This window comes from Lycorma delicatula, chromosome 9 (assembly GCF_047948215.1).
Source record: "Lycorma delicatula isolate Av1 chromosome 9, ASM4794821v1, whole genome shotgun sequence".
Classification (NCBI taxonomy): domain Eukaryota; kingdom Metazoa; phylum Arthropoda; class Insecta; order Hemiptera; family Fulgoridae; genus Lycorma; species Lycorma delicatula.
In genome coordinates, this window is record NC_134463.1 from 30,438,121 (window position 1) to 30,582,299 (window position 144,179).

Here is a 144,179-nt window from a genome sequence, read left to right on the forward strand (position 1 = left end):
TTACTATATCATCAGCAAATCGTAGCATCTTTATCTTTTCACCTTGTACTGTTACACCGAATCTAAATTGTTCTTTAACATCATTAACTGCTAGTTCCATGTAAAGATTAAAAAGTAACGGAGATAGGGAACATCCTTGTCGGACTCCCTTTCTTATTACGGCTTCTTTCTTATGTTCTTCAATTATTACTGTTGCTGTTTGGTTCCTGTACATGTTAGCAATTGCTCTTCTATCTCTGTATTTGAACCCTAATTTTTTAAAATGCTGAACATTTTATTCCAGTCTACGTTATCGAATGCCTTTTCTAGGTCTATAAACGCCAAGTATGTTGGTTTGTTTTTCTTTAATCTTCCTTCTACTATTAATCTGAGACCTAAAATTGCTTCCCTTGTCCCTATACTTTTCCTGAAACCAAATTGATCTTCTCCTAACACTTCTTCCACTCTCCTCTCAATTCTTCTGTATAGAATTCTAGTTAAGATTTTTGATGCATGACTAGTTAAACTAATTGTTCTGTATTCTTCACATTTATCTGCCCCTGCTTTCTTTGGTATCATGACTATAACACTTTTTTTGAAGTCTGACGGAAATTCCCCTTTTTCATAAATATTACACACCAGTTTGTATAATTTATCAATCGCTTCCTCACCTGCACTGCGCAGTAATTCTACAGGTATTCTGTCTATTCCAGTAGCCTTTCTGCCATTTAAATCTTTTAATGCTCTCTTAAATTCAGATCTCAGTATTGTTTCTCCCATTTCATCCTCCTCAACTTGCTCTTCTTCCTCTATAACACCATTTTCTAATTCATTTCCTCCGTATAACCCTTCAAGATATTCCACCCATCTATCGACTTTACCTTTCGTATTATATATTGGTGTACCATCTTTGTTTAACACATTATTAGATTTTAATTTATGTACCCCAAAAGTTTCCTTAACTTTCCTGTATGCTCCGTCTATTTTACCAATGTTCATTTCTCTTTCTACTTCTGAACACTTTTCTTTAATCCACTCTTCTTTTGCCAGTTTGCACTTCCTGTTTATAGCATTTCTTAATTGCCGATAGTTCCTTTTACTTTCTTCATCACTAGCATTCTTATATTTCCTATGTTCATCCATCAGCTGCAATATATCGTCTGTGACCTAAGGTTTTCTACTAGTTCTCTTTATTCCGCCTAAGTTTGCTTCTGCTGATTTAAGAATTTCCTTTTTAACATTCTCCCATTCTTCTTCTACATTTTCTACCTTATCTTTTTTACTCAGACCTCTTGCGATGTCCTCCTCAAAAATCTTCTTTACCTCCTCTTCCTCAAGCTTCTCTAAATTCCACTGATTCATCTGACACCTTTTCTTCAGGTTTTTAAACCCCAATCTACATTTCATTAACACCAAATTATGGTCGCTATCAATGTCTGCTCCTGGGTAAGTTTTGCAGTCAACGAGTTGATTTCTAAATCTTTACTTAACCATGATATAATCTATCTGATACCTTGCAGTATCGCCTGGCTTTTTCCAAGTGTATATTCTTCTATTATGATTTTTAAATTGGTGTGCTCAACGATATCCTCAAGATCGCAGTACCTGCATAGAGGAGACGCTCTCCTGCCAAATCGATGCAGGTAGGCTTCAAATTCGCCATGTCCAGAAAGGAGCTACCTCACCCAGTCCTCTCTGCATCAATTCTCGGAATTAATTTACTCGTCCATACACCAGTAGGTGAGATGTTCCAGGCCTCCTGCCACTCGGCCAGAAGTAAGTCTGATAAAGCTTATCTTGTGCATTCTACTAATACGTGCATTCCCGAGTATACTTATACTATAAGTGCAACACAAGTAAATGTAATGAACATTATGAGATGGACGTAGGTACCTGTTGAACGTAAGTGAATAATATACACTGTATCTTGGCATACAGATTATAATTCTCTACTTTGAACAGAACTGTTATTAATTAATAGAATGATTCGTAGCGAATAAAAGGAGTTAATTCTACGTTAACCGAACCTTTTAACTTTAACCTTTTAAGTAAAAAATATATGATAATATTAAATTGATCAATCAGTTAAATGATCAATTATTATGCTAGAACACTTACTAAAACCTAACATTGCTTATTATTATTATTATTATTAATAAATATGTATATATATATATATATATATATATATATATATATATATATATATATATATAAATATTATAACTATACAATATTATAACTAAATATTTTACAAAAAAGAAAAAATCTACAACTGAAGATGCAGGTTGCCGTGAAAGTGCTTTTGTAGAGATTATATGAAAAAATAAGGTGTCATTTTATTTTATTCAATTATGTATTTGGGTGGATCAAGTTGAATTTATTTTATACTATATTGAAATTATATTGATATTATAAAGTTGAAAAGATCAACTTTAGAAATATATATTTTGTAATTGAATGATATTGAGGGAAAAACTGTTGTTTAAAAGTTTTCAACCGATCATAATAATTGTGTTGTAAATTATTCCATATGAACTGGAAAATTTCATGAAGGTTTTTATTTCCTCATTTATAATTTAAACCATTTTATGATTTTTTTTAACAAATTAATACACTGAAAAGTTGTATAACCTATAATAAAAATTATCAAATTGCACTCTAAAAAGATTAAAACATTCACCCATATTTTATAGAACTTTCAAAATTTTACTTCATATTCAATATTAAATATTAAATAATTGAAAAATATATGTTGCTAAAAACATAATACCACTAGAAGCAATACCCTCTGAAAAAAAAAGAAAATATGAAAATACATTTAGGCAGCCTTCTATTTTTAAAAACTTTCAAATATGTGCTTTTCATTCAATTTTAACTGAACATATTAATAATTATTGATAAGTTTCAGGATGCATGATAACATTTATTTATCAATAACCTTGAGCATGAAGCAGAAGTAACTTTTCTTACATGATGTAGGAATGACATCATGTTTTATTTAAATTAATATTATTTATAATAGTTCTATCTACCTACAATGTTTTGTTTGACATTTTAGGGGATATTCTCTAGTTGTCTGCCTAAACACAAAAAAAGATCAGTGCATTGTAATCAAATTTAATTTTTAAGTTATTTATTATTATTCATAATGAATAATTTAAGAGAAAGTTGTAAAAAGTTTACCTCAGTTTTAGGTAGTTTTTGATCAAATCAGTCTTTTTTAGAACTTTACGTAGTTTTACAACTTTCACCATAAATTAAGGTATACCAAATTCAATTTAGAAAACACATACATTTTTAAATTTTAACATTTAAGCAGACTGAATTTTAGAAACTGTTATTTGATTAATTACATGTTATTTATTTATTTATTTATTTATCATACAAGTCAGTAGAACTATTGTAATTTATTATTTATCTAATTGATGTTTTCCATTTTATTTCAACCACCACATTTCATTTTATTCCAACCACTGTCAATTTGTTTTTTAATTATTGATAAAGTTGCGTATATTATGTTACTGTTAGTTTCTTACTGCATGAAGTTTTTAATAACTTAAAACTTAAGATAAATTGACTCATGGAAAGTGTTGAACCATAAAAGTAGAAATTACTGGATACCTAAAAAAACTCTTCTGCCTTTTCTTTTAAATCAATATTACTTTTGATGAAGTTAATAAATTTCTGTATTTTATTAAATAGGCAGCAAGTAAAATAAAAATGTTTTGTCACTGTTTCTAACAGTAATGGTATAATATATTAATAGTTATTTATTTACACATTTTGTAGCAATATGCAGTTTTTTAATGAATGAACTGTTTTGTCATGTTAATATTTGAAATCTGTACTTGTAATTTATTAATAATGTTAACTAACTACCAAAACACAATATATTTTGTTAAAGTTGCAAGTCATCAAATGCAGTAGATTTTTTATGAGGAAGTTGATACATATATTTATAACACTATAAAATTATTCTTAAAAGTTAAAAAATGCAAGAATCTACTATTTATAATTGACGTATACTGTGCCACACCTCTAGTATAGCACCATATTTTGACAAAAATATCTGTCAAATGTTTTAATTTATAAATAACTGAAACTTTCAGTAGTAACATTAAACTGGAATAGTTGGTTAATGTTCACGAACAAATACAAAAATTGAGAATTAATTGCAAAGTAGACTTTTAAAATAGAATTTCAGTTGGCCGATCCTCCTTCAGTAGTTACCAACAGTGCTACTGATGGCAACTCTCTGAAAAAGGTTAGGAACCCCCAAAACCTTTAGTATCATATTATATTAAATATATTTGATCTATGTTGTTTGTTCATTTACAAGTAATATTATTTTTGTTAAATTCGCATTTGCCATTAACAGTGATATTGATAACCCAGTTGTTTAACATACTGCTAATTCGCTCCAAAAGATTCTTACAAAGTAAAAGTTTCAGTACTTTCAGACTGGAAGGAATAATTAATTATCAGAAAGTATTTATTATGAAAAAGTAACTATGTCATTAATTAACTGAAAGTTGATCATTAATTATGTAATAATTTTAAATTATCATCATTTTGAATAATGTTGTTCATCAAACTTACTTAAAATACCAATGCTATGATAGAAAATAGTTTTTATATAATACCAGTATGCATAGATTGCATGAAATAATTTTATGCATACAGTCCATCTTTCTGTTTATATAAAGATACCTCTAAAGACGAGAACCTGCTTGAAAGTGCTCCTGTTCTGAAAAATGCTAAGACAGTATGTTGATCATAAATATGTTTTAGTAGTTGTATAAATTATTAAAAAAACATAAAATATGAGTAACAATACTCATGGCATATAGTAAAAGTTGATTAAAGAGTAGCAACAATCAAATAAGTTATAGAAGAACACCTTACATTCTGAGACAAGTGTACATTATTGACATAGGAAAAGATGAATTCAGTTGTTGAATTGAGATGTCAATTTTATCAGTATGTGAAAAAATGATGTATATCAGTATGTCACCTGGCTAGACAGTAATCTTATTCTATCATTTCTGTCCTTCATTCATTATTTTGATTAATTTATTCTCTTTAAGCTAATCAGTGCTGTTCTTCAGTAAATTGTGATGTGGTATTTTGTTAATTAACTGATCCGATTAATTATAGCAGTAATCATGTTCGATTCATTGTCAATTTTCTGTTTCATAAATTATATTCAATCATACATTCATTAAACAGTTTGATGAAACATAAGTCCATTGTGTAATATAACAAGCTCGGTTATTAGTTTGAAAGGTTTGACGAAAATTATACTTTATTTTTAAAATTTAATTTGAGTTTTATTTTTGAGTTAAAAAGCTTAAATTTAGAAGAGGGACGATAAGACCCAATAGATCTTTATTTTGGTTACAAATTTTTTTTTATAGACATAATATTTCCTGGTAAATGAAAATGTGAACTTATAATTGATGTTTTCTTTACACGTATAATCTTGTTGGCTAAAGTTGGCTGAAGTGATAATAACTTGCAACAAAAATAATAAAAAAATAAGTTTTAACTTTTTACTAGAGGAAGTTTGGAAGAAAGAGTTAAGAATCTGTAATCTATTAATAATAAAACACATAGATGGTTATTTCTAAATAAGAAAGCAAAGAAATTTTTATATTACCATTCCCATTATATTGATCGGCACCTTCGACTTAATGTTCAAAATTGGGTGCAACATATGGCAGTGTTTTAGAGCTTACTACATATTCTAGGATAATGTAATCTTATTAAAAATAATACATTTGTTTTATTTTTATTTTAGAATATAAAATAAACTCAGGACAGTACATTAGCCCCTTTCGAAAAAAAATCATTTACATCAAGTGACAGAAAGCAAGCACCGCTTTGCACTTTGCTTAAACTCAAAATCTTTATTACAAATGAATCTAAATATAATGAGAACATAGTAATTACTTTTACCAGGTAGGCAGAAAATTAGCTGAATCAAGAACTGAAGGAATGATATTCTATATTAGTGTTGGAATAGTCAGAAACATGTATCTATGTATTAATTAGTTGAATTAGCTTTACTTTACAAGCCCTTCAGTCCCATACTAGAGTTTTTATTGAGTTACCAGATAAGAAATGTAATTCAGAGACAGGTAAATAAGAAGGACATCCCCACCAAACCTCTCAAATGCCAAGATAAACATAATAGAGATATACCTTATCCTTTTAATTTATCTCCTAGCTGTGAAACTAAGATCCAAAAAACACCCTGAAACAGAAGAATTCAAAGTTGAAGGAAAGGGTTGAATAGTGAGAAAAAGAAAACCTACTCGCTAAAGGACTGAAAGAACAGTAAAAAAACCCAAAGGGATAAAAAGATAAACACAGGTTTGCTCCAAATCCCCTCGCTTACTCACTTACAATTCCTTGAGAGATTTACGTATGACTGAAAAAGCATATTAATGATTTTGCATTAACTAGCTTAAATATATCACAGATAAACTCATTCCTTTTCTTCCAGATACTTAAGAATCATCCAAGAAAATACTTGGCATTCTTAAGGAAAGGCCACACCCATCCCTAGAATTAGGTGGCACATGGAGGTATCAAAATGTACAACTCAACAGACTATATAAGACCAGATTATATGCTCTTGCTATTAGGATTTATGTAATCTGATATCACTAAATAATATAATTTTTTCTCATATTTATAGATTGTACAATATATTATAGATTATCATTACCAAAATGTTACTCCAATCTGCTGCATTTTACATAAATATACATAATTAATAAAGTATAATTACTTACTACTGTCATGGTAACTTAATATCTCATCATCTACAAGAAGGTTATTTTCTTTGATTTCCTCCACTTTTCAGTTACATGATTGTCTGCTTAAAATTTTTATCTTTTGCAACTGTTGAATTTATATAGAATTAATCAATTTACTAATTGTAATTAAATAATATAATATTTCTATTATCCCGCTGTTGATCAATCATAACAAAAACATTCATGAGTGACTAATTCTTTTTTTTTCTGGACGTGGTGATATTGCTACATAAGCTTGACGCTTGGGCGTGGGATATGGAAATGGAATATTGTAGCATATGAAAAATGTTATGTCTAACTGGGATTCAAACCTGGGACCTCCGGATGAAAAACCAAGATGCTACCACTCCATCACAGAGATTGGCATTTAATTAGATCACCAATCATTAAATTAGGTAGTGGTTATGGTAGTTCTGCCTCACTCAGGGCAAATCTCTCAACACCCCTCACCTAAACCTGTGTAACAAACACATCAATACTCACATACAAACAGTGGCAAGTAATAAATTGTTGCATATTAGATTACACTGATCAACAATGATTTTGTTAGATGAGAGTGAATAACTGATTCTTATATATATATAATCAGAATTTTTCTATCAGGCTTAATTTTTTTGTAATTACCAATCTTATTTTCAGGTAGTATATTATGCCTGAACTCCAAAGCATAGCATTTTGTTAATGCATTTTATTATAATATTTGTCAACTAAATAGCTTTTGTTTATTTATTGCAGTACCTTAATTGTTATCACATTGATTTGTTGGACATTAGTTATGTTTATTATTTACACACTAAATTAAATGAACAAGAATGTGACTCATTTTCCTATTTTCATCTTACAATAAACATATCTGCTCATTAGTTATTTTATATTTACTTGCAAATTGTCATACAGACTAGAAAAATATTTTTAATTCTCATTCAAATGAGAGTTCTCGTGTGTAACATGCAGCTACGTACTGGCTTTTGAATTTGCAGGTATATTTTGTTCACCAGAGTGTATGTTTATTAAATTAGTGCGTTTATAAAGTGTTAATTTTTAAACAATATTATTTATTATAATTTATTATTATATAATATAATAATGCCTTGTAGTTGCATTAATCATCCAAACAATTTCTGCTACTCTGTGGTGAGGTACTGTTGAAGTCTCGGAAAGAAATATAACTTCACTGATAAAAAAGTTGTATGAACTGTACTTTGGATATAAATTAGTTGATCAGATAAATCTTGGGCTCCTCATATTTGCTGTGCTTCCTTTGGTAACATTGTGGACTGGTTGGCTAAATGGATCTCGTCACATGCCATTTGCATTCCAATGGTTTGGAGAGAACCGAAGGATCACACCACAGACTGTTATTTTTGTATAATAAAGATACCTGGAATAGCAGCTAAAACTAGATGTACTGTTAAATACCCTGTAATCCCTCTGTCATGCGGCCAGTGCCACATAGCCAAGAGCTTCCAATTCCAGTACCACCAGAATCATGAAACTTAGATCTTGTGCTGACTTATTAGGCAATGAAGAAAGAGTTCCAAACTTTTTAGAAAATAGATTTACTGAGTCCCATTTAATTAATCAGTTAGAATTAAATGATCTGGTTCGTAATCTTAATTTATCAAAGAATCAAGCAGAAATATTGGCATCAAGACTGAATTAATGGCATCTTTTACAACCAAACACTAAAATAACTGCTTTCCATGACAAACGGTCAGAATTTGAACATTTCTTCTCTCAGTATGCAAACTTAATACACTGAATATAATGATGTGGACTCTTTACTGGAAGCTTTGGGAGATATGCACCATCCTGACGAATGACAGCTTTTTATTGACTCATCACAGCTTAGTTTTAAAGCTGTTCTACTTCACATTGGAAATAAATACCTATCAATACCATTAGCATATGCTGCTCACATAAAGGAGTCTTGTGAAAATACGAAACTTCTATTGAGCAGGATTCAGTATGAGAAATATTTATGGCATATTTGTGAAGATCTGAAAGCAATAGCAGTTTTACTTAGATACACTAAGTTCTGTAGCTTTTTGTGCAAGTGGGATAGCAGGGATAGGAAAACCCATTACATAAAAGAGTATTATAAGCCAAAGAGAGAGGTACTGACTGTAGGAAGAATATTGTTAGTCAGGCATTAGTAAAACCAGAAAAATTTCATCTTCCGTCACTACATATTAAGCTAAGTTTATTCAAAAATTTTGTTAAAGCAATGGATCATAATGATGCAGGGTTTCAGTTTCTATAAAACAAATTCCCTAATATAAGCGATGATAAAATAAAGAAAGGTACATTTGTTGGACCACAAATAAGAAAACTAATGAGTGATCTGGTGTTTGAAGAATGTTTGAATGACTTGGTGGAGGTTACTGCATGGAAATAATTTCAAAATTTGGTAAACAACTTCCTTGGAAATCATAAGATCAGTAACTACAGAGAACTTGTGAGTGAACTCCTTCAAAGCTACGAAGAACTTGGCTGTAGCATGTCACTCAAAATCCATTTCTTACATTCCCATTTAGATTTTTTCCATTGATAAACTGGATTTTTTTTTATCAGTATGAACAATGAGAACACTTTCACCAGTTGATATCTACAATTGAAACACGATACCAGGGAAAATGGAAACAAAAAATGTTAGCGGACAATTGTTTGAATCTAAAGAGGGATCTACCTACAGCAAATTACAGTAAAAATCCAAAAGAAATAGATTTTAGATAAGCACAATATGCATGTAATTTATTGTCATACTATGTTCACCATACACCTTTTGTTTCAAAAGAAATTTTGATTACGAAAAAACTGAGCCCAATAGAAAAAATGTATTAACATATCTGAAATCAACATAAAATGTACTATAAGAATCAGTCATTCACTCTCTCATTTAAAAACAAAAAATTAGATTTTGTTGACCAGTTAGTGTTATTTAATACATATGACTACTTTTTATTAATCATACGTTTGAAATTGTTTTTCTTTTTATTATTTTATTTATTTATGTGTGATAGTTTATTTCGGACCCCATGTATATTGGCACCTAAGGCACGTGCCCTTCCAGTCACTCTAGCTTTGCCACTAAGTTAGGTTCATTTGGCTTGTACAACATTTTTTAATACATCAACCTGTTACTGCTATTTAAATAATATTATTTCCATTTTGTGATTTTTTAATGATAAACCGAGCCAATCTGAACTATTAATTTATCTTTTATTAAACTGAGCTTTTCTCAAAGCTCAATTAGCTGTTAGTGAAACAGAATGCAGCTTCAAAAAAGAAATACAATGAGCAATGAGTGCGATAGTCTATGATAATTTTGAATTTCATTTATTTGTTGAATTGAAAAAATAAAAATATACTGATGTCAAAAACCTTATTATCTTAATAGTGGTAGCCACTGTAATTGAAATTCAAAGGTTATGTCCACCAACACATACACAAACCATAAGATACTTATTTAAAATGGGTTGTTTTTAGTTTTTGTTGAAAAGAGAACAAACATAAATTTGTAATAAATTATTATCATGTGTAATATAAATCAATTACTTTTTGTCAGATAAAGAAGACAAATATTGACTTTTGTGTTGGAAAGATACCAATGACATAACAATGCTACCTACCCTGTATGGCAAGATTATACAAACAATTAGGTGTTTAAAGAAAGGGAGTAGTAAAGGATGTGAGAAAACCTAATAATATAATAAATGTGATGTGCAAGTATAACAACAAATCAATGTATGATGTTGGTAAGAGCTGGCCAGTATATATCATTGTATGGCTTCACAAGAAAATCCCTCAAGCAGTGGAGAAATGTTTTTTCTGGCTACTTGAAATGGTATTGTTAATGCTTAAATATTCTTCAACATAATCAATGACAAAACAAAGTATGGCAATGACGACAGTTCAGGAAGGAATTAATAAAGCAGCTAATTGGAAATACAAATAAACGAGGAAGACCATAAGACTTAGAAGACAACGAAAGATTAAATTGTAAACTACATCTGCTGATCCCTCTGAAAACTGGTAAAGCGAAAGACTGTACAGTATACAGTGACATGAATGCTGGTGGAGTAAGAAAACACTGTAAATTTTACTGCAAAACCTGTCAAAAAGAACCGGATCTTCATGCAGGACTATGTTTTGAAAAGATACTGCAAATAAATTAGAACTAAAAAAAAGATTTTAAATGTATCTTGTAGGCTATACCATATTTAATTTACTTAAAAAAGTTAATAATAAAGTTAGTTACCATATAATTGAGAATAGGTCAAAAAGTTCATTTATAAATAAATAATATTGCTAATTTTTGCATATCAATAAACAATACTTCTAATGGAATACATTTTCTTATTTATAAATTAAATATCACATTTCATGTCATAATAAACTAAACAATTCAGAACTAGTGGTGCATGAAAGTCAAAATGGCAGCAGAGCCTGTGCAGAAAAAACTGTGTCCAGCCAGACTGGCCATCAGAACTAAAAGCTCACACGGAAAATATCCAGACCTAGCTGGGAGAAGGATGTGACCAGCGAGACTAGCAATTAGAGTGCAAAGGGTTAATACATCTCTAGATTAATCTTCTGTTCCTTGTAGCCTCCTCTATTGGGTCTGTTCTCTCTAAATTCTTTCAAATTCTTTTTGATGTTGTCTAGCAGGCAATGTTGCGGTCATCTTGGACATCCAGGTGGGTGAACTGAAAATCATTGATACCATGACTTACTCTGGCTTAAGCTACATGACCTATCCATGCTCATCAGAGGTCAATAGGTCCCATGACTATGCTGTTGCAAACATACTGTTTTATATCCCTTGACATACATTGTGAATATACCAACATATACAACCCATTCCCATGATTATTTCTATTACTAATCTGTTACAATATCATTCATATTTAAACTGGCCCAGCATTACTAAATTGCATTCCTTTATGACCAGAATTATTCTTTTTCACCATAGACAAGCAAAGTCTAAGGAAGTAGCAGTTATAAATTTCTCTGGGCTGTAAAGTAATATACAAATGGTTGTTTAATAATTTCTAGGGAGACACTAGCTAAGAGATATGTAGATATGTCATTAGAACAAGTTTTTAAGATAGAAAAATAAGCTGTCAGACCATTATCTGGTGCTATTTAGTATGAGCTATATTTAGAAATATTTTACCAATATTTGGAAAATTTTAATATGTTAACTTATTCTTGGGTTTATATTTAGAAATTTGCAATCTACAAAAAAGAGTAGTTCCTAATAATAACAACATCCAACAAATCAGACAACAGAACTGTTTTCATTTAACTCGAAACAATACTTTGTCAACATTACAAGAAAGGACATTATTTAGCTTCCATTGTCGATTTTAATAAGTTGCCGAATCATTTGAAAAATCTTCCAATTTATTTAAAACATAAAAAAAAATTTATTTTGTAGAAACACTATACTATGACAATGAAATTTGAAATAATACTAATTTTAAAAAGAACAAAAATGATTTTTCTGGATCTTGTTCAACATGTTCTTAATATGTGTTCAAAATAATTTTCAATAGTGTCTTCCAAATGATGAATTATTTTGCAATAGTTTTTTATATTCCTATTACATTATTTATTATATTCCTTTACATTATTTCTAGAGTTTGTATTTAAATCATTAATATGGACGTTAATCACATCTGTTTCTTATCTTAAAATTTGTTTTTATATTTATAATTTATTTTGCATTGATGTGATATTTATAATGTATTATTATATACAATCAGAATAAAATTTATTTATTAATACAATCTGCAAGTATATTTTTGAATGTGAATCAATAAGCAATGCAATCTTTTAATGCAGGATAAGATACGAATATAAAGGTAGCACAAATAATTTCGTGTTTGTGGAAACAATTTAAAAATTTGAATATGAAACTAAGCTGTCTGCATTGATATCAGAGTTCACAAAAGAAAATTTATGCTGATAACATTTACAATACACTTAAAATAACGCAGTGGTTCTCAAAGTGTGCTCCTTGGCACACTTTTCTTTTTTTTCCTGTTTAGCCTCCAGTAACTACCATTCAGATAATACTGAGAGGATGAATGAGGATGATAAGTATGAGTGTAGTCTTTTACATTCTCAGTTCGACCATTCCTGAGATGTGTGGTTAACTGAAACCCAACCACCAAAGAACACTGGTATCCATGATCTAGTATTCAAATCCGTGTAAAAATAACTGGCTTTACTAGGACTTGAACACTGGAACTCTCGACTTCCAAATCAGCTGATTTGGGAAGACGCGTTCACCACAAGACCAACCCGGTGGGTTGCTCCTTGGCACCCTGGGGAGCTGCAACTTCCTTACAGGATCACTGTGAAATATTACATATTTTTTTATTTCCAATCTCAATTCAGTGAAATGGGATGTGACATCTAGGAGATGTCACTTTTTTATGATCTAAAATGTGTTTTATTTAATTTTACTTAACCCTTGCAAAAATTATTGGCTATTTCACAAGTGTACTTGCTGGAATTTTACATATGGCATCGAGAATCGGATAAGTTTGGGAACCACTAAAATAATAGATAATACCGACAATATTTAAAAAAAATATTATGTAACAATTATCTGAATAAAAATTTGTTTGTTAGTAGATATAAACTTCAAAACAATAAGTAAGAAGAGATGTTGCAACTCCAAATCTTATTTTGCAAAGTGATAAAAGACCATATTATGAATGTACATCACAACACGAATTTAATTAATTTTTAAACAATTTTTCTCAACGAAAACATGCTTTTAAAATTTGTTCATCCAAAATCATAATAATTAATTTATACCAAAAACATTTTCTAAATACAACAAATAAGTAACATTACACAAATAATTATACTCTTGAGAATTGCTATTATAAAAAATAATACATCATATACCAGTGTAGTCATAAAATCTGATTAGACAAAAATACCCGCTATTTAAAATGACTGCAGAAAAGGGTATATCAATTTAGATTAAATTCCAATTTACCACATTCCAAACAAGCAAAAATGAGCAAATCAAAAACCAAAACCATGCTAATTTGTTTCTTCGATAGTAGTGGCACTGTCCATAATGAGTTTTTGCCTACAGGACAACTGCAAATCAATATGTTTACTGAGAAATTCTTGAAAGACTTCGGAAAAGAGTTGCTCGCGTGTGACCAGCCATCAAAGACAACTGGACGCTGCATCATTATACTGCACCTTGTCACAATGTACTCTCAATTAATAAGTTTTTGGCAAAGAAAAACATTCTTTTAGTTCCTCAACAACCTTATTCACCTGACTTGAATCCCTGCGATGTTTTCCTGTTCCCAACTTTAAAAAAAGACCTCAAAGGACACCATTTGGGAACAATAGAAAACATTAAAAAATAATGTAACTGACCATCTTAAGGATATTCTGGTTTCTGAGTTCCAACACTGCTATGAAGAGTGCGAAAACCATTTGAAGCGTTGTGTGGCTTCCCAAGGGAACTATTTCAAAGGTGATAAGAGTCCATGTATAATTGGATTGTAATAAAACGTTTTTCTAAACCAGTCTCATTACTTTATTTACAGACCTTGTACAATAATAAATAAAACAATGTTTAAGCATTCCATATAATAAGCAAAAAATAAAAAAAATTGATACAAACTCTTACCTGGCTGATTTCATTCAATGTAATACATATTACATTTACAGAAATAATTCAATTCTTTTGATAATTTGTTGTTTAATAAATGAAATCGGGCGGGTAAAAGCTTTTTAACAAATTTTTCAATTTTTTGATTATTATATGGAACACTTAAACATTGTTTATTATCTATTATTGTACATAAAATATATTTAACATGTACTTTTTTGTAAACAAAATTCTAAATTAATAACAGATTTTGATAATAGAAATGTAATCTTTTTTAATATCAGTATCATTTTGTTAAAATCAGTTTTATTTATATTACAGAAATTTTTGTTTTTTGGGCGGATGAAATGAAATCTGCAAGAATCTTACCGTACGGTTTACATCTTCATTATAATTTTTTTGGGTATCACTGTGTTTTGTTAGATTGTTTTATTTTTTTATGAATTATTGATTTTTATCTTATGGATTTATTATTAAAATTTGTTGCCTTTCTTGAACAAATATACATTTTTTGAATTTCTCGGCCAATTTTTTTTGTTGATAGTCATATCATTCCCTTCACACTATATTTTTCCTTTTTTAATAAAACTAGTATAATGATCTTCACGAATCGAAGATCCGTGATGTAATATTGCACTTATTACTTTGTAAATGTAACTCTCGACTTTTATCGTATCCGTGGACACACTTTTATATTATTATTAAGTGAACTTTTTTTATCTCTCCAACGATTAGTTCAAATAGTTCTAATTGTAGAATAAAAACTTTATCAATCGAATTTATTCTGTTTTAAATAACAAATCTTAGTTGCAACACTTCCTACTGTTCGCGTTTTTTGTGTTTGATTAGCAGCTGTAATGTCTTGTAATATAATATTTTTATTTTTTTTCAATGACGTAAGGTAATTAAAAAAAATCGTTTCATCTTCAGTACTTTCATTTACATAAGAATATTTACTCTTAAAACAAACTGTAATATATTTTCTTATAACATTTTATTATTTCAAGTATATTATCAAGTTCTTGTACGAGATCATTCGTAAATTCAAAGGCATCTTTAAGTACTGCTACCTAGCGACGCAATTTGTAAACCCACCTTTTTGAGGAGGAAGTGACATATTCGAGTCCCGTGGTATTTTTTGAAAGTATTCTTTATTAAAAAAATTAAATAACTAAAATATAATGTTTTCATGCTTATATTTTCCCCATTTTCATGTCAATATAGTTCGTTGACTTCACCATACCGTCTAGTTCTGCGGACTCTTACAGGAGAAGTTCTAACGAACTTCTTCATTGTTTCAATAATATTGAAAAAAATAACAGGATATATACTATATTATTTTCAATCATCGACTATGCTGACAAATCCCTTTGAGTACTCAAAAGATTAATACTAATCTTTCTATTTTAAACTTATGCATCAATAAAATTGAGCCATATAAATTTCCCTTATTAGTTATTGATAAAAAGTCTAGTGGTGAACGGGGCTTCCCAAATCAGCTGATTTGGAAGTCGAGAGTTCCACTGTTCGTCCTAGTAAATTCAGTTATTTTAACACGGATTTGAATGCTAGATCGTGGATACCGGTGTTCTTTGGTGGTTGGGTTTCAATTAACCACACATCTCAGGAATGGTCGAACTGAGAATGCACTTCATTTACACTCATACATATCATACTCATTCATCTTCTTAAGTGTTATCTGAAAGGTGATTACCAGAGGCTAAACAGGATAAAGAAAAAGAAAGTTAATGATAAAAAAGACATCAGTGATAAAGATTAAAAAAAAGTCGTAGTAAAAAATAAAAACTCTCATTATTTATGAAAAATTGAATGATTATAATTTAATTTTTTTAGAAAATTATTAATCTATGCAAGAAATTTTTTGTATTTTACAATGATACAATAAACATAGCATTAAAATAACATAAACATAACAGGTATGTTATGGTATGTTTATTATTTAATAAAAAAAACTCATAACAAAAATGTATATTTAAAATGTTTATTTTAAGACTGGGTCATGATAACAAACAAAACAATAAATGTTTGATTACATTTAGGATTATTTGAATTTAGTACTAGTACTAACTATGGTTGCTACAGACGTGACACTACCAATACTTATTGTATCGTCTTCTTGTGATCTGTCTCTATCAAATGATCCTTCTTTTTCAGTCGGTTCCTCTTGAAGTGTTCCAATACTAGATCTATTATAAAAATAAATTAAAGTTAAATAATAAATTAAAAAAGTAATATAAACTTAAAATAATTATAAAATGAAATTAACATAATTTAAAAAACAACCACCAAACACAGAACTAAAAAAAATCTAATACCAATAATCGACTTTCGTGGGATCCTGCACCATTTAATTTTTTTGTTGTTGCTGTGTTTGGTGGTTAAGTTGTTTTTTTGAACTTAATTAGCACAGTGGTAAATATGTTGATGAATTAATAGAATTTAAAAAAAAATACAAATAATACAAACATAATTACAATAAAAAGAATGTAATCTTTTTAAATATATTCATTATATTAAAATGTAATGTAGGTAGAAAATTTAGAAGAAGAATGAGAGAATGTTAAAAAGGAAATTCTTAAATCAGCAGAAGTGAACTTAGGCGGAACAAAGAGAACTGGTAGAAAACCTTTGGTTTCAGATGATATATTGCAGTTGATGGATGAACGTAGAAAATATAAAAATGTTAGTGATGAAGAAAGTAAAAGGAACTACAGACAATTAAGAAATACTATAAACAGGAAGTGCAAACTAGCGAAAGAAGAGGAGATTAAAGAAAAGTGTTCAGGAGTGAAAAGAAAAATGAAGATTGGTAAAATAGATGGAACAGGAAAGTTTAAGAAAATTTTGGCATACATAAATTAAAATCTAATAATGTGTTAAACAAAGATGGTACACTGATTTATAATACAAAAAGGCAAAGTTGATAAGCGGGTGGAATATATTGAAGAGTTATACGGAGAAAATGAATTAGAAAATGGTGTTATACAGGAAGAAGAGGAAGTCGAAGAGGATGAAAGAGGAGAAACAATACTGAGATCTGAATTTAAGAGAGCATTAAAAGATCTGAATGGCAGAAAGGCTCCTGGAATAGATGGAAAACCTGTAGAGAATTACTGTGCACTGCTGATGAGGAAGCGATTGATAGATTATACAAACTGGTGTGTAATATTTACGAAAAAGGGAAAGTTCCATCAGACTTCAAAAAGAGTGTTATAGTCATGATACCAAAGAAAGCAGGAGCAGATATATGAAGAATACAGAACAATTAGCTTAACTAGCCAGGCATTAAAAATCTTAACTAGAATTCTGTACAGAAAATTTGAGAGGAGAGTGGAAGAAGAGTTAGGAGAAAACCAATTTGGTTTCAGGAAAAATATAGGGACAAGGGAAGCAATTTTAGGGCTCAGATTAATAATAGAAGGAAGATTAAAGAAAAACAAACCAACATACTAGATTTATAGATCTAGAAAAGGCATTCAATAATGTAGACTGGAATAAAATGTTCAGCATTTAAAAAAATTAGGGTTCAAATACAGAGATAGAAGAACAATTGCTAACATTTACAGGAACCAAACAGAAACAGTAATAATTAAAGAACATAAGAAAGGGAGTCCAACAAGGATGTTCCCTATCACCGTTACTTTTTAATCTTTACCTCAAACTAGCAGTTAATGATGTTAAAGAACAATTTAGATCCAGAGTAACAGTACAAGGCTAAAGATGCTACGATTTGCTGATGATATAGTAATTCTAGCTGAGAGTAAAAAAGATTTAGAAGGAACAATGAATTCCATGGATGAAGTCCTGCGCAAGAACTACTGAATGAACATAAACAAGAACAAAACGAAAGTAATGAAATGTAGTAGAAATAACGAAGATGGACCCCTGAATGTAAAAATAGGAAGAGAAAAGATTATGGAGGTAGGAGAATTTTGTTATCTGGGAAGTAGAATTACTAAAGATGGGCGAAGCAGGAGCGATATAAAATGTCGAATAGCACAGGTGAAATGAGCCTTCAGTCAGAAATAAAATTTGTTTACATCAAAAATTAATTTAAACTTCAGGAAAAGATTTTTGAAAGTGTATGTTTGGAGCGTAGCTTTATATGGAAGTGAAACTTGGATGATCGGAGTACCTGAAAAGAAAAGATTAGAAGTTTTTGAAATGTGGTGCTATAGGAGAATGTTAAGAATTAGATGGGTGGATAAAGTGGCAAATGAAGAGGTGTTGCGGCAAATCGATGAAGAAAGAAGCATTTGAAAAAATGTAGTTAAAAGAAGAGAGAGACTTAGGCCACATATTAAGGCATCCTGGAGTAGTTGCTTTAATATTGGAGGGATGGGTAGAAGGAAAAAATTGTGCAGGCAGGCAATGTTTGGGATATATAAAACAAATTGTTAGGAATGTGGGATGTAGGGGGTATATACCAAAATGAAATGACTAGCACTAGATAGGGGATCTTGAAGAGCTGCATCAAACCAGTCAAATAAATGAAAAAAAAATTAAAAAAATGTTGTTACTAATCAACAATAACAACTAAAGCTATCCTACAGGCTTTGCAATGGTTCTTTCTTATTTGTTCTATTTTCCTGTTGTTGAACCACTGCATGCCACTTTTTTCTAGTTACTTTTCCCATTTCATATCACCACTTGCTTCTCTGCCACCCTCTCCTTTCAGTGGTATCCATTTCATACTTTCCTTTTCTCTACTTCTGATCTAATTCCCTTATTATATGTTCATCACAATATTATTTTAATAATTATACTGTTTCTGAAACATCATTTAGTTTAGTTTTTTTTTTTTTGTAACAAACAAAAGTACTATACAATATAAAATTATTCCCATAATTGCTTGTTCACAGTTTTGTGAACATTTGTTAAAATGTATAAAACCTGGCTAAACATTTTTCTGAAACCAGAAACTAACAAGAATGTTATTAGCTTACATCTATATTAAAATGTGGGAAATAGTTGATTCATATAATTTCTAAAAAGAACTATTTAAAAAAACTTTTAATTTTTTAAAATTGTTATTTAAATATTGGATTATATGTATCATAGAGTTAAAAATCAATCTAATGTACTTTATCATTAAAAAGGTTTCTAACACTATTATCTCCATTCTATCCTTTTTCTTTGCATTTACAATAATTTCTTTGTTAAATTATTATTTCTCCAGCCCTCTTTTTATTTTGATCCAGTCTCAGCCACAAAAAATATAATACAAAATATAACTCAAAATGTATATAAACATCTTATCAGGATAAGATAATGCCTATCTCCGTGGTAGAGTGGTAATGTTTTGGCCTTTCATCCAAAAGTTCCAGGTTTGATTCCTGGTCAGGCATGCCATTTTTCATATGCTACAAAATTCCACTTCCAAATCCCATGGACAAGCTTAAAGCTTATATAGCAAGATCATCAAAGCATAAAAAGTAACAAATTTGTATGTTGTGTAATGTAACATAATAATTATAGGCAACCTGATTCAAGACATTAAAAGGTAAAAGAGAATAAATAACTGCCTTGGTCAGTTAATTGTGATATTAATGAACAAATAAAAGACAAAAGTAATTAAAAAACCCATATTACAGAAAAAACAGAGTATTAACACAAGGTTTCAAACAATTCTTCAAAGCTTCTGAAAACTGATATTAATTTTATTTTTCAGGTAGGTCACAGATTAAAAATATCTTATTAAAAATATATTACAAATAAAGTTTTGCAAAATCTGAAAACATATGTTTAAAATTTGTTTTGCAAGCTTTATTTTCCCTTTTCTTTCTACAAATAGCTTTACTAGACCACAGATAAAAATATATATTTAATTTATTAGTTTTATTCTTTTTTAAAAATTTCTACCACATTTTTATTTTCATTTGCTTCATGCTTCAATAAATACCATCTTTAATTTTCTAGAATTCATATTGTTCAAATTTCAGTGCAATAGTACTAATTACCATGGCTCACACTTTCCAGCATTATTTAGCTTTTAAATGAGTTTTCCCATTTCACCTTTGACATTTGCTATCATACATTCATTTCCAACAAATTTTTTCCATTCTTTTTAGTAATGTAAATGTTAAAGATTTATGAAGTACAATGATTGAAACACACAAGTAGTCAATTTCACTCTATAACTTATCAAAACTTTTTACAGATTGCTTTCCTCACCACTGCTATCTTAATTCTGAGAGTCGATTTCTCTATTCCAGTCTTCTGTTAACATGCTTGTTTTTATTCCATTTTATTTGCTTTATTTGCCTATTTTTATTCAAATAATAACAGTTTCCTTAACACTAATTCTTATAATTCTTGTTTTGCAACATTACCATACAATTTTCAACTATTTATCTTCCAGAAAATACTCTACTTATATATTGGTGGTACTTAATTGTCTGCCAAGTGGTATTCCCTTTACTGCTTCAGGTAAATTCTTGTCTTATAAACTAGAGAAAATCCTTTTATAAAATTGAGTAAGGTAAATTTATCTAAAATCTTATAAATTGAGTTCAACTCATTTAAAAACTGATATTAACTTGATATAATTCCATTGTATCAATTTTTATGGTGAATTCTTAATGTCATAGCATGTGTATAATCCATTGCAATTCTCCTCATGATAGTGTGTATATAATACATAGCTCATTTCACTAATTACCCAGTGAAAGAAAGAGCAAGTTCTTTGCTAACCACTGTGTCTCTTTTCTAAGATTTTTCCTTTAAATATTTTACTATATAAATTTAAGTTAATATATGATTTTACACAACCTATTGACTTAGCTTCTCTTTTCTGTATTGCATTCAATTTTTTTTTTAATTTACTTCTACCAATTCATTATTTTCTTTCAATCCAGCTTCTTTACCATTCTCCAAATCCATATTTCTGAAGTTTGTAATTTGTCTCAATTTGGTTTTTCAGGAGTGAATGACTCAACTTCTATTTCATCATATTCTATAGAAACAATGAATTAAATAAAATATTTCCTTATTGCTATATCATGTATCAGTTAATGAAGATTATTCTTTTTGTTTTAGAATGTTTGTCTAGGTAGAGCTATTTATTTTTAAAAGTTCTGTTATCATTGGTTATCAATATTTTTAATCTGATCTGACTTTTAAGGAACTAAAGCCATAAAAAAATATTAAAAGTCATAAAATTATTAAATCTTGTTTTAATAAATATTCAAAATCAGAAATCAGGTTTTGAATCATTATTTTATCTTTTTAAGAATACCTACTGAAAAAATAATAGTATTATTTAAAATTGACCAAATTGCTACTAATAAAGCAAATATAATGTAGTAACAAAAATTACCGGTACAACTCCGAAAAGCTTTTTCTTTTAGTATAATCCAAATATCCAAAATTTGAAAGTCTGAAACCTAAAAATATAACATAGATGAAAAAACTATTTTTAAGTTATAATTAAATCAATAAATAATTTTAAGAAGTGTTTAGATCAGCTAATGAAATGTGATATAAAAATTTGCATAAAATATTTGTAATAATTGTACAAAGTAATTTTATGAGACACAACTGGCTTCCCTTAATTAATGTCTATTTTTAAAAATGAGCAATTCCATGTCATGGTTTCAAGTGAAAGTTAAAAGTGGAGTGGTTACTTATTGTCTTCTTCACAGAGTTAAGTACAGATTTAACTAACCAAAATGTAGCTAATATTTCTGTTATCTGTGATGCCTTCACTCTATTCACCATATGGAATATGGATTTATGTTAGACATTATTTCTGTTAGAGAAAGTGACTGTGTCTATTGTAATTCAGGAATTGTATGTAATTCAATATAGAAAAGAGTGAAACAGATAGTGTAAATCAAGATATACCTGATCCGTCAAGAAACAGTGCAAAATTCATCAATATGTACAAACTGTTTCTATTCAATGGGAAATTTAAATATTTATTAAAAAAATAATAACACCATGCTATTTATTTCTGTACAATTTGATTTGTGCTTCTAAAAGATCTTTTCAGAACTATGTTGTAGTTCCTTTCTCAGATAATATTGACATTAATGTACTAAGTTCTAAATGGTTAAAAACTTGTTAAGTACGTGAGATTAAAGTACGTTTGTATTATGAATTGGTTTATGTTATATGAGGTTGTTAGTAAATATATTTTAACAAATTTAGATTTCAGTTGTTCAAGTTTGCTAAGTTTTTCCTTTTCCTGCTATTTATAAAATCTGAACGTTGTAATGTATTTGCATTTCTGTTAATTTCTATAAGGTGACTTGTAAAGGTTTATTTTAATATGTGCTTAATGTTGTTATTTTAATTTGAGCAAGATATTATTTTATAACAAAAAAGTGAATGCACATCTAGCATATTTGTAAATATTTAGAAACTGAATCATTATAATTTTTTTATAAACATAAAATATTTAAACTAAAAGCAGGTTTCAGTACAATAATGTACTAATAATATACTTTTAACAAATTTTACAATTTTCTTTCTGAGCTATTGCTATTTAAAGTTTACATATTATTTGTGGACTTCCAACAGTATTATACAAGAGTATAATATAAAATTAACAATAAGAGTCTATGAAAGAATTTACTATTCCAAGGAAGTAGACTATTTACCATATATGTTTTAGATCAAGATGCATCAAAATTGAAAACCAGCTATATTAAACTTTCTAAGGTTGATTTTATAATCAGACAGAGAGATTTTTACTCTCTTCAGATTTATTTAATAATATTGTTTTAGAGAGTATAATATTGTTTTAGAGTAATAATATTATAAGAGAGTATGAGAGACTCAGACATGAGTGAGTTTTGCAAAGAGTGAACATTTTGAAATTTGCTAATGAAATGGATTGCTGAAGCTAGTAGATGTTAGAAAGCTTTTCTCAAATTTTTATCTGGTAAACTTCTTTCAATATGCAAACATGATTGAAATGCACTCCACATAATACAAATTTTTTTAGTTAAAATTTGATATTGACCAAAATATGAGAGAAGCAGCTAACTTCTCAACTGGTATACTATATACAGTGGTGTTATCATATGGCAATATATTATACCATATAATATTATATTATATTAGAAAATAATAAACCTGTCAATAAAATTTTAAGAAAGGTATTTGGTGCTTCCTGAGAAAATGGAATGTGGAGAACAAATGTAAAAAAGAACTTAAAATTATACTAACTGGGCGAATAACATTTTCAAGTTATCATCGCCCAGAAAACAAGAACTAAAATATTAAAAACAAAAACAAACAACTGCAGTTACAACCAGGTTGTAACTACAGTATTTAAAAGTAGGCAACTGCAATAGTTTAGACAAATACTGATTATCAGAAGATATGGTAAATACAACATTGAAAGGGAGAATAGAAAAAACCCAAGAAGACCAAAATTAATATAGTATATTAATTATGGAGGAGGTTCAAAAGTACATAATCAATTATCTAGAACTGAAAAAAAATGATATAGGAAAATTCACAGTATCTGCATTTATAAATGTATTGAAAGCTTATAAAAGAGTGAAAGCTTATTTACTGATGGTGGACACTTTCAACATGTGATATAAAATTCTTCACTTAAAAATTAACAAAAAAAAAAATCTGTTCTTAAATTCAATCTATTAGTACATGCTTTTTTTAATTTAGTTTACTCTGGGTCATGTGTCTTTTGGAACATAATGTATAAGTTAAGTAAAATTTTTTGAATGGAAAAACCTTTCTACAGTCTTCCTTCTCAAAATTTAAATTAGAAAAACAATTGTAAAATATAATTGTTTATAAACAATTACTTTTTATGATAATCTTTTTTTTAATTTTGTATAATTTTTAACCTGAAATTATTATAACTGAAATAAATTTCTGCATCAGGTGTTGTAAACAATCATATCTGATGGAAAATGTTTTTGACAGCTTTTTTTATAAGATTTTAACTGCAATATAATGTCAATTTGCCAGTTCCAGTTAAAGACTATCGTTTTATCTAATATTGCGTTTCTCAACTGGAAGTAGCAAAATTAGCCTACAACTTAAATGAGTTTTTCTCCTAAAATGATTATTTTATTGTTTACGTGTAATCATTTTAGGAGAGAAAACTCATTTATATTATAAAAATTTTTCTTACATTTATAAGTACACATGTAAAGAAAATAAACTAATAACATAGTTGTGTTTGTCTTTCATTTAAAAGTTTCTCTATACATGAATCTATGATAGAAACATACTAAAGGAAACTGTTTTCTAGTGATAAAGGCCTTTATTTATCCTAGACAAAAAACACTTTTCACAAAGGTAAGACGTGGTGAAAGGAATTAATATTTCAATGCTTCTGTAACTACATTTCCACATTCACTTTGACGAACAAGCAAAAATGCATCTAAATCTTCAGATATAAATTGTATTTCTGACGTTTTATTGACAGACATTTCAATAAGCTCGTGAATCTCAATGAGTAACTTAGCAGCTGCAACAACATTTTTACTAAATAGATTCAGTACCCATTTCTTCGTGAAATCATCCTTATCTTCAACGAAATACTCCGCCACGTGAATTTTTAGCTTGTACAAATGCATCTTCATGCTATCCAAACTATGGTGAAAAATTGTGTATTTTTTATCCAAATTTTTCTCAATATAATCGAAGTGAGTGGAAATGTATAAAAATGTTTGCTTTGAAGGCGAATAATCCAGATATCAAGCTTCTTGATGAAAGCATTAATTTTTTCTCTCAATAATAAAATGTTTTTATTATGTCCTTGTAAATTCACATTCAAGTTGTTTAAATGCAAAAATACATCAGCTAAGAAGACAACAATCAACATATACTCATTTTTGAGTATATGTTGATTGAGAATGGACTTTGTTTATCTTAGAACAATATTATTAATTCATCTTGCAATTCCAGTAACTGGGTTTACACTTGACTTCTAATTTACACCACCTGACTTCTGTATGGAAAAGATATTTTCTTTTCTTCCATTTCCTTGCATAGTTTAGCAAACATCCTATTCTGTAATGGCTGACTTTTAATAAAATTAACTATTTTGACAGCTTTACAAAGAATTTAAGACTTTTTGGCATATTTTTTGTGACAAGAGCATGTCTGTGAAGGAAGCAGTGCATCCAATCCATTCTTGGTATAACATGAACTTTTGATTTTTTAAGAAATCCACTCTTTTTTCCTGTTACTGCCTTTGTAGCATCATTACATACTGCAATACGTTTTGTCAGATCTATGTTATATTTTAGTAGCTTCATAAAAAACATCAAAAATTCATTGTTCTGTTGTTATGACCAGGTACTGAGTTACAAAACAACAATTGCAATCATAAGGGGAGGTGCACAACTAGATGTTACAACAGTGCTAAATCCAAAATGTCAACATCCTATGGCTAATTGTTTTTGAGTTATGCGAGATACATATCTGTAGATGTCATGCTAAAACTAGTCAAAAGGATATTTCTACTGAAATTTGAAAACCAAAATTTTTTGCGATCACAATACTTCATTCACTTTGTACAAGGAAGTAAAAACCAAAACCTTATTTAATTATTATTTTCAATGAAACTATGCTTTTAAAAATTAAATAACTGTCGCGTTTGAAATTAAACTGTCATTCTGCTGTAATTCCTTGCATCTCTTTTATACTGCTGAGTGCATGACGTGTTCAAACATGTATCTCATGCTTCTTCAAACATGATGTAGTCACAGCAAATATTATGCAAGCGGACCAAAATACAAGGAGCACATACACAAGTTGGAACTGTAAATTGTTCATGTTTGTGCACTTCATACATGAATGTTCATACCCGTTGCTATCAATGCAGTTAAACAGTTTAAACTAGGTTTTATTTGGTTGCAGTGGGGAGTGCAAAATCTTAATTATATATTTTTGTACTTTTTGGGGGTTGTGGAGCTAAAAAGGCTGAGAATCACTACGTCTCAGTTAATGTAATGCGTTTCATGAAATATTAATATGGCAAAAACGAGAATGTCTGACAAAAAAATATTACAATTAATAAAGTGAGCTTTTTATAATGTGATCTCAGGAAATAAAATTTGAAAAATAAAAGAACGTGGCATAAGGATGAATTTAACAATAAGATCCATGTTTTTCCCCATAGATCACTGAAGTTAAGAATGTAAGAAGAGAGAGTTTATCTGTAACAGATAAACTGAATACTATTGATATACAGTTAGTAGAAGTCATTGTCAGTTAACATTTAAATATAAAACAATGCCAAAACCAAAATAATAAAGCATATGAACAAGAAAACAAACCGTATCTAATGAGTTCCCAACAAATATAACTGAAATTTATGTAGAATACAAATGGTAAAAGAAAAAAAAAACTTTAATGCAAATAATATAATTTAATAGACACTGTTAAAAAATACAAATTTTTTACTAGATGTAAAAAAAATAATTATTCAATCATGCACAATACACTTTACTAAGGTACAATAATAAAAACATAAGTACTTTTCACACATTTACACATTTGTACTTAAGATTAAGAGTAATCCAAAATACATAATTACAATATTCATACAGATTTAAATTACTTACATTTAATATATCAGCTGTTGTATATAATCTATATACCTAAATTATAACCACATACAGGTGATATAAATATATAACATTTATGTTAGCAACATATAATCATTAATTATTTTATATATTTAAAACATGGACAATTAAAAAAAAATACTGCTTTCAATTACAGGTAGGAGAGTAAAAGTTAAAAACATAACTAATGAAAATTTTGCGTAAAATGTTACTATTCTATTCTTAAATAAATTACCAATTCTAACCTAACATCAATGTATAAAGTCTACAATTCAAAAAAATATTATCTCCAATAATAAAATAGCTAGTTATTTAGTTAAATTAGCTACACTAGTTAATATAGCTACTTTCTTTAGGAAACAAAATAAAATCTAATATTTATAAATTATACAAAAAAAAACTTAACACACAGTAAAATCATTAAATATTAAGTACAGTATTTGAATATATACATGTATAATAGGAACACAACTCAGTAATTGTAAAATTGTTCAGGAATACAATAAATATAAGAACACTGTTCATAAATTATACAACAAAATAATACTTAAAAAACCACAATAACTGAACTATAATAAAAGTCTATCTATACTACCATAAAAATATAGAATTTGCTAAATGATCCTTTTCAGTTTTTAGATATTTATTATCTAACTTCTTTTTATTGATGGTATGATCTGTAAAAAAACCACACAAAATAAAATAGTATTCAATTAACAAAAAAATGTACAAAAACTGTGCTAAAAAAAATACAGTCACTGTGAAACAAATAAATTATTCATAAAACAGTTTGTCGTACTACCCTCCTTGTGAACATTAATAACATAAAGAAATATAAATGTCAACCGTTTGAACAATTTTACTAGAAAAATAATTAGTATTTAAATGAAAAAACTGTTTAAAAAATATAGTAAGAATTTATTTCAAAATTATAAAAATCAAAATACATTTGTTACAAATTGATGTCGTTCTTGAAAACAAATCATATGAATAAAGATTTGTACAGTAAGGAAAATGAACTGAATATGAAAAAGCACTCATCATTCTTTTGGATTTACAAGAAGATACATGTTGCATTAATAAACACCAATGATACAAAAAAAATAATGATAAAACAATATTACATATAGTTATTTTAAGCGACAAAAATTGGCTTAATAATGTCTTGTACCTGACCCAACCATGAATTCTTAACAAGAAGTTATTTGATAAAATAATGTTAGCATAATATAACATAGTTATATGATCTTTATGAAAATAGAAATAATAAACAACAGAAATATAGTAATACATAATCTATGTTAATATTTATAAAAAAATAAAACATAAATAATATAATTGCAGAAGTTGAAATTTCCTATGTTCAAAAATAAGAAAAAAGTATTAGTATATGTATGTATGTAGATTTAAAATCTCAAGTATAAAAAATATATATATTTTCATATATATCTGCCACTGTGGATACTAGAAGAACAAACAAACTGAACAAGAACTTAAATACTTAATTTTTAAGCTGTTAAAAAACTCAACTGCTTATGTTGTTACTTTTTTCTGAATAACCATCAAAACATAAAACAACATCCTGATCCTGAAGGGGAAGAACCCTCCATGATGGTTGCAGTTGCCACTCCACCCCCTCCGTAACTAGCCCTTTGGGATTTAAACCGATTGAACTGAATTACTCTAGCAATACGAAAACAGTAAAAAGGGGCAAGCCCAACAGGCAATATCGATCGAGAATGAATAAAAACAAACCCTAACTAAAAGCAAAACAAAATATAAAGAAAAAAACAAAACTACTAACATTAAGAATCTACAACCAATAAACCAAAACCACAGACCAAAAATAAAAATATACATACACCTAAACATACATAGTCCAATGTTTGATGGTAAAAATAAGAGTATTACCTCAAAATTCTTTCAGACAACATCGATTTTTATGAAAATTTGTAATTAAATTTATCTAATCCTCTGCTTCAAAAGTTATATGTTCCTGAAGTGTGCTTTTTGTTTTTTTAGGGTGAAAACTACCCCTTGTTAAAAAAATTCAAAAACCTTAGATTTAAACGTTTTGTAGATTGAAATAATGTTTAAATATGTAAAATTTCATTCTTTTATGTTGTGGAATATAATTTATGGTGTTTTACTACGTTTCAACCCTTAGAAACCACCCTTTATGATGAAATTAAAAAGAATGATCAGTTTGAAACGTTTTAATGGTTGCATTTGTAATGAATTAAAATCCCTTTAGTGTTTATAATATTATTTATGATTATTACAATGTTTAACCCCTTAATAACCACCCCTTATGAAAAAAATTGTTAAAATTATAGTTGATAAATGTTTTGTAGCTTAAAATCATTTAAATGTCTAGAATAAACATTATAATTTACGATACATTACAACATTGCAACCCTTAGAATCCACTGTATGATGAAAAAAAATTAGTTTTCAACAGTTTAAAATGTTTTAATGGTGCATTTATAATGAATTATAAATTTTTTTAAACTGTTTTAATTTTATCCTGAAAATTAAATTTCTGCTCATGTATTAAATGATGAATTTAAATGAATTTAATGATGAAATGTGAATTTGATGTACCTACAATTAATAAAAAAAAAATTCAATAATTTTTGAAAGGTAATATTAATGACGTGCACCACGTGTTTATTCTTTTGGTTTTGGGAATGTACTGACTATACCATATAAAAGAGATATACATTCACATATATACATGTACAATATACCTATATACATCTATGCACACAAAGTTCTATCACCCATCACCAAGTGTTCGCCTACGGTGTGCTCAGTTACTATATATATATGTATACACACACACACACACACACACACACACACACACACACACACACAGAACTTAATTTAAAATATTTAAGTTTTTTTTTTAAATATAATATTTTTTCGTTTATTTAATTCAATAATTCTAACAAAAGCGTGCACGCACATCATATTTAATTTGCGCTGGTGTAGTGGTACTAGCAGCAACTCTCGACACTAAAATAATTTAGTTTCAAATTGTTACACATGTAATGTAATGTAAATGAGTTACTCTATCACACTTTAAACATTTTTAATTTACTGTCACAACACAGTAATAGTTTAGAGCTTTTTTTTTTTTGCAAATATTGTTATTTTTTAATTGATAACAAATGTACCTAAGAAGATATGACTTTAATTAGGTGAAATCTTGAGATACTGAGGGTGACCTTACTCCACATTCTCACCCCTTAACTTTTTAAGTAGAAAATTTAATGTCATCAATGTCCATGTGTAGAAGTAATCTGACCAAGTTTGGTCAAAATCGGTTCAGTAGTTCTGGTGATTTAGAGGCCAACATCAAACAAACGTACATATGAAAATTAACATCTAGAAAATTTCCATCTGATTGTTTGGGTTCCTTAGGTGTGAAAATATCAAGATCCAGTCAAAACCACATATGCCCAAATTGGACCAATTTCAATACTTTCCCTTCTAGAGCTATAGAACTATTAGATGGAAAAGTAAAGTATTATTTCTTGAAATAATAACTAAGATCAACTTTCTTAGTTATTATTATAACTAAGAAAGCAGATGTCTGTAACTGTTAAGTATACAATAACTGCAAAACTGCTCCTAATGAAAAATAAATATATTGATGTTTTTCTCAGATGGTTCTAGTGTTCACACAATTCTGCTTATGAGTAACATGCTTTCTAAAGTAATCAAACAATAAACAGAACACAAACATGTATGAGAATAATACCCAAAGTATGTTACATGTACCCAAAACAAATTCACATACAATGAAAATATAATTTATTAATAAAATAATCTAAACTAAAATCAATTGTTGATTTTAGAACCAGATTAAGAAGAAGCTTATGGTCTAAAAACACATTGTAAAATAAGTGTAAACTTAGTTAAGATTTTATTTAAAACTTCTATTTTATACTAAGTCTTATGATATAAAGCATTTTTATATAATGATTCTTATGACTCCTAATTATCAGCATTATGTAGTATAAAAAAATACACTGATATATTTTATACTTTAGGAGAAATTTCTGAAATTATGGGCCTTTCTATATTATATGTCTTCTGTTTTACATAAAGCCTACCAATGTCTGGAAAGATAAAGCTGTTTTAAAAATTTCAACTTAAATTAGCTATTTAAAGTTTAAAATTATTTAATTAATTAATAATATTACCAAATGATATAATGCTGAAATAGATGGACTAACTTTAGAATTGGATTCCTTAAATTAATATATAAGCTACAAAAAGTATATGCCTGTTTTTATCTGTGAATCTATCTCTCTCTTTTTTTTATGATTCTAAAGTCTCCAAATTAGACTGAGTTAATAAATCAAGATTCTGTATGATTATAAAATAATGATATAATACGTCTTTGTTTATATTCTTCCTTAAAATACAAATTTTTAATAGTACAGAAAATAATTTTAATTTCTCTTTTACCATTACAGATCTCTAGCTATTAAATGGTTTTAATGGAAGTTTAAAAAGAATAACAAGTTTATAAAAAATGTTTAAAAATGATACTTTTTTCTTACTAAATCCAATCGAGTATACACCACTTAAAAATAGCAAACTGAAATTATAATAAACAGCATTTACTCTTAGTGTTGTTTTTTATCAGCAAATAAATGTTAAATGACTTGAACAAAAACAAAAATGCTACGTATAGAACTTAAAATTCTAAGTCTCAAGCTATTTACTCATTTACCTTGTGGATACTTCATCTTTAATTCAGCTTCAACATCAAATTCCTTACTACTCCCGTACTTATCCAATAATTCTAATACAACACCATTTGTCCAACCAAACCCTGTTTGTGGAACATATTCTCCACCTTCACCAGTTTCACCAGGTCTAAGTGCATCATACTAAAACAAAAAAATATTTATACAAAATAAAATAATTTAAAAAAAATATCACGCTTCTTGCAAGGATCTGTCAAATTATTGAAAAACAAAGTTGAAAATTTTAATTTACCAGATTCTGTTTAACAGTTAGTCTCTATATTAAAAATTATAATCATTCTTACTAAAAGTTTAACTTGTCGCATCTATTCAGTCAAATTGAAGAAAAATTTTCATGAAGAAGAAAGTGATTTTCTTTCTTGTTGATGAATAAGTGGTTGTGAATTCCCCTACCAAAAAAACATTATGTTGTCTTTTTTACGTATTTTATCCAAGTGGACACTGGTGATCATCCTGGCCCAATATAATTTAGTTTGTGGTAAACCTAAGTAAAGAGATTAATGATAGTAGATGAACTATAGTACATAGATGAACTATATAAATGAAATAGATGATAGTTCTAAGTTCTTCAATGAAGATATACATTTCTTGCCAGGTTCCTATTCACCCTCTATATAACCTTGTAATATTACTTGAAGGAGTTCATTTTTCACTCCATAATGTCTCTAAATATGACACTTTCTCTCTAAAAAATGACAAAAAGACCTTTCTCTTTCTCAAAATGACCTCTTTTTCTTTATTCAGTCTTTCTAAACCTTCTTTTAAACAGTAAAGGAATCTAAACTCTGGTGTTAACATGCAGGAAAGGTTATTCAGTAGAGTTTTTAAACAGTAAAAACATCTTGATTTTCTTTTTTGACTTTTATTTTTAATCTGAGTCTGTGTTTAAGCAACATAAATATTTAAGATTAATTTTATTAAATATTCTCTACAAAATATTGAAAATTATAATATTATATATTAAAAATACAAAATAACATGTTCAGTATAATAAAAAAAGTATAATATTTTAGTACAATAATAAGCAATAACAGAAATTCTATTTTCTATTATGGCGGTGATAATAAATATAATAATAACAAAGTCAGTTATGTTATCTTTTAAAAAATATTTTAACTTAACACAAGTTTTAAATAAAAGTGTAAATTTTATGATAATTTTACACTAATACTGAGAGAAATTCTTGATAGCACTGAACATTGTGGTAAGTGTTCTTGTCTTTTATTACTCTACCTAGTGTTTAATATTTTTAATAATGCCTAATATTACTATTAAAAAGATATAGAACTTACTTGTGGGTATTTGTAGCCAATTTTTTATGATATTTATTTATGTCAGTAACATCCAAAAATACATACATCTTGCTCTAAATATTTTTGCTATAAGATTAATAAGCAATATGAAATTAACATATCAGACTGATATTATCTCATGCTCAGTACTCAGTACTGTTTTGGGAATCATAATCTAAATTACATTTGAAATAGTTTTTTTAGGCTATACAGGAAATACTAACAAAATGAAAGCTACAAATAATCTTTTAAAGATCTATAATTGATTAATGCTTTTGTGTTATTAATTATAGTTATTATAGTTATTTTTGTGTTATTAATTATAGGTAGACAGACTTTAAAATAAATTTAAACACACAATTATGGATAATAATAAAACAAGAAATTTTATATAAATCCATGTAACTACTGTGAAGTATTTGAATCCAATTTGAAACCAATCTTGTACAACAAAAAACTTCACGGAGAAATTAACATATGATAACAAGTATTTATGGTAATGTAACATAAGAATATCTGTTAAACCAATTTAAATTGAAAAATTGTTTTACTCCCTTGAAAAATTCCTCTCCCTACCCAATTATAAGTGACTGTAGAATTTAACTACAGTGAAATATCTTCTTGCTGATACCTCTCAAATGTGGTCAGCTTTCTTGCAAAGTTTTTAGAATCAAAATGTTTATATGTACAACAGATAGAGGAATGCAATGGAAATAAAAGGAAGTATAGTAATGGCAAAGGAAGCCTTCAATAAGAATAGAGTATTACTGCCCAATAGAATTCTGAATTTAGAATTAAGGAAGAGGTTAGCCAATTGCTATGTAGTGTGAATGGAATGCAAGCACAGCAGGAGATTTATGTATCCCCTATAATTGCAGAGCAAGATACAAAACTTTCTTGCTGCTGGGTCTTTCTAATAATCAGGCGGTATTTGTTTAACATTGTCGGTTATACATTTAAATTGTTTATAGATGGAATTTTGGACTGCGTTCCCATCCTTAAGATCAGATTGAAAACTTTACTCGAGCTGACCTTGGAAGACTAGCCACGTATGTGCTTTGTTCTCTGGGTTCAATTCTCCTTCAGTCTGTCCGCTGAAGGCCTGTTGGTGCTAGTGTCTTCTGGCCTAGCTGGAATGCGTCTCTTGGAGGCCCTAGTTGTTCCAATGCATTCCCCCTCGCCAGAGGGAGTTGCAAGGCCTAAACTGTAAGTTATAGGAAGGATGGTGGTTGGTGAATTAAGGGTGAATTTAAGATAAATAAATCCAATAATTCTGGGTGCCCATATGGCGATGTAAGAGAAGATGATGTCGAGCACATCTTTTATGAATGTGATAGATGGAGCACCAAGAGAAATTGACTGCAAGCTGATATTGATGACATAATGCTAGAAACTCTGATGAAGATGCCCTCCAGTGAGTTTAATTAACAGAAGATTGTGAATTTTGTAGAACTGATTCTACAAAAGAAGAAGAAGGATATTGATTGAAGAGGAACAATTGAACCAGGATGAAATAAGCAAGAGAAAGCAGCAGGTGCATGGGGTGGGAAATCTAGGGACACCATCCCAAAGTAAAGCAGTTAGGTGGTTCTGGGGTGGATTAATTGTCTGTGAACAGAGGTTAGGTTTTTTAGTGGGTGGGAGTTCCACACATTGGGGATCAACATAATCAGTTCTCTGATGGTGCGTAATGTATTTTTCTTCCTCTATAATAATAACAAATTATTTTTTTTTCCTTTGTTTTATGGGCATCGACTGCTAAGGTCATTAACCTTCATCACATTCTTAAAAAGAGGTAGTATCACCAACAGGGTTGTCATATGTAAGGGTGTACAGGGCCCTTACATTTTTATTTAAAAGCACAAAATACAAAAAAACAATCTAAAACAATAAACAAACAACACTTATGGAGTGTAAAGGGCCCCAATCTTAAAAATTTGAGAAAATATCACAAAGAACATAAATGGAAAACACAAGTCTTTACAATACCATTATCTCCTTCTACCTGTCTTGTTTATTTATTTATTTATTTAAGCACCCTCGAGGCGACCAGAACTGCTGTTAAGCAGCATATCAGTCCCCTCAGGATGCCGTGGCAGTTGACTACCCCCTAAAAACAGTCCCGTAGGACATAACCCATCGGGGTCAACCCAGCGTCATAAGAGCAATCTGACAACCTGTTCAGGACAGCCAAAAAGCCCCTCGGCAGGGAGGCTGCCCTTCCCGGTCCTGACCTACTTGGCTACAGGCATGCATGGCGCTTACCCATAGCCTCGCACCCACAGTCCACCCTTGAGGATCCCCCATGCCATCATTGGACACACCTTGACTCCCTGCTCTTGCACGCAGGCGAGCCAGGGCGGCCTAGGCAAGAGGGCTACCTCCCGCCACTATACGTGCCACGCTTCGAGACTCCCTTATATATATAAAACTATCTCTTAGAGTTTGTTTAACACACCTTTAAATTTTCCACTTTTACAGACTTTTAAGAAGTCCACTGGCGTGTAAATAAGCAACTTCCTTCATTTTCATTATCCAAATCAGCAGCAATATTATGTCTTAGCCAGAACCTCTTTCTGAGGTCCTCATATATAGTACCACTCATCCATTAGATGCCTTATTGTAAGTGTTTTATTACAAACAGCGCACACTGGTCTCTCTTCGCCCGTTAACAAATATGAATTTGTTACTCGCGTGTGACCGATTCTAAGTCTGGTCACAGCCACTTGTTCTCGGCGAGTGAACTTCACATAGCTTTTCCATTTATACAGAGAAGTTTTGATTGAGTTTAATTTTGTATTTAAACTCCTCCAATCAGTATTCCACTTGTTTCTTATTATGTTAGACAGTTTTTAACATCTGCCACCCTTACAGGAATTGCATCCAAAACATCGTAGACTGTTGCCTTTCTGGCAGCTTCGTCTGCACTTTCATTACCTGCAATACCAGAATGCCCTGGAGTCAATACAAATACGCATCGCTGTCCTCGTTGATTTAGAACATACAAAATGGACAGGATGTTTGCAATTAGGACATCCATAATGTTCTTGTTCCGAATTGCAACAAGTGCACTTAAATAATCGGAACATATTAGCATTCTCTCTTCGCAATAGTGTTCTGTGTACCGAAGAACTTGCTGTATGGCAGTAAGTTCTGCCGTACAGATACTGGCCATATCTGGCAGTTTCCAAAAGTGGGCTTCTCCATTTACATATATGGAGCATCCAACACCACGTTCGGTTTCAGAACAGTCAGTATAAATTCTAATATGTTCTTTGTAGCTACTGACGGTTGCTAAAAATTCCTGTTGGATGATCACTGCTGGCTTCCTTTTTATTTCTTCCTGAGAGAGATCCAACCTTGTATTTAACGCTGGCAAGAGCCCCATGGCTCTTGCCAGCGTTTCCTTGTAATAAAGCTGTTGTATGTAATATTCTCAAGATAGATCATTTGTACAGTGGTAGAATGGTATTGTCGAAAACCTGCTTGATATGGTGATATTAGGTTTTCTTTTTCTAAAAGCCGAACGAGTCGATTACTAATCATTTTTTCAAGTATTTTTCCCATAGCGCACATCAAAGAAATAGGACGGTAGCTATTGAGATCTGTTAAATTTTTATTTTTCTTCGGTACTGGAACAACATTTGCTTTTTTCCATTGCTGCGGGTACATTTCATCCCGCCAAATTTGATAATATAGTTCTAGTAATCTGCGTTTTACAGTGGTATTCAGCTGCCTGATCATGTTATAATGGATTTCATCCGGACCAGCAGCTGTGTTGCCTGCTTTCTCCAACGCTTTCACGAATTCTTCCATTTTAAAAGGTACATTGTCATGAGTAATTATATTCAGTTCTGAAATTTAGTAGACCTTCAAGGTCTGCTGCTTTTTTCGTCCGAAAATCTTCATCGTAGTTAGCCGTTTTGCTGGCCACCTCGAAGTGATTGGATAATAATTCTGCAATTTCTTTTGCAGTGTCCTTAATTTCATCTTCATCTTGAAGGCTAGATATGGGAGCAAAGTTTTTACGCCCACAAATCGCCTTCACTTTCCTCCAAACGTCTGATGCAGTAGTAGTTCTGTCAATGGATGACACGTATTGCTACCAGGATCGTTTCTTTGAATCTATCATGAGTTGTTTTGCATACGCCCTGTATTTTTTAAAGGCAATATGATTATCTATCGTAGGACGTTTCTTAAAGGCGTTATACGCTCTTTTCTTTCTTTTTATAGCTTCACTTATTTCATCGTTCCACCACGTAACGGGTCGCTTCGTAAGTATCCCAGATGTTTTGGGAATATATCTCGATGCCGAGTCAAGTATCGCATTAGCTATAGCGTCGACATCGGCTCCGATAACTCCAGTTGTTTTGGGGAGTATCGTGCTAGTTGTGAAGCTCGTCCAATCTGTCTTATCAAACAACCATCTTTTAGAGATGAGGTATGTTTTTCTTGCAACATCAGTTACAATTTGCACCGGGAAGTGATTGCTTACACGCAAGTCCTCTAAAACATGGAAGGTGTACCTCGGTGCTATCGATCCGCTTATGAGTGCAAGATCTATACAGGTTATCGAACCATCTCCGGCATTGAAAAAGGTCAGGACCTTTTTAACTTTAAAGGTCAGGTTTTTAACTTTAAGGTCAGGACTTTTTTTTAAACGATGAGTCAGGACTCATCGTTTAAAAGAATAAGATCAGAATTCGTCAACTTTTCCAATTCTCTTCCGCGGGGATCTACTCGATCCGATCCCCAAAGAGAATTATGAGCATTAAAATCACCCACCAGTAAAACAGGTGGGGGAAGCTCAGAAATTAATCGTGCTATGTCATCCCCATTTCAATCAAAATTCGGCAAGTATATGCTGCAGACAGTGACCTTAAGCGGATGCTTCAATCTAATGACGACCGCTTGTAGGTTTGTGTTTAGATAAACAGCTTCGGCGGTAGCTCTTGTCGATGTTAATATGGCTACTCCACCTCTAATTCTTACATTTGGCGGTTGATCTCGCCGAAATACATCATATCCTCTTAACTGAAAATTTCCATTTCGGCCGAAATGTGTTTCTTGCAAACATCTACAAATCGGTTCTACATCATGTACCAAGCGTTAGAGCTAATGTATGCTTGAAAAACATCCATTAATGTTCCATTGTACAATCGACTCGCTAATTTTAAATTAAATTATAGCCTTGGTTTACCTTTCGGCCAGCCTTTTTTTCTTTTTTTATCAATATTGCGAACAGCTTCGTGTTCGCGGAGAACGTCGCCTGTATAGCTTCCGGCTTCCTAATCGGAGACCACCGAAGCCGTCGACGACGACGACGACGGACATGGATCGGCGCTGGTTTCGGGCGCCGATTGAGAGGCGGAAACGTGGCTGACCCCCGACACGGGAATCGTACCAGTCACGGCCCCTGGAAGGGAGGGACACTTTGCCCCCCCTGAGTGGTTTTTTGTGGCCTCTGTAGTTTAGAGGCCACCTCAGTTGAGGGAGGCTTGGGAGCCTCCATAACAGTCAGTCACTTTCTTCTGATCGTCATCTAGTATCTCTCGAAGACGGACATGGCCTTCTGGCTTGGCGTCCGTTTTCTTCTGTACAAGAGCAACTTTCGGTTTCGGAGATGCATCTTCAGGAGGCTGCACTACTATCCTTAGCTTGCCAAGTTCTTTACTACTGAAAGGCTTCATTTTATTTCCGATAATCCTTTTAATCAAGCCAGCCAAAGTGGGCGCAAGTTTGTTGATAATATCACCTTCATCAACAGCTACTGAAGCAGGAACAGGAACAGCAGCCGCAGCCTGAGCATAGATTGATGTTGCTCTAGGTTTGCGGGCGTTTACTATCTTTTTATCTTCAAAGTAGCTGACTTTCTGCAGGGTTTTTACTTCCTGCACAGCTACTTCGTCTTTATAGACAGGACAGTTCCTGGATCTACATGAATGCTGTCCCTTACAATTGATACATGTAGGAGTCTCTTTACACGGCTCTCCTTCATGCACCTCATCACCGCACACGCATATTTGCGGTCTTTCACATCTAAGAGCGGTGTGGCCAAAGCGTTGGCACTTGAACCATCTCATTGGCTGTGGGACAAATGCCCGCACATCCAATCGATGAATCGCTGCACTTATCTTGTCCGGCAAAGTAGACCAGTTGAAAGTGGACATGAGATGCTGAGAGTAGGACCTCGCCGTTCCTTCTCATGTTCAATCGACGACATTCTATTACTCCTTGTGATGCTAATTCTTCAACAATTTCTTGCTCCGAACAGTTTAGAAGATCCCGACAGATCACAACACCCCTTGAGGAGTTGAGCGTGCTGTGGTGATCGACGCGTACAACCAATTCTCCAATCTTTTTGAGCCCTAGGATCTTCTGACACTGAGCATCATTTACAGTCTCCACATGAAGTCCGGTGAAGGTTTTTCTTATTTCCTTAACAGGGCCTCCAGCACATTTAGTTATTTCCTGAGCAATGAGAAAGGGACTTCATCATTGAGAAATTACCATCTTCTTTCGTAATGACTAAATATTTTGGCTTTGGAACGTTTCTCTTGAAAAAAGCTTTTTGCAAGCTTTTTCTAGCCTCAACTTCAATTCTTTTAGATTCTGCGCTCTTTCTCCGTTTCGCCTCGGGCGAAACCGAGAAACGAGGGTGTTTACATAAACCCTCTGCCATTGGTTGTTGGTCAGTTTGCATGACCTTTAATCCCTTCTGTAGTAAGGCTAGCCGCCGGGGTACACTACCAGTCCAGGGCTACCAACCCTGGAAGTCCGTTCCGGTACTCCGGTGGAAACAGCATATGTCTTGGCAGAGAGCGGATGCGCAGTCTCTGCACTGACTCTGGGCCCTTACACACCGAGGTTTTCAGGGCTCCCATGTGCCGAGAAACATGGGCACCTTAACTACATGCTTGCCATCACGGAGTCATGTAGACAGCGAAGGTCTCCGTTACACCTGCAAATAACTTCGACCGTGGCCGCCACATCGCCAGCTCTAAAAGTGGTATCAATCCATGCCCTTAGTCGTTGAAATTGTCGTACCTGCAGGTGGCCGCAAAATCCAGTCCTTTAATACGGCCTATAGATGTTACTCGGCATGTCCGATAAGAACACTCGGAACCCCGTTAGCCAGCTACATGTATTGTACGTAAGTACAGCTGTTGCCGTCCTGGACGTGGAACGTAGGTGTTGTGTTCCGGACGTGACGATTATTATTATTATTCGTATGCCGAAACGCTCAGTCAAATTCGGAAGGGGGGTGAAACTGGAGGGAGACTGAGACAGAGGTAATAAGGAAAACCAGGGTGGGAAATGTTCTGATTGAACTCGGCAGCGCTACCAGAGACAAAAAGACCTTCAGCGCTGTCCTGAAGTCTGTCCTCGGAGAAGGAGCCGTAGTCCACAATCTGGAACCGAGGAAGACACTGGAGATCCGAGATCTAGACTGCGTCACAAAGAAGGAGGATGTGGAAGCAGCACTGAGAAGAGATCTCGGAGATATAGGAGACTGCCGATAGCGTTACCTATGCTAATACCAGAGGGCAGAAAGCAGCAATAATAGAGATTGGCGAGAAGGCTGCTTCCAGGCCACTCAGTTAATCCAAGATAAGGATTGGCTGGTTGTACTGCCAAATTAGACCCAGGGCACAGGTCCCACGGTGTTTCAGGTGCCACGGGTATGGGCATCTGGCTCGTGGATGTAAAGGGCCTGACAGAAGCCGGCTCTGCCATAAGTGCGGGATAGGGAAGCATAAGGCCAAGGAGTGTTCTGCCCCCCGTCGGTGAATGCTCTGCCAAGAAAAAGGGGTGAACGCTTCGCAGCTGGCTCACGCACCTGGAACAAGGGAGTGTCAGGTCTTCCGGGCAGCCCTGGAGCAGGCCAAGAGAAGGCTCCGTTAAAATGTTGGAACATAATACAGGCCAACCTTAACAGGAGTCGGCTAGCTGACTTGCTGCGGCAGCCAGCCAGAGACGGGGAGGCCGATTTGGTGCAGTGGAGAGTTGTCGAGGATTATACCGGTAGCGACCACCAATATATCTCATTTAGGATCCTAGGTGGTGCACGAGAGCGCCCGGGGCCCCCACGGCTGGTGAAAAGATATCACGTCAATAAAATCGACGAGAATAAATTCAAAAGAAATATCTCCTCAGGGGTAGTAGCCTCTGGAAACATCACCAACGTGGGGGGCTGGCACTGAAGCCGTAGTTGCTACGACCATGCGGCTGATCGCTTCTGCATGCGACGCTTTCATGCCCCCTCGGGGGGCCGAGGCACCAGAAGCGACCCGTGGACACCGAAGATTGCGGGGTTGTGCCGGGAGTGTCTTCGACTAAGACGGGTGGCGCAACGTGCAAGGAATCGCACAGACGCGAACGCCAGGTCAGCCAAATATAAGACGTCAAAGAAGCGACTCCATCGAGTCATCAACGTGAGCAAGGCACGCTGCTGGAGAAAACTGACGGAGATCGTGGATGCAGACCCTTGGGGGCTGGGTTACAATATAGTAACTCGGCGATTGGGGGTCTCGCGGTCACCAGCTCCACTAGACAAGGCTAATGTGGAGCACGTCGTTAAGATGTTGTTCCCGGCCCACTCGATTCGTGCCGAGCGGGACTTCGACGACGTGGGCGGCTTCCCGATCTTCTCTATGGAGGAACTAGAGGGAATCCTACGGTCGCTAAAAGGTAAAAAAGCCCCTGGTCCCGACGGTGTACCGGCCGAGGTACTCAAACTAGTGGGGCGCTGCAGGCCCCGTATTCTACTAGACATGTATAATGCATGTCTGAAGGCTGGGTCTTTTAGCGCCACGTGGAAGACCGCGTGTCTTACGCTGATTCCCAAGGGAAAAGAAAACCCAGAGTCGCCGTCCTCCTACCGCCCATTGTGTATGCTTGATATAGCTGGGAAGGTATTGGAGAAGCTGTTAAAGAAAACACTGGTTGCGGCGATGAATCAGGCAGGTGGCCTGTCACCTAACCAGTACGGTTTCCGGTAGTGTTGGTCGACCGTAGACGCAATTCAGGAGGTTGTTGAGGCAGTGCGGCGAGCAGAGGACCACAGTCATTTTTCGCGACGTGTGGTCCTCGTTACGTTCCAACGTAACGAAGACCACACGTCGCGAAAAAACGCTTTCAACTCCGCACGGTGGAGCGATATGATTCGAGCCCTAGAGCATTCGTTCCAAGTGCCTCAATACCTTCTCAGAATGCTGGACGCATACCTGAGGAACCGCGGTCTCATTTACGAGACCGCGGCAGGCTGGCGTAGGATTACGATCAAGTCAGGGACGGCACAGGAGTCGATTTTCAGCCCCGACCTTTGGAACGCCGTCTACGATGACTTGCTGAGGCTGGAGATGCCTGAAGAATCTGTCTTGGTTGGGTACGCTGACGACGTTGCGCTACTTGTCGCAGACCGCAACGTGGAGCGCGCCCAACTGAGGCTCAGTCGAGCCATGCACAGAGTCGGTGCCTGGCTGAATGACCATGGATTATCTCTAGCCTCAGCAAAACGGAGATCGTAGTTCTCATGAAGAAGCGTATCGACACTCTTCTCTCCCTGCGGGTCGGGGTAGAGGTTGTCGAGACCAAGCCGGCTGCAAAGTACCTCGGTATGATGATTGACCGGAAACTCAGCTTTGCTGAGCAGCTTCGTACAGCCGCCGACAAAGCTGCGACAGCCGTAACTGCTCTCAGCCGGCTTATGGCAAATGTCGGTGGACCGAAGGCCAGCAGACGGTGATTGCTGACGTCCACGGTGGCGCATTTCATCCTGTTATACGGGTCGGAGTGTGGGCCCAGGTATTAAGAGTTGCGAGAAACCGGAAGCGGCTCGCGCAGGTGTAACGCACCGCAGCCTTGCGAGTTGCTTCCGCATATCGGACGGTCTCCGAGCCTGCAGTACTTGTCGCCGGCGTCATACCCATTGCTACTTTAGCAAGGGAGGGCCAGGTAATCTACAGGAGGCGACGGACAGGCGAAGACCTGTCCGTCGCCTCGCTGGTGATCGCCTCGTTGGTGATCATTGCCAACGAGGAACGCACTCGCACGTTCCTCGCATGGCAAGAGACCTGGGACCAAGATACCAGAGGACGATGGACCGCAAGGTTTATCCCTTTCGACAGACCGTGGACGGAGCGACAGCATGGAGAGGTGGAGTACTACATGACCCAATTTTTAACACATCACTGGTACTTCCGCGCTTACCTCCATGTCATAGGGAAAGCGTCGTCCCCGGGCTGCCTGTATTGCCCCAGTGTACGGGACGACGCTGAGCACACCTTTTTCAAATGTGCTCGGTGGGCGGCAAGTCGAGGGACACTAGAGGCGGATCTCGGAACATTGAGTCCCGACAACATGGTTGCGATGATGCTCTGTGACCTGAGCAGCTGGGAAAGTGTAGCCCGATTCGTCGGCAACATTCTCAGTGCCAAAAAGGTTGACCTGGATAGTCATGAAAATTAGGTAGCACCTAATCAGGCTAGTATAGGAGGACTCGACCGGATCGGAAGTAATGTGTTAAACGGTTCCGGGTCGAGTCCTTGTAGAAAGGGGTGTGGTTTTAGTCTGCTGATAGTGATTGGATAATACTATCAGCAGAAGTCCAACACTCTGTCCATAAATGCATTTCCACCTCCCGCCGCAAAAAAAAAAAAAATTATTATTATTATTGTTACTGCATCTCTCACTCCAGAGATGATAAGAGATAGTTGTATTAGTAAGAATATACACAATGAAAATATGTTTTGTTAAATATTATAAAGTTAATATATAATGAAGTCAAATACTTACAATGTCTTTGATCCAGAAATTGATGCTGTTATTTAGTTATACAAGCGATACAGTATTTGTAATAAACTTTTTTTTGATGCAAACTAAGTTTATATTATGTTCACAGAGTCTTAAAATATTCATAATTTTTCCTGCATATTGTAGTTGGAATCGTCATTGCTATACATTCATGCTAGTTTAATGACAATTTGTTGGCAAGTAAACTTACAATATTATAGTAGTCTCTTCGTATAATATTATGCTAGTCTCTACATATTTAAACCATGACCTAACGTACCACAAATTAGGCTAGGCAGACTTATATTCATCTCAACCTCATAGGGGAAGACGCCTTGTGATGCATCTGGTCACCACACCACCCTCCCCACCATTCATAGCTCTGATGGGCTTTAATGGTACACTTATATTCAGTTGGAATGTCTAGTTCCTGTCCAAATATCCCATAACATTGGAGTTAACACTTAGACCAGTTAACAAATACCTCAGTTTATAGAAGCTGACAGAGATTCTACTAGTGATTAAATCCATGCTAAAAAAATAGGTATATAAGAGGTTATAGAAAAAATTAAGCAAAGTATTATAGAAAAGAAAATCATACCTTTTCGTACATGGTATGACTAATTTTAAATCCTTCATAATTACTCCGAATCCATCTATCAGCCAATTTATAAGCTTCTTTGACTGAAGCTTCAGTTCCTAATTTATCTAAACCTTGAATTATGATTGACTGAAGTGGTCCCCATGCATTGGGAAAATCCCATTGTTCACCAGTTTCTTCCAGAGATGTAGGAACACCACCTACAAAAAATAAGTAAATAAAAATATTTGAAGCTTTATTGTTTACGTCTAAAATTTTCATTTTGTTGATGCTTTTTATTGTTGATGTTTTTTTGTGTGTGTGTTGTTGTGTTTGCGTGATATTAATTTTTGGTGTTGTTGCTAATGGTTTATGTCGTAAAAAGATTAGAAAGATCTTTTAATAACACATAATATTTGTTTGCAATTCAACATGCACAATGTTATCGATTTTGCTACTACAATAATTAATATTTACTTATACAGAGTCATATCAAAAACACATTTCATAATAAAATCACAATTAAACATAATTAATACAATTTAAATGGTTTTATACAACATTAACTCATACTATTTAAAACATTTTATTATCAAAAAATTAACAGTAGTTGATTATCAAACTTTTTTGTGCTAGACAAACTTTACTTTTCAAGTGTGTTTTGATAACAGAAAATAATTACACTGATAAATAAAAATATCTTACTGATCAAGAATATAACTATGGAAAATTGATTACTTTGGAAAAAGTATACACAGAATCTTTGGTAATGTATAGAATAACCTACTAATAACCTAATATAGGCAATAAGTGATTATTTGAATCCTGTTTGAAGAACTTACCATGCTGAAGAAACTTTCCATGGTTCTTCTTCATAATTTTAGAAAAATAATTGATCAATAATTTAGTTATGAGATGGCAATCCATCTCTTAACGAGATAAAAGGGGTCATTTATTCAATCATCTGACATTTTTATCTTTTTCCAAAATTTTTTGGGGTTAAGCAAATGGAATGGTCACTAGAGGAAATGTAATGCAAAATTTTAGGTAAAACTGGCAAGCCTGGCAAGGATTCAATCTACATAAGTTTTATTTATTAATAAAGCCACTCAATTAAAATTGTACACAATCAGGCAGCCATATATGATATAGCAAACTTACAATTTTGATCTTAAACTGATGGCAATTCTTTTGCAAGTTTTAAACGCCATGCACCAATATACCAAACACCAAGCTTTATACACATAAAGCATATCTCCACATTGTTTGTCTCCACCAATTTCCTAAATAGGTATTTTATCATGAGAATGATGTCTTTTAGATTGTAGTAAGTATTGTTATTTTTTCAAATATATTTTTTTTTAATTGATAGTTAGTTTATTTGGGTAAGATAAGATTGTTAGCTTATGCAAAAATTAATTTTTTTGATTTCAAATATTTCAATTTTATTAATAAAAAAATTACTAGATATAATTTTTTATAAAATGCTTAGAACTCTTTATTATTAGTATTATATCTATGGATAAAAAAATACAATAGGTAATATCAGTAAAAATACTAATGCAATGAAATATACTTATTCCCATTAAATAATAAAAAGAATACAATATATCATATAATACACACACCAGAAAAATGATATTCTGAACTCCTGTAAATTGCTAAACAAACAAGATTTATTTATGTATGCTTCTTTGCATACCTGATGATAACTTTGAAGAGAAGATCCTAGACTAGAAAATCTAATTTTTGTTAGTACAAGCAATAGATACATAGGATTGAAATTCATGTAAACATCTTCTAACATTGTTAAACTTCAATATTTTTATTAAAATAGGTTAACTCCAAGAAGATGCTGTGTAACATTGTACTTGTTAGCGACTGCTTGAATTGCATCAAATAAATGTCATACTTTAAGCAACATGAAAACAGATAATAGCCCCTCATTTATAAATACATAAAGCCAATTTTAAACTACTCAATTTAATTTTCTACTAAAGAAAATTATATATAAATATTTATATATTATATTTATGTAATTATATTATATTTATATATTATATTTATATATTATTTATGTAATAAAATGAAATGTAAGCAAAATTACTGTACCTAAATAACTGCCAATAGAGTTCAATTTAAGGTACCCAATAATCTTTTTTGATAAAATGGATTTTGACCATGTTTTATAATAACTTGATGTAAACAACGGTGTAAAATTTGAAGCATAAAAATATTTTCTTGCTTCTCTATTTACACTATCATAATCCAACCATATACCAAGATCTTCATGCCATAATACCTTAAAAAAGAAAAGAAATAATATTAAAATTAAATAGAAAATTAATTTAAATTTTAATGTGATAAAAAATTAAAATCAGTAGAAAAAACAATTCCATTCTATTAAGCCCAGAATAAGTATCACATCAAATAAATGCATACATTAAATACAAGTACTGCATTAACCAAACCAACATGGAAGTAGCTTTTAGCCAGAACTCACTCAAAATTAATTACAAAAGCAATTATGTGTATCAGCTGTAATAATTCAAATTTATAAAAGTTTTTAAAAACATAATCTTCTAATTTCAACATAGAAAAAATAAAGAATTGTAAAGCGCACGAGAGAGGCTTCTCTAATAACGTGGGTTGTGTACTGTAGCAATACATATAAAAAACATTATGTACTCCTTTAAATAAATACAATAATGTATTTTTCATTAAAAAATTAGGGTAGGTGAGAATATTAAAAAAATATCTATTCCATTTCACATTCCTGTTATTGTTATTGGACTGATCTTATGCACAGGATACTAATTTATACATTGATCACTTTATTTATTTCTAGGTCCTGAAAGATCTGTGACAACTTAATTAAATTACACATATTTTATATTTTTATAAGTACACATGTACTGAAAATAAATTAATGAGATGGTTGAGTTTGTTTTTCATTTAAAAGTTTCTCCATACGTGGATCTATGTTAGAAGCACACAAATGCAAATTGTTTTTAAGTGATAAAAGATGATTTCTGTATTAATTTAGTTTATAGCTCAACCATATTAATATTTTCAATGTTTCTGTGACTAAATTTCCATATTCACTCAGCAAGCAAAAACATATCTAAATTATCAGTTATGAATTGTATTTATAACGTTTTAGTGGGAGACATTTCAATGAGCTGGTTGTGAATTAACTGGTAACTTATCAGCTGCAACAATGTTTTCACTAAATGGATTCAGTACCCATTTCTTTGAGAAACCATTTTTATCTTCCAGGAAATACTCTGCAACTGAATTTTTATCTCATGCAAATGCATCTTCATGCTATTCCAACTGTGATGAATAATAATGTCTTCTTCATCCAAATTTTTCTCAATGTAATCTTAAAAGCTAGTGGAAACATATAAATATTTTGAAGGCAAATAATCCAGTTATCAGTTTGTTAATGAAAGCATGAACTTTGTCATTAATAAACAGTTTTTATCATGTTCTTGTAAATTCTCATTAGTCATTTAAATACGAAAATACATCAGCTACATAAGCCAACAGCAACTAATACTCATTTTTCTGTAAAAAAAATTGAGTAACAAAAGACTTCTGTATGAAAAATCTTTTTTCTTTTCTCCCATTTCATTGCATAGTTTAGCAAACAGCCAATTCTGTAATGATCGAATTTTAATAAAATTAACCATTTTGACCGCTTTACAAACAACTTATTTATAAAGCTAGAAATTATTTGTATGCTGGAAATTTAACTTTCTGATTTTCTGTGGCAAAATCATGTCTGTGATGGAAGTAGTATGTCCATTCTGCAATTGGTATAAGATGATCTTTTGATATTTTAGAAATCCACTCTTCTTTCCTGTTACTGCCTTTGCAGCATTATTGCATACTGCAATACATTTTGTCAGATCTATCTTATATTTTAGTGGCATCATAAAAAAACATCAAAAATTCATTGTTCTGTTGTTATGAACAGGTACTGATCTGCAAAACAACAATTTTTTTGGACTAATCTGTCCCTATTGTGTTCATGTCTCTCAAAATGTAAAAACTTTGAAATGTTTGCCACTCCGTTGATTCATCAAGTTGAATACTAAAAAATTCACTTAACCCACTTGCTTAATTATCTGATCACAAACACATTCAGCCACATCATCGATTTGCCTTGATACTGTGTTGTTAGAAAGCAGAATTTTTTTCAATATTTTGCTTCTTCCATGTCTATTAAAACACTGACCATATCAATTTTAGGAGGCAATATGAGGTTTTCTGCAATTGTATGGAATTTGAACATCTTAGCTATTCTTAGTTCTCTGAGATAAGATGCTTCTAGTGTACTTTTATCAGTATGGATGATTTACAAATATTAGCTTGTTGATTTTTTAAAGTGTGTAATTGTCTTTTGAAAAATTCCTAGGGTTTGCTTTTATGATTTGAATGTTTAGTTTCCAAGTAACGAAATAATTTTGATGGCTTCATTCTTTCATCGGAGAGGACTTGAAAGCAAACAACATACTGCAGTTTTCCATTCAATGAGGTAAAATCATAATTTAAATAACTGTCATTGTCCAAACTTTGTCTTTTTACCAATTGATTCATTGGATGTAAAATCAGTTTTTTTCTTCAAATTTATCCATTTTGTATAAAAATATAATTGAAAACAATAAATAAGTACAGTTACATTTGATGGCACACTAAAAAATCTGATGTGGACTTCCTTGTAAACCTATTAAATTACATTTAAACATTTTTTTTTTTAAATAAAAAGTAAAAATAGAAAATAAAATAAAAGTAAAACAGTAAAAAATAGAGAATAGAAGAAACCCAAGAAGACCAAAATTAAGATAGTATATTACTTATGGAGGCAGTTCACAAAAACATAATCATAAGTATCTAGAACTGAAAAAAAATTATATAGAAAAATGTTACAGAATCTGCATTATAAATGTATTGAGAAATATAATTATATGAGTAAAAGCTTATTTACTGATGGTGGACACTTTCAACATGCGAAATAAAATTCTTCTCTTAAAAATTAACAAGAAAAAAAATCTGTTCTTAAATTCAATCTATTAGTACATGTTTATCTTTATTTAGTTTACTCTGGGTCATGTGTCTTTTGGACCATAATGTATAAGTAAGTTAAATTTCTTGAATGAAAAAACCTTACAACAGTCTTCCTTCTCAACATTTTAATTAGAAAAACTCTGTAAAATATAATTGTTTAGTAGCAATTAATTTTTATGATAATTTTTTTAAAAATTTTGTCTAATTTTTAACTTGAAATTATTATAATTGAAATAAATTTCTGCATCGAGGTGTTGTAAACAATCATATCTGATGGAAAAATGTTTTTGACAGCTTTTCTTATAAGATTTTAACTGCAATATAATGTCAATTTGCCAGATTCAATTAACGACTATTGTTTCATCTAATATTGTGTTTCTCAACTGGGAGTAGCAAAATTAGCCTACAACTTTTATTTATCATTTTAGGAGAAAAAACTCATTTATATTATAAACATTTTTCTACTATTTTTACTCATTTTTCTGTAAAAAAAATTGAGAATGGCCTTTGTTTATCTTAGAACAATATTATTAATTCTTCTTGCAATTCCAATAACTGGGTTTACACTTGACTTCTAATTTACACCACCTGACTTCTGTATAGAAAAGATTTTTTCTTTTCTCCCATTTCCTTGCATAGTTTAGCAAACATCCTATTCTGTAATGGTTGACTTTTAATAAAATTAACCATTTTGACAGCTTAACAAAGAATTTAAGACTTTCTGGCATATTTTTTGCGGCAAGAGCATTCTTGGTATAACATGATCTTTTGATTTTTTAAAAAATCAACTATTCTTTCCTGTTACTGCCTTTGCAGCATCATTACATACTGCAATACGTTTTGTCATATCTGTTATATTTTAGTAGCTTCATAAAAAACATCAAAAATTCATTGTTCTGTTGTTATGACCAGGTACTGAGTTACAAAACAACATATTTTTTTTGACTGATCTGTCCCTATCGTGCTCATATCTCCCAAAACGTAAGAACTGTGAAATGTTTGCCATATCTGTTGATTCATCAAGTTGAATACTAAAAAATTCACTTGAACTCACTTGCTTAATTATCTGGTCACAAACGCATTCAGCCATGTCATTGATTCACCTTGATCTGTGTTGTTAGAAAGCAGAATTTTTTCCATATTTTGCTTCTTCCATGTCTATTAAAATGCTGAACATATCTCTTTAGCAGGCAATATGAGGTTTTCTGCAATTGTATGGGATTTGGACATCTTAGCTATTCTTAGTGCTATGAGATAAGATGCTTCTAGTGTACTTTTATCAGTATGGCTTGATTTACAAATATTAGCTTGTTGATTTCTCAAAGTGTGTAATTTTCTTTTGAAAAATTCCTAGGGTTTGTTTTTATGATTCGAATGTTTTGTTTCCAAATATCGAATTAATTTTGTGGCTTCATTCTTTCATCGGAGAGGACTTGAAAGCAAACTACGCACTGTGGTTTTCCATCCAATGAGGTAAAACCACAATTGTACATAACGATAATTATAATTTCAATCTTGTCTTTTTACCAATCTATTCACTGGATGTTGATGGTTCACTAAATTTTTTCACGAATTTATTCACTTTGCAAAAGAATCTAACTGAAAAAAAGAAAGAAATAAAACCAGATGCACTCTTTGATCGCATATTAAAAAACCAAAACCTCAATTATTATTATTTTCAGTGGAACTATACTTTTAAAAACTTAAATAAAGGCACCAGATGCATGCTTTGCATTTGAAATTAAACTGACGTTCTGCAACTTTTTACACCTCTTTTATACTGCTGAGAGCATGACATGTGCAAAAGTATCATGTGCATGTTTGAACATGAAGCTCTCGCAGTGAATATTATGAAAGCAGACCAAATTACAAGGAGTATGTACATATCAAGTTGGAGCCTGTAAATTGCTAATGTTTGTACACTTAAAACATGCATATGTACACATGTTGCTATCAATGCAGCTAAACAGTTTTAACTAGGTTTTCATTGGGTTATGGTTGGGTTTCACTAAATATTCATTATATTTTTTTTTACTTTTTGGGGTTCATGGAGCTAAAAAGGTTGAGAATCACTGATTTGGAGATAAATAACCCACTTCCTCCCTAACATGTAGAACAGGAATAGAAAAAATAAATATAAGTCAAGAAAATAATTTTAACTTGTAATTACACGGTAGTGTAATTAAAGTGTGCACAAAAATGTTTGTGTATCATGGAAAATGTTATTATCTGATCTTACTTACCGCAGTGATTCCATCCAAAAGTTGTTTACCTTTCATAAAATATTCTTTTGCTTTATTGGTATTCCCCATTCTGGCATAATAATCACCTAATATTTCAGCATTTAATTGTAAAAATGAATTTAAATCCACTGGGACTATTTGAGGAGCAGCAACATTTGATAGAGTACCTGAAAACAAAAAAATTAGTTCCATAAATTAGAAAAGAAACTCATGAAAAAAAATGAGTGATTACAAGATTGCATTAAAAGTGTTTTAAACATCTGTAAATACTAGTTATGCAGTTATGTTTACTCAACCTTGTCTTTTAAGTTTAATCTGAAAACTAAACTGCCTAAATTAGAAACTAAACTAGAAATTGGATTATTTCTCATCTGGTTAACTTTCCATAAATAATTTTTACCTCCCTTTTAATTTGTCTGCAGATTATTTTAGGCTATCTAAATCCTTACTGGATCCTGGAAGGATAGTACTCCAATCTACGCTCATCTGATGCAGTCTCTCTGTAGTTTGATCATTCATATTTCTTCCCTCCTCTTTTCTTATTCTCAATCCTTCTTCCTAAATGAGATTGTGGGAACCAGTCAGCTGGTTCTTTGTGGTGTCTTAGTGTAATGTTCAAGTATTTTGCTAGCTCTGGCCAAACAGTTAATAGTTTCTTTAGAAGACATTGCTTTATTAGCAGTTCATTGAACTGGTAGAATTGTCCAAGGAGTCTATTTCCTGACTGATTACATCGAAAGCAAGCTAGCTACTATTCCTCAAAAAATCTGTTATCTGATGTAAGGATATCTCTAATTTGTGAGCTGTTACGCATAATTTCCAATTCACATCCTACTACAAACAATAAATTGAAAATTTTCACCTTTGTTTTAATTTATCTCCAATCTCCGATGTAATATTTTTTTTAAATCCAGTATATAACTTACAATAATAGTATAATGAACATAATGAAGACATGAAAACAAGAGTATGAAGTGTCTGACAAAAAAATAATAGTCAGTAAATTTTCGGTAGTTAAATCATAGTACTTTTACTTTTTACTTTTGTAATTTTACATTTTTAAAATTAAAAACAAATTATTAACATAAATCCTTTGTTTTTATGAGATTAGCATTTTATTTGGGAAATTAAGTGTTAGAAACATAATATAAATTCTAATCTATAAACACAAAATTAAAGTTTTTTTCTTTTTTAAGTTAATTTACGTTTTACAAGAATAATGTTTTATAATATCTTTTCATTTTGTGAAAAAGTGATTCATTTCTAAAATCTTAATTGCTCTAATCAAAGAAAAATTCTTTTTCTTTTTCTTTTCTCAAAACATCCACTTTTCCTGGTATTTACTTTTTCAGAATGTACTCAGCTTAAAAATATAGGCAAGACAAACGTTTTAGCCTGCACAATTCAGAACAATTTTTCTAGGAAATATTTTTTTAGATTTTCAACAGGGTTCTCTGACCTTTATAGGTACAAATGTATCCTCAGTAATTCAATCTTGATCCTAATAACAAATTTTAGAGTTCATTTTTTTAAAGTTAATTTTCAATGATCTAAAGATTAAATTTTTGTGATGCTGAAGATATATGTGCCAGGATAGCCTAAATTAAAAAAAAAAAAATTATGTGAGATAGGATTTCCGATTGGGATAGATTCCAATTACGATTCAGATAGAATTCCCCATTGTTGTATTCTGGGATGCAAATCTGATCCTGATAGATCCTTTATGCTAAAGTTAATAGGAACCTGCAGATAAAGCCAATTTATCCTTAGTTTATCTAATAGATGAGCTACTTGTCAACCAATTCAGAGATTCTTTTACCAATTTGGTCATAGCACAATAAGCCTAATTGCTAAAGTATTAATTAAGTATGGCAAATCTTCTAATCACTCATAAAAAATAAAAGTAAAATAAAATAATAACAAAACAGACTGATACTTTATAAATTTCACAAGGAAACTTCAAAACTTTTGACAGAATTTTTTTTTGGATTAACTCACTGGTGATCAAATTTCAAGTAATTATCATTCAAAACAATTTTATTTTTTTTTTAATTTTGATGTTGGTTCCAATTTGGATAATTTGAGGTAGTCTAGAAAGTAACAAGACTATTAAAAAAGGTAACAGTTTGTATTTTAAGAAATAAAAAAAAAATAATTTCAAATTTTAAAAACCCTAAACTATTTTTCAATACAATCTCCATTAATAAGAAGGAACATTTTACAGTGCCTCAGTAGTCTACAATGTCTCAGAATACAAGCTTTGTGTATCATTATTTTATAAATCAACCACTTACTTCACAAATGTATCATTTGTACTGGATTATCATCAAAATCTAAAGAAGTACGCATCAAAAGAGGTTTAATTTGCTGGGTATTGAGTCAGGACCATAGGGGATTCGCTTGGTTCCACCTACAGTATGATAAGAATTTATGCGACAGGTGAATGGTGTGGCAAAATATTATTATCGCACAAAAGAATACAAGAAACCAGTATCCTAATATTTTTATTTTCAGCAATAAGTAATAATTTTTTTCAATGTTTTACAGTAAACAACAGAATTATTTAGAGATTCCAAGGTACAAATTCTGCCCAAAGAGTAACATGACCTAGAATACGATATACAATCTTTCTTGTTAAATAATCTGTTTAAACTTTTTTGTTGTTTGTAAATTCATTTTTCATTGAAGATTGTAATCCACTTCAATCTTCATTAAGCATATTCTTTGTTCTTCATTAAACAATGTGACTTATCTCCTAACCATGCTATATATAATAATTTATAATCATACAGTTCACAACTTTGTTAACAAGTTTTGCTACATTAAACATTCCAAGTTTAATAATGAATACAAATCTAATTTCACAATTAGATTTAACATTTAGCCAATACAATTAACTCCACATATTTTACACAGAGTAAAAACTATAATCACATAAAACCAATTGTCTGTGTGGCTTGGCTTGCCATTGAATAAAGGTAAAGTAGCAATAATAGAAATGCACAAAATATGTAATCAAATAAATCTTAAGTAAACACAGTTTTACAGATTAATTCATCTAGCAAAAAACAAGAATGAGATGTAAGACATTGTACATTTTCATTATCTGAAATTCATTTTGAAAATATATGAATCATATATTCAAAATGTATTATCACATGAATGAATCAAATATATAAGAAAATATACTGTATATTAAATCATATTTTTGGCATCAGTTATAACCATATAAATTAATATTAACTAAAAATGGCTGTTCAAATTCAATATTTACGTCCAAACTATAGTATTATTACTTAAGATTGAAGTAAGTAAGTTTTTGTTTAATCTTAAAGATCTAAATAAGAAATCTTAAAAAATCATAATTTTCTAAGGCATACTAATTTCATAAATAAATTACAACTTTAGAGGTACTCACCTTCATTGGTACAATTTTGATCAATGAACCAACGAGAACTAAAATCCCAACCAGTTTCAGCAGCTGATCTTATTTTAATATAATATTCTTCTTCAACCTCCACTTCTTGAGCAATTAAATAATCCTCCCTTAAAAAATTCAATTGTTATAAAAATGGAAATAAGGTTTGATTAGGTCATGATAATGTTTTCAAGTTTTCAATATTTGATATAATTTAATCTTTTTTCATGGTGTTATATCATGAAAAATATCCCGATATTAACGAAGAAGGATTAATGAAGAGGGATTCGTTAACCCTTTTTTTACTGTGAAAAGATGGTTTGTCAAAAACTGAAATACTTTCAAGGAAAATTTCAACTTCAAATCAATTGGTTTTTTATCATGATTATAAGTTTTAAAAGACAATTATATTTTTTTAAATACAAATTATCAATACTTATTTTCAGTCAAATATATTGGTTTTTGACAGAAAGTAAGAATACTAATTTTTGTTTGTTAGATGCTCTAACCACAACAGTTGTAGCTTACCTAACTTGGTTCACATACCTTCCAAGAATAGCACCACAATTCTCAAGAATACAAACATTCTGTCAGATTTAGTAGTAGTAAATAAGATTATCTAAGAGAAACAATAATACTATTTCATTTCCTATGTTAAAATATTACATTTTCAAGGAAGTAGATTTATTATATATATATGACTATGTACAAAAAACGAATTTGCAAAAATAGTTTGCTTTTTAGTTATGGATTTTTCATCTTAAGTTGCTTATTTCCATATAACAATTTTTGAAGTGAGATTAAGATGGTACATGTACCATCTAGTGGTGAACTTGTCATCGCAACTCAACTGATTTTGAAGTTTAGAATTCTACGGTTCAAATCCTAGTAAAGGCAGTTACTTTTATATGGATTTGAATATTGGATCGTGGATACCGGTGTTCCTTTGTGGTTGGGTTACAATTAACCACACATCTCAGGAATGGTCAACCTGAGACTGCACAGGATTACAGTTCAATTACATTCATACCTATCATCCTCTGAAGTAATACTCAGAAGTAATTTCTGGAGAAAAAGAAAAAAAGTACATACGTACACCACACACATTTTAATTTATAAACAAAGTGTATCCTGAATTTCTCCTGGGACTTTCGTAACCTATTCTACTTGTAAAAATGATGGAAAAAGTTCATATTAACATATGATCTAAAATGCTTTGTGAGTTTTGGCTAGTGAAAAATTTCACTTGGATTTCAGCTACCCTGAAGAAATGAAGGTGTACTGAAATTTTTAGGACGTTAATTAAGGGGCAGAATTTGTGATTTCTCATAGTTTTTGACCTGAAGAATTGAATAAAATTGAAGAATTGACCAGATTTCTCAAAAACTGCTGCTTATCTGCAGCAGTTTTTGAGAAATCTGGGGTGAAAACCAACAAATTGGAGTAAAAACTGTTTTTTTACGTTTGATGTACAATAACTTGTTAAATGGGTAATAAAACATTAAATGTTTAAACAAAATTTAGGAGAATTTAATTGTGAACAAAATGGTGTAAGATAAATTGAATAAAACGAAGAAAAGTTAGAAAAGTTAGAAGAATTCGAATTTTATTTGGAAAAACCAAATTCTTTTTTGATGCAAAAAATTTGTAAAAATTTACTGTTAAAAAAAGATGGAAATCACACAAATTTCGTAAAATAAAAATTATTTTTATAATTTTTTTTCTATTAATGACAGGAAGACAATAAATTATTTGAAAACTTATTATTTCAAAGTTGGCAAAAAAATAAAAGCCGACCAACAATGCACAATACGGTATTAGTGTTTAAATCATTCAGTAAAGTAAAAGTTTATCGGGTATTGTCAACTATGCTGTCGTTAGGTTTTCTGTGAATTTTAGTTTGAACGTGATCGTAATATATAAGCATATACAGAGGGTGATTCAAAACTATAAGGGAATATCTCGGGAGCTGATTCTATAGCTAAAAATAGGAAAAAAGTTAAAATAACGTAGGCCCGAAAACGATTCGTTAGCGAGTTACGGCTAGCGAAATATTCGTCCGGATTTCGATTCCCCCGGGGAAATGAAGATTTCCTGAAATTCTAGGAATGTAAATTAAGGAGTGAATTTAGCTGTTTCTTATGGTTTTTGATTTGAAAATATTAAAAGAATGGGTCCCAGAACTGAATCTCCATTAGTTTTAAGGATATCTAACGTAAAACACAAAAATTGGGGGGTAAAGAAACAACACTTTTTGGATTTAACGTAAGAAAACTTCGTGATATTTAATTAAGTTGTATTTTTTTTAAAATTAGAAATGTAGAAAATTTAATTCTGAAATGATTCATGTAAATTACTTAAGAAAAAATTGAATACAGGATACTGAAACTTTTTATTAAAAAACAAAAGACAATTGTGAAAAAAAGTTTAACACCACGAAATAACTAATTTTGTCCATAGGTTGCAAACAGCTTTTAACAAAAAATGTAATTTAACTTTGGAAGTAACAGAAAAATTGACACTAATTCTACACCGCATACTGGGTCATATTTGGAAGTCTGTTTGTTTAGCAATATTTTATCAACGTAAACTCCTATGGCTGCATATACAGTGGCATTCTGGGAACAAATAAAATACTAATTCTATCATTGATTACCAACATAACGATTTAAAATTTCTCTCACGTGTTATTTTCTTTGAAGCTTTCATGATCGTACCCGAAGTGAAATTTTTTCTTAAATTGTTTATAATTGTCCAAGATAAAATTAAAAATTATTTACACAATGATTGATTATTTTAAAGATAAAACATAGGCGATATAAATGAAAAGTTAACATTTATTTTTTTCTTTGTCCGTGAAAAATAACTGTTCCTACTTTGGAACATAACGAAATGAAGTCGTAAAGTTATGTTGCTATTGGTTGTAGTTGTTTGGCAATGTGCATTTTAATGACTCTACACTGATGTTTCAATCCCAACCATGACAGACTTCATAAAATAAGGCCTGTTTTATTTGCTTTACACAACAAATTTTATTCTATTCCATAAGATGAACATTTGTCAGTTGACGAACAACTGTGTCCAACTAAATCAAGAATTTATCCAAAGCAGTACATGTCTTCTAAGCCTCATAAGTGGGGCTACTAACTTTTTGTTCTAACTGAAAGCTCAAGTTTTGCTTATAATATAAAGATGTATACTGGACTTGAGAATGATCCCAACCAAACGGTTAATTTCAATGAACCTGATTTACAAGCCTCTACAAATGTAGTTAGACTTTCTAGAATAATTCCAGAAAACATGCATTATAAGCTATTTTTTGACAATTATTATACTTCTTTACAGTTGCTATTATTAATGCAGCAAAAAGGTATTACTTACCTTGGAACTTTTAGAAGAAATAGAATCCTAAATCTTAACTTGCCGTTTACTGAGAATGATCAATAACCACTCACTAATAAGAAACAAATAAATGATTCCAAAAGAAACAACAGCAGGATTAAAAGACCAAAATACTGGTAGGTGAAAGTTTTGAATTTTCCACAAACGTTGATGTGTAGATGTAATAGCTGTACATTGGTGTGACAACAAAATGGTGTCATTGATATCAACCTACGTTGAGAGGCAGTCCACGGGCAAAGTTTTGCGGTTTAACTGAGAAACTAGGAAAAACGAACCCATTGACTGCCCTAAACTGTAAATATTTAAATCAACATATGGGCGGAGTAGATCTGGATGCTATTTTGGGACGAAACAGAATTGAAATCAGAAGTGAATAATGGTAAATTAAATTAGTCTATCATTTATTAGATTTAGCAATTTCAAACTTTTGGTTGATGTACAGAAAAATCTACATACGAAAACAACTACCATCCATCAGACAAGCAGATTTCCAACAAGATCTTGCTGTTTCTCTTTGTATGTATAATGCTACTTCTTTGTGGAAAAGAAGATGCCCTTCTGCTAAATCAGAGTGGGATTTGGAAGGGAAAAAGAGAAGTCCATCCTATACAGCTCCTTTTGAAGATATCAGGTTAGATTGGTTTGAATATCGACCAGATATTGTCAAGGAAAAACAACGATATAAATTTCCTAATTGTGGACAAAATCTTCAGTAAAGTGCAGTATATTCTTTATTTTAATAAAAACGATAATTAAGAATTTTCATATTCTAAACATTTTTACAAGTTAATTGTGATTTATTTTGTAAACATTGTGGATACTCAATTATTTAGATCAATTATTTAGACCAAGCCATTCAAACATGAAGAAAAAAGTGTTTGAAAAACTTTAAAAAAAAGTAAAATATTTTTAAAAAAAACACAAAAATCAATAAACTAAAACTATGCGTGTTAAAGATGTTTATACAACAAATGAGTTGTAAAACTGTCATATTCATGGATATGTGCACAATTACTAAGATTAATTTTGTAAATAAGTTTAGACCTAATATTATTTCTTTGGAAGTCATCAAAATAAGTGAGTAGCTTATTATTTAATTTTGTTTACATAGTATTATTTATTTTTTACATAGTACATTTAATTTTTAATTTATCTATTATACTTTAGACTTGAACTGAGATATAATACATATTATATGAAACATAATATATTATTTTTCGTTAAGTGGAATAGATACATTTTGTATGCTTTAGGAATATAGCATGACATTCCAATTTTGGAACAATTAATTTTTTTTTTGCTTTTTATGGGTAAAATATTGAAATAGATTTTTATAATATTTTTTTGTTATATTTTATTTGTTATATAATATTTTTTAGTTGTATTATACACACAGAATTTGGAAATTTTTAAAAAAATATAAAATATCATGCATTTAAGTGTTAACAATTAGTGAAGACATAATTAATTTCCTTTAAAGTTGCTCAAAGTGGCCCCTATTTTGTTCAATACATGATTTCGCTCAATGAATCTATCTATTCTTTTCTATTATGTTATTCCTTAGTTCTTCTTGTGTATTAATCCATTTTGAATAACAATTGACTTCATCCAACCCCATAGAAAATGTTTGATGGGAGATCATGGTGGGCATTTCACTGGTCAGCTTCAACCATTCCATTGTCTACCATATGTAATATTTAAATGATCCTTTACATTATTAGAAAAATGAGGAGGTGCCCTAAACTGTTTTAATAAGAAATATCTTCCAAGAGTGGGCAGGTTTGTTTCCAAAAAGTTTAAGTACGGTTCTAGTAAGATTAAGTACAGTACAGAACTGTACTATAGCTTCCTTGGTAAAAAAAAAAAATGGAATGATCAAATTATCACCTGGAACACCAAATCATACATTAACTGAAAATGTATGCTGGAAATGTCTTGTTGCAGTCTCATTTGGGTTTTCATCTGCCCAAATATGGGCAGATGAAAATTTACTGTTCCATCTCTTGTGAAGCATGATTTATCAGTTACAGAATACAACAAAGGAAATTGCGATTTTGTACTCATTTTCTAGTAAACCATCAGCAGAATATCTTCCATTTATTATGATGTAATACATATCTCTCCACATACATACATATCTCTCTGTATATATATATATATATATATATATATATATATATATATATATATATATATCATTGTAATTACTTAAAAAATCATTTAGAATGTGTTTGTCCTGTAAATGGAACAGATAAAGAAAGACTGAAATAAGAGAAAGACTGGTGTGTAGAAAGTCATCTAATCAAGATAACATATAACTTGACCTTTTACCCTTTTTGATTAAATTGGACAAAATATAATTTAGAGTTTCATGGAACAATTATCTAAGTATATAACTTAGAGGGTCAGGAAAAAACTGAAACATATTTCTGTATGAAATCAGTCTCTGTGAAATGGGACATCTGATCAAAACTGTAAAAACTTATATAAAATTAAACAGATGGTGATTCTAAGTTTACATCCGCAATTATGGAACCATTTTAAATCCAATGTTAATTTTCCATTTTTAAACCAATATTCTTCTCCATTTATGACAGAAACATTGAAATTTTTCAGAAATAGGCAATTATTGTAACAATATTTGCAATGATATTATACTATATTTCAGGATTCTGATTAAAATCAAGTGCAAAGAGGTTTACATCTAAGCACAAATTTCCATACATCTTAACCAATCCATCATAACCAATTATACAGAAGCTTGAAATTCAGCACACAGATGGTAATAATGCTAATATTTTATGTAAACTCATCTTGGAGTAAAGCTGAGATAAATGTGCATTAATAGTTAGTTCCCTTTATAGTTCCTTTATATTCATCTACCTGTTTGCGAAAAAAGCAAGACTACAGCTCTGAAAGTAACTCCAATAATATCTAACTGGAAAAAAATGTGGCTTCCCTTTAAAGTACTCCTGAAAGGTTAAACAGGATGCTCAAGGATTTCCTAATTTTTTAATCTTTATTGCACATTAAGTATTAACTAAAAATGTACCACTAATGCTAACTAGAAAATTCTATGAAAAAATATTTTGGATTTTATTTTTTTATACAAATTTTATTTTATCTTAGATAGGTATTCATGTAATTCAGTTTATATTTCAAAAATACTGAACACATCTAACTAAAGCATCGTGAAGGACCAAACATCAGATAACCATTCATACATTTCATTCTCAGCTGGAATTTCAAATTGACTTCACTGTATGAACTGAATATTAATTTGTAATATCTAAATATTTTTTAAGCTTAAAAGGGCAAAGAATACAACTTTTTTTTTTTAATTTTCAGTAAAAGTAACATGCAAAGATTTTAAAAACTATACTGGTGTGGTAAAAATATGCCCACTACATTAATAAATAGACAATAATTACCTATATGATTCTGGCCTTGGTGTAGGTACGTATGAAAAATATCTAGCTAATTTATAATATTTACCATCCTTTTCAACAGTTATCATATGGTTTTCCCACCAATAATCAAATTCAAGACTTAGATACTAAAACAAAAAATTATTCAAAGATTAAAATTTATTTGAAAAAGAAAGAAACAAACTAATCTCACAAACTGTCATTATTATAGTACAATCATAACTATTACTATTTATAGAATTATGTTAGTTTCAATCATAAAAAATGTATTACTTGTCAAGAGTTTAAGAATTATAAACACATAGATGTGCACTAGTTCAACCTGAAATGTCTGAAGTAGTTCTGTGACTAGTATTAGCAGTGGAAGGGATGTACTACTATTAGCAGTGTACTGTGACAGGATGTCATAGATACCAAGAAGCCATTCAACAATCTAGTAATACATTCTCACACTGCATGTCATCCAGCTTTCTTAACTTTTAGAAGTAATATACTATGAATGTGAAAAATATATAAAATAAATTAATGTAATGGTACGAAATTAAGAGATTTTTGTGCTGTGTAATATTTGTGCAACTGCATGGCTGAGGATTTTATTATTTAGTTATTCGAGTGGGTCAATGACAGTTGTCATTTGATTCTACTGTCTATTACTAGCTGTTCTGAGCTGATTTTTTAAAGTCACTGTACTAACTATATTCCTAGTTATCTGTTTTATATAATTCAATCTTTCACCTTTAATATGTTTTTACACTCTAATATCAATGAGGAAAGAACATAGCTCTAGGTCTTGCCCAAAACTTCCTTTTGCAGATAAGAATGCCATAAGAATTTGACTTCATTAACTAACATATGAATACTGTGATACTTTATGAGCTCTATTTATATCACATTTTTATGACTATTTCCCCCATGTAAATAATTCAATATGCTTATTCAAATTGCAATTCATTAGACTATTTAACAAATTGCAATTCCTTTTCTGCACAAACACTGATGTTAATTTATTGTCATCCACAGCTTTATATTATAATTATTTTAATGATGTTTTGCTGAAATATACTTTATGGCCACCTGCATTAATTAAAAAAAAAAGATTATTTAAATCCTTGTTGTTTGTACTGAAACCAATTTGACATAAATGCCAAATTTGTAAACACAAAATAAAGATGAAATAATATTATTAAAAACATGTACTTACTAAGTAATCTACATGAACTAACTCACATGTATGTGAGTAACTCACTCTCATATACCACAGAAAAAAAAACCTGTAGCGCACTTTTAAATATTTTTAATTCACAATTAAGAAGGTTCCATAAAATTGAAATCTTATTTCAGTGTAAACTACTAGTAAACATGTTTTAATCTGTTCAGTTATGAGTCGTACATACTAGTTAGAGCACATCCATTTTTATATAGCGTCTTATTGGTTTTATTAAATTTATGTTACATTCTGTACACACATGAAATGTGCAGCGCCAGCCTGAAAGCAGTTATTGATACCACAATACTGAAAGATTGATACTGAAGCTGTTCAGTCTGACAGTCAAGGTCAAGCTACTCTTAATGTTTTTTTCCATGCTATTATATCTTTTTTTACGGCATTACCAAGAAAGTAAACCTACTTCATCTCTTTACAAGATTCTATAGCAAAGTTTCCTCTTTTTCTATTCGTCTTAAGACTTTTTCATGATAAACTTAATCAATACCTTCTGTAATACCTTCATCATATCATTCTGTAACATCTTAATTCAAAGATCTCTAATCTTTCCTTTCTGTTAGTTTTAATATCTATATTTTACTACACTCCTGCAAATATGTTAAATAATCTCTTTTTAATTCTAATGTTAATGTACATAGAAACCAAGATAGTAACACATATTACATTTTTAGAAGAAACAGTACCGTACAAATACATGCAACTGACTTTCCACACAGAAGGCACTTTTCTTTGTCGATTCACAAGCACCCATCCGGAACTTGTCATGTAACACTATAACTGATTGCACAAGAACTTTGGAGTGCAGTAACACCTTAAATGAACTGGGATGTTAAGGCTGGTAGTTGAAATTCTAATGGGTTCCCAATCATGTTAATGTATATGGTAATGAAATGGCTGATAAATTGGCAAAGCCACCTCCCTGCCTCAGCCATACAGCACTCCTTCTCTTGACTCAACCAAAGTACAAATAAACTGTACAATCAATAAATGGATTAGCAAAGACTGCAAAGAATCAGAGGCAGGCAAGAAGTGGGAGAGCCTTGTCACACACGGCCCTATAAGCTATTAGCAGTCAAGGGCTATAAGCCCTTGAGCAGTCAGCATTGCCGCATTTAGGTTAAAAAGTGGACATGACTATCTGGTCTTGCACCTACATCGTATAAGCATTCTGACCTCTCCAGCATGCCAACTCTGTGGCCATGAAACTATGGATGCAGACCATCTGAGAACCTGAGTAATTCATAAAACATTAAAACCACTACCATTACGAGTATATAATCATGTGATACATACATTTTTTGGATAGTATGAATACTGATAATACTGTTATGTTACAGTGAATTTGTTTGTTTGTATTTCTTATTTATAGCCAGTGTAAATTGATGTATGTTCTTAGATTATTATTATAATTATTTATTTATTCAATTCTCAATCTACTGATACAATTTGATTAGATTTTTGGTCTTACAGTACAAGGTTCCATCAATAATATTTCTATAATCAATTAGTTCTTTGCATACTCTTATATATATCTAATTCATAACAAAACCTTCACTTCTACAGATAACACACACAGGAGACTCAAGGATTTTCATCCTAAAAATCTGAACCACCTCATTGTTGTGCACCCTGGGTGTTGCTAGACAGCTTACTTAGTTAGCTCAAGATAACAGATCTTGATGGTAATCATATGTTCTTAGATCAATTAAGACATTCTACTACATTCTATGATGCTAGCAGTCTTCTTTTCTACACAAAGCTCTCCTTGCTTAAGCTTGTCTACTTATTATCTCTATGTTACTTTATCCGTCCTTTGTAATTTTATTTCCTAAAAAAACAAAATTCTGTAGCAAAGTTCAGTATTTTATGTTCTACTGTCTAAATTTCAAATTTTTATTAACATTATTTTTGCCAAAATTTAATTACTTTTGTTGCGCTGTTTTTTTTTTTAATTAAAGTTCTTTTCTAGTAGTAAATTTATATAATTCACAATCTCTTCTAACTCATTTTTTGTTACTGCTAAAAGAGCGAAGTTGCCAAAAAATCTTAGCTTTATTTTCTTTCCTTGTGTAATTATTCCATTCTCATATTTGTTCTTCAATTCATATTTTGCTTATGTATACAAGTTGGAAAGCAGGAAGGATAGACTAAATTATTTCTCAATTTTTTTTATAATCTAAGCTAGATTTTTCATCCTTTACACTTGTTGCTGACCACTGTTATCTGATTCTTGTGCAGATTGTTTTATTAGTTATCTTGTCCTATATTTCAGATCAGTTTGGCTTAATATTTTTAATATTTAGTTTCATTCTACAATGTCAAATTAGAGTATAATAATCATTAACATTAGACAAACAGATACAAAATTTCATAAAATAAAGTATTTAGATTTATTAGGCAAGAAAATTTATTAAACATTCACCTTAAGATTTTTTTTAACAAAGTCCCAGTCATCAGTACGCTTATAATAGACATCTACCATCTGTATCAGGAGAGGAGGCTGAGAACGAGTTAAATAATATACACGGCTACCATTTGGTACAAGACCATAGAATTTTACTAGGTATAATAAATTCTCAATTATTCCTTTAACAGATACAGGCATGTCACATAGTAATAAACCTTTTATTATCCAGTAGGTATCCCAATAATACAATTCAGTAAAACGACCACCAGGTATAATAAATCTGAAATGCAAAAATTGCTTTAAAATTGAAATATAGAAAATGATATAAAACATGAGCACATTAGTTAATAAACTAAAAAAAAAAGTTATGAGAAAATAAAAAATGTTGACAAAAAGCTGATAACAAAGTTGTTACACTTTTTTTGGCATTGGTTATTTATAACGGAAAAATAATAATACATAAAAAGATTAAAAATTAAAAAAATTGATATTTAAAAAATCTTTTTTTGTTCCCCCATCCCCAAAATCACCTCCAAAACATTAAGGAATTTGTTTGATTTGTCTATGTTTACTATGTTAAATGGATTAGACTAAAAAAAATTCCATTAAAAAATGTACAACCAATAAAATGTTACGTAAGAGTTATTTTTTGGGAATGGGGATGAATTACAATGAAATTTTATTGTAATACTAGCCGGTCAGGGCTAGTTTCGCTTGTCTTTCCCATCTAGCCAGACAAGTCCCGTCTGGACCCTGCTGTATTGGTTATTTTCATGGTTGTGGATGTAATACTGATAAAATCTCCAACCCATATCTCATTTCAAATGCGCTGTTGTAGGCTCTTATACTGTTTAGAAAATCTTTGGATCTCCACTCAACAGTGCTTCAAGTACCTTCGGCGGCTCTTGAATTGGATATTAATGAATTTTCCTGACACACAACACATCCCTTTTGGTTTCCCTTTCCATTTCTGAGAATGACAATACGCATTAACTGCAATTCGCGTTACAAATTTATTGCAGCTCGAGTCTGGGCTTAGCGCTCTTGGTCAATAGCTAACCGGTAATCACAGACTTCAGCTGTTTCAGAGAACTGAAAACAGAGGTCTGTTTTCTTCTTTCGTAGAATCGATTCTACAAAACTCGCAATCTTCTGTCAGTTACATTCGCTGATGAGCATCTTCTCTGCCAGATTTTCCAGTGTTATATCAGCTTGCAGCCGTTTTCCGATGGCACTCTATCTATCGCATTCAAAAAAGGTGTGCTCCGTGTCAACTTCTCTTGCATCACCACATGGGCACCCAGAATTATTAGTTTTCCTCATCTTAAAAAGATATTTATTAAAATATCCGTGACCGGATAAGAGCTGCTTCAGGTAGTAATTTAGCTCGCCGAATTTACGGTTGTACCATCTGTCCAGGCCCCCTACCACCAAGGCAGTCCATCTGTCCATCCTTTCATTATTCCATCTCTCTTGCCACTTCATGGCCTTAGTCCTGGTCAGTTGCCTGAGTCAATGCTTCGGTTCTCTTCAGGTAGGCTTCTCTCCTCTCCAGTGCCAGCAGGTCAGTTGGGATTACTCCCGCCATTACCATTTTTCATAGTTTCAACACTGTACAGTACAATAATACGATTCTCACTCCGTCCTTCCACTGCACTGATACCATGTGTCTCCTTCTGCAATGCGACTGGCCATATTTCGCTTCCATAAAAAAATATGGAGCGAGTGACAATCATTAGTAACCTTCTGTTCTGTGAGGGTATTTGCCAAGTTAAAAAAAACACATATATAAATCTTGTATATACACTTCTTAAGAGAAATCTATGTTTTAGGTGTGCTCATATTTTAGCTTCAATACAGTTGCAAAACTAAAATGAGTAAATAAAAACTTAATTTTAAAAATTATCCAATTCTAAAATAAAAAAATTAAGTATACATAAAAATAAATGCGATGAAAAGGAAAAAATTATTTTTCGCTCACGAAATACGGATTATAAATTGTGAGTGAATTTGGCACCAGCTTAAAAAATTAGTTTCAAAGATTGTATTGAGGAACTACTGGAAAAATAAAATAATTCCCTTTTCAATGAAATTTATTTTTTTAATTTATTATATTTTATATTTTTTTGGAGTTCAATTTAAAAAAAACAATTGTTTGTGATAAAATTCCCACATTACCTCGAAGCTTGGTTGTGAGAATATGGAATTTGCACTTTTTGGTGTATAAAAAATGCTGTTGACTGAGATTCAAACCTGGGTCCTTCCTGATGAAAAACTAATCAAAAAGGTATTCTAAAAAGTTGACGTTTGGTGCGTGATTATATGACAAAATATGATCGAACCAATCGACCATTTTTTTTTTACATAACATTATTTACAGAACGTTATGCCACACTGTTCTTTTGATTACATAGTTGTTACAAGAATATTTCAACAACTGTATAATTTTCAGTGGACTATGTGGCTTTTCCATGGTCTCCCCAATCCTTCACTACCACATTTTTATATTCGGGCCATCTGCAAAAAATAACTGTTTTCAAGAATCAGAACACTTTCAATGAATTGAAAGACGATCTCGCAGACAGCATCTTTTAACATCAATGCAACAACTCTAAATGAAAGTTGCACTGAAAATACATGAAAAAGATTTACACCTACACTCAAGGTGGACATATTGAACATATATTGATAAATTGAAAATCTCCTTTTTTGAGGTAGGTTAAAAATATCTTATTTTTACAACTTTGTTTCCTACGTAGCTCCCATCTATAACGGGTCTTTTGGGATAGCATTAAAAATAAGACTCATACCACATTAAGTGTCTACTTAATGCCAAAACAATTTTAGTTAAATGTTTGTAACTTTAATCAGTGAATGTTTTATTGAAAAGATAGTCACAAAAGTTATTATTTAGTGTTAATTTTATCCACTGATCTAAATGCAAATAAGTAAACAAAAATGTTGAAATTTAGATTATATTGTTTGAAGTTATTACATCAGGAGTCTTAAACTTTTTTTCATCCTCAGGTCCATATTTCTAATCTATAATGGCTTGCAAAACATAATTTAGTACAAACAATATTTTAAGTGAATACAAAAATATTTATTTTCATTTACAAGCCTAAACTGTCGTCATCCTAAGTGAAAAAGGTGTATCTAAATATACAATACTTTTAAGTACATTATGGAAAATTTTCTGAACTGTTATCAGTTTTTTATGTCAAAATACACAAAAAAATGTTGGACAATACCATGTAAATTTGAGAACTCTATCTTTATGTGTATAGGGCCTTCACATAGAAGATTCTCATTTAAACATAACATATACTGACTTTCATCAACAACTTGCTATAAACACCTTACTAATTTGCTGGCATATAGGGCAGGCATTTCACAACCTTTCAGTATTTGTGACCCAATTTTTAGTGATAATTTTCATCGTGCCTCCCCTCTCATACAACAACAATGTATTTTGAGTATTTTGATGCTAAAGCTACACTACGACCTTAATTACAAACCTTACAAATCACCAAGAATAAGTAAATTTATTGATATTTGGCAACACAATCCACTGCATTAACAAAACCAAAATCAATACCTCTCTATTGCTCTCTGTCTAAATATCCGACCACCGTATATCCGTCCACCATATCTGACATTCAAGTGGCTTGTCCACCTGTCTTACATCTCTGTGTTAATGTCCGCAGACATTCTCACGGGTTCACCAGAGGTTCTGATTTGTGTTGAATATTCTGGAATGTCTGCACGATCATCTGCGCAACGTGTATAAATGCTGCACCTCATTCAATTCCAGCCAGTTTCAATCAAGTCGATCCTTCTATCGCTATCGAATCTATCGTGAATATGTATGTTGTATTTCTGTGTTAGTTGTAATTCATGATATAAAATATTCACAGCAGTAGATTTATACAGAGTCATGGATAAATTTTTAAGTGGGTGTAAGCAAGCATTAGATGATAGTGAAAGTATCAAGTGCACAGACGAGTGTGATTCCGAAAATAAAATTGAGAAAATATTCTCAACAATACTTAAATTTTGGGTTTACCAGTTCTGAAGTAAATGAAGAAGAAAGGCCCCTGTGTGTCATTTGCTCAAAACTTTTGGCAGCAGGCAGCGTAAAATCTAATAAACTTAAATGACATCTGGAAACGCTTCATGGTGAGTACATTAACAAACCCTGAGGAATTCTTTGAATGAAAATTAAAATATCATTTTTAAAAGAAAACTGTCTTTGAATGGAAAGGCTTTACTTGCCTCTTACAAAGGTTCAAATAAAAACCAGATGTAAAAAGCTTCACACCATTGGTGAAGAGCTAATTTTGCCAGCTGCAATTGAGATTGTAGAAACTATGTTTGGAGATAATTTTGCCAAACAATTGCCGTCCATACCCCTATCAAATGATACTGTTGCTTGTTGTATTGGTGATGTAGATAAAGATGTCCAGTATCAGTTTTTTGGGAAGTTGCATGACAAATAGATTTCAATTCAGCTTGATGAGGCAACAGATAGCAATAAAGATGCTCATTTTATTGCCTATGTCAATTTTATTATAGTATGTCAGCAGTAGAAGAACTAATTTTCTGCAAACTAATAGAATAGAACTCAAAGCAACAGCACTCACATTATTTGCTATCTTAAATGATTTTATAAACAAGGCCAAACATAGAGTAGAAAAATTGTATTGAAATCATGAATAATATGTTATGTTACTACATAATTCATATCTAGATAGGCACTTAACTTGATTCTTTGTTGAGCATTGATTTTCCTTCCCTGTGGCTTCAACTCCTGCATAGACCTCAAAACGCATTGCCATCAAAACTCAATCAGCCTGAGCTAGTTGAAAAGATACTACTGAAGAAGTAGAGCCATCTGGAAATTTGTAGTCCAGTCACACACATTTGTAGAGATAGATTATTGAGGCATTGTTATGTTACATTTTGATATCATGCAGTCACTTACGATACACTCTTCAAACTGTCAGTACCAATATTGCCAACTTACAGGGCAATGTCATTATATTTCAAATTCTTGAGGCTCTCTCTCCTTGTGTAACAATTTGACTCTCCTTGTATAACAATCCATAACTTCATAATCATAATCAATGAGATCCAACTGGTAAAATGTCCATAATCAATCTAAATGTTAATCTAGTGATTGATTCTTTAATTCAGTTTGCAGTGAATGATTGATGATAGCAATCGATGAAAAGTAGCTGCTGAAAGTCTTAAATTAAAAAACGTCTTATATAGAAAACATTACAGTCTTATATAGAAAACATTATCAAACCATCAATTTGGTTCTCAAATTGTCAGAAATGTTACTAATTGTAAATATATCATTTCTTTTTTAAATTTAGTTTAAATTAGATTATACTGAAGAACTAATGCACCTTAACTATTAACATAGGTATCTCCAACAAAAAGCATTCAGTTTCAGCCATATTAATAAAGTAAACAGAGATGTGAAGCAGTTGCCTTCTTCACTAATTTGAGCATATTGTTGCACAACTGAATACCAAGCTGTGAGGTTTGTTATACTGTTCTTGGTTGAAATGAGGTTGATTAACCAGACCTAAAATTGGCTTTGTTTACAAGGATTGACTATATAGATAAATCTTATGTGAGGTGTTTCTTCGATATCCTTTAACTGAATGTTACTTATGAGAAAGAATTGATCAGACTGTGTAAAGTGACTAACTATATATAAAACCAAAATAATAAAACTAATTTAGAGTAAGTGCATTTTATATAACAAAAATAACATTTATATTAATTTTGATATGATAAAAATAAAAATAAGTAGAAAATATTTACCCATTTGGAACATACAGAAGAGAAAACATATTAGGATTTTCTTTAACTTCCTTTTTAACCTTTCTGGCTAACACTCTCCACATTGTATTTAAATGTAATACCCATTTTTTATAAGCCTCCGATGAAATTCTTTTTGTAATATTAGGTTCTTTTGTCCAATCTTCAGGCACCCATTGTTCCAATTCATTTCCTCTTTCAAAGTTCTCTTCAACAAATTTTCTTATTTCCTTTCGGCGTAAAGTTCCTTTTTGTTTCAGATCTTTGTATCTAAACATAGTATTAACAAGTGAAACTAACATAAATTTTTGATTTTTATTTTTATATTTTTAATATAAGAATTTCTTAAGAAAAAAACTTTTAAAATGTTAGGTATGAAACTGGAGATTTTTTTTTTTTATAAAAAAAGATTATTTTAAATGTAATGATAGAACACAAATACACAGACTGTATAACACATTACCTATATATATAAAATTGTGTTCTGTATATACATATAGGAATCCCTTTTCTAAGGTTAACAAGTCCATTTAACAATCGTTTGTAATACTGTCCAATTACATAGTTACGACAAATGTTTTTCCCTGAGAAAAATTACCGGACAAGAATAGGAATGTGTGGGAAAATGTTTCTGAAGATCATTCTCACACTTCAACTTGGGTTCTGCAGGTAAAGAGGATAGGAGTATAAATACTCCAAGAAAGACGAGTTGAGTTCAGTTTTGATGAAGTGAGTATTACACAAAGAGTTTTTAAGCGAGGAGTTATTAAGAGTCAGTGAAGAAGTAAGTATTAGAGTACATATAAACATAATGTTTGATGTGACATCACAAGCATTCCAGTGTGGACAGTAAATGAATACGAGAAGTTATTCAGTGAGTTACACACAATTAGTGAAAGGGATAAATTATTCATTGACTCAAACTACAGGGTAGTTTTATTTGTTAAAAAACAAGGGTATTTGTGGTAAAAGAACTTCAATCCAATCCTGTCTTTGTAGATTTACAATACCAGTTGTTATAGGTGTAAATATTAGCGGTCTTGGTAATTTCTTTTGTCAGTGGAACTGAATTCCGGTTTTTAATATTTAAATACCTATAAATAAATCCTGATCTTACTTTAGATTTTATTTTGTATATAATCATTGTTTATTATTATTATTATTGTGGTTGTGTTTACTATTGTTATTATTTGTTTATTATTGTCATCTATTATTATTACTACTGTTGTAATTATTATTATTGATTTTTTATTTATGTTCTGAAACTAATAAATTGTAATTATATAAACATTCTTAAATTGTTAATCTCTCAATAACCTGATTGAGCTGTGAACACATGACAATAATATAACTTATGAGAATCATATCAATCATTCGACAATGTTAGTTCTCTTGAAAATTGTACTTTTGAAGAACCAGCTCAGTAAAATATTTCTAGTTTCAAGGACGTAAAACTATTTGAAATTTACTTCTGGATGCCAAAAAAGGAGATTAAATTTTTACCTATGAATTGTGCAAATTTGTATGGGTAAACACTTCAAGAGTAGCTGAATAACTTCTTTTATATACAGAACTTCTTTTATATCAACTACCTTACAGTTCATATCTCACTCCATCACACTTCATTTTATTTCAGCCCCCATAGTGAAGTAGTCATTAAATCAAATTTCATTACAATGAGGAAGTAAAAATAATGCATAAAAATTACTCAAACTTCAAGGGAAAAATATGTTTACTGCTGACATTCATACCTGCAAGATATGAATAAATGCATAATCGATTTTCAAGTCCCTCACAAAATAAAAAAAAGGTCTACAATAGATTATACAGATGAATAAATATTTCATTATGTCAATGAAATTACATTATCTTTTTTAACATTTTGAATCATAGAAACTGGTAAAGATTTTTCTAATTACGATCATTTGAATGAACATTTTTTTTTTTTTAAATAGAATTTTAAGGCAAATCAGATGATTAAGTTTTTTCTTAAAGAAGCAAAATATTTTTAAATGTTAATTTCTCTATTTATAGAAAGATAGAAAAAACTATATTCAATTTTTTTTGGGGTTATGTCATGATAAGAAATCAGAAGGCTAAACTTCTTCTATATACTTATCTCTAAAGTACAAGTAGGTTAGTTCCCCTTATGACAAACTATGTCCAGAAATCACTATTATTATAAAGATAAGTTATCACTGAAACAAATATTAAAGTATGCTATGAAAAATATTTTAAAGTAAAAGAATGAAATATATTAAAAATTGTTACAGGAAGTTAAACTTATAGAAAGGATAAGAATTAAAGGACGTATTTATTTTATATTAATGACTAAACCAGTTATTAGCCTTTAGTTGAGTTTTTCCTAATACCACCCTAACAGAGGAGTTACCTATCAAACTTTCCTAATGAAAGTAAGCCAAAGTTTAAAATAAGACCTACACCTGTGTGTTAAAAATGGATTAATTAACTTTGAAAATTATATATATTATCTTTTAATACTAGTTTAGAGCTCTACGTACCTGAATTAAGTTCACTTAATAAACTCAATAAACAGCACTAAATTGGTATCCTGCAAAAGTTTATAGTAGCTTCCCCACATCAAAAGTATACATTACCAATTAGTGGAATCAGCCTCAAATATAAATTTATCAATAATTTAAAAAAAAATGTTTTCTAAAGAGTATTACAGTGGGTGCCATCTGCTATAATAATGGAGTGACCATGCACATTAGTTTTATTATTAACACAATGTGGTAATCTAACAATTAAAAAAATTGATTATGCTGTTTCTACTTTACAATACCAAATACAATATTGTTATTTACATTACTTGTATTATACATTAGGTTACTGTACTTACTTAGTAAGGATTTCATCTTCTGGAAATTTTAATTTAAAGTCAACAAAGATTTTGGAATCTTTAAACAGATGACTGAGTTGTACATCATGGAGGAGTTCTCCTTCACAATATATTTTACTAAAAAAAAATTACACATCATTAAGCCATTAGAATTACGTTTAAAATAATAAATAAAATAATGATATTAGATTAATAAATAAATATTTATTTATGAAGGAAATTATTCCTTTATTTTATTATTGATCTATTTTATCTGAAAATTAACAATATTAATTTTAGACAACTCAAATTCATACATTATTATGAATCAATATTAATCAATTATGATGAAGGAATATATTAAGTAATTATTTTTAAGGGATCAGAGGGTGGATTTATCAAAAAACCAATAATTAAGATACTAAATTATAGCTTTTTCACAGTTCACCTATCCATTTCCTAGCTGGATAAAAATGTTGGTCAGAATTAATATTCTAAAATATAATTCCAAATATAAGTAGAAATACAATCAGAATATCTTGTTGAATCTTTTATTCAGCTCTTCTTTAGTGGTGATGTCAGTACTATTGTTTTGGTGCCTGTCTGAAGCCAAAACGAAAAAAGCACAAATAATGGGCTGATCAGTAACTTGTGTATTGTATTAAGTTTGCCAGTATTTAGGGAATTTTCTATATTACCGCTACATTATTTATATGTTTATAAAGTAATGAAAATTTTCTTTCAGAAGTGGTCATATAGATAGTATGATAACTAAGTACGAACTTAGAAGTAAAAGGAACGTATATGTCCCCCGAGCAAATAAGACGAGTTATATGAAGTTCTTTTCAAGTACTGCTCCTAGATTGTATAACATACTTCATAATGATATAAAGACGATTAGGAACCTAAACACTTTCTTAAAGCTATTAAGACGATGGCTAATTAATATTGATGATGCTGAAAGTATGTTTCATGTAATTACATGATTTATGATTATATATATAATTATAATGCTTTATACTATTGGTCTTAACATAGTAATAGATTTTTTACATATATAACTGAATGGGTAGCACTGGATGAAAGTTTTATTAACATACATAAATATTTGACGATTGATCTTCTCTATACTTAACTGCAGAAAAGAGAAGTTTCCACCAGAGTAAATCATGAATTGAGACAAAAATAATTCTCCTATATAAGATAAAACTGTTTACTTTTTGTCCCCTTACTCTAACTAAACAGATTAATATAAAAGGAATGGTGCCACAAAACGGGCAAGACCCTTGTGGACTCCTAATTTTTCATCTTTTACAAAACTCACTTCCGATTATAAATTAAATATAATTAAGTTAAGTAATAAATATTAAATTGTATTTTAAAACAATGTTAAATTAAGTATGATTAAGTTAAGTTAAGTAATGAATATTTAATTTTATTATAAAACAATGTTAATATTGGTTCTAGACTATGAATAGATAACCTTAGAGTACAATTATAATTAGTATTAGGATTACTCCTAATTTTGTAAAGGTGAAAGAAATAAAAGAATTTGAATATATAATTCAAGAAAAAATTAAGATTAAAATTATTATATTAAAATTAAAGAAAAAGAATTAGGTGAAATACCTAAGAAGTTTTAGAGCTGGCATTCTCATTATAAACTACTTTGGGCTATTAATCAAGTAATAAAAAAAATCCACAGAATGTAATGTATAAGTTTATTTATTACATTTGGATTTCCAATTTGTGTTCGACTTACTGGAACATTACTCTACCTGGAGTGTGTTGCTGCCAGGAGGAACTGAAAATGTTCATCAGGCTGTTGAGGAAATTGTAAAGTAACAGTATCTACATCATGCTCCTTGAGAAGGAAAGAAATGTTAAAATAGTTGAGTATAACAGGGATGCTGTTTATATTCATTATTATTTAACTGTGTATTGGAGTATTTTTTTTTTAAATTCTGACTGGGAATTTAAAGGATAAGAATTAGTAGAAAATACCTTAATCATCTTTGTTTTACAGATGGTATAATAATATTTGCATCAGGACCAACAGAAGCAAAGGGAAATGTTGTAAGATTTGTTTTCAAAGTATAAGATGGTATGCCTGAAGCGAATTTGGAGCAAAACTAAAATCTTATTGAAAAGAGGAATTTATTACATACAAATAAAAATAGAACAAATACAATTATCTTGTACCTGAAGAGGTACTAGAGCTTAAAAACCATATTCAAAGGAAAGTGCTGAAATACTTTAAAATGAATTGCTCTAATTCAATGTTAATACCTCCCTCATTTTATATGGATGTATCTAGACAATTTTCAATCAGCAATCGGATAAACTGAGAATTACATCCATTTCAATTGCTACGAAGCTAAGTGGGAAGTAAGGTGGTATCAGAAGATAAAAAATGTTAGATTCCACTTAAACTTTGTAAAGTTTAAGATAGAATTCCCACACACATGACAAGAGATGAAGCAGGTAGATGATAAGATGAAGGAATTTGGCTATTCAATAGATTATGGTTGACACTGGCTAATGGCTGAATAGCTTGGGCAAAAATAATTTTAAATATTTTCAGTTGAATATTTATGATGTTTATTACATATTATTTTATTTTCCTTGAAATTGTTCCAGGAAATATTTCTAATCCTTTGAACATAAGTTAACAAAAATAATAAAAATATTTATAACTAATATAATGTTTTTATTTATTTATTTTTGATCATGTTTAGTTTAGTGTGGAATGATAACTTTGGAGTAATGTGGAAGGTTATGATAACTTTTTTTATAAGGAATAACTAACTATATATTTTATAGATATGGAAAAAGCATTAAATCGTGTAAATAAAGTTAACTAATAGAATTATTAACCCATAGATTAGAGTGGAACATTAAAAGACTAATTAAAGAATTGTATTTTTATCACATGAAAATAAAGGATGCTCAAACTGAGTGATTTTACCTTGGAAGATAAGTAAGGTATTGCTTATCACAAAGTTTGTTTAAATAAAGGAAAAAAAATTGTCGAAGATGAAGTAATTAAATTAAAAATAAAGAGAGAAAAAAGTGTGTAAGTTTCACACATGATATAGTTTCTGTAGGGAATGAAGGACAAGATATTCAAAGGATTATTTCAAATTTAGACAATATTACAGAATATGAAATGAAAACAAATATTTAGGAAACTGACATAACAATAATTAAACAATAAGCCTACAAATGTCTGCATATATGAAGGACACACTGAAAAAATACAATACAGAATACTTTTGGTGCCATGTTAACAAAATAACACTACAAAAGAGAAAACAAAATAAAAACAAGAATGGTAATGGCTAATAAGGAATCATTTAACAAAAATAAATAGTTATGTTGTAAAATGAGTAAAAAAAATGTCTCTGAACACTAAGAAAAAGGGAAAAAGAAAGACTGGAGACATTTGAAATGCAGGCATGAAGGAGATTAAATGAACAAAGAAAGACTGAATAAGTAATGAGGAGAGTTAATGAAAATATAAGCTTAATTACAATAATAAAGAATAGGAAAGATAACTAGGTCATGACAGAAGAATTAATTGAAACAATAATAAATAAAAAACAAGGATAAATATAAGGTGTAAAAAAAGAAACCTTAGAAAAGTAAAAATTATATAGAATCTAGAAGGAGTTGGAAGGTATCATAATAAGATTTACCTGGGAATAGAAGGCAATAAAAATGGATCTGAGATAGGAATGGAGATAAGCAATCTGCTTCCCCTCATGATGATTTACTAATATTATATGAATGATGGCAAAACTTAATGAAATTGATAAAAGTAATTAAAGTAAAAAGGAGTAAGTGTTTGAGGAGAAAAAATAAAGAAGTTAAAATTTGCTAAAGAAATTATTCTTTTGGCAAAAAACTGAAATGAGTCAGAAGAATTCAGTTAGAAAGTAAGAGTAAAGAGTAGGGACCACAATGAGATTATAATATTAATCTAAGGAACTCAGTAACCAGAATAAACAGATTTTTATTGTTTGGATAGTAAAATTATAAAGGAGATAAACAATAAGTAAACAAGATAATAGAAGTAAAACTGGCATAATCTAGGAAAGCTTATAGAAGAAAAGAAATCTGCTGGAATTAGTTACAGATTTAGGAATTATATATAAATTCTTTAAAATATTTTTGTGGAATGTAATGCTTTATGTTAGCATAATGCGAACAATGAGAGAGTTCAAAAAATAAAGAATAGAGACTTTTAAACAAGCTAAACCAGAAATTGTTGAAAATTAGCTGAGTTTTATAAGAGTGTGAAGTGTTTTTGAAGTGAATTGGAGAAGTTGACGACTGAACCTTTATGTAAAGAATGACAATGCCAGAAGGATATGTTTAAGTCGGCCAGTTGATATAGTATTTAAGAATGCTGGCTTTTAGATCAGTTGATTTTAGGTTCAATTTTCAATAGCAAGAAACTAACAGTCTTTATATAATATTTCAGTCACTACATGCATCTTGCTGAAATATATGTCAAAGTTTTTTTTGATGTCAAAACTTGGTGGTTTCCAGATCTTTCTGCAAAAATTGAGTTATAAATAACTTTTCTGTAGCTATTGATCAAGTGTAAGTATTCATGGAACTATTTTAAAAAAACGTATTATATAATAATGATTTTTTTAAAGTTAAAACAAGTTTGTTTGCTTTTTATTATTGTATGCAAAAAAAAACAAACAGTATTTTATATAGATTTTTTTTTTAATCTATTAAATTAAAATAAAAACTATTTGTTACTTTTGGTATGACAACTACACTCCTAGTATCCTTCTACAATAAAAAAAAAGATGTTATATATTTAATTATTAAAACTACATACTGAGTATAAGGCAGTGGGTCACTCATGCATAATTAACAATTCATCCACTTGTTTTCAAATGCTCAAAAAATAAACACAAGAATAATGATTGTATGATTTACAAAGATAATTTGTACCCTTAAAATTATATTACTTCATTCTGAAACTTTAAAGTTACACTAGCTGTAAATTAAATAATAAATAATAATTTGTACCATTAAAACTTTAATACTTCATTCTGAAACTTTAAAGTTACACCAGCTGTAAATTACCAACAATTTATCAACAAAAAAAAAATAGCTTAAATCCAATTAACAGCTGTGATATCAGCATTTTAAAGGTATATGATAGATAAAATTAATAAAAGCAGTTCTATTCTTATTTTCTTCTCATTTTTCTAAATCTAATTTAAGAATTTAAGAATTTTATTGAAACAAACCTTTTAAGCAGTTAAAATAAAACAATAAACAGAATAATTCAGAACCTTTAAAAATGAGTCTACAACTAAATATGTATTTTAACAGCTGAACTGGCAAGCCAATTCAGGTGCAAAGTTTAATATTATACAGACAAAATTGAAGTACCCTAAAACCATTATTTGTTGTTATATGATGACTTTTTAGGTCAAAATCCACATCTAATTATAAATTTTCCCTTTTTTGTAAATAATTCTTGAATAGTAAATATAAATGATGTTTTATCTAAATTAGACATGTTTCATTCATATTTTAATGAGAAAGACAAAGTGAAATGACAGGTGAAAAAAAAATCAGATTCTTACCAAAAATTTAATATAGTATTAAGTGATTCAGAGTTGTAACTTTACCATTAACAATATATTATTTGTGAAGCGTAACATAATACAACAAAAATACTATTTACCTATTACACTTACAGTATAGAAATTATAAGCTTTTAAGATGGCAAAAAACTATTTCTTTTTTGATCAGAATTACTTGCTAGGTGAATCATAACAAATAAGTACAGATATTTATAAATATCTATAAAATATTTGGGGCATTTTTCAAATTCAAGTAAACTTTTAATAAAAAGTCTCTCTTATTCCTTTATTTACCATTAATTGAAAATAATATTAAAATAGGGTTCCTTCCAATATAATATTCAAGATGGTATAAGAAATAATTTCAACTTTAGGATTAGGCAAAAAAATTTCCTTTTTGAATTACCAAATTAACAATTCTAAGTATTTTCAAACCTATAATCCTATATCTAATCAGTATAATTAGACTACTAATTCATTGTTGTGGTTTCATTCTTAAGTGGTAGTTTGTGTATGTCTGTATATTTAAAGGAACAGTATTTTTCACATCTAAAAATTTCTGCACCACATTCCTCAAACAGATTAGCATCAAAAACGGTATCTGACTGGCCTTAAATCCCATCAAATCAGATTCATCTAACCCAAAAATACTGAGAAATCTGTAAATAAACAACAAAAAAAAATCTGTAATTAAAAAGATTGTTGACTTGACTGAAACATTACTATTCTTGCTAGTTTATCGAAATATAATTCTTAATTTAATATTCATAAATATACTTTATTATTTTTTTACTGAATATTTTGTAATTAAAAAAATCTATTTGTTAATACCAACATTGTAACCTTAATATAAATTTAAGAATTAATACAAAAAGGTGTTTGAATTCATACTCGTCATTTATAAAATTTTAATTATACAGTTTATTGTGCAGATCCTAAGGAAAACTGTTTTATAATTATAATCTAAGAAGTTTATTAGGCATGTCAGCTATTATGGTTGCATTGCAACAAGGATAAACATGCTCCATAAGTCATCAAATCCAAAATATAAACCTAACAGAGGTATTTACACCTATAGAACTAAAATCAGTGACAAAGAGATTAAATAATAATAAGAAGAGATAGATGGAAAGAAGAATGGTGTTATCATGGAGGAAAAAAGATGCAAGATAAAAAATATCACTCAGAGAATTAGCATTAAAAACTACTCCAGGGTTATAACTTATTAGGATACGAAAGCATATTTTGCTAGGATAAAGATATTACACTAAAATTAATAATTTTGTTTTAACCAGCTCAAATGTATGGAATAAAAAAAAAGTAAAGTATTTCATAAGTAACTTTTCACTTGCGTAAATACAGGTGTTTGTAAGAGAAATGTTTTTTCAAGGTGTATAAAGTACATTTTATTATGTGTGATTTTTACTAATTATTAATATCTTTTCACGTTGATTAAACATGAATTGTAAAGAAAATAAGTAAAAACAAACCAAAAATTAGTAAAACTAAACCATTAAAGAGCAATAAATTACAAATTGAAATATATTAAAAGATATAAATTATAGATATAAGATATAAAGACATAAATTAATTTATTTTAAAAGTAAAAATAAAAATAAAACATTTTTAATTAATAACATACATATATTTCGGTCTTTTGAGTAGCATGTTTCAATAGTTGAGTTCAATAGTTTCATCTTATAACTACTAGCTAGGTGACAGATGTCAATTAGTTTGTAGTAACAAACTAATTGTTTGTTAAAGTTTCAAGTAACTTGAAACAAGTTAAAATTTCCCCATTTTTAGTTGGATATCTTCTAAATCAATTGATCTCTTGGAGTCAATTCCTAACTCTTTTTCTTATGTCATTAATCTCTAATCCCTTATTAAAATAAAGTTGTAAATTATGTCTTTAATGACAATAATTAAAATTTTATAAGTTTTTGTTCATAAGATTGGATATATATATATATATGAATTTAAAATGATAAGCTGTACTAGATTTAATAAATACAACATTTTTAATAACTTTTGTGACTGAGTGAATCAGTTACTGAAAAATGTTACTAAAGTGTTGTACTGGTATTCTTTAAATTTTGTCCAATTTGTTGTTTCAAAAATCTAAATAATTAAACAATAAAGTTTTGGTGAAACATTGCTTAAAAGTTTACTAATCACTTTAAAAAAAAACCTCTTTTGAAAATTAGAAATTGCACAATTACAAAACTGAAAAAAAAACTTCAAAATTATAATAATCTTTATAAAAAAAGTAATGTAGTTTTTCTCTGATCCATATGAAGAGATGAAAGCACTATTTAGTTGTGGGTAAAAGTAGCATTCTGTCAGTTGAAAATTCATGAAGGGTTCAAAATTTTTGAGTTTAAAATTAAGGGTGTTGAATTTTTTTTCATTTTTACATTGGTTGACCTAAATAATTTAAATGTGTGTATGTTATATAGTAAGTATATAAGTATTCATTTTGTAAATGTCTAGGGAGTGTGCTTGAGTTTAAATAAACTAATAAATTGATAAGATTACCATTATTTAATTAAAATCCATTTTTTGGTACTCCTATCAAGGACAAGTGGTGAATACTGTTAGTATTATGCTGCATTCAGAATTTGCAACAATTCAACAATTTGCAACATTCAGAACTGTATATGCAATTTTGTTTGGTAGTAATAATTTATTTTATTACAAATATATCTGCCTATTATTATTTTTAATAATTAATTATGTGTAATATTCTTTAACACTTTCATAAATTATTGCATTAGTGGATCTGATTTACTCTTAGGATTATGATAGAATTTTTACGATTATATCAATCTAAAACAGGCTTCGTGTGGGTTACTTGTCATTTTTTAGTATTGGCTATACATTCTATACTGAAAAGAAATTGCCATTTCTCTAAAAAATGTAGTAATTATATTACCACAACTATTTTGGTAATACCCTGCAAAATACTCTGGTTTACACAAAAAGATCTTATGGTACAGTTCCATATTTCATTAGTCACTTACTTATGTAAAAGATTTTCCAAACAATTATTCTAAATTAATTTAAAATGCTTCCTGAATTTTCTGCATGACCTTTCAACATGAATTATACATGCTTGAATTTAATTAAACTAATGGGTCGATAAGATTACTATTATTAATTAAAAATTAATTTCTAGGTTTTCCTATCAAGGACAAGTGGTGAACCCTTTGTAACTAGTATGTTGCATTCAAAATTTACTTTTTTACACCATTAAAATCATAATTACAATAAAATATTTATTGTTGATTTATATTTGTGGTGCATTGCCAGGTCATCTGTACAACAAAATGATAAAAATTAATTATAAAATGTAAAGATAGTTTATCAATGTGCAGACTTTTAGTACTACTTATTTTAACTAAATATTTATTAATGAATTAATTATATAAAATAGCTAGATTCTAATTTAACAATTAATGTTTAATATGTAAACAATAGTATATTTTTAAACATCATATTAATGTGTTTGCATTATCATTTCAGATAATAATAAACTTTATAATTTGCTATTTTGTTTATTTCTATTAGCCTATTCACTTGTTAAAAAACTGACAAAATAATTTTAATGTTTAAAATTTAATATTATTTTTATAATTATCAGCATTATTATTAATATTAAAATTAACATGAAGATAACAAAGGAAGTTTTATGAAACCACTATTTTAACTCATAATTTTTAATAGAGTTTTTTCTTTAGTATTATTTATATATATATATCAATACATATAAAATACAAAAAAAAATGTAATAATACTTTCAGCTGCTTTCAATTAAGACTGCAGTAACAATTTATAAAAATATCATCAAGAATAAATAATTGCAGAAAATATTAAACCACTAATAATTGCCAGTGAAATATGGAAATAAACATTTTTCTAATAAAAAAATTAAATTAATAATACTATAGTAAATTTTGAAACATATGATGACACTGACAATCACTGGAATATCATAACAATCACATGAATATTCATGTGACAATCACATGAATATCTTAACCAGAAAAAACCAATTATGTAGAGATTTTGTGTATGTACTAGATGGCAAAACTAACAACTGGCTCGTTAGTGAACTAAACTTATTTGTATGGAACTGCCAATAGAGGAATACCTACCTTTTCTTATTATTATTTAATTTACTTCTCACTGATGTGACTTCTGTAGGTGTAAAACCTGTAGTTTTACATACATATATAGGCACATGGACTTACCTAATATATCAAATTGTAATAAGAGTTTTGCCAAAGTTTTCTTTTTTTTTATGATTCATCTTAAATTATTTCATTTTGAACTTTTTCAATACATGTAATTTTCATTATCCTCCTACAATTTGAAATAAAAAATACTCAAAACCCAAGAAAATTCTTAATTAAAATCAGAAACCAAATAGATGTCCATTTCAATGTTAAACACTCATTATCAGTAGCAAGAAGTTAGAATTTAAAAAATGAAACTAAACACACAGACATGATAAAATAATAATTAATAAACAGTAAGCTAACAGTATGTATGAAAAAATACACCAGAAAAAGTATTTTTGTATGTATTTATAAAATTTAAATTAAAAAAATAAAAACTATGTAGTACTGTTTTAAAAAAAGCCAGTTTAATACAGAAAGTTAGTTAGTTAGTTAGTTAAAAACAACAAAAAAAACCTCTCTCAACTCAGATTTTCCACCAAGTTTGAGTGATTTAGATTATGCTTTCTAGTGTGACTGAAATTATCTGAAACTACTGCAAATTTTTTTGTCGAAAGTTGTTTTCATTTTATAAACATAGTAATAATTACTTTACCAATGTGATTTATTTTTTTATTTTTATTGTTTATTTTAAGAACTAATTCCATATTATCTACTGATTTTTATTTAATAGAAATTAAAATGAGTGATTATTTCTGTTTTTTGTTTTTAGTTAATTATGGTTTTTTTTTTGTATATGGATTTCATGTATTTTCTATTTTTGAACTTTAATAGCTATTTCACATTGCTCTTTCTTTGTATCCAACAATATAAAACTTAAAACTCTCTATTTCCATTGTTTGCCTTTCTGAGATGATAAGGTTTAAAAGTAGGAACAAAATACAAAAAGAGTGGATTACAAGTGAAATGTTAGACAAGATGAATGAAAGGAGAAAGTGGAAAAGTATACAAACAGAAGAAAATAGAAGGGTGAATATTGAACTAAGAAAAGAAACTAAAAAAGCTAAGAAAAAAATGGTTTGAGAAAAAATGTAATGATAGAAAATTTGGAAAAAGAAGAGGGTTTATATGTGTTAGGAGAAAAGCCAAGAGAAAAAGATATGAGAGAGGAAGAAGAGTACAAAGTTCATGAAGATTGAAAAGGATACAAATGTGGCAATTAAAATGATGAGTAAAGAAAAAACTGAGGAATGTGATGATGTGATGAAATTCCAGTTGAACTATTCAAAGCACTTGGAGAGAGACAGGAGCATTGTTATTATTAGTTTTATACAATGGAATACTTAAAGAAGAAAAGTGGCCGAAGGACGTCCACGATATAATAATGGTACCAATAGAAAAAAAAAGAAATACAAAGAAGGGTGAAGAACATAGAACAAACAGCCTAATATCATTTGCAGTTAAGGCACTATTAAGAGTTCAAAATAAGAGGATATACCATAAATTGGATGAAACTATTTAAGAAGAATAGTATGGGTTTAGAAGAGTATTAGAACAAGGGATGCTGTAGGGTTGCTAAGAGTAATAAGTGAGAGATAAAGGAGGTGGAGAATGTCACTTGATCTAGAAAAGGTGTTTGACAGAGTAAGATGGAATAAATTACTGTTAATTTTGAAAAAAAAACAAGGGGTTGACTGGAAAGAGAGGCGCCTAATGAAAAGTGCTGTGCTATAACCAGATAATAAAAGTGAGGGTAGGGACGAAATGACAGGAAGAATAGGGAATGGAAGGGGAGTGAGGCAGGGATGCTGCATGTTACCAACATTGTTTAGTATATATCTGGGAAAAATAATTAAATGCTGTCTGAATGGGAAAAGAGGAATAAATATCAGGGGAAAAACAATAGAATGTATACGTTTTGCTAATGACATGGTGGTACTAGTGGAGAACCCAAGAAAATTAAATTAAATACTTGATGATTTAAATGACTCTTTGGATGATTTTAAATTTTTATGACTCTTAAATGATGATTTTGCAAAACTCAGGGTATGAGGATCAACAAAAAAGAAGACAAAATGTATGGTATTAGGTGAAGAGGATTGAGATTAAGATAGGAAATGAAGTTTTAGAGAAGGTGAAGATATTTCAATACTTAGGGAGCTTTATAACTTATGGCCTGACTTACATAGTATAAATTAAAACAAAATGTCAAGAATTAAGCAGAAATTTAATAAGAAGGGAAGACTGCTGCTGCTGCGACTTAAGTTACTTAACGTTAAGGAAGGGATTAATGAGATGTTTTATTTGGAGTGTAATACTCTATGGAGCTGAAACATGGATGATGGAAGGTAGATAGAAAACAAATTAAATCAACCACATTTGAGATGTGGTTATGGCGCAGAACGAAAACTGTCAGATGGCAAGAACATGTAACAAATCAGGAAGTATTAAGGAGATTATTTATTTTCAAGTTATATATTTCTATTGTTAATAAATATTTTTAGTTTCAGATAAGATAGCAATATTATCAATGAATATTGACATCTTTACTTTTCTCCTTGGATTGTAGTCCAATTCTAAAATCTTTTAACCTCAGAACAGGAAATATTTTTTTTATTCCCTTTTCTGCATACAAAATGAAAAGTTGTAATTACAGACTGCTCAGTTCTTAGCATTCCTTAAATACCTTTGTCTCTCTATTTTTCAAAATATTGCTTCCATTTTGCATTCTTACATTTTCATTCTAACACAGGTTTTTGTTTGTAAACAATTTATAAATACCTTTTCTTCTAAATACAATTCTACTTGCTTAAAATTTCAAAACATGTTATTCACCTTTACATAAGTGAATTCCTTCCCAAGTTCTAAAAATCAATATATATAACTAGCTTTATTTAACTTCAGTCTGCTAGCAAGATTAATCTGAGATTTAAGATCACCTCCCTTGTACCAGCACCCTCTGTATTTGCTTCTGTGTTTTTTTTTTAACTTAACAAAATGTAATACTGAATGAAGGTCCATGCTCTGAAGACAAGATATTATAATCTCAAGGTCTTGACATCAAAGAAGAAAGTAGTTTTAATTATAAAACTTTAATTATAAATTGTAAAACAGTAAAGTCTTATAGAAAACTTTGAAATGAATATATTGAGAAGATAATTAATTCTCTATAAGATATGTTGATTTGTTATTTCTTGACAACAGACAAATATTGCTATCTTCTGGTAAAAGGACTGTTCATCTATACAAGTTATTTTGAGACAAATACAAACCAGAATAGGCCAATACTTATAAAAACCTAGCTATTACTTTTTTGTCAATGATCCATTTGAGAATTATTTTAATTTACTGTGTGAGGTAGAGACCGTATACCTCGCACAGTAATATTATTTATTACTTTATTTTAGCGACTCAGTTGATGGATTATTTATACATACACACACACACACACACACTCTCTCTCTCACAATCACAAAATATTGTTATTCCTAGTATGAATAATTTAATGTTGATTAATGATTTTAATTATTTCCATCAAATTCTAGAAAAACGTTTAACTACTTAAAAATTGACAAATTAAGCACTCTAATGAGAAATTACATAGCTAAATACAGCTAACAGGACACCACACTGCACTGTTATATCGAACCTGATCAGTTATTACTATATGTATGTGTAATTTCAGAAACAACTTTTTTTAATTTCAAGAAGATGCAAATCATTATTTTGCCAACAATTTTATTTTTAAAATGATTTTAATAAAAAATAAAATAGGCATGTATAATTTCTAATAGACTAAAACATGCAAAAAAAATTCTGTTTATTTCCAGAAGCTTCTGAAGCGTGAATTTTAATCTTTAAGTGAAAGATGTTTCTGGTGAGTGTAACTTTATACTCGCATTTATGTTAACGTGTTTTATTACTTTGTTTAATTTTTTTATATTAAATTTGTTCCAGTGCTTTTTTTTTTAATCATAATTTATTCTAGATCAATTCAACCAATTTGTTGTTTGGAATAACCCAAGGTTATTTTCATTTGTTTACTTTATTCATAAAACTTACAGTAAAAAAATTATTATTATTTTTTTAATTTTCATTAAATTTAACTGTTATTGTTTTGGATTGTTTAAAATATACTATTATAAAACATTAGAACTTTATATTTAAAAATCTACATAAAGTATAAAATGACAAAAATTAATAAATAAATCCATGAACAACAGATCTTATAGTAGTCACACTATTTCTTTGCCAATAAGTTTGAAATTTAATTACTCATTTCATAATGGTAAAAAAAAAAATTAGGTAAAAAATTTTAAATTTTATTTTATTCCCTATTCTTTTCTCTGCCAAAGTATAGAATTCTCATATTTCATTATTGAAATTGTTGAAAATAAAATATTTTTTTACTATTTTTAAACTTACTTGATTTTGTACAAGCTTGTAATATTAGATATAAGCTCGGATATCACATATTGTAAACAAGGTGGGTACCGAGAATCTCAAAGACCAACAAAAAGAGCAAAGAATGTACAGTGGACGAGCTATCGACAAAATAAAGATGATTTTTTTCCCAAATTGTTATGAGCGACGAGACGTGGAGATCCTACACCAACGCAGAATCGAAACAGTGCAGTGACGCCATTCTAGTTCCCCAAAACTGTAAAAGTTTAAGCAATCTCCGTACTTGAGTCGAAAAATGTTGGCTATCGTTTTTTGGGACGAAAAGGGCGTCATTTTAGTTAATTTCATTGAACATGGATCAACAATTACAGCTGACGTGTACTGCGAAACGCTCACCAAACTGAGATGTGCGATCCAAATTCGACGACGCGGGAAAATATCTTCCGGCATAATCCTCCTTCACGACAACGCGCATCCAAACAACGCTGCCTTAACCAAGAAGAAGATTCAAGATCTTTGTTGGGAACTTTTTGACCGCCCTCCATATAGTTCTGACGTTGCGCCTAGCGACTACTTCCTCTTCTTGCATTTGAAATAGTGGGTTGGTGGACAACGGTTTGAAAACGATGAGGAACTCAAGATTGCCGTTGTCAACTGGTACAATTCCCAGGCGCCGAACTCTATGCAGAAAGTTTAAAGAAATTGGTGCAGTATTACGAAAAGTGCTTAGAACTGAATGGCGATTATTTGGAAAAGTGAAGTAGATATGTAGTAAACTAAAACTAAAAGTAAAAACCTTTTCTCACGAGTTAATTTTTTTTTAATGACGAAATGACTCTTACTTTATGACTATACGTCATATATAAACTTGTTTACAAACTTCCTAACAACTAATCTTTTCTACTGTTTGCATAATTTGCTAAACAGTACTTTAAGAGTAAGAAAATGTACATAATAATTAAAGAACACTATAATTACACCACGTTTGAAGTGATATTTGTAAGTAAAACATTCATTACTCAAGTTAAAAAGGTTTTTACAGGAGTGTCAGGAATATAAACTTTGTAAAAAATATGTAAAAAAATTTTTAAAACACCCTTCTTAAATTAAACGCACTAAAAGGAAAAAAATAATTTTGGGGTGGTATCCCAAAATGGATTTGATAACAAGCTTCGACGGGTGAAAGTAATAACTTCAAATAAAAAATTTGATGTTTTTGCCAATTTTTTCATATGCGTGATGAATGGCCTAAAGAATGGGGCACTCATGTCAAAGTATAAATCTTTGCACCCCACTTTTTAGAATATTCATCACGCATATGAAAAAATTGGCAAAACCTTAAAAATTTTAATTTGAAGCTATGACTTTCACATAATCTTACATATCACCATCAAAGCTTGTTGTCAAATCCATTCTGAGATACCGTCCTAAAATTATGTTTTACCTTTTAGTGCGTTCAATTTAAGAGTGGTGTTTTAAAATTTTTTTACATATTTTTTATTTTCTACTTTTCAGTCTTCATAAATTTCTACTTTACAGCTGCGCTAGCGCACAGGTTTGAGCGATCTTTCGAAGTTTTCATGCCGATTTCCAATATCGCAGACAAGAGTATAGTAGTAAAATTTTCTAAGATACACTGAAATTAATCAAAGGCGTAAAAGTAGTTTTATTCTGAAGTAGAGATTAAACATAATTTTTTTTAAAGGCTACACTTATAATAAATCATTCTTAAATTTTATCTGAAAAGAAAAAAAAATAAAGAAGTGCAAATTTCTATAACTGTAATTTAAATTGTTAAGAAATTTTCATTTTCAAAATGTTCATAAACCGTCTTTATAATAATGAAATTATTACGACCTGGAAAGTCTAAAAACGTTATGAATGTGCCATATTATTGTTCAAAAGTAAACTTTTATATAAGAAAGAATAGCATATTTCTACCGTTAGGCTATTAGAATTATAAAAGAACTATTTTTCAAGTAAATATTTCAATCACAGACTGAAATATTTAAATATCTTAATATTAGCATATCAAAAAACGTTCACAAAAGAGTAAGAGTATCATTAATTTATACACGATTCTTGAATGAATTGTGTTCAGCTAGCGCGTGATGCTAATTTAAGTCTAAGTCGGCCTCCGTGGCGCGAGTGGTAGCGTCTCGGCCTTTCATCCGGTGGTCCCGGGTTCGAATCCCGGTCAGATATGGCATTTTTACACGCTACTTGTCATTCATCTCGCCCTCTGAAGCAATACCTAACGGTGGTCCCGGAGGTTAAAAAAATTCATTAGTTTAAGTTAAATTAATTAACGCATCTTAGCGACTTGAAAATGTTGCTAAAATGTGTTGTTATCAGGAGCAAACCTGTATGCAAAATTTCAGAGCGAATAGATTAACGGAAGTGCTTCAAAGTTTGACTGAAAGGTTCCGAACTTTGAATCTCACATTCATAAAAATTCATAGTCCAAGAACGAGTGGTAAAAAAGGATTAACCAGCACTGTCTCATGAACAACTATACATAGGATTGGGGAATAAATTAAGACCGCCCTCTTATTTTTTTACACGACTGCCCAAAAAGGAGTAAATGTATTTAGGGTGTGTGTATGTGTGTTTGCTCTACCGTAGCAACTCAACGGCCCAACAGATTTAGATGTATGATCCTGAGTTGGGATTCTTAAGTTACCAGGAATGTCGTAGCTGTATATATATATATAGTAGTGGAGATTTATCGGTTGTTGAAGCACAAACTTTAATGAATTGAATTAATGAACTGGAAATGTGAGCCTTTATCATTCTGTTAGCTGGGTTTGAACTGAATGATTCGTTTCAATCGAATGAATAATATTAAAAAAAGGAATATAATTAAATTTACGTAAAGTAAAATAATATTATATTTAAAAAATTGCTGTTTCATAATAACTGGCTTCCGTGGGGGCTGTGTGTGAGGCTAGAGTAGTGAGGTGATGCGAGCACCTCGTGCGGGGCTAGACCGATCATCACGATCGACTGGTAACTACGGAGTGCCGCTGGAGTGCTGTTTTGAGGAGTGCAATAAGGTGTTCTAATAATATCTTTGCAAGCCAACTTCCGATTTCCAAAATTCAAACGGGGTATTTGTTAGTAGGTTGAAAGTTAAATTTCGCATGCATCAGGTGATGCATGCATCACCTACATCGAGAGTGTAGGTACACTCTCGATGTAACAGATCACGGTTATTCGGAAGTGTTGTTATATCTTTACAACCGATCTTCCGATTTTCAACATTTTAACGGGGTATTTGCTAGTGTAATACAAAATCACGATGAAACCAAACCATAAAAAAACTAACTGATATACTCAGAAAAATCGATTGGCCTGCGCTACGCCGAGACCAGCTTGAGCCCGGGGAGCTCCCACAAACACTCTTGGTGGAGTTTGATGATAGTACGATTAGAGGTAATGCTCTCGGCATCGGATTGGGGCTAGAACCCAATATTGTCGAGTTTGATGTTTTAGGAGGACAGAGCAAAGTGGAACAGTGTATGCTGCAACTAATAATGTGGTGGGCTGTGACGGTGTACATAAACTACAAGGGACTACTCTAGATAGAGCTGTCGTAGATCTGAGCACTCAACATATTTGCCAAGGGCCAGGCCTACGTATAACCGAGTCGCGTGAGGGAGAGTTTAGTTGTTTGGATCCCAAAAAATTTCTGTATGATACGCACGATAAAAATTCTCGAGGAACTTAATCGCTTGAGAACTCTATAAGTGTAGATTGGTATACGCCAATTAAATAAATAAATTGAAATATTTAGTTTCCTCATTTGGCTCAGTACGTTAAATACGCTATATTCATAAGTTTTCGAATCGTGAATTTTTTCGATGATCACTAACAATATTAAGTAGTAAAATAAAATTTAAAAAATTAAAAAGCATGGCTACCAAAAAAAAAAATAATAATAATAAATAAACTTAAAAAAGAAAACAAGATATGGAAGTAAAGAACTAAACATCGTTAACCAGTATTTAATTAAATAAAATAATGGGTGACCAGTCAACTTTCAGACAGTTTTAATTTGTTTAAATATATTATTCATATTGTAGAAATAGCAGGCATTTAAGGCTGTCTAATAATTAAGTTCTCACTAGGTGTTACATCGATAAGAAAATTTTGTCCTTCAACAAAAATATTTAAATGCAGTCGGTGGGCTCTGAATAGTAGTTGTCCTACATTAAAGCGCTCTGAATAGTAATTATTCTATATTAAAGAACCTTCTTGAATATAAGAGAAGACTGTTACATTGAAGAAGATAAGTCTTCATTCACAAAGGATTTATATACCTACAGAAGTAGTTAAAAAATAGAGAAGGAACTTCAAATAAATAATGAAGATTTGTAAGTCGAGAGTGGCTACGTAATTTCATGAATAAGTATAGAGATTTAAAAGAAAACGTAAACTTACTTGCCAATGTTTGGCGGATCCTATGAGGAAAAATTAATGGTCTTTTTTAGACGCATAATTCGATTACAAGAAGAAAATAATTTTTTTTATGAAGTAAATAGGAAATGCCGATCAAATTCCGATTTAATACGACACGTCAATAGATTCTGGTATGGAATCAATTAAAGCAGTCTGGTATAAAATTGTTCACGTATTTATTTACGGTTATGAAAAACAGCAACAACATACAGTTATACTGACAATTCTAGTAAATAACAAAAACCTTCCGCAACTTATATACAAAGTGGTTAAGAAGGAATAAGAAATAATTTCAGAACTGGTTTTAAAGCTTAAAATAAGGGGAAAATGCATACAAACATATGTCCGAAAACGCTTTTTATCAAGTTACGACTAGAGAAAACTTTGAACGGATTACACCCCAGTGAAATGAGGTCATACTGAAATTTTTAAGGCGTTATATAAGGGGTAAATTTAATGATTTTTGGACCTGAAAAATCTAATAAAATAGGTCCAAGAACTTTATCTGCTGTAGTTTTCATGATATCAACGTAAAACAGATAAATTCGGTGACGAAAAACACGTATTTTTAGGTTTGAAGTACAATAAGTTTGTTAAATAATCAATGAATGCATAGATTTTATTATCAGAACTTGTAGAAAATTTAATTCTGAGAAACATAATGTTATAAAGTCTATGAAAAACAAAAATAAAATCGCCTTTTATTAATAAAAACAAAAATAAACTGAAAAATGTTAAGAATTTTTTAAATTAAAAACAGCTGTTTTTAGTACAACGAATTAAGATCTTTAAAAAATTAGATTGGCAACACCAACTGTATGCTTCGAAATTAATTTGAAAACTACTTATTGTTATCATCATGATGAAAGTAACATGTTAATTAAAGTAACATGGTTATCATAAAATTGTGGTTACGTGTTAATAATAAACGTTAGGCGGTTTTGTTATTTTTGACATAATTTTGATTATGTTTAATTATTTTTGATAATCAAGTTATGCATTGGTTTTGTGTTTGTTGTACTATAATAATTTGCTTCATATTTTTTATACAACATTCCTTATTATTCTGTTTACGTATACTGCATGTGTTTCCATCTGTGGCGAATTCAAAGTTTTATGCACGTATACAAGTGCATTCAATATCAGTCGAATATTTTTTTCTTTTATTATAAATGTAGAATTTAAAAACAATTTCAATTTTTTTCAATTTTTTTTTTTTTTGTAAGTAAATTAAATTGAATTTTTAAGTTTTCAGCATCCGTGAATTATTTCAGATTATTCAGAAAAAAATAAATGCACTGGTATCTGTATTAATCCATACAATACCTATAAGAACTATAAACTAACTGAATGGATTGGCCAAGTAAAAACTTTTATAAAAGACATATAGTAATTACATCATAAAAACTTAAAATTATGAGCAATTTTAAAGTTATTTTTATTAGTTAATTTACGTAGCTTGAGAAGAAAGTTTTTTGATGTACTGATATAGGGTGAATTTTTAAAATAATTAAGACAGTGTTTATTGCAACTGAAGAAAAATCGCACGCGAAAGTTTTGATTTATGATCAAGGTACCTAAAGATGTTGAATACTGAAATAGTTAACATTTTTAAAAGAAGTATTAAAAATGCGTGCGGCGATATACTCCAAACCTTTCCTCATACTGAATTCTTCTATAGTTTTAAAGTGAGTAGAACAACTGATGAACTAAAAAAAAAGAAAAAGAAATAAAGATGCTATAAGAGCACACAGAATGCGTTTAGATGAAATAAGTATATTTTAGCATGAGTACCCTACAACGGTTTCTGCGATTTCCCGTTACTTAGATATAGGATGTTATTTTCTGTACACTTTAATCTTGAATTAATTTGTCACTTGTAGTAATCTAAAGTATTTATTAGCGTAATTTCTTCAAAATTTGTTCTACGAATCTATAAGTAGTAATTATTTTCTATTTATAACAGTCTTCTTAAATTACGTTAGAACAATAATAAATATGATATCAACATTTAAATTATTGTTTTTTACCCACTGATATTTAATATGTATTTTAATGCAAAGTACGTGGTTAAATTTCTAATTATCCAAAATAATTATTTTAAGTAAAAATAAATAAACAAAATGTATCGGATAGTGCAGAGGTTCCACAGATCAATCGTATTCTTTCATTTTTGATATCAATTCCTCAGTTTTAACACATACAGTTTCTTTAACACATGCAGTCTTGTAGTGATATAACCAAAATGCAGCTTTTAAATAGAAACTAATTTTTTTATAAAACCTTATCAATTCAAATACTGATAACGTTTTTGCATCGACGACTGAACAATCACATCGAATGTCTATAGATATAAAACTCATTTTAGAGTTACGTTATCCAAATGTGTAAATTATACAAGTAAGTAATATATTATAAGATTTTCGTTGTTTAATTTGTAAACACTGTTTCATTGTAAACGTTTTTATTATTGTTATCAATCAATGAATAACTTTTATGGCTTTGTTTATTATGTATTACAATATAAATAATACAGTACGTAATAAAAAATCGTATCTCTAAATACTGATTAAATAAATAAATCATTAACAAATAGTTTAAAAATGTTAAATGAAAATTTTTATCCAAAAGTATTTTACTATTCCGCTTAGGAATTCACTCAAAAAATTCCCGTTGTTTTTATAGTAGTAATACCGTAAATATATTTCAAGTTTTATTGTACCATGATTTCTAGGAAAATGTGCTACTATACTGTTATGTGTTTACTATGTGTTTAAAATATGTGTTTACTATGTGTTTAAAATGTGTTTACTATACTGTTATACTGTTTACATAGTCTATACTACACGGAATGTACTGGCGTGCAGGCGTTTAGCAACAAATGCCCATGGTCAGACCATAATAGTTCACTTGACCTGAAGATTGATTACAATATAATATTATACTGAGAAAACACAAAAACAGTGTGACCAGAAAAAGTAACCAATCAAAACAATATAAACTAACAACAATTAACATCTGTTCGCCATATAAATCATCAAACCTTACACAGACTGTTCAACTTAAAAAAGGTCCAATCACTCAATAGTTTATATTAAATGCACATTTTTGTTAAAATGCATATATTGGTGTAAGATGGATAAAATAATGTGGACGATGTTGGTACGACTGGAGCTGGAGTGGATTGTACTTTTTTGCTTGCAAGTTTGAGTACTGGCAGTTTTTGTCCAGCACTGGCTTTTCAACAAGGTTATATAATCGTGTGTTGTTTAGTATTCATGTTGGAAAAGTATTTAGAGACGAAATTTCATGTTGTGTAGCGGGAAAGTTCAAGGAGAAATTTGAAAAGGAAGCTCCAGTGAAAAGTGTTATTCAGAAGTTTGTTAGAAAATTTCGTGAAACCGGTTCGGTGTTAAACCAAAAACGTACCTGACAGAAGTCAGTTTTAACGACGCAGCTCGTACAGGACATTAAAGCGGCAGTTACATAATTTCCTCATAAACCTCATAATATTTGAGGAGACTAAGCCGGGAAAAGAACACTTCACTAGGTTCAGCCCACACTACTGCAGTGAGGAGAATGCTGAAATCCATACCAAATAAAGGTTTTCCATGAGCTAACTAATGCCGGTTATGCTAACAAAGTTCACTACTGTCGAAAACTTCATTAGAGGCAACAATGGCATTTTAGATCAAGTGTTTTTCAAAGATAAAGCGTGGTTTCACCTTTATCTGTGAAAACAGAATAAAGAAACCAGAATTTTAACCCCAAGTCAGTACTACCGGATGTGGGGTTCTGAAAGCCCGCACATCTTCTTTGAATCTCCCTTACACCCACAAAAAATAGGCCTATGGTATGCGGTTTCAAGGCAACGAATAATAGGACCCTTGTTTTTTGAAAAAAATTATGGGTGCTGCCGTCTACCAAAAAATTATCCAACAGTTCAGAGCCTTTTTGTAAGAGGATGAGCATGGTTATTGGTTGCAACAGGACAGCGTCACTTGTCATATAGCTCACATTCCGATGCAGGATTTTTTAAGTAGAAGAATCATTTCTAAATGAATTGTGGCCACCAATATTCCCTGATTTTACTAGCACAAATTTCTTTCTGAGGGGTTAGTTAAAATAAATTGTTTATTGGAGCAGTCCGCGCACTCTTCAAGAATTGAAGACAACCATTACCAATGCCATCCAAGAAATAGACAGGGTACAGCTAAAAAAGTAGCCAGGAACGTGGTTAAACGTGTTTTCAATTGTGTAGATATGGATGGGCATCATTTCAACATCTTCTGTTAATAATTATTATGTAAATGTTCACCAGTAAACTATTATTTATAGACTAAACCAAGCGATGGTACCTCTTTAAGTTGAACACTCTTAGACCCTAATTTGGATATTTTACTTGAAATGTCCAAGATAACGGAAAGTAGATATCACGCACACTAACGCAAAAATAAAAGAGAATTAAAAATAATGTTCAATATTTATAAAAATTAGATGCAACGTATTTAACAAAAAAAAAAAAATGATAACAATCAAAATAAACCTTAATGCTTCAAGTATAAGACAATATACAGTAAAACGTATACATTTATAAAAAAGATTGTATGAAAATACAAAGAAAAATAATTAATATAAATTAACAAATAAATAGCACTTATGAAACATTATAAGAGAAGAATTTTTAGCTGGGATTTTAAAATAACAATATATAAAGTAAAAGTTTTAATAAAAAAAAATAATTTTAGGCAAGCCCAGAAAGTGTAAATTTAATTCTAAAAACATTTTAAGTTTCAATTCTTCAATTTAGGCAGCCCTCTTGTCTTAGTGTACTCCAACTTTATAAATTAAATAGATAAGGCTTAAATCTAAAATAAAAAAAATATAAAGACAGTCTGAATCCTAAAACAAACAGTTATTCCTGCTGATATATATTTGTAAGTTTATAAGGAAGGATATTATAATTTAATGTTCTTATGGTTGAAAACTTTGTCGAAAGAATTTTTAACAAATTTTAACAGACTATTGGATATTATTGCTCCCTTATCGTTGAAAAACAACAATAAAATTTTGGCTTTGTTCCTATTTTGATAAACTATGTTTCTATCTGATCATTTGAAGACACAATGATTACATAAAAGTACTTTGTAGTAACATAAAATCAGAATTTATCAACAACTTTATGGAAAGAAATAAAAAATACAAGAACATTAACAACAAAAAGATAATCAAAAGTCTACATACATGTAAAAAAACTACATCCTAATATATTTGAATATTATAAAGTAGAAAAATAATAAAAGAACACAACACTGATGTAATCGAATGGACATAGTTGAAATCTAATACAGTTTAAAATCATAATCTAAATATGCCTTTCAGGCTTACAAATATCCTCCTAGAATAACTTAATTAGGAACCTCACTTCTTAATTACTGACTGTAGAGCTACTTTTTTATGTACTTGCTCAGTAAGAATGACTAAAAAAGTAGAGAAGAAAAATTTAACTTGAGAAAACAACGGGCAGACATGGGAAAAAAAATAATAATCTTTGCTCTTGTAATTCCAAAACGTCTGAGCTGATAGTACGAAAAAAATATCAAAACAATTTGTCAGTCGTACAAATGAGTTTGAAGAAAATAAAATGCTGATGATGCAATATATATTTTTTCTACAATACGAAGAATCAATATTTTTTTAAAATTATTCATATCACTATGAAATAAATGCTTAAAAAGTGACATAACAATATATACGTATAAATGAGTCCCATAATAATTTTATGCTCACATAAAGTTGACAAATTGTTTAAAAAGATATGTTTTGTTAAAAATAATCTGAAAATGAGATTAACAAAAATAATTAAAATACTTTATTATCATTAAATAAACCAATACAGTAAAATTACACACACACATATACGCACGCACGCACACACACAAAACTTTAATTTGATTATGTAATAACGACTATAAAAGAAAATTTATATAAATAGTTAACATAAAATAAATTTTAATAGAATTACATAACTTGGTAAAAATTGACTTGTGTAAAATTTTTTTCATAGACGGTTTTTTTGTTGTTAATTAGTAATTAACCCATCTCGTTTAGTCGTAAATTTTATATTTAAAAATGAAAGAAGTTAAAGATAAAACAAAACAATTAATTTAATTTTTTTTTAACCAAGTATTCAACGGCATGACAAAGAAAAAAAACTACACAAATAAGGAACACAAAAAGATAAAAAGGTGAAAAAGATGAAATAAAAGGAAAGAAGAATGTTTAAAAAATAAGAAAAATAAAAAAAAGGAAAATTAGAAGGTTAGAAGGTTAGAAAAGAACCAAAACAGAATGAAAAATGCAAGAGAAAAGGAAAATAATAGAAAGAAGAAAGAATAGGCGGAATAATCAAAAGAAGTAAAAGAAAGAAGAAAATAAAGTCAAAGGAAAAGGAAGAAGCGGAAAATCAGAAGAAAAAGAAAAAGAATAAAGAAGAAAATCATTACATCTATCAGTGATCAGTACAAATTTTTCTTTAGCAAGAATATCAACTGTTACTGTTGACATAGTGCAATTATTTCGTCGGTTCATCGCGTTCTTTATAAACAGGTATCATATTATTTAATAGGTTTTGTAATTATTTCATTAATTTTTACCATTCACTGTTTTTTCTATCTAAACTAATTTGTCATTATTTATATTGAAGATTATAATTTTAAAATACGATTTAAAATTTTAATTTCACATTATATTTCTCTCATTTTATCGTTTTCTGTAACCTCCCCCTCACGGAGAGAGGGGGGGGGGTCAGGTTTACAATCTCTCATTCCATCTGTATATGCGCGATAACTATTTACTGTACTTTGTTTTTCCTTTATTTAATAAATGTATATTCAAGATTTCGTGATCCATTATAACAAATCATGCAATTTAAACTTACACGTTTTAAAACAGATTACGTGTTGTTTAACTATTATAAGTGATTGTTTGTATGGTAATTAAAATATTATTATCAATATAATAAAATAAGATACATAATTTATATACACATCATAACTAATTTTTATTATTTTATTTATATAAATTTTATTTATTAATTTATTAATCACGCGATATTATACATTGTTTTTTTATCAATCGATGCATTATGCACTCGAATATTATCTTAGCGAAGGAGCTGAAAATGATTAAGTAGTCAAAATGCTTCGTGAAACTCATAAAAATCACAAGTTGGATACTTGCATCTGGCTCAGCGTTTCGTCGAACGGGGAAGGTTGTTCTTTTAGAACCTTGTTTCTTTTGTAAGTTTTATAATAATGGATTCACAGCTTTCTTACAAAAACCGTGAAATCATCAAAGATTTTTTTAATTTTTGATATAAAACAAAGTTATCCGAGATAACTTATCGAGAATGCGATTCATTTTCGATACCCAAAGCCGTTGATAACAGAAGAGATTGTTTACAAAATTCAAACAATCACTTGTTCAAATAATAATCGAATTACGAGGAGAGGTTATTATTTCTTTATTAAATATCAGAGGTGGTAGAACTGACAAATTATCAAAAATCAATTTCAGTATAGTAAAGTATGAGCACGTTTTATTCTGAAAATCTTAATGAACGAACAAAGCAAACATGTTTGGAGATGACTCAAACACCACTGAAACGCTATAAAGATGGAGGTCTTTCTACAGCCTATTGTCATTAATGATGAAATTCTATTTTTCTCCTGAAATAAAAAAGCAACAGCAAAAAACACTACATCTCCAAAATAAAAAAATAAAAAACCAGTTACTCCGGTAAGAAAAATTACGGTTTAATATACGAATTAAGAGAAATTTTGATTTCCTAACAGAACAATGGATTCTAAAAGCAGAATATTATTGCAACTTATTGAATAGCTCAGTAAAAACAGTCAATCATTCTGTCTATTTTTACAGCATAATTATTCTATTAAATAATGTTCATAAAACCGAAATTTTATAAAATAAATAAATGCATGTGGGTGTGTATGTGTGCCCGTGTGTATGCAAAAAAATATATGTATAAAAATCTCATTTTATGTAATCAAGAAATACCTCTCACCTATTTGAATGTATATCAATATGTAGGGGTGTTGTTAATATACAGATGTATATACACTCACGTTATCAATTTTATTATTCGTGATTTAAAATTTACATTTTTTTTGTAATATACTTTTTTACAATCAGAGATTAATAATGACTAATAAATCAATATATTTAAATTAAAAAAAAGTTAAAGACAAAAGGAAATGAAGTCGGATTCTCACCGATGTGGCTATCCCTTTTAAGATCCAAATATTTCATTAATTAAAATTTTATTGGGCTATAACTCTGGAACCAATGAAAATAAGTACCACTTATAATATGTCGTTGAAAAGTTCTCAAAAAGGGCTTATTACTGCAATTAACTTGGATTTTTCCTTAATTGCAGTAACATCTGTACGTACAGATGTCACGCCGGAACTAGTCAAAATGGAATCAGGGATGGTGAAAATGAATATTTCCATTGAAATCTGAAAACCGAAATTTTTCGCGGTTACAATACTTCCTTGTACTTCGTGAAAGGAAGTAATAAACAATGTTTTTAACCGATTCCGAAAAGAAATACCGAATTTTAATTAAACACTATTGACAAAAAAGACAGTTGTTTCTAAAATATTATTTATTAGTTAATAATGTCAATACAACTTTTACAGTACATGGAAAATAATTTTTATAAAATGACTTCATCTCAACCATTCATATATGTCGATAATTCAACTATTATAAATCTCAGCATGATAATATTTTCCTTATTCTTAACACTGTTTCAGCCATTTTGACATCACTTATGAAAATAAATTTTGCCATTCGGACTTCGGTGTAATAGAAACGAAATCATGTTGATTGATAATTGTAATTGTTACGTTTTTACCCCCGTTTGCCGTTGGGTGCTGAAACCTAGCGGGGCTAGGGTGCCCACAACAAACTATAGTCACCAGATCATCAAGCCACTCTACGGCACAAGCTGCTCCCTCGAGCACTGTACGTAGCAAGTAACCAGTCTGCACTCATACCTGACCCAAGGCGGTCGTGTCCGGATGGACTCTCTCAATTCTTGTTCGAATGAAAATCATTTTAAGTTTTAGCTTATGTTTGTTATCTTTAAAGTTAAGTTATAAGTCACAAGTATTAGGATACAAAATTATTTTAAACCGCCAAGACGGCGTACATTTAAACAATCCTTCATAATCAACAAGATGTTGTCTTCATTCATCACCTATGAACATATATAGTCCACCCTCGCTCTGAAATCTACCGCAACGACGTCCCGTCGACGTCGCAACAGTAATTTTAATATCAGAAATAAAACTTCATCCTCTTAATCAAGAAAATACAGATGAAATTTATATCATATCTGTCAATATTAAATATACATTTTATGTACGCTTTGTAAAGAATACAGCCCTATCCTAAGACTGTCAAAACTGCGCATTCTAAACTGTTAAACTGTATTTTACGCTAAATTTTCTTCGATACGGATACCTGCACCTATACTATTGTAGGATTCTACTTAACAGCAAATCTGCAATTAGAACATCCATCGATAGGAGTTCTTACGATATGAATAACCAACGCATATGTCCAAGGACTAAATATACTTGATATTTAGTGTCTTGCAGAATATTACATAGATTTTAAAATATTCTTACAGATATACTATGTTAACAAACGATTTTCTATTCATGTTTTATCTAACAATATAAGAAACCATATTTATTATGTGTGGAAAAACATCTCTTTACTTCGTTTTATTATAGCAAAATGGATTAAAAAATATGTTAAATGAACACAAAAATATGTTTTAAAAACAGTTTAATTATTATTTCATTTATCCTACTGGACAGACATATTAATAATTCTTACTATATCAATTATAGCAGTCACATTACATATTTGCTGATAAATTTAAACCTTAATGAAATTTGAACTTTATTAAATGATGAAAAAATCTAGAGGAGTTTAAATTATTTCTTCGTTAACCTGCACAATTCTATTATAGAAATTATTAACTGAAGCAAAGTTAAAGATAAGTACCGTCTTCTGATTACATTTTAAACGTACTCGATTTTGTAATAATATGCTCCATGTGCTGCCTAATAATTAATTTTTTGTATACTGTTCTTTAAAAATTTGACCTTTTTTCGACCAACGGTTTTCCAGTTAACAGTAGTAATTTTGTTTTCGGGTAAACGATTATTTAAAAGTAAATTCTTTTTAGTTATGTTGAGTTAAGTGTTAGGTATTGTAATAAAAAATAATCATTATTACATCGCAGATAAATTAAATTATATTTAAAAATAGAATTGTGATTAAATATTACCTGTCAATAAAAATTTAACATTAACTGAAGAAACGCACGACCAAAAATACTCAAACTTGAGTGAGTTAAATTATGAGAAAAGATTAGTTATTCGCAAGTTAAAAAAATTTTTTTTTCCTTTACTTTCCTTCTAGATAGCGATGTAGCAGAGCTTTAGCTGTAGAATAAAAACTATTTTAATCGGTAAAATTTGGGCATCTGTGATTTTTACTGAATCTTGACGTTTTGACATCTAAGGAACCGAAAAAACTAGATGAAAATTTTATGTATGGGTGTCTAGTGTTGGCCTCTAGATCATCTTATATCTCCAGAACTACTGGACCGATTTAGTCAGAATACTTCTATATATGGCGTAATGATACCATTAAATTTTCAACTTAAAAGATCAAGGTGGTTGAGGCTGTAGAGCAAGGTCACTCTCTTGTATTTCGAAATTTCGCATAATTAGATCATATTTTTCTTAGGCACATTTGTTAACAATTAAAAAAAAATATTTTGAAAATATTTTTTGCAAAATCGCACCCCTACCCCAAAAAATGCTTTAAACTACTATGTTGTGACGTCACAGGTGAACGCTATAATTAAACAAATCAATAATATTTAAAATGTAAAAAAGTAACTAGGTCTAGCTAGATCTCGAACTCCATCTCCCGGTCGACTCGGTACCAGGTGCGTTAAGTCTCGTGGCTATACCAGTCCAGTTAAATAAACGAAAAAATAATTAAATAAAATCATAAATATTTTAAATTAAGTTGTGCCGCGTGAGGGCAAAGTCCTACACTGTGTTGTCAGCTTTTTTTTTCTTTCATACAGAAACCACGAAAACTTATAATAAAAAGAAGTCAGAGAAATAATAATTATCTTTCATTTTTAAGCTAAATTTCAGTTATAAGATTTATAAAAATAAAAAAACTGGGAAGTAAAATAAGATTATTTGGAATTATTTATTATCTCATTATTATCAAGTTACTCATCGCAAAAAAATATAAATAAATTACTTAAGTTATTATGTAAAACAAGAGACTCAATTAAACTTGCTTTTTCTGAGATTAATGATAGCTCATTACTCAGCCAGTCCTTGTGAAGAATGCCAAAGTGAAGGTATTAGTTAAGAGCTGAATATATTACCTGAATATAAACTCTATTAATCCTGAATATACACTTAATTTAGGTTCATATTACCTGATATATTACTTAAGGATTATCATGTTGATATGCAACAAGTCGAAATGGTCTAGTCATTTTAAGAAATTACTTGTGATCCATGACAGATCACCAAATATTATTGTTATGAATTTTAAGATAAGTAAACTATAAATAATAAAAAATTCTTTTACGATTTATTTATTATTTTATGAAATGTATGCGGATGTCCTTTTTATGTTAAGTAAAGTTACAGGATAGTTTGGAGTCAGAACAGCAGTTAAATATTTAAATTTTTAATTTCAATGATAGATAAAATTTTTTGTCATAAGTACAGCAATTTGTATAGGTTTTTAGATGTATTTTTCTATTATGGTTAATTAGGCGCCGCCACATGTTTTATAATTGTGTGAATGTAGCCCATGCTTTCACTGCAATGTTAGTAGCAAAAAACATATTTGTTGACAAAGTCAACTAAATCCCTTCGCATTTCTAAAAATAAACTCATCTGGCACCTCAGTGTAAAATTAATACTTCTAATGTAAGGTAACCATGAGTTACGGAAATTTTTGATGTTAGTAAAAAAAACATACGCGTTGTATTTAAATTTGGATCGGCTTGTAATTAATAAATTTTTGTATGTTTTACCACCGATTACTAAGAAAACTCCTCGAAACGTATTATTATTAAACATATTTATCTACAATTCGTAATTTAAAAAGAAATAACATAATATAATCTTAATACAACTCATTTACTACAAGACTAATTGGACATCGCAAAATTAGCTGCACTTGACATACATTATCATAATAACATTTCATCATAAGCGGTCAGTTTTGTAGATATTAATCTATATTTGTAAAAAAATCTTTAGTTTAACATGACAACATTACTTTAATTACACTTTTTAATTTTTTATTAATTCTAAAATTAAAGTTTACACACATTTTAGCATTTTTTAACGATTATTATATTTAAATTTTGAACTTCTCAGTCTAGATTTTCACCAATATTTTTATAAAGACTTTTCATAATGGTAAATACAATTAAATCGGTTCAGTGGTTTGATCGTAAGTTTATATTAAGTTTAGAAATTCAAATTATAACAATTTATTAAATAGTAAAATATTTAATTGGAAATAAATAAGACAATGATAATTTATAGAATAAAATACTTATTTAAAAAAATATAAAATTAATATTAAAAAGCGAGTAATATTAAAAACGCTAAATTTGTCCATGTGGTATGAAAAGTAATAATTTATTAATGTACAGTTCAGGGATCTTATATTTTAAAAATTATTATAAAGAAATAATTAAATATTTATTCCAGCTCAGTAAATAATTACAAAATGTATGGATTAGTTAAGGAATAAGTAAATATGCTACTATACTAAAAACAAAAGGAACGATACCAGCATTTATATGGAAAAATAAAGGAAAATCCTTCACGTGAACATAATACAAATTAACAAATAAAAAGTTTAAATTTCTAATATTTAAAATCATTCATTCATTCCCTGAAGTAATGCCTAACGGTGTTCCCGGAGGTTAAAAAAAAAGTGGTTAATGGGCTACAACTTAAATTTAGAAATTTCACCTCAAAAAAAAAATATATATGCAGTTCAATAAAAAATTCCCAGTAAAATAAAGCACTTTAACCGATGTTAGAACCTAGAAGTTTAAAAATTTGATGTGGATAACACATGCTCCTTTATGGCCTCCTCTATGAATCATGAGACCTTGCCGTTGGTGAGGGGGCTTGAGTGCTCAGGGATACAGAGTAGCTGGACCGAAGGTGCAACCATATCGGAGAGGTATCTGTTGAGAGCCAGACTAAGGAATGATTCCTGAAAGAGGGCAGCAGCTCTTTCAGTTGTTGTTAGGGGCGTGAGTCACAATGACTTAAACGGCCGTATCAACATCACTCAGTCCTCTGAGTACTGCGCAGCTGAAAGCAATGGAAAACTACAGCTGCTTTTTTTCCAAGAAAATGTGGCTCTCTGCATTTTCACATAGCAATAATGGAGGCGCCTTCCTTGGTAAAATATTCCGGAGGTAAAATAGTCCCCCGTTCGGATCTCCGGGTGGGGACTACTAAGGAAGGGGTCACCAGAAAATTAAAAAATAACATTCTACGAGTCGGAGCGTGGAATGTTAGAAGCTTAAAAAAGGTTGGTAGGCTAGAAAATTTAAAAAGGGAAATGGATAGGGTGAATGTGGATATAGTAGGAATTAGTGAGGTTCGGTGGGAAGAGGAAGGCGACTTTTGGTCAGGTGATTTTAGAGTAATTAACTCAGCGTCAAATAATGGGCAGGCAGGAGTAGGTTTCGTGATGAACAAGAAGATAGGGAGGAGAGTGGAGTATTTCAAAACGCATAGCAATAGAATCATTGTAATAAGAATAAAATCAAAACCTAAACCGACAACGATTGTTAACGTCTATATGCCTACAAGCGCCCATGATGATGATGAGGTAGAGTGTGTATACGAAGAGATTGATGAAGCAATTAAACACGTAAAAGGAGATGAAAATTTAATAATAGTTGGAGATTTGAATGCAAGCATTGGAAAAGGCAAGGAAGGAAATATAGTGGGTGAATACGGGCTGGGCGAAAGGAATGAAAGAGGGGACCGACTTATAGAGTTTTGCACGAAGTATAACTTAGTAATTGCCAACACCCAATTTAAAAATCATAATAGAAGAATATACATTTGGAAAAAGCCAGGCGATACTGCAAGGTATCAGATAGATTATATCATGGTTAAGCAAAGATTTAGAAATCAACTCGTTGACTGCAAAACTTACCCTGGAGCAGACATTGATAGCGACCATAATTTGGTGATAATGAAATGTAGATTGGGGTTTAAAAACCTGAAGAAAAGTTGTCAGATGAATCGGTGGAATTTAGAGAAGCTTGAGGAAGAGGAGGTAAAGAAGATTTTTGAGGAGGACATCGCAAGAGGTCTGAGTAAAAAAGATAAGGTAGAAAATGTAGAAGAAGAATGAGAGAATGTTAAAAAGGAAATTCTTAAATCAGCAGAAGCAAACTTAGGCGGAATAAAGAGAACTGGTAGAAAACCTTGGGTTTCAGATGATATATTGCAGCTGATGGATGAACGTAGAAAATATAAGAATGCTAATGATGAAGAAAGTAAAAGGAACTATCGGCAATTAAGAAATGCTATAAACAGGAAGTGCAAACTGGCGAAAGAAGAGTAGATTATAGAAAAGTGTTCAGAACTGGAAAGAGAAATGAACATTGGTAAAATAGACGGAGCATACAGGAAAGTTAAGGAAAATTTTGGGGTACATAAATTAAAATCTAATAATGTGTTAAACAAAGATGGTACACCAATATATAATACGAAAGGTAAAGTCGATAGATGGGTGGAATATATTGAAGAGTTATACGGAGGAAATGAATTAGAAAATGGTGTTATAGAGGAAGAAGAGGAAGTTGAGGAGGATGAAATGGGAGAAACAATACTGAGATCTGAATTTAAGAGAGCATTAAAAGATTTAAATGGCAGAAAGGCTCCTGGAATAGACGGAATACCTGTAGAATTACTGTGCAGTGCAGGTGAGGAAGCGATTGAGAGATTATACAAACTGGTGTGTAATATTTATGAAAAAGGGGAATTTCCGTCAGACTTCAAAAAAAGTGTTATAGTTATGATACCAAAGAAAGCAGGGGCAGATAAATGTGAAGAATATAGAACAATTAGTTTAACTAGTAAAGAATCAAAAATCTTAACTAGAATTTTATACAGAAGAATTGAGAGGAGAATGGAAGAAGTGTTAGGAGAAGACCAATTTGGTTTCAGGAAAAGTATAGGGACAAGGGAAGCAATTTTAGGCTTCAGATTAATAGTAGAAGGAAGATTAAAGAAAAACAAACCAACATACTTGGCGTTTATAGACCTAGAAAAGGCTTTCGATAACGTAGACTGGAATAAAATGTTCAGCATTTTAAAAAAATTAGGGTTCAAATACAGAGATAGAAGAACAATTGCTAACATGTACAGGAACCAAACAGCAACAATAACAATTGAAGAACATAAGAAAGAAGCCCTAATAAGAAAGGGAGTCCGACAAGGATGTTCCCTATCTCCGTTACTTTTTAATCTTTACATGGAACTAGCAGTTAATGATGTTAAAGAACAATTTAGATTCGGAGTAACAGTACAAGGTGAAAAGATAAAGATGCTACGATTTGCTGATGATATACTAATTCTAGCCAAGAGTAAAAAGGATTTAGAAGAAACAATGAACGGCATAGATGAAGTCCTACGCAAGAACTATCGCATGAAAATAAACAAGAACAAAACAAAAGTAATGAAATGTAGTAGAAATAACAAAGATGGACCACTGAATGTGAAAATAGGAGGAGAAAAGATTATGGAGGTAGAAGAATTTTGTTATTTGGTTAGTAAAATTACTAAAGATGGACGAAGCAGGAGCGATGTAAAATGCCGAATAGTACAAGCTAAGAAATATAATGAGCCTTCAGTAATAAATATAATTTGTTTACATCAAAAATTAATTTAAATGTCAGGAAAAGATTTTTGAAAGTGTATGTTTGGAGTGTCGCTTTATATGGAAGTGAAACTTGGACAATCGGAGTATCTGAGAAGAAAAGATTAGAAGCTTTTGAAATGTGGTGCTATAGGAGAATGTTAAAAATCAGATGGGTGGATAAAGTGACAAATGAAGAGGTATTGCGGCAAATAGATGAAGAAAGAAGCATTTGGAAAAATATAGTTAAAAGAAGAGACAAACTACACATACTAAGGCATCCTGGAATAGTCGCTTTAATATTGGAAGGACAGGTAGAAGGGAAAAATTGTGTAGGCAGGCCACGTTTGGAGTATGTAAAACAAATTGTTGGGGATGTAGGATTTAGAGGGTATACTGAAATGAAACGACTAGCACTAGATAGGGAATCTTGGAGAGCTGCATCAAACCAGTCAAATGACTGAAGACAAAAAAAAAATGAAACATACATAAAATTTTATTTCATTAATCAAAGACAGACAGACAGACTCCAGTGAATTGAAATAAGAATTGCAAGAACCTGCATCAATAAAAAGTACTAGAAAGACGGTCAGTGGTCATGCGTAAGAGGAGACTAGGTTCCTTTGGACATATCATGAGGATGCAAAATTACAGACTTCTGAAACAGTTAGTACAGTACAGTCTTGACTCGAAAAAACACCAATACAGGATATAGATGCATCAGAGAAATAAGGGAGGATCTGAAGGAAATTGTCTTTACATCAGAAGACAATCATATGTGATTGTCTTTACATCACAGATAAAATAAAATTAAACAAGAAAATCAAGAAAAAACCACTCTTTTCACACTCACAAGAAAAAACTCACAACACGAACATTTTCAACACTAGAAATTGCACAAAAATCGGAACGTATGAAAGAGAACTGGGAAAACCGCAAGGCCCAAATAGTCCCATCGAAGAGACTTGTATAATGAACTGACCTAAAGTGATCCTATGTAGTCATAAGATAATAAATAATCTTCTATGACCAAAAATATTGGATTAAAGTTTTAATCATGCCTGACCGGGTTCGAATATCGATCATGCATGGCATTTTCACACGCTACTTGTCATTTATCTCATCCTCTGAATCAATACCTAACGATGGTCCCGGAGGTTAAAAATAAAAGATAATAAAAATAATAATTGTAATAAGAAAAGTTCTTGTACTTAAAATGTTAACTTATTTTAATATTTTTAACAAAAATGTACGGAACTGTCTTAAAAAATATTTGCGAAAAATTAAAATTTGCAATCTTTTAATATACTGAGAGATGTTAAATTTCGATTTTAATATAAGATTTACATTAAGGAAATTATAACAATGTTAACAAAAAATACTAGTTTTTATCAACTGACATCATAAAAAGTCACAGCTATGTTAAATTCTTATTCTGACACGATATTCATTATCAATAAGTAAAAAAAAAAACATGGAGATATAATCTTATTTTTCTAAAATTTGTCAATCAGAAAAAAATTCTCTGCCAATTGATAAATATTTACTTTTCTTAATAATGTATATTAGTATATTAAATTAAATAACCTTGAGTATGATTTCAATTTATTTGGTACCTTGTATCAATAAAATATATTTTACCTTGGTAAATTTTTGTCTCACAGTAACAAAAAATAAATCACAAAAAAAAATTATAAGGTTTAAAAGAAGGCTTTTAAAAAAGTTTATACTTAACATGTTTCCGGAAAATGGATTTTTTCGAAAAAAAAATTATTTGCTCTCTTTAACTTTTCTGGTACTTACGTATTAATACCACCGCAGCTACAGCTTTATTTAAAAACAGTCTAGTCAATCGGATTTCGGTGAAAAATGAACAGTCTCTTTATTAATTTTAATAAATGGTTATTTATATTTATTTATTTTATAAATATAATTTAACCAAACTTAACCTACGCTCGCTTCGCTCGCTAACCTTGACTAATTAACAGGAGTGTTTTGATTATTTAAGTAATAAATAATTGCAATAATTACTGAATTTATTAAATAAATACTTAAAAAATTTCGGTGTTAATTAGTCGTCAAGGTCAGCGAGCGAAGCGAGTGTAGGTTAAGTTTGGTTAAATTATATTTATAAAATAAATAAATATAAATAACCATTTATTAAAATTAATAAAGAGACTGTTCATTTTTCACCGAAATCCGATCGACTACTTTGTTTTTAAATAAAGCTATAGCTGCGGTGGCGTTAATACGTAAGTACCACTTTTCTTTATCGTGAAATTACCAATTTTTTTTAGGGAATTCATTAATATTTGCATATTAATATATTTTTTTAAATATTTGTATTTGATGATACAGCAGTGGTTTCCAAGTGGGGTACGCCTACCCCAGGGGGTACGCAAAGTGATACTTGGGGATACGCTAGAGTAGTAGTATAATTTATTTTTTTACTACACACGCACGCAAACGTACACACACACACACACATTATATTATATTATATAGGGTACAACTTATAACTAATTTTCGTCTTAGGGGTACGCGATCAAAAACGTTTGGAGATCGCTGATCTAGAGCTTAGAAACACAAGCAAGAATTACTGAAAAAGAAATAAATCTTCTTGTTTATTAAAAATTCAGTAACAACATTTATTAATTTCAAGATGCAGAAAATTTATAAATTCTTTGTTCTTATTAACGACTAAATAAAATACAAATGTAAAAATTCGTTACAAATTAATTTAATACAAAAATAAAATCATTTAATTATAGGTTTAATTTTAAAGGTTTTTTAAAAGAAAACCATATTGAAATTTTATTATTCTATTTAAAAGGCAATTATTTTTTTTAGTGTCTTTCCCAAACTGAACAAGTAGATATTCTATTTCGTCAGTGAAATAGAAATTATTCGGTCACCATTAAACATTTATTAACATTTTTCACTGCATCATATTTTATTTCTGAATTTGACTGCCTTATTTTCACGGATTAAAGATTAATGTTTGTTTGGATTACCGGAAAGTTTAGTTTTAAAGACATTCGAATTATCGGGTTCATCTTTTTTGATATGTAAATCTGTAAAATAATATTGTTAGTTGTACATTAAAAGTAAATATAGATAGTTAAAAATTTATGTAATATAATCAAATATTAATGTAATAAATTTATACAACATTTATTGTATCTTAATAAGTAATTTATCAGACTAAATACTACGATAATCTAATAAAATTTTGTAATAATTTCAATTATAGTTATGTAATAATACATACCTTTTACATAATTTTTTAAATTTAGTATTCAAGTAATTCGGAGAAACTGAAACAGTAGTTCTACAGTCTGTTGTAAATACCGTTACAATAAACAACACTACTAAATTGAAAACCACTAATAAATAACTTTCCATTTTTTATGAGAAGTTTTTTTGTAATAATAATAATAATGATGATGATGATGATGATGATAAAAATGAAGGAAACGTAAGTAACTACAAGAAAAACAAACCGTTTTCTCTCATTTATGTTTGTTTCATTTTTGCAAGATACAGGTTATGCGATGTCTTGATTCCAACAGTTCCCCACCGACTTCTCTGCGAACAAAACTCACCAGCAAATAAATAAATACCGCTCAATCCCCCTTCCATTCTTATAAACATATTTTTTTTTAAACTCTTTCTCACTTTATTTTTCCCTTTCATTTTCTAACTCTTGTTCATTAACTCATTCATACTGTTTTACATTAACATTTTATCTCTCACATCGTAATTGTTTTGAATCATATCAAATTTTCTCTTTCCATTGTCATAATACATATTAAAATTACATAAAAGCAAATGTAAATAAAAATAAACAATTGTAGATATGTGTCCCAAATTTAAAATTTTAATTTTCAGATATATTTTAAATTGTATCAATCTTTAATCGTGTATTATTATTAATTTATTATAATATAAACACGACGTACGTAATCGCACTTCCAACTTTAAAATAATTACTAGCCAATTTTATAAAAAAAAAAAAAAAAAAAAAAAAAAAAACAGCCGTGTTACTGCTATCGGCTAATTAAAATGATTGCATTTTAAAAATAATAATAATTTGCCGATCTCTGTGGCAGAGTGGTAGAGTCTCGGCCTTTCATCCTGAGGACCCGGATTCGAATCCGGGTCCGGAATGGCATTTTTCATCTGCTACAAAATTCCAATTTCGTATGCCACGCACGATCTTTAAGTTTACGTGGCGTTATCATCAAGAAAAAAAAAATATGTATACAATAATAGTAATAAATGACAAATTCTCCAATGGATGTTAAAATTACAAGAACACAAAATATTCAAATCCAAATAAGTCACTACACAAATAATAGAAATAAATATGAATATGCAGATAAAATATTTATATCAGAAATATTGCATATTATAATTCTTTTTTTTCCGGTAAAACTAAACACGATGTTTTGTTTTCATTTGAAGAATTATAATATGGAATATTTGTGATCTAAATAAAATTTCATATGCGTCCTCATATTTATTTCTATTATTTGCGTACTGACTTAACCGGATTTGAATATTTTGTGTTCTTGTGATATAAATATATATATATATTCATAACGGTGCCGTTCATTCGTAGTAAAAACTAGTATCTTATTCCATGGTTACTAGAGAAAATGAGGAGCGAAGAGGTTTCCCTTTGTTTTCATACTGGTGTACATCATTACTTTCCAAAAAAGAAGCTAGTTTAGTGTTTGTATAACATCTCAGATATGAAAAATGTCTTATAATCATAACAGAAGACAGTTAAAATAGTAGAAAACGATAAATTAACGAACTCCTTTCTATAAGAAGAATTATTGCGTTAAATATAATGTATCCAGTCGGTAGATAAATACGATTATTTAATGGATATCAAATAATAATCATGATTATCCTTTAAAAGAAATTACTATGGTTTTATTATTATTTTTAATTGAAACCGAAAAATAATTTATTTAAATGTTATTTTTATCTAAAAAAAAACTGTTAAGCGTTTTATGACAAAGAAAATGATACCTTATTTATTGAAATCCATTCATAAATAATACAACTTTAAATAAAGCAGCGGCTGCAAAGATATTAAAATTAAAAAGTTTAAATGGCCGTCATGGACCATTTTAAAAATATTTAAATATTAATGGGGCATTATGTCATAGGTCATTAAAAAAAAATATTAAAACCAAGCCACCACCAAATATTAAAAAAAACCACTTCAATTTTTATCTCTGAAATAAATATTTTTTAATTGAAATTATGATGCATTCTTTCATTAATTTTGCATAAATCACCTATCTTCTCTAATTTCAAATAAATAAACGTAATGAATTAGCTATTTCTAATTTTGTCAGAATTTCATTATCGAATATCGAAATGGCAAATTTCGAATAATTACGTAATGAGAAGATATTTTGGAAAACGGTTTGCAGAATCATTTCCAGCATGAAATTTCAATGTTACATGATATCTAATTATCCCCATTTCTACCGAAAATATTTATCTTGAATTGAGGTTGAAGACGACCGTTTTATTCCACTTTGGGCAATTTAATGGTCATATCTAAAACACGGACGAAAGTATGGTTAAGGGGTTTACACTAAAGTTTTTCCCGTTCAAATCTAAATTAAAATCATATATAATAAGACCATCATACCATTTAAAAAAATGAAGTTGAATTCAATATGGCGGATCCAAGATGGTCTACAATAATTTCAAACACAACTCAGAGTATTTTCTATGATATGGTAATAAACTAAATTTATTCTGGTAACGTTCTCACATTCAGTTTTCTATAATTAAGCAGTTTCCAGACTTTCCGAACACGCTGTATGTTATATATTAATAGTATAAAAGAAAAAGAATTAAAACGCACAAAGTAGAGTAATTCGAATCAATCTTTCTAAAATTCTAAAAATCTTTCTTTTGTTAAAAGCATTTATTTTACAATTATTTCTTTAGCTGCTTTAATCACATTTTATATCATAAATTTATTAAATAATTTTATATAATTGAATGTATTTCTACTCGTTAATACATGAAAATTAAATGATTTTTTCTTAATTATAATTTTATTTTCAGTGTTCAGAGGCATTTTAGATTAATGCAATGTATGTTTATTAGATTTTTTTTTGTTTTTTAACCTCCGGGACCACCGTTAGGTATTGCATCAGAGGATGAGATGAATGATTTGTAGCGTGTGTGAAATGCCATGCATGACCGAGATTCGAACCCGAGACCTCCGGATAAAAGGTCGAGACGCTACCACTCGCGCCACGGAAGCCGGCATGTTTATTAGATTAATGAAATAAATATTAACGACTTTATTTTTTAAAAAAACCAAAATCTATTAATGAAAAATTATGTCCATCGTTTTACATTTTGAAAATACTGAGTGATTAGAAAAGGACTTACAAATTAGGTCTCATTTCATAGAAAAACACATCAAGTTTGTTATCCAACATTCACTTTACGTCGATATGGGTTCCATTTGTAATGCGACATACGTGAAATCATACTAGAAATCGATTTCATTCCAGACTGTAGCCAGCAAATCGAGCGTTACCTCTGCAGTTGCAGCCTAATTCAAAGTCTCAGCTTAACAAGATCAACAGGCAAAGGTGGAATATAAACCCGATTTTTAATTAAACCCCACAAGAAAGCGGAGTCAAATCTGGGAAACTAAGTGGCCATGCATTTGAACTTCAAACCGATCCACCGACCTGGGAATCGAATATCAAGAAAATCTCGAACTTCTAGAAAGTAGTGAAATGATGCCCCGTCTTGCTGATAGTAATAGCATCCATATTGTTCATCATCGTCTAACTGGAGAACTAGAAAATTTTGAAACATGTCCAAATAAACGATACCATTTACGATTGTCTCCTGGAAGAAGAACGAGCCGTACAGTATTTGTTTTCTTAGGGCACAAAAAACATTGACCTTAGGGTTCACTTTGCCATTGATGTGAAACTTGATTCATCATTAAAAATTATATTATCTAAAAATATATCGTTGTCTACAATTCTATCTATCATTTCCACTTAAAACTGCAGCCGGGCAACTTTTTTGCCGTCTGTAATGTGTTTAACCATGGTTAATTTGTACGGCTTTAAGTGCAATCGTTTACGTAATACGCACCAAATAATCGTTTGTGGAATGCCAGTCTCACGTGACGAACGTCGAGTTGATTTCTTTAGACACGTGCAAAGCTTTCTATGTTGTTCTAGAGCAGCTTCAGGGACGCGTGGACGTCATGGTAATTTTATATGTTTAACAACCTGTCTCAAAGAAGGTTTGGGCCATGAGTAAACTGTATGCCTAATAGGAGGCTCCCTACCGCACTTTCTACGAAATGCAGTTACTGACTGAAAATCTTGAAACCAAAACAAACAGGAAATAATAAACTACTTGAGTTAAAACCTGATTCGTTTTGATATGAAATGAGATCTCAACCGAATCTGTAAGTAATCTAAATAAATTTTTATATTCTTTTAAAATCGTGAAGTCCTTTTTGAATTACCCGGTAAAAAAGAGTTAATGAAACAGTGTTCTAAGTGACTGACTGACTCATCAACGCACAGTTCAAACCGTTATGAACACTGTTTTTATAACGTAGGCATAGGAAAGGAAGGATTTGGGTAACTCCGTCTATAAAGAAATGAAAGTAGGGTCCAAATATTTAATGAGAATGCTGTATCTCAGGAACCAAAGGAGTTAAAGTCCTGAAAATCTGTTTTTATACAATCCTCTGAAAATAAAATTATATGTTTTTCACTATTTTTCAAAACTTTATTTTGGGGAATGATAAAGGGAGGCAAAGTTTTTCATGAAATTATATAAAACCGAGGATATTACAGTTTACGAAAATTGGTATTTTAATTTTTCTTTCAAAACAAAAAGACAATGTTTCAATGTTTCAGAAAGCCAATTTGGGGGATTACAAGAAGGGGGACCAAAATTTTGTATGAAAATTCTAAATTTCAATAATATTTAATGAATAATAATTGTATTCTAGGAGTTGACTACGGTCGTCTAGTGTTAACGGGTAGTGTGGCAAAGGTGAGTCGGTGTTAATTCCTTGAATATCTCTTAAACCATCAAAATATCTTTTTGATTTCAAACGATTTCAAATTCCCTTAAGTTGTTCCAAAATGAGCTCACCTTACACTCTGGTCATTCTTATACCTGAAGGGAAAATCACTAATGTAGTCTACATAAAAGTACTCAAGTAGATATTCCGCAGTTTTTTCTACTTGCATAAAAAAAACATTGTCCGCGAAATCTTAAAATCGCTGGTTAACAAAGTCTTTACTATAGGAACATTCCCAAGATAAAGAAAAGAAATAGAAACAATTTTTGGAGGACCAAAATTTTTGCCAAAGTAAATAGATCAATTTACCAGTATGTCCACTAAAACATCAACCTTTAAATTATGGGCCAACCGGGTTTCTGGTCTTGTAGTTAACTCGTCGTCGCAATTGTTTAAAAAGTTGTAAAAATCAGTTGTTTAACAGCTGATATTTGAAGTCGAAGGTTTTGAGGTTTAAATCCTAGTAAAAGTTATTTGCTTTTGTACGAATTTGAATACTAGAGAGTAGATACCGGTGTACTTTGGTGGTTGGGGTTAAATTAATTACATATCTTAGGAAAGATTGGCCCGAGTCTGTGCAAGAATATACACCTCATTTAAATGTTTAGTTCTTTTTCTGTTTAGCCTCCGGAACCACCTTAAGGTACTTCACAGAGAGTACCGTAAGGTGCTTCTGAATGAGGATGATATGTATGAATGTAAATGAAGTGTAATCTTGCACAGTCTCAGATCGACCATTTGAGACGTGTGATTAATTGAACCGAACCACAAAAGAACACCGGTATTCACGATCTGGTATTCAAATCTGTCTAAAAGTAACTGCCTTTACTAGGATTTTAACTTTAGAATCCTCGACTTCGAAATCAGATGATTTACGATGACGAGTTCACCACTAGAATAATTCGGTAGGTTACGTCATACATAAATTATTCTCATGGCATTGGACCATGGATAAGGTTGTTTACTGTTCACTAGTTGAACAGACTGCAAAGTACACATTTGGAAAAATCTGAAATGGACACTACATGACTTCCTTGTACGCGTATTAAATTACATATTCACATTTTTTACAATCACAGATTAATAATTATTAATAAATCAATGTATTTAAACTAAAAAAAAGTTTAAAAAATAGGATATGAGATCGAATTCAAACAGATGTGCCTTCCCTTTATACGATCCAAAATCTCATTAAATAAAATTTCATTTGGCTATAACTCTGGAACCAATGAAAATAAGTACCACTTATGATATATCGTTGAAAAGCTCTAGCGAGGGCTGATTACTACAGTTAAGAAAACCCAATTTTTTTTGGATATTGGGCTTTTTTGGACACGTTTGGTCTGGTTGATTGCAATCAAACGGGGAGTGCACAACTAGATGTTACAACATTCCTAAATCTAAAATTTTGGCTAATTGTTTTTGAGTTATGCGAGATACATACGTACGTAGAGACATCACGCCGAAACTAATAAAAATGGATTCAGGAATGGTCAAAATAGATATTTCTGTTGAAATCTGAAAACAGAAATTTTTCCCGATCACAATACTTCCTTTACTTTGTACAACGAAGTAAAAATGAAAAAAAAAATTATGATAGAATTTTAATAAAAATTAATTTTGTTTTGAAAACTTATTCTAGGTGAAAATCGTCATCGAAACCGTGACGGCTAGGATAGCATATTTAAATTATGAAATTTTAATTAAATAAATTATTATTTATTTGAAATAATTTAGTCATCAAATAATTGTAACAGAAGTAAATATCTTAGAACAACTACCATTATTTCTCAAGCTTCTATTAGTTGTAATGTTAAAATTTTTTCGAAAGTGTATTCTATTTTAATTAAAAATGTAAATTCTTTAATAAAAAATTTAAAGTATTCTATTAATGAAATATTTAAAAAAAATGTAAATTGTAGTTTGTATAAAGTTTTCTACCAAGAAAATTTTAATAAAAAAAAAAAATGTATTTTAAGTGTAGGGGAACTGACTAAACTAGGTTAATTATTTTTCTGAGTGTTTTAATGTTTAATTTTATCTAAAATTAGCCAGTAAATATTAAATTGTTAGTAGTTATGAATAAAAAGAAAATAATATAATAAATAAATAGCCATGTAACACTAATCATAAGATAAAAGCAATAATAATAATAATAAAACCAGGTTACGGTACTTCAAATTAACACGTGAAAAAGGTGAAAATTTTAGCAACGGTGACGCTACCACTTTCCTACTTCCAAGGCAAAACGGTAGCGTCTCTTCCTCTTTAATCCGGAAAGTTCCTGGTTTATATCATGGTCAGGCATGAAATTTTTCATAGGCTAAAAATTGTTATACCACATATCATTTTCCATACCAGTAGTTTGGTGTCAGGAAGGGTATAGGCTGTAAGGCCGTAAAAAAATAAACTTGAAAATTTGTTCTTGATAAGTTTTCTTATCAAGAAGTTTATAACCTTGTACTAAAATGATACAGCAAGAAATTTTACAATTTTTTTTTTTTAAATCAAAAATATTTTAAGTATTTTTTATAATACGAGAATTTGTGAAATATCGTTTCTATTTTCAGAAAATAAAAAAAATAAAATCTCTGATACAGAACAATATTAAAAAAAAACTATTTTGAATTCTTTTCCTCTACGTGAAATTAAAAAAAAAAAAAATAATAATCAGGTTTTATAATTAATTAAGAAAAACAGTTTTTTTTTACAGTTTTTTAAAGCACGGTATTGCTTTCGGTCGCACGGTGGATTGGAGGTTGAAATTGAATTTTCTTTACGTTTTGAGAAACGAGAAGTACGAAAATATCGTACTAAAATGAAACTTTCATATGTATAAATGTTTGCCAAGTATAAAATTTCTGTCTCAAAAATTTCCAAAACTACTGGTTCAATTTTATTAAAATTTAGGTACGCTGTAGTAGTGTATCTGAATCTGTGGTTATAAAAATTTGACGAAGATTGGTTGAGTCGTTCTTGAGTTACGCTCATTTGTTCCAAAAAAACTGAAAATATTGTAAATTGTAAATCTTTAAAACTATTACATCAATTTCATTGTAATTATGTTCTGCTGTAGTAGTAAAGCTGTATAAATTTAATGAAGATTGGTTCAGTTGTTCTTTAATTACGCTCAACTTTTAGGTTGATTACACAACTGCTATGGTTTAATGGTTGACAATATTGAGGTTATGTTCGCTTTGTATACTTTTCATACGGGCATATATTATATTACGTGGTGAGTCACAATGGTGAATGAATTTAAACTGTGGTCATAAGATTTTAATTAACGGTGTTTTTTTTGGAAGTGGTCAGCCTGAGTCTAGATTCTACTTTGTTTAGCAGTTTAGTATCTTAAATAAACACATGTGGTTGTAAGAATGACTAAAATAGATATAATAATGTACATTGTAGGTACAATACATAAACTACAGATTATGCATTTTTAATTATTTCATCAAATTACGGTTATAATAATTTAATTTTTTTATAAACAGAAAATATATTTTAATATTAAATACATAAAAAAAATACATATTTTTTAGTTTTCTCATTTAGTTTATGTTTTGTATATTTCTAGCACAAAAAATTATACAGATTAATTATACAAAATAAAATAACGAAAAGTTGGTATTCTCGCGCAGAACTGTGGAAAACCTTTTCCTTTTTTTGTTTTGTTTGGAATTATTTTTGTTAATTTATTTAATTTAAATGTAGTGTAAAAGTTAAAAAAAATTATTTTTTTTCAATAAAACTATTGAAGAATCAAAAATATCTTAAATAAACAATTCTTTGGGATTTTTTTATGAAAATATTCAAGTATTTATTAAAAATATCGCACGCTTACAACAAACACAAACTATAGTTTATGTATTGAACCTACTGTGTATTCAAATTCAAATTTATTCCAATAATAATTTTACAAGTAATTATAAAAAGTTTCATTCTCTGGAATACTTAGAGCAACATAAAAGCTCCAGTGCCAAACGTAATAATACATAAATGAGCATTAAAATATAGCCTAATCTAAATATAATTAATCTAAAGTTTGTCCCATCGAGTCGTATTACTAATAATTACATATAAGGCGGTATGCGGGACATTAATGTACAGTTCGATTCACAATAGCAATACAAAACCTTTGATCATATTGAAAATTGTAAATTTCGAACACTATTTTAATTTTATGCGTTCTAATTTAGAAAACAAAACACTACCGTCCTGAATACTTTTTCTTTTTTTTCCTTTGTTTTTAAAGACCTCCAAAGCAACTTGCCCCCGCCGTTAGGCACTGCGCAGTCGCCTCAAGGTGTCGTGGCAGCAGCCTCTGCCCTCTTGTCTTGTTGTCCCCATCGGGATCTCTCCAGCCTCGTCGAAACACGCCGACTTCTCTTCTGGACAGCCGACGCACCCCTTCGCTGGAGAGCTGCCCTAGTGTCCTGAATACTGGCAAGCCATTTCAAGCCATTTCTTCATTTCTTTAAAGAAGATATTTTCAATACGCTTTATTTGATTAATATGTTATATATTTTAGGTGTTAAATAGACAAGTGATTTTCAAAACCGTTCTTTAAATAACCGCCGGGATTTGTGTATTTTCTGCATCCACATTTCTTTGTACACATTAATTATTTTATTATCTTTAAATTTATTGAAAAATACTCTTAATACTTTGTATATATGTAGATTCTTTATGGGTAAAATATTAATTTTTTTGAAAATAAGAGATGGGTTAAGACTGCCTTTGCAATCCATAATTCTAATTGTTTTTTTTTGTGCTATTTCCATCCATTTTTTATTGCAATATTGTCGTAAACTTATAAAATTGATGAGTCTAATAACAATAATAATTCTTTACTTAATTTCAATATGGAGGCTTCCAACTCAGTTTAGAATCTATAATTAGGCGTAAATTTTTAGTGGAATAAGTTTTTCTTGTACATTCCAACATACAAATAGTATTATACGAACAAGAGTATTTATGATAGTTTACAGAGAAGTTCGCTTCATCCTAATCCAGGAAATTAAGAAGATTAGATTTACTTGTACTATAAACTAATTTATTATAATGGAACCAATCTCTGATAATAATAATGACGTTTTCTTCCATCTGTATTTTTATATCTTCCCACTTATCGCAGCTATATTCTATGGCAGTATCATCCACAAAGAAGGGAAATTTCTCCCGTATTGAAAGTTTCATTACGTGTCATTAATGAATATTAAAAACAGAACAACGATAAGGACAGTACCCTGTGGAGTGCCACATGATACTACAGTCCAATCACTTAAATTATCACCTATTCTAACACATTTTAGACGATTAGAAAGATAAAATCTTGAATATTATACAAAGAATCTCAGTCAAGTATATATATATATATATATATATAGATATTTAATTACACCTACTTTAATAATTTTTACCATCACCACCACATGTGTTTTATCTAAAATACATGAGCATTCGTTCTTTCTAAAAAAGTATTTATTATTTTTAATGATAGTAAATATAGATTCTACTTTTTTTAACAGTTGGCCAACAGCTAAAGAAAATAGAATCTGGACTCAGGCTGATTACTTTCAAGAAGCACCATTAATTAAAATTTAATGACAAAGTAGACCTATACAGCTTCTTTTTTACATATCCATGAAACTAATTAAAATGAAATAATTATAATAAATTAATTAATCAAACATAGTAAATTTAATTATACACACATTGGAACTTATGGAGTATTACAAAACAGCATGATGCAACAGGTGAAAAACATTAATGCTAATTACACAGGCTTAATAATTTTAATGATTTATAATACAGGGTTTTCATAAAAGAATGGTGCGGTTTCAGTAATTCATAGGAAGAGTGTAGGGAAATTTCTAGGTGTTATATTGGTATCTCTGAAAGCCTCCAACCCAAAATATTGATTATCAGCAGTTGTAACCACAACGTCAGTTCTTGTATTGTTGCGGTGAGTTTAGTGAGTTACTATGTTCTCGGATAAAGACAAAGCAAAGTGTGTTTTACTGATATCTGGATTAAAATCCGTAATTTTAGTTTAACGTGCCTTTCGACGTGAATTCGGAAGAGATCCGTCACACAAAAATAACATAACACGTTGGTTCAAACAATTCGAAGAAACTGGATCGGTTAAGAAACAGAAATCAACCGGCAGACCCAGACGAAACGGTTGAACTAATTAGACAATCGGCAATTAGAAGTCCATCTCCCGTCGAAGCGTCGAATTAGGTATTCAAAAATCAACAGTTCACAAAGTTTTACATAAAAAACTGAAATTACACGCTTATAAAATCCAGATACTGCAGGAATTGAAACCCGATGATGGTGTAAAACGTTACAATTTCGCTGATGAAATATTAGACAGAATAAGTGAAAACGAATCATTTTTAGATGATATAATTTTTACAAACGAAGCTACATTCCATGTGAATGGATTTGTTAACAGACACAATTCACGAATATGGGGCTCTGAAAACCCACACGCAATTATTGAGAAACAACGCGATTCGCTTAAAGTTAATGTTTGATGTGGTGTGATGAAAAATCGTGTAATAGGGCCTTTCTTCTTTGCTGAAAAAACAATTAATGGAGTTGTGTATCTTGACATGTTAACCGATAATTGCTTTCCTCAGCTGGATGAACTCGAAAACATTCATCAACTTCATTTTCAACAAGATGGTGCTCCCCCGCACTTCAATGCATCGGTCACGAACGCTTTGAACGAAAAATTTTGAGATCGATGGATAGGCCGGCAAGGACCCGTACTTTCGCCTCTAAGGAGTCCAGATCTGACAACTTGCGACTTTTTCTTGTGGGGATACATCAAAAGCGTTGTTTATACACAAAACATTCGCGACCTAAACCACTCAAAAAACAGGTTTAATGAAGCAATGACAACCATTAACGAAGAAATGTTAACCAATGTTTGGAGAGAAGTTAAATATCTTTTGGACATTTGTCGAGCGACTAAGGACGCACATATTTAAGAATAATAATTGTGTACAAAATGTTTGAGACGACAAATTTGAAAATAAAAAACATAAACTGTAAGTTATTCTGTTTTAATTTAAACCATGTTCAAAACCGCACCATTCTTTTATAACTCTGTATAATATACGATAAAAAAATATAATTTTATTTATGATGTGAAGTTAATTGACATTATAATTGTCGTTAACTGCATAACAAATAAGAATATTATACAAATAAAGGCAAGTTTTTTAAATAAACAAAAATCAATTACATTTACTTTACTAAAGGGAAATCATATTTTTATCAGAAGCAAAAATGTCATTTTTATACAATAGTTACGTCATCAACAATCACTTAACAAAAACAAAATTTTAATATTTGAAATTTACGATAAGTAATTTAAATTCCCTACTTAATTTTAAAACAAGTAAGCTTATTTTCTTTGTATTTTTCTTCATTTTAAAAATATACAATTATCTTTTATCTAAAAAAAAGAAAAAAAAAATTTAATGAGATACGATATTTTTTTTTACTAATCTGTTCTTTTTGAGAATCAAGAATCGTTTTAAGAAAAATTATAATGTAGTCGTCCTTCACCCATTAAGAAAATTATCATCGTAAAATAGAATAAACGTTAAATAATTAAAAAAAGAAATCTTTTCGTTTTATCTTACTATGTCATCATCGGGAATAAAAAAAATTAATTTGGTATATTAAAAACAATGTACATTGTTTCATCTGTTTATAGTTCATCGTGCTCCTACATATTTTTCTAGATTTGATAAATGCTGTTCTTACAAAACTTGTGTGTAGAACTAAATATATCAAATCAAAATTAAGTTTCCGATATCCATGATGGAGTGGTTCTAATTTAGTTTTTCATTTAATCTGTCCCAAGTTCGAACTACGGCCAGCCTCCGTAGCGCGAGTGGTAGCATCTCAGCCTTTCATCCGGAGGTTCCGAGTTCGAATCCCGGTAAGGCATAGCATTTTCATACATGCTATAAATCATTCACATTCATCTCATCCTCTGAAGTAATACCTAACAGGTGGACCCGGAGGTTAAACAAAAAAAATTCTAACTGTGATAACATATATAAATAACTCGTTAACAGATATAAATATTTTATACTACACTTCCATAAAATTTCCTTTTTGTGCTATGTAATAACTGTTAAAAACTGTAAAAAAATTGTTAAATAAATTGTGCTCTAAATTCTTTCCTATTCCTTTCCCGTCTAGCTAGCGTTAGAGCAGAGCTATAGCTCTAGAAATGAAAGTATCATATAATCGATCCAATTTGGGCATATGCGGTTTTCACCGGATCTTGACGTTTTGACACCTAAGGAACTCAAAAAACCGGTGGAAATTTTCCATCCAGATGTTAATGTTGGTTGTTCGGTGTTGACCTCTACATCGTCTTATATTTTGAGAACTACAGGACCGATTTTGACCAAAGTTGATCAGATTAGTATATGGGGCATTGATGCCATTAAATTTTCAAGTTAAAAGGTCATGACGGTGAGGCTGTAGAACAAGGACATCCTCAGTATCTCGAGATTTCGCCTAATTAAGGTCATATTATTTCGTAGACACATTTGCTAACTATTAAAATATAACAATATTTATATTAAAAAAGTTTTACAAAATTGCACACCCAAAAAAATGCTGTTGTATTCGTCTGCTATGTTGTGACGTCACAAGTGAGCGTAGAATTAAATTTATGAATAATATTTATAGTACAAAAAAGTAACTCAGTCTGGCCGGATCTCGAACTCGATCGCCCGGTTGACTTTGTACCTGGTGTGTTAAGCCTCGCGGCTACACCAGTCTGTCAACCGTACAAGCGAAATTTGTTCTATGTAAGTTGTGAAAATACATTAGTTTAGTTAGACCCGACTGTTGCCGCTAGTACTGCCAAACCCGCGCAAATTAAATACGGTATGTGCTTTAGTTAGAACAATTGAATTAAATAAACGAAAAAATATATTATATTTAAATAAAATTATAAATATTTTAAATTAAATTGAGTGTATATGTGTGTTGTAAGCCGTATATCATAAACAATCCACACCTATAAGACTTTTTGATACGTGGCTTTAGTCGCATGACGTAAACGTCTTACTACTGTATTGTCAAATTATTTTTGCTAAAATAACGAAAAACATTGCAAAAAATGCTGACAAATATTAGTTATTCTAATTATTGTTCTTTTTTATTATTTCCTTGTATGAAGTGAAGGTGATCGCGAAAAAATGTTGGTTTTCAGATTTCAACGTAAATATCCATTTTGACCATCCCTGAATCCATTTTGACTATTTTCAGCATGACGTACTTACGTACGTTTGTATGTGTACGTACTACGTACTTACATACGTATGTATGTATGTATCTCGCATAACTCAAAAACAATTAGCCGTAGAATGTTGAAATTTTGGATTTAGGACTGTTGTAATATCTTGTTGAGTACTTCCCCTTTTGATTTCAATCGACTTCTGGTGACTCACTCAGTCCAGAATATCTAAAGCTGAAATTTGATATATTTATTGCATTCTTACATGTTTATAAAAATTTAATTCTCATATTAAAATTCTTATTTCTATGAAAGCTAAGAAAACATTATTTTGATCAATAACCTGTAAGGGATTACATTAAAACCCGATTGAAATAGACACAAACACAGGAAGTGCAGAAATATAAAAAGAAATATCTAAAAATATATTTTTCCATATCTACCTATTTTTAAAAAAAGTAAGAGACATGTAAACAGATTTTTTTCAAAACAAGGTACAGTAAAAATTCAAGATTAAAATTTTTCAGGAATATATACTAATATTGATGAGATTAGGAAAATTTCTTCTTAAACAGTCGTAATAAAAACTTTAGTTAGTATATTAATGGTAATTTCAACATTTTATGAAGATATAATCTGGATTTTCTTTCTAAACCACTCCTAAAAGGGTGAAATAGTAGAAACACGGATTTCCTAAGATTTCAAAAAATAATTCTCAGGCGTTAACTATTAACTAAAAATTCGGTAAAGATGCTAATGACGAAATTCTAAAAAAATTAAATCGCGATACTATTACAGAGGGAGCTTATAAACAATTATTTGAGAAAACGATGAGTTTTCCGGTTAATTTGAATATAAGTATGTAGAGATAGGTAACAAGTAAGAAGAATAATAAGTGTACAGACACAGGTGTATAATAACAAACCCACCGGGTTGGTCTAGTGGTGAACGCGTCTTCCCAAATCAGCTGATTTGGAAGTCGAGAGTTCCAACGTTCAAGTCCTGGTAAAGTCAGTTATTTTTACACGGATTTGAATACTAGATCGTGGATACCGGTGTTCTTTGGTGGTTGGGTTTCAATTGACCACACATCTCAGAAATGGTCGAACTGAGACTGTACAAGACTACACTTCATTTACACTCATATACATCATCCTCATTTATCCTCTGAAGTATTATCTGAACGGTAATTACCGGAGGCTAAACAGGAAAAAGAAAAGGTATATAATAACAAGCATGCAGTCTGCATTAACATACAAACCCTGATATTACGGTGTTCTTTTATAATATATATTTCTAAAGCAATATAAATTATACAACTTACATTCAAAAATCGATGTAGATAAATATTCTGTAACAATGCGTTGTTATTTCTGAGGTTTTTAAATATGATGAAGTGTTTTCAACACGTCATCATAAACAGTATGTGTTTGCGATTAAAACATTCAACAAAAGTAGCAATGAATTTACGGCTGCGTATTTAAATATCCATTGCAATAATGTGGTGTAATTCTTTAAATATTAGGTGAAGAATTTTTTAAAAAACCGGTTCAGCAATAAAGAACCTAGTAAACAAAAGAATGGAAGTATTCCTGAAAACATAGATTTTATAATAGCTGCAGTACAATTTATCTCAAATGTTCTACCCGTTATCACTTAGTTTTATACGGCTTGTGGAATATAAATATTTGAATGTCTTTATTTGGATTTATAAATATATCCATTTAAAATTCAAGTACGCTGGTATTAAATGAAGCTGATATATATACATTTAACTTAAGTATTGCTTCAGAGGATGAGATGAATGATTTGTAGCGTGTGTGAAAATGTCATATTCCTGACCGGGATTCGAACCCGGGACCTCCCGGGTTAGTATATTCGAACCCGGCTAGTATTCATTGACCTACATCTATGAAATGTTAAAAAGCTTATAAAAAAAAATTCGACACGAAGTTATCTCAATTCCTATCGATGAATTATTTTACATCATGTAATATAAAATATAGCAACTCGACTTGAAGATTATGTGAACCATAGTAGCGGCCAAATTCTGTATATATATATATATATATATATATGGAACCTAGAATGGTTTTTAAAGTACAGATATGAAATAAATAGGAAATCCGAAAACTTTCTTTCTTAAATGTATAAAATTATTGGCTCCTCATTATTTAAAAAATGTAATAAAGAAATAAATTTTGACAGTTAATTTTTAATTAATTAAAAAATTAAAATTCTTATTTATTACAGAAAAAGATTATTTTTTATATTATTTTTTTAAATATTAATAAAAAAAAATATTGAGTGTATATACAATGATAAAATAAATAAATATAAGAAGTGATAGACATTTGTTTATTTTTATTCAGTAATTAGCAAGATTTACATTTTAAATAATATTGGTTACATAAAGTAAAAATAATACGTAATTATATCACGAACTGTCCTCTAGGGATATTCATGTGACCGATAACTTACGATAAAGAAATGTAATATAAAATAATTAATAACCTCTAATTTAGTAGATACGCACAATTAGCGGAAATATTGCAAACAGAAAATAATTTACTTTAACACGAAGTTCAATTTTTATTTTTAAAAAATAATTTATTTGAATTCATTCATAAACGTTTAGTCACTATACAGTGAATAACACTTTCCCGTCTAGATAGCGCTGTAGCAGAGCTATAACTATAGAAGGGAAAGTATTATAATCGGCCCAATTTCGATATATGAGGTTTTCACTGGATCTTGACGTTTTGACTCTTAAGGAACCCAAAAACTGGATGGAAATTTTCCGGAAATTAATGTTCGTATGTGCGTACGCGCGTTTGTCTGCTGTTGTCCTTTAAATCACCTTATATCTCCAGAATTACTGGAACGATTTTGACCAAACTGTTTTTTAAATATTTTTATAATTAATATATAATTTATTTTGTTTCAGAATAAACTATAATTTATTGTAGTTCATTTATTAATTATTCATTTATTACATTTATCGATCAAAAAACTAAATATTATTAAAGAAACGTTATCAAAAGCCTTTTCTAAAGTAAAAATTTCTAGAAGCCGTTTTTGATCCTTTTAAGATCACTGTTTGCAGGCAGATGGTCTCTACCAAGTACTGTTCAACTGTGTTCTGAAAAAGGTTATAAGAGAATGGATCAAGAAACTTAAAGAGTTAAATATCTATGATTCTGAAAAATTGGTACTAAAAATAAATCTCTGTCGATCAATCATCTCGTTTCGTGGATGATTTAGTCGTTCAAAGAAGTATTGTAATCGCGAAAAATTTCGGTTTTCAGATTTCAAGGGAAATATCCATTTTGACCATCCCTGAATCCATTTTGACTAGTTTCGGCGTGACGTCTTTACGTACATACGAGTATGTATGTACATGTGTATCTCACATAACTCAAAAATGATTAGCCGTAGGATGTTGAAATTTTGGATTTAGGACTGTTATAACTTTTTCTTAACTGCAGTTATAAGCCCTCATTGATAGCTTTTCAACTACACGTCATAAGTGGTACTTAATTTCATTGGTTTCAGAGTTTTAACCAAATAAAATTTTAATTAATGAAGTATTCGGATCTTAGGGGAAGGCACATCGCCGGTCTCCGTGGCGCGAGTAGTAGCGTCTCGGCCTTTTATCCGGGTTCGAATCCCGGTTAGGCATGGCTAACACGCTACAAATCATTTCATCTCATCTTCCAAAGTAATATCTAACAGTGGTCCTAAATATTAAAAAAAGGGGAAGACACATCGGTTCGAATCAGACATCTCCTTTTTTTTTACTTATTTTTTTGTTCAAATATATTGATTTATTAATAATTATTAACATCTAACAGTAAACAAATTTTTACGATGAATAATAATAATTCAATAATAAAAAAAAAAATCAGAAGTTTTTAATGAAATAAAAATTTATGTGCTTTTCATAAAAAAAAAAAAAATTGTGAATGTAATTTAATAGGAGTACAAGGAAGTCGTGTTGTCCACTTCAGATTTTTTTATGATTATGTAACGTACACTGTTTTTTTTTTTTTAATTTACGGGACCAACATTAGGTATTGCTTCAGAGGATGAGATGAATGACAAGTAGCGTGTGAAAATGCCATGCCTGACCGGGATTCGAAGGCCCCCACCACCAGTACACTCCTGCTCTTATTCCTGGTGACTTCTTCAGCCAGATCATCCAAATAGGTAAGGAAATCCTCTATGTCGATGTTGGGCGAGTAGCAGCAGCTGTACACCACCAAGCCAGCGAGGTCAACCCACGCAAAGCCTCTTTCTGATTCCCAGCCGACCACTGGCACACTAGCCGATAAGAGCCCAATGGCCACCCCGGAAGTCCGATCCACCATCCAGCAAGATCCTCCCACCATCGCCTTGTTCGGCTCAGATATTACGATCACGTCGACCGCCGCCCGCTGTCACCTCCCAGCACAGGTCCGTGGCATATCTACGCCTGTTGGCATTAAATTGGAGGAACCTCATTTCGTTGTGGGACATCCTCTGGCTCGGTGGCTCTCCATACCACACAGCGCACAACATGTGGCTTCCGTGCATGGCTTCTGCGAGTGACCCGGTTTCCTACAGGTGAAGCATAAATCAGTTTTATCCGGGCCCGAGCAATGCGACTCGACATGCCCCACCCGAATGTTAAGGATGAGTTGATAAACCTTCACCCCTGTTTTTTATTCTGATATATTCTTCTTATTCTAGATTAACAGAATACCGACCGCGTTACATACTTAAAAATAATATTTTCACACAATTATATAGTGGCAACCTTGGACTACCACCATGGTAATGATCTTCGTAAATACCAACAGCGGCTAGCACCTTTCCACCTCCGATACGTTCAATCGATGATACTGATCTTGAGTTTAGAATAAATAGCTGCCCTCGTTTATCGCATACCATTACGTATATTGTATAGCTACACACACATTTACGTTAGTAGTCACAAATAATCAACTAGTATTTAATATCTAGTTATAACTTTTTCTAAATTATAATTAAAGTTGCTTTAATTTTACTAAAGTACTTTAATTTATCCCTTTATTTATTTTAATAAAAAGTAGATATAATGTTATCGCAGCATTATTTTAACGTAAACAACTTTTTAAGTAGTAGAATTTAATACATGCCAAGTGGTCAACTAAGTCAGTAAGAGCTAAATAATGAATATAACATTCAACAAACAATTTTTTTTGTTATCATTTATAAGTATATTTAAAATTACAGATAAAAACAGTAATTATAAATGTGAGACTATTTTTTATATTTAAATTTTGGTCATTAATAACAAATAAACTATTTTTATTTGTCTTTTTAATTTCTGTTTTATCTATTAAAATTTAATATAACACGTGTAAGTTATATATTATTGATAATGAAATATTTATGGGTCAGTGTTAAGGTTTTTTTTCTTAATTTTTATTAAATATCATCAAGAAAATGTAACAATTTATTGTTTCATACTATTAAATATTTTCTTTGTTAGAGTGTTTATTTTTTCCTTTTCATTTAATTTATTCACATGATGTTCTTTAAAGAACTAACTAACTGATCGGTATGTCTTTTGCAAAACATTTGTTTTAAAAATTCACATCTGTTATATTGTAAACGGTGCATTTTTACGAGTAGTAACCTATTTATTTCTGTTTTTTATTAGTTAAATCTACCTATTTGTAAAACCTTTCTTACGGTGTCTTTATCTCCTGAAACAACCGTTTTTTTAGATTTTTAAACCATTTTCTACTATACATTGATTGTTTTTCACTCACCATAAAACCTTTCAATAGCAATCGACCAAAATTGTCTACCGTTTGATATTTTTGGATACTAAATTTTTTTACGAAAAATAAAAAGAGATGAATATTTTTTTGTCTTCTCAAATTCTTAATTCTTTTCTAGTGCTAACGATTACATTTTTTATTTTTGGTACTTATTCCAAAATTCTTTTTATTGCGATCAATTTTAAAATATTATCTATTTTCTTGATCATAAAAATGCATAAGAGTAAATAAATATAAAAAAAATTGATGTAGACATCACATGAGTTCCTTGTACGCCTAATAAAATACATATAAACATTTTTGCTGCATTTTATTTAAACTTATTTCATTTAAAAGTGAGATAGGATCCTCCAATTCTTTAATAGAGTGGACACTTACACAATTGTGGCCGACACCAAATTACCTCACATTTTTTTGTGGTGTCCATATCAGAATTTTATATTAATTTATATATTAATTTTCTTTCACGTCGCGCAAGTAGTTATGTGGTGTGAGAACGTTTCGGATCCGTAACCATACACACATCGGTTCGAATCCGATTTCATATACGTATATTATTATTTTTTTTTTTAAAGTATTAAAAAAAAATATATGTATATGAAGTCGGATTCGAACCGATGTAAGACACAAATATTTCATTAATTAAAATTCCACTTGGCTATAACTGTGGAACCAATGAAAATAACTACCACTTATGATATATCGTTGAAAATTTATCAACGAGGGCTTATTATTGCAGTTAAGAAAAAGTCGAAATCCAATTTTTTTTTATTTTGAGTTTTTTGGACACTTTTAGTCCAGTCGATTCAAAAGGGAAGATGCACAACTAGATATTACAACAGTTCTAGATCCAAAATTTCAACATTCTACGGCTAACCGAATAAAATGCCGAATAGCACAAGCTAAACGAGCCTTCAGTAAGAAATATAATTTGTTTACATCAAAAATTAATTTAAATGTCAGGAAAAGATTTTTGAAAGTGTATGTTTGGAGTGTCGCTTTATATGGAAGTGAAACTTGGACGATCGGAGTATCTGAGAAGAAAATATTAGAAGCTTTTGAAATGCGGTGCTATAGGAGAATGTTAAAAATCAGATGGGTGGATAAAGTGACAAATGAAGAGGTATTGCGGCAAATAGATGAAGAAAGAAGCATTTGGAAAAATATAGTTAAAAGAAGAGACAGACTTATAGGCCACATACTAAGGCATCCTGGAATAGTGGCTTTAATATTGGAAGGACAGGTAGAAGGGAAAAATTGTGTAGGCAGGCCACGTTTGGAATATGTAAAACAAATTGTTAGGGATGTAGGATGTAGAGGGTATACTGAAATGAAACGACTAGCACTGGATAGGGAGTCTTGGAGAGCTGCATCAAACCAGTCAAATGACTGAAGACAAAAAAAAAAAACGGCTAACCGTTTTTGAGTTATGCGAGATAGGTTCGTACGTACAGACGTCACGCCGAACTAGTCAAAATGGATTCAGGGATGGTCAAAATGGATATTTCCGTTGAAATCTGGAAACCGAATTTTTCGCGATCATAATACTTCCTTTATTTCGTACAAGAAAGTAAAAAAAAATTAGCCAGGTCGGAATTCTAGTCAGACTTGCATATTTTTCATTCCCTAAAATATTTAATTTATACTCCCAAGCATAAGCTTCTAGCTCGTAATAACAAAAAGATAATAATTAAAAAAAAAAATTTACATGTTTTTCATTCTAAATGCAGGTAATATAAAAGTGGAGAAGCGCATTTATATTTCAAAACTGAGGGACACTATGAGGTAGAAACAAGTGCAAGTTTCATAATTACTAAATTATTACTTTATAATGTGTGAAATATTTTTCTGCTATCTTGGATTCGCCATAATGAATCAAATTATTATTTTTTTATTAGGAATACATGTGATACATGATTTTAATATAAACTTTTACGAGGAAAACGATGGCGAAAACGAGGAAAACGATTAAATCACTTGATTTTTCATTTATACGCACAAGTTTCAAAAACGGAAAATTCGTGGTAGTAATTAAACGAGGTTAAACGTTGCATTCGAAAACGCGCGTGTTATTATATATCTAAGATGTTACACCTGTGAAACGTGTGACATCATGACAGGTGTGTTTCAAAAACATGCTGTTTTTTAAAAACAGCGCTGTCTGTTGGACGTAAAAGCAACACACGCTATACTAAATATTTTACGATTCCATTTAAATGTTTCCGATATGTGTAGCAGACACACAAAACTAAAAAAAACTACTGGACCGATTTACGCGCGGGGAAAAGGGAGAAAGAGAAAAATCGGGAAAGGGAAAAGTCGAGAAAGGTAAAAGGGAAGAAGGGGAAAATGGAAAAAATAAAAAAGGGGAATAGGGAAATGGAAAAACGGGAAAAGTAAATAAAAAGGAGAAAAGAGAAAAAATAAAAGGGGAAATGTTGGAAAGAGGAAGGGGACGGGAAACAAAGGAAATAGAAATGGGAAAGGAGAGGGAATTGAGAGGAAATGAGGAATGAGGGAACGGGAGGGGAAATGGCGGAATGTAAAATGGTTATGGGGAAAATGGAAATGTGAAAAAGGAAAGGGGAAGGAAATGGGGAAAATTAAAGGGGGAGGGAAAACGGGAAAATGGAAAAAGGGAAAAGTTAAATTTTGTGAAGTTCCGTAATGTTCATTTTATTAACATTTTATCATACTTTCAATTGTGTTCATTTAATGTATATATATATATATATATATATATATATACATATATATACTCAAATCTAGCAAGAGCGAAGCACTGCCGGGTCTGCTAGTTTTAAATAAAAATCATCTTATGTTTTTATTATCTACATTTAAAACTTCAAATGTAATAAATTTTAATTTACAAGGATAGGTTAAAATAAATAAATTTATATCTTTCTAGCTTCCCAATTATATGATTGCTTTTTTATACACATAACAAAAAATAAAACTAAAATAATAAATATTTATGGATTATGAAATACTAAGAGTTTTAACATGGCGTAATATCGTTAAATTGAGTTTAAATGGAGTATGAATAAATTTACAGTTTACACTAAAAAGCTACTAAATATTATTATTATTTAAATGCAGTATAAAAATCTTAAAACTCATTCAGTCATGTTATTTAAATTAATTTTTTAATAATTTTTTTTTAATATTATTTGTACAGTACAAATATATATGATTTTTAATACATATTTAATTTTATAGTTGTAATTATATATTTGTAAATTTTTAATTATATATATATATATATATATATTATTTTCCCAAACATATTCTAAATAATAACATAAATTGTAATAAGTCTAAGACACCTAGTGAAATCATTTTCCTTAAATGTAGTAAAACGCTAACTTCTGTCCCGTACGCTACTGCTATACTATTCATAATATATTCTTGCCAATATATTTAAAATTTAATACGTAGTTTCATAACAACAAACGTTATGGGCTAGTCTTATTACATTCTGTAATGTTATATCTGTTAAATTATGAAATTCAATTTCATAAATAAAATTCATTTTAAAAAAATATTAAATAACGAATTATCTTTATTCCTTTTTTGAAAAAAAAAACTTAACTCGAATTTTCGCCCGTACGATCATACACAAAAAAAAATTCTGAAGATATTATCTATTAAATTAATCTCATAAATCTTCTGATTATTCTTACTCAACCCGAACGTTTTTTAATTAACGGGTATTCAATTATCGGTCATTTTCCAAGTAAGTAACATTTATACACTTATACCATCAAGAGTGATCATTTAAAAAGATTATTAAGAAAAACAAATGATACCTTCGTTTTTATAAGCTTAGTTGGAAAATTTGTTTATTATTATATTAATTAGCTTATATTTTATATAAGATTAGCTGGCCCGACTAGTCAGAACCTGGACCCTCGAGGCCAAGGTCAGCCCAGACGAATCCAAGAGCCAACTCAGGAGCACCTCGGGGCCTCCGGGGACTAAGGAGCCTGCGCCATGGCCGCAAAGCTAGCTTTGCTCGCCATTCCCAATTTTCCGCTCTGGACACCCGCAGAGTTTACTTCGGTCGCCATTCCCATTTACCAAGAGGGGCTCCACCCCTTGGACCTCTACACAGTACTTTATCCTCGTAGTTGTGAGAGAATAACACTGATAAATAATAATTGTAATATTTAGGCTTTATAAAAAAACGGAAAAAGAAACTAAATTACAAAAGATAGAATAAGAATAATTACGGTAACTTATGTACAGATACCTTTGACGACGAAAAATTCATAACTTATTTCTTTGTCACGGTGGCAGAAATACAATAATGAAGTAAAGGATTAATACATTGTTTCCCTAATGAACATTTTTAATTCACAACTTCACTCTCCTTAGGGGGCGAAGAAATAAGGAATATTTCTAAAATCTTAACCTACAAGGGAGGTAGGGCCTGAATCGATGTGTTAAAACCTTCCCTGGAATATAAAACGAATGCATCCTGAATATTTAAAAGTAATCGGTCGGTTGGTTCTCGTGTGATGCGATAACAACAGACAAATTTTATATATATATATATATTTCCAAATAACCGTGAACTATTAGATCGATATTGTACGTGATGCATGCAAAAGTTAGCCTTCAACATACTAACAAATACCGTTTGAATTTTGAAAAATGGACGATTGTTTGCAGAGATATAAGAGCACCTGATTACACCTCCAAAAACAGCGCCCCAGGGGCATCCCATTTGTAACCAGTTGATTAGTCTAGCTAACCTCGAGGTGCCCGCCGATCTCACCAGTCCAGCCTTACACGCAATCTCTATTAGCCCATTATTGTTGAACAGACATTTTTTTAAATCTATTTAACATTATTTTATTTAACGTAAATTTAATTCTATTACTCTTTATTAATATTATTCATTCGATTGATTCGAATCATTCACTTCAAACTCAGTTCATACAATGATAGAGACTCACAGTTCACAGTTCATTAATTCAATTCATTAAAGTTTGTACTTCAACCGGGAAATCTCCACTATTACACACACACACACACACATATATATATATATATATATATATATATATACACTTTTTCTTTTTCTGTTTAGCCTCCGGAACCACTGTAATGTATTACTTCACAGGATGAATATTGATCATTGTCTACATAAATTTAAACGATCTGCCACAAGATAGTTAAAAAATTTACTTCTTATTAATATCTAATGATACATATCAATGTTCTGTTGTTTTTTTTTCTTTAGCAATAAGAATTACGAGTAGTAGTAAGGAGGTAGATACAATTTAAAAGATTAAAAAATCGTTGATATCTAATCCAGTAAAATGTAATAAATTTAGATTATTACTATTATAACTATAAAAATATTTTATAATAGACTTATTTTTAAAATAATAAATTGTAAGAAGATTATAAATAATAACCAGGAAGTAATTTTTAAAAACAGATTAAAATTTATTACCAGCATTTATCACTTGGTTTTTTTACCAATGCAATTATCACATTTTTTTTAATATTATTTAATAGCATTATGTACAGATAACAATTAAATATCAGTACCTTTACATACTAATAGGAAAACCCCCATTAAAATATTAATTAATACTCAATTTCTTGGAGAACTAGAAATCAAAAAATTGGGATAATTATTTCCAAAAAGGTCATGTAAGCAAAAATAATTTTGACTGGCAATTTTTATAAAGTGCACCGAATAAGCTAAGCTCAAAAACCGTCAACAGAAATATTACTTAAAATATAAAAATAGATGGTCATTTCCAGTGTTAACCATTTATCATCAGAGACACGAGGGTTTAAAATATATATAATAACAAGACGTATTTTACTTAAAAATATTATCTTTATTAATTTCTAGGGTTAACCAATCAATTATACAAACTTATAAATTAAATTCACGAACTTTAACTTAGAATTCTCTAAGCTTCTTTAGATGACACTACATATTCACAGACACACCGTGCAGAATTCTCTTGCATACTAAGAAATTAACTGATCTATCCATCCTAGATAACAATATGTTGTCACCACCCTTACTGCAATAGATCCCCTACTCACATATGACTCATCTTATCTTTAGATAAGATCTTTATCTTTAGATAAGATAATATGTATCTCTTTATATAATCTGATTACTATTTCCTGCGTATTGAAACTTCTACAGTGCACATATTTTTTCCCCAAAATTACAAACCTTAAACATTATTTTCCTTAAAACTATTAATATATAATATAAATATATGATTTTTTCTTAAATTAAATTAATATACATGTTAGAAATAACAAATAGAAATCTATTTCAAAACAGTCGCAAACATGTTACAAACATGACGTTACTCTCATTTATTGACGTACGAATTAATTTTATTCTTGACGACCTACTATTATGAACATAACAGTTTAATTTAAAAACGATTATTGATTTAAATTTAAATTAACACCTTTTAGAAAATTCCTGAAAATGGACTAACAGCTCCGAAAGTACTAGAAATTACACTTTTTAAATTGTTGGCAAGTGGAAATTTAATTTATACAAACATGTATGTTGCTTAATCCGGCTATGTCTGTCCTATTGTTGACAAGCGTTTGTATTTTTCTTCATGTATATAATTTCTAGAGTGGTCCTTTTATGTGTATTTTGTTCTTTCCCTAATATCTTGGGCTGTTCAAATCAAACGAGTGTTTATATTCTATTGTTTGTTTTGTGAGCAATATCTCTTCCTTTTTCTATACTTACTGGCTTCTATTCACTTTTTAAGGTATTGAGATGCTTGTCCAATGTACACAGCGTTACAATCTTTACACGAAATACTGTATACTACGTTAGCTTGTTGATTCTTTTCTATCGGCGATTTTAATTTAGAGAACATACTATTCAGATTGTTGTAATTTTGATGGGATGTTACGAAATCCTTTTGTAGCAATTTTTTAATCTTTTCAGACGGATTTATGACAGATGGTAATGCAACATAATTCTCACTCTTATTATTTTTATTAGGACTGGTGGCTGGTATATTATTATAATGTTTATAAATTGTATTTTTAAATATTTTATTTATGATATTTTCCGGATAATTATTATTTATTAATAAATTTTTGGCTTTTTTTTATAAATTCTGGTCTATCTTCGGCGTTTGTAAATTTTGTTACTCTCTTTGCAAGATTTTTGACTATTGATTTTTTTATGTGATATTGGTAGTGTTGATAAGAGATTTAGGTATCAGTCTGAAGATGGCTTTATATACAGTTTGTTGATATTTTCATTTTGAAATGAGATACTGTTAAATCCAAAAAGTTTATACTATTGTTAATTTCAACTTCCTTTGTAAATTGTATATGTTCATTAAATAGGAATATTAAATCAATACCCTGTTCATGTGAACATACTAGAATGTCATCTATGTATCTTTTATAGAATGAGACCTTAGTATTTCATTTTTGCAATACTTTATTTTCTAAATATTCCATAGTTAGGTTTGCTAAGAAGGCTGAAATTGGTGACCACGTCGTTAAACCATTGTTCATATGTTACTAACCATATGTTTGTTAGTAACTTTACAGTATTGCCAATTTGGCTGCCACAAAACTAGCCTCATTACTTTATTTACAGACGTCGAATGTTATTCGTCAATCATATTTTCTATAAAATTTCAATCGGTTTTTTTTTTTTTTAATAAACACAAGGAAAAATAAAGAAAATGCTCTTTTTAATTACTTTTTAACTGTGTTCGATTAAACGTACGTAAACATCACACAAAAATCTCAAAAATATGCCCAGATAAGTTTGATGTCTTTTCTCATTATCCACGTCTATTTTGAATAAACTTTTTTCAAATGATCATCAACTTTTTAAGTAATAATTATTTTCAGTTAATATATCTGAAATATTAAAGACCTGATACGATCGTTTAATCTGCCGAATAAGAAAACATATACATAAAATAAAAAAATAAAAAAACTCTAATGATTTGATAATAAGTAAAGCAAAACATTTACCGCCAGTAAATGTAAATAATTAATTAATTTAAAGTAAATAATTAACCGGGCCATTTTTTTAAGAACAGCAGTTAAAAAATGTACTATATTATCACGTGATAATTACAGTACTTTTACCATTTTAAACCATTTAATATAGGGATTATTAATTATTTCTTTCAAACACTTCATCTCTATCATAATAATGGTATTTTAAATTATTGTATACATTTTCTTATCTAGTTAACTTATCAAAGCGAAAAGAAATAATGTTATTTTTTTTTAGTTTTAAAAACTAACCGTTTCTTATTGAATAAAAAACAAATAACTGAAAAACTAATAATTGGAAAACGGTTGGCTCAAAAATGGATAACTAAAACAAGAAAAAAAATTACTAATTAGCCATTATTTTCCTGGGGTGTTTTACGACAGCATAAAGTCGAGTCCTTTTAAAACATTATTAAAAATCTGATGTGGGCACCATATGACTTCCTTGTAAGCCTATAAAATTACATAAATAAATTTTTTTTTAATGAAAAGTACATAAAATTTTATTTTATTAATAGCTTTTTATATATTTTTTATTTTTATTATTGAATTATTATTTATCGTATTTTTTTTTACACCAGACATTAATAATTATAAATAAATCAATATATTTAAATTTTAAAAAAAATGTAAAAAAAAAACGAAGTCTGAATTTTGAAAAAATTAAGTCTGATTCGAACCAATATGCCTTCCCCCTGATCCAAATATTTCATTAATTAAAATTTCATTTGGCTATAAATCCGGAACCAATCAAAATAGGTACTACTTATGATACGCCGTGGAAAAGCTTTCAGTGAGGAAAAACTTTCTTACTGCAGTTAAGAAAAAGTCCAAAATCCATATCTTTTGGATTTTGACCTTTTTTGGACACTTTTGGTTAGTCAATTGCAATCAAAAGGGAGGTGTACAACTAGATGTTACAACAGCCCTAAATCCAAAATTTCAACATCCTATGGCTAATCATTTTTGAGTTATGCGAGATACAAACCTATGTACGTACAAACGTCACGCCAAAACTAACAAGGTGGATTCAGGGATGTCAAAATGGATATTTCCACTGAAATTTTAAAACCGAAATTTTTCGCGATCACAATACTTTCTTTATTTCGTAAAAGGAAGTAAAAAGGGTAATTTTCTTAAGTTTTTCTTAAGCTTTTTAAATATAATTTTAATTTTAATAATTTTGATCGATACTGTAAAAACGTTTTATTGACTCGTTTATTTTACAAAACTAAATAAGCATAAAAACACTCATCACTAAACATAAAATTTGATTAGGTTTTCTTTTTACGATATAGTAAATGAAAATGTTTTTGTGTTGGCGTACTTGATATAAATATTTTGTAGATAATATTTATCTGACAAAAAACTTTCCACGTTAACAGGTGAGCTTTTTCTTTCTGTATCCCAGTTATTCAGATTCCATTACTTACAAGAAATTAATAAAAAGATTTTTAGGGTAACTTTTTTACGGAATCGAGGAAGTACTGTATTACAGACCAAGGTTTCGGTAAATCTGTATTCCACTGTTTAAGAGTAATTCTATTGTACCATCTTATTTGAATTTACCTTGTAAATGTTCATTGTGTGGTTTCTTGATACTTCGGTTAAACTCCTTTATGTTAACAAAAAAAAAAAAAAATCAAGCATTATTTTTTCCTACAAAAATGTTTAAAAAAATTTACGAATGTTACAATGATATACATTATATTACATCACGTAAATTCACTTCGAGTGCATTATTTTATCTCTAAATCAGTATTTAAACGATTGAAAACACATCCGAGACTATTTAATAAACTGTGTTGATATGATAAAGTAATATCTATTTTTTGGTAATTGAAATTTTAATCGGAATTTATGAGGTATAAAAGATATATTATTCGTTTAAAGGGAACGTTAAAAGAAATGAGTTAAATGAGGTAATTATGAATTAAAATTTTGATATTTTTAATTGTATTCCGTAAAAATAAATGAAAAAATCGCGTAAACAATAAATCTTAAGATAAAGTTAATTAAAAAGTAACAAAATAATTAAACAACCTAGGTGTAATGTTTACCATTAATTGAAATTAAAAAAAAAAAAAAAAAAATAGTTCAGGTTAATAAAGTTTACTATATTAAGAAATACAAGGTACATTTAACTTACTAATTGTGGTAAACAAATATTGTCTCTCTCTCACTCCTTTATGTATATAATAAATTCTTATTTAAATTAATTAAATATCAAACAATTTATAAATTATTAATGAAATTAAAATATTATACTGACAGATAAACATAATCTGTATCCTGTTTAAAGAAGTAATTATTTCGATTTCTTGGTGTCAGTAACACGTCAAGAAATACTCTTCGTACATTAGTGTACAAAATCAATTATCAAATTCGATTTGTCGTTATCTGTTGATAAGTAAGGGCTATAAAATAAACCTTGCACTTGTTACAATAGATTAACAATCTATATTGAAATTAATGACCTACAGTAAGAATAATGACTGTTATCATTTCATGATTTAATTTAGAATTACACTAATACGTAGAGCTATTAATCAAAATGTATTTAAAAATAATAATAATAATGTTGTTTTTTAGACGTAAATTATGCAACTTATTTTCATAAAATGTACCTTTTTTGAAATCATTAGTTGACTTGTTTTATACTATTGTTCATTCCTTTCTGTATATGCGAATCATTTAATATCAATATGTATATATATATATACACTACATCCTTAACCATTACCTTAACTATTACCAAAACTTAACTAAATTTACTTACACAGTTTGTTGGTACAACAATTTTGAAAAAAGAACAAAATTCTGTAAAAAAATTCTCCTAACTCTTCGTCTAAAGGTTCTTTCATTTCAAAACTTTATCAACTCAACCAATTTTCAAAATCCTTTTGCAAGGTTAAATTTCAAAGTCCTCATCCATATTTCAACTCCAAACAAATATATTCCAAAAATTCAGTAATTCTGAGAAATTACTTGATCAACTTCAATTTTTTTTCATACTTTAATGTACTATGCTTAGGATCAGGAAAACACAAGATTTAAATGTCGGAAAGCAGGTATGGAAAGCGGGTAACCCGTTCAAGGTCAAAGTCCACAAGGTCGTCATTTATGAGTTATAGCGATTTGTTCAGATTGTAATCCATTTGTGGAGACAGTTTTCATATTTTCTGGAAAAAACATGATTGTATATTAATAAAAGTAAGTAAATATTAATAAAGATCTATAAATCGTTCGAATGAATGAATCGTTCATGCGGTGCGCGCAGCTGCCCGACGCACCACCTGGTCCACTCTGCGACTATAGCAGCTAAAATAAAAATCTGAGCACAAACAAACTCACGCACCATCCTTTTTTATGGGAAAGATGAGTCACCTGCTTTTTTTTCATCGCATATTTCAAGTACAGATGTATTACAAACCCACCGGGTTGGTCTTTCTTTCTTTTTATGTTTAGCCTCTGGACCATCGTAAGGTATTACTTCAGAGGATGATATGTATGAATGTAAATGAAATGTAGTCATGTATAGTCTCAGTTCGACTGAAATCTGTGGTTAATTGAAACACAATCATCAAAGAACACCCGTATCCATGATATAGTAGTATTCAAATCCGTGTAAATGCGTTTACTAGGATTAAACCAACCACCGGGTTGGTCTAGTGTGATAAAATTCGTCGTTGTAAATCAGCTGATTTCGAAGTCGAGAGTTCTAAGGTTCAAATCCTAATACAGGTAGTTACTTTTATTTAGATTTGAATACTAAATTGTGGATACTAGTGTTTTGTGGTGGTTGGATTTCAATTAACCACACCTCCTAGGAATGGTCAGCCTGAG

General features: G+C 30.1%; 1 protein-coding gene across 3 annotated transcripts; it reads right to left on the reverse strand.

Moving 5' to 3' along the window:
• Window positions 1–16,453: 16,453 nt before the first annotated feature.
• LOC142329846 (trehalase-like) lies at window positions 16,454–112,682 on the reverse strand. 3 transcript variants are annotated; one of them, XM_075374709.1, is made up of 12 exons: window positions 112,359–112,682; window positions 74,389–74,505; window positions 71,529–71,795; window positions 65,706–65,970; window positions 62,062–62,186; window positions 55,229–55,356; window positions 51,811–51,977; window positions 46,607–46,796; window positions 44,516–44,715; window positions 31,792–31,951; window positions 21,803–21,869; window positions 16,454–16,670 (listed from the first exon to the last, which is right to left on the reverse strand). In XM_075374709.1, the coding sequence occupies exons 1-12, from the start codon at window positions 112,490–112,492 to the stop codon at window positions 16,526–16,528; spliced, it is 1,965 nt and encodes a 654-aa protein (XP_075230824.1). In that variant the 5' UTR covers window positions 112,493–112,682; the 3' UTR covers window positions 16,454–16,525. The 3 variants fall into 3 exon arrangements, with proteins under 3 accessions (XP_075230824.1, XP_075230826.1, XP_075230825.1); XM_075374711.1 differs by lacking the exon at window positions 21,803–21,869 and having other exon boundaries at window positions 16,457–16,670; XM_075374710.1 differs by lacking the exons at window positions 16,454–16,670; window positions 21,803–21,869 and adding an exon at window positions 26,823–27,718.
• Between the last annotated feature and the right edge of the window lie 31,497 nt (window positions 112,683–144,179).

What these genes read in the sequence shown, in the direction of transcription:
- LOC142329846 (XM_075374709.1), bottom strand. Translation starts at nt 112,492, where the DNA reads ATGGAAAGTTATTTATTAGTGGTTTTCAATTTAGTAGTGTTGTTTATT. An exon ending in TTTAAAAAATTATGTAAAAG is followed by an intron (nt 74,506 to 112,358) that starts GTATGTATTATT and finishes ATTTTTTTTTAG; the next exon opens with TAAAATATATTGTGAAGGAG. An exon ending in TCAAAATTGTACCAATGAAG is followed by an intron (nt 51,978 to 55,228) that starts GTGAGTACCTCT and finishes TTTTGTTTTCAG; the next exon opens with GTACTCTATCAAATGTTGCT.